General features: G+C 34.8%; 2 protein-coding genes across 9 annotated transcripts; one reads left to right on the top strand and one right to left on the bottom strand.

The window, feature by feature from the left end:
• Positions 1-46,066: 46,066 nt before the first annotated feature.
• RTN4 (reticulon 4) lies at positions 46,067-114,462 on the top strand. 5 transcript variants are annotated; one of them, XM_051975278.1, is made up of 9 exons: positions 46,067-46,926; positions 55,853-55,909; positions 56,625-59,069; positions 95,183-95,390; positions 99,956-100,094; positions 111,106-111,175; positions 112,828-112,874; positions 113,057-113,115; positions 113,471-114,462. In XM_051975278.1, the coding sequence occupies exons 1-9, from the start codon at positions 46,356-46,358 to the stop codon at positions 113,511-113,513; spliced, it is 3,639 nt and encodes a 1,212-aa protein (XP_051831238.1). In that variant the 5' UTR covers positions 46,067-46,355; the 3' UTR covers positions 113,514-114,462. The 5 variants fall into 5 exon arrangements, with proteins under 5 accessions (XP_051831238.1, XP_051831237.1, XP_051831239.1 ...); XM_051975277.1 differs by lacking the exon at positions 99,956-100,094 and adding an exon at positions 99,015-99,153; XM_051975279.1 differs by lacking the exons at positions 56,625-59,069; positions 99,956-100,094 and adding an exon at positions 99,015-99,153 and having other exon boundaries at positions 46,117-46,926.
• A 508-nt stretch (positions 114,463-114,970) lies between these two features.
• LOC127548084 (echinoderm microtubule-associated protein-like 6) lies at positions 114,971-141,455 on the bottom strand. Of its 4 annotated transcripts, XM_051975284.1 has the most exons (16): positions 140,487-141,455; positions 139,044-139,122; positions 138,359-138,488; positions 136,063-136,161; positions 135,339-135,359; positions 134,791-134,964; positions 133,374-133,582; positions 132,166-132,323; positions 131,324-131,438; positions 127,876-128,064; positions 126,006-126,178; positions 125,136-125,298; positions 120,586-120,689; positions 119,356-119,509; positions 118,488-118,588; positions 114,971-117,115 (listed from the first exon to the last, which is right to left on the bottom strand). In XM_051975284.1, the coding sequence occupies exons 6-16, from the start codon at positions 134,930-134,932 to the stop codon at positions 117,091-117,093; spliced, it is 1,533 nt and encodes a 510-aa protein (XP_051831244.1). In that variant the 5' UTR covers positions 134,933-134,964; positions 135,339-135,359; positions 136,063-136,161; positions 138,359-138,488; positions 139,044-139,122; positions 140,487-141,455; the 3' UTR covers positions 114,971-117,090. The 4 variants fall into 4 exon arrangements, with proteins under 4 accessions (XP_051831244.1, XP_051831245.1, XP_051831243.1 ...); XM_051975285.1 differs by having other exon boundaries at positions 134,791-135,359; XM_051975283.1 differs by lacking the exon at positions 135,339-135,359.
• Between the last annotated feature and the right edge of the window lie 2,724 nt (positions 141,456-144,179).

Here is a 144,179-nt window from a genome sequence, read left to right as displayed (position 1 = left end):
AAACTTCTGAACATGCTATTTAATCTCTTTCTGTGTCTCTCTCTCTCATCAATTGGAGAATGGCTGAATAAATTGTGGTATATGAATGTTATGGAATATTATTGTTCAGTAAGAAATGACCAACAGGATGATTTCAGAAAGGCCTGGAAAGACTTACATGAACTGATGCTGAGTGAAATGAGCAGGACCAGGAAATCATTATATACTCCAATAACAATACTATATGAGGATCAATTCTGATGGACGTGGCCATCTCCAGCAGTGAGATGAACCAAATCAGTTCCAATAGAGCAGTAATGAACTGAACCAGCTACACCCAACGAAAGAAATCTGGGAGATGACTTCCCAATCGCTCTATTTTTGTCCACCTGAATTTTTTATTTTCTTCACAGGTTAATTGTACACTATTTGAAAGTTTGATTCTTTTTGTACAGCAAAATAACTGTTAGGACATGTATACTTATATTGTATTTAATTTATATTTTAACATATTTAACATGTATTGGTCAACCTGTCATTGGGGAGAGGGAATGGGGGAAGAAGGGGAAAAACTGGAACAAAAGGTTTGGCAATTGTCAATGCTGTAAAATTACCCATGCATATAACTTGTAAATAAAAAGCTATAATTAAAAAAAGAACTATGTGTAAAATAATATGCTAGATTTTATTGGGATATGCAGATAAACAAGGTAGTGTTTAGCAACGGTAGTCTGTTGAGGGAGGGGGGTTGGATAAAGCATTTATTAAGTTCCAGGCACTGTTTTAAGCACTGGGAATATGAGGATACAAAACTGAGAAAACAAGACTGTCTTTGCTCTCAAGGTTGGTACATTGGCTGTTGTCTTTCCTTCTCAAACAAGACCAAAAAGATGTCATTATGTTGGGGACAAGGTACGGTGTGTCTGACTCTGGGCTGATCAGACCAATATGAGCGCAGAAGGCTCTATCATGGATCAGACACACATAATTTTTATGACTATTTAGAGTAGAGATATTTCTAAATTTTCACAATTTGGGTTTCTTTTGGACTTCAAATCTTCTTTGCTCAGAGTACAGCCTCTTCTTTGCTGAGTGCATGCCATGCTGGGTGGTCCTGGGTCCCATGTCTAATAATCAATTCCAAAATTCTTTAAAGAAACCTTGAAAGCGTTCTTGTAACATTTCTACTGACCTTCATGTGAGCACTTACCTTGTATGAGTTCTCTGTAGAATAATCTTTTAGACAAATGTGCTTTTGACCTTTGAACGATGTGGCCAATTCTTGATGTACTTACATTCTGAAAGGGAAATGTAACATGTAAAGGGAATATGAATGTTGGAAGGGAAGAGAGAACACAGCCAATGTGGAGGTGGGGCAGACCAGTCTCCCTGAAGGGACCAGAGCAATGGGGCTGGGGCTTCTGATGCTATGATAGTTTCAAGCAGGGACTTATCAGTAAATTGAGCCGGCCAGTCATCCCCTGGGGCAGCAAGGTGCATAGGTGGAGCAAACCAAGGAAAGGAAGAAGGAAGATCCCTCAAATTCAACTCTTGCTTCTGATATTCACTTACTGTGTGACACCTGACAAGTTACTTAACCCCTTAGAGGCAGCTAGCTGGCTCAGGGGACAGAGTAATGTGTTTGATGTAAGGAAGATTTAAGTTCAAATCTAGCCTGATATCTATCCAATTCTGTCCACTTATGACTAGCTGTGTGACCCTGGGAAAGTAAGTTTGCCTCAATCTCTGATTGCCTCAATTTCCCCAATTGTAAAATGGTGATAAAAATAACAGCATCCTTCTCACAAGATTGTACCCCAAGGAACTTTAAGACTATGAAAATTGCAGAAAAACTACTGATTTGCCTCGGTATAAGAAATTCCTTACCTAGGACTCACTTTATTGATAAAAGTACTTGTTCCATTAAAAAAAAATGAACAGACTAGGTTCTTGTTTTTGAGGATGTTATATTCTAGTAAGAAAGGCAGTACAAGAACATAAATAAATGAAATACAATACAGTTTGTGGTGAGTATTAAAAGCAAGCCATATGATAAATGTGGAAGTATGTTTAGGAGAATTGCATATGTTTAACCTATATTGGATTACTTGCTGTCTAGGAAAGGAGAGAAGTAGGGAAGGAAGGAGAAAAATTGGAACACAAGGTTTTGCAAAGATGAATGTTGAAAACCATTTTTGTGTGTTTTTTGAAAAATAAAAAGCTATTATTAAAAAAATAAATGCCATGGGAAAACAGAAAGGCATGATTACTTTTACTAGGGGATCAAGGGTGATCTCATTCAGGTTTGTAGAGTAAATCTGAGTGATGCATAGAATATCAAATGTGGGTGACTGCCTGGGAGGATGACAATATCAATGAGAGATTTAATAATAATAGTATATTTTTATGTAGTATTTTAAAGTTTGTAAAGAATTTATATTTGTTTACTCATTTTATTCTTACAACAACTCTGTATGGTAGATGCTATTGTAGATCCATTTTACAGATGAAGAAATTGAGATTCAAAGATTAAATGATTTTTCAAGGGCCATGCAGTTAGTCATTATTTAAGGTAGGAATAGAAAGTCATCCTTTCTGATTCCAAGTCCAGGGCTTTATTCACCATGCTACAGATTAGTAATTTTGAAGATCATAGATTTGGAAATGGGAGGAACCTCAGAGGACATCATATACAACTTCCTCATATAAGGCACTGAGGTAAATGTAGATGAAGTAATTTGTCCAGAGTTGTTTACTCAGCTAGTATGTTTCTGAAGAAGTATTTGAATTCAATTCTTCCTGATTTAAGGTCTAGCACTCTATCCATTCCATCGTTAGCTATCTTTACTACTAGTGTAATCTTGGGCAAATTAGTTAACCACTGTCTGCCTCAGTTACCTCATCTATAAAATAGATATATATTTATTATAAGGATTATATGAGAAAGCACTTAACCTAGCACAAAATAATCACTATGTAAATGTTAATTATTATTATTAAATGCTAGCAATTATTATTAATTTAAAAAAGTCAGGGGTAAAATTTGAACTCAGATCTGCTTGATTCAAAATTCAGCATAATTTCCACTGTGCCTTACTTCTCAACACGACAAGAAAGAAACACAGTAGAGAGGTGGTGGGAGGGCATAGGTGGTACCATGCACAGAAAGCTCCCCTGGGACAGTTTTGCCAGAGGTTATGGAGAGTGTTTGGATTGAGTTTTTGGCTGATTGCATCAGGACTCCTTAGGGATACAATAGACAGTGTATTTAAGGGTAGGGAGCTGAGTGATTAAGGTTCATGTTTTTTTCAGTAAATAGTCTACAATTCACAAAGAAATTATACATAAGAATTGAGCAAGAGCAAGAGCTGAGGGAGACATATAATTGAGACCCTTTTGTTTGTGTTTGATTGAGAAACTTTGCTAATTGTCATCTACCTCGAAACTTTTTCCACCTGGAAACAAGAGTAAGGGAATTGTGGAATGTGTAGGTCTTCAGAGTGTTTGAGGTTGTCATTGCTGTCTTATCATCTTTGGCCATGCTGTTCCCCATCTTGGAACTGTGTATATTTTAAATTCAGATTTCGGCTGTCATGAAAAATGTTCCCAGAGTCAGCAGATGAGTTTTGTCCCTAAGAATGCTTCCATGAGCCACTTGTTTATCCTAAGGGCATGACTGTGCTACAGATGATAGGACCTTGTCAATCAGAGGTTGAAGGACTCTGACAGGGATAACAATGTCTAGAGATTGAAGGATTCAGGGAAGATTGTTTTCTTTTAATAATAGGGGAGGTCTTACTATGGAAATATGTTTTGCATGATTTCATATGTTTAATTGATGTCAAATTGCTCGCCTTCTCAATGAGGAGGTTGAGGGAGGAACCCAAAATATTTTTAAAAATATTATTAAATATTTTGACATGTAATTAGAAAATAATTAATGAAATAAATAAAAGTATATTTTTAAAAAATAAGAGAACCTTGAGAATAGTTATACTTCAAAGAAAAGAAGCTGGCTGATAATAATTAAGTTAAAGATGGAAAGGTAAAAGGGGATATTCTCTATATCACAATTCAATATATCGATTTTTTGGAATGGGGTAGGAGCAAAAAAAAAAAATCAAACAGGTTCAGGAGTTAGCTTTGTAAAAGAGAAGAGATATAATTTGAAAAAGGAAGGCAAAAGAAGAAAATTAGTAAAGAGTCAGATAATTTTTTAATTGGAAAGAAAGAAAATTAAGGAAGCTTAATGACCCTTTTTTTTGTTTAAACCAACCCCCATACCATTCTTTAACTGTTTCATGTCCGTGCCTTTTATTTACATTAGATAAAACCTTTTGTAAGTGAGTATGCTCTCTGTCTCTCTGTCTTTCTGTCTCTCTGCCTCTGTCTCTGTCTCTTTCTCTTTCTCTCTGTCTCTCTGTCTCTGTTGCTCTCTCTCTGTCTTTCTACCTGTCTCTGTCTGTCTTTCCCTCTCTCTCTTTCTCTCCCCCTTCCCCTTTCTCTCTCTCTCTCTCTCTCTCTCTCTCTCTCTCTCTCTCTCTCTCTCTCTCTCTCTCTTCCAGTATTTTGGAATTCCCCCATAGTACCTATTGTATTGCATTGCCTATAGTCCCCATAGTGTTGTACTTGTACAACAAGGTAAAGATAATTCAACATTTATTAAAAGCAAATGAATTTCAGAATGCTATCATGATAGTTTTATTTTCCCCAAGCAAAATTTTCATTTTTAATATTAAGATTTTTGTGTGTAGGCCTTTTAAATTAATGGATTCAATATGAAGAGAGATTTAATGACATTCCTACCAGAAGAGTTAGCTATTCATATGCATTTAGTTGTATAATAAATATTAGGAGCAATACAACTTTTTTTTTTTTTTTTTGTGACATAGTGGCCTTACAAAGTGTGGCTAAAATACTGGGTCTGAAATCAGGAAGATTTGAGTTTGACTCTTGCTTGTGAAACTTACTAGCTGTGTAATCCCTGGGTTCAGCATCATTTTCCTGAAGATAATAATACCTACCTCATAGAGTCATTGTGAAGATCAAGTATGATTATATGTATAAAACATTTTGCAAAACTTAAAACTCTAAATAAATATTATGTAAGTTTTAATCCAGTCTCTTTACTGACAGACATAAAAAACTCATTTTAATAGGAATCTACAAATAGCCATGAAGTTTAGGAAAAGATGAAGAGTGGAATGATGGAAGTTATTTCAGAGCTTACTAAAGTAACTATTTTAGGGCAAATTTAAGGACAGGCTCTGTTGAACAGTGATGAAAAACTAAACTTGTTAAAAACCTTTCACACTGATTGTCACATCGCATCTTTGTCTCTATCCAGGGGCAACATAAATAACAGATTTAAGTATTGGAAAGAATGTTAGAGGTTATCCGTTTCAATTTTCTCATGTTATAGAGGAAGAAATTGAAACCTAGAGAGGAAAGATGATACACAAGTAGTAAGTGGTAGCCCTTTTGATCATAGATCTAGGGCTCTTTTTTATATATGATGCTATTTTTATATATTGTGCCTTTGGCTATGGTATCAAGGCATAGGATACTCTGGCTTCTTTTTAATCCACTCTGATATCAAGAAATCAACACTTTTTTGCCACTAAGAAAAGCTTTACCTCTAAAATAGATCATAATGAATTTAGAATTAAAACTCAGGTTTTTATTTACTGCCCTTTGATTACCTATAAGCTTCAAACTTTGATAAATTTAACTGATATAAAGAATTAAAGTATCATTACATGCAACCTGTAGGGTTGTGTTCCACCAAAAGTGGGAAACTGAGTCCTTGATATTTCAAGGTTTATTTAATGGTTCTTCCTTTATTTTATTTTACTTCTCCACTATTTTATTCTTTGCTATTATTTTTTGATTGTTCATAAATGGTTTTGTTAAGTAATTTGTCTGAGTAGCCATCCATGGCACTCTCATAGTAATAGCTAGTATCAAGTAATCTATAAGAAGTTTGGAAAATAAGTCAGAATACTTTTTTCCCCCAATTGGCTTAGGCTAAGAAATCATGTTAAGTAAATTGAAGAGATAGTTTTCTGTTTATTAATAGGGCAGGATCCTTTTGATTCAAAACTGATTTATCCCTTGGGAAAGAAAGAATATTGACTTTCAGATTTGGAGAATTTAGAATATAAAGTACCATGTTGCCTCTTCGTCTCAAGAGGGCAGAGTTACTGAGTATTGAATCCTAGCATGTGACATTACTTAATCAGAAATAATGTTCAGCACTAATGGACACTTAGGTTTTTTGAGACTGTTTCCCCTTCTTTCTGGAACTCTCTCTTTTCTGTTGGGCATGAGAGCATAAACATTGTAGTTCTCCTTTCACCTTTCCCTTTTCCTGCTGGGCAGATGGACAGGAGCCTTCTTGGCTATTCTCATCCCCTCACTTTCTTCTTCCTGTTGACCTGAGTATGCTAATTCTTTTCCTTTCACTCTTGGGGAGCAGAATGGTAGGCTCCAGCTTGGTTCTTCTGCCCCTCCCTCTCTGGAAACTGGTTAGGACAAATTTTGATTAGCAATTCATTTCCATCCTCCTTTAGAAATAATTTTTGCTATATGTTTTTATGGGTTTTGTTAAGTATCCTATTTTTGCCATATAGAAATCATTTTGATTTGTTTGTATATTTGTAAAGAGCCAGGAATTTACTGATACTCTAAATGTGCTTGATAGTTCCCATTAAATGTCAATATCTTCTCTCTGTCTCTCTGTCTCTGTCTCTGTCTCTGTCTCTCTTTCTCTGTCTCTGTCTCTGTCTCTATCTCTTTCTCTCTCTGTCTCTGTCTCTCTCTCTCTCAAAATGGTGTGTGAGTTTCAATCTGTCAAAATTTCTGTTGATTATTGTCAAAAAAGATTCTTATGTGGAAAAATACTAGCTTTTATAGATTTTGTGTGCTCTAATATTATTAACCATTACTTCTTCCACTTCTAGTTTCAAAGAGATTCTTCTTTGAATAACGTGGATCGGATTTCCTCCAAAGTCCTCATACTCTAGTATTTCTAAACAGATGGCTGGTATGATAAATTAGGCAGTCTGGTTAACAGCTACCAAACATTCATGCATAGGAATCCATAGATTATTCATTACTTTAAATATATATGTATATACATGTATACACACATATGCTTTAAATATATATACATATGTATATTTAAAGATCTACTAATTCTAAGACATAGTTTATAGTAAATATGTATAAAGTTACCATGTGGGTAGTCCTTAATTTATGAATGGGTTGTATTAAGCTCATTTGTAAATTGGTTGCTTGGAACTGAGATTAAATTTTACTTTATAAAGTCTTATTAATGGGTGCTAGTTTTACAATTAACCCATTAAAACCCCACAAAGGTTATTTCTATCAATACTCACTTGAATCCTAGGCTCAGAGAATGGATGGAAAGGGAAGAGGTTTCATGTAGTAAGTATAAGAGGAGAGATAGTGATGATGATCAATTCTGATGGACGTGGCCATCTTTAACAGTGAGATGAACCAAATCAGTTCCAATAGAGCTGTAATGAACTGAACCAGCTACACCCAGCGAAAGAACTCTGGGAGATGACTATGAACCACTACATAGAATTCCCAATCCCTCTATTTTTGTCTGCCTGCATTTTTTATTTCCTTCACAGACTAATTGTATGCTATTTCAGAGTCCGATTCTTTTTGTACAGCAAAATAATTATATGGACATGTATACATATATTGTATTTAACTTATACTTTAACATATTTAACATATATTGGTCAACCTGCCATCTAGGGGGAGGGAAAAGTTGAAACAAAAGGTTTTGCAACTGTCAATGCTGAAAAATTACCTATGCATATATCTTGTAAATAAAAAGCTATTAAAAAAAAAGAGGAGAGATAGTGTTTCTTCTAAATTTTGTGGTATAAAACTGACTGATGGTAAAATTTTGAAATCAATGGTTTGCTTTTGTCAGCTTCCCACTTTCCTTTCTGCACCTCCCTCCCACATATTAGTGTGTTTTCCTCTTGATGCTTATTCTGCCCTTTATTCTGCCCTATAGTTCCCCTATAATATTTTTACTTTGTAAGAAAAGTCAGGTAAATCTTCATTCAAAACTCCTTTTTTTCGAGTACATTTGAACCTAGCTAGATTAGAAGAAAAATAATCTGACTAAATTAATTTTAATTTCAGTTTTAAATGGCTCCCTCTTAGTTACAATATTTAAACAGATTATCTTGCTGGAAATATGTGCAGAGGATTTTTACATGGAATATAGGTTAAGACTATGTAGTATTCCAAGGTCTCATTCCACATTGTCCTACTGGCTGTGTTTTTGCCTGTCTGGATTTTACCATCATTCCTCAGATGCCTTCTCTCTCTAGAAGTTCCTTTAGCATCCTTGAACCTTTTAACCCAAGAATATTCCTCTGCTCAAATCCCCTTCCCTCATTGATGAGTTCCTGAGGGGAGGGAATAGAAGGTCCCTATTTTGGGGACATGTCCAAGGCAACCATTCTTCTTTTTAAAACTTCTTTTTTCAAAATATGTGCATAATTTCAACATTCAGCCTTGCAAAACAGTATGTTCCCTCCCTTCTCCTCACCCCCTTCCTTAGATGACAAGTAATCCAATATAGGTTAAACATGTACAATTCTTCCACACATATTTTGATATTTCGACAATTATCATGCTGTTCAACAACAATCAGATCAAAAAGGAAAAAAAAACTGAGGAAGAAAACAAAAAGCAAGCAAACAACAGCAAAGAAGTGAAAATACTATGTTGTAAACTACAATCAGTACCCACAGTTCTCTTTCTGGGGGCAGATGACTTTCTCCATCACAAGTCCATTGGAACTGATCTAACAGTTGAAAAGAGCCACAACCAGGGGGCAGTTAGTTAGTGTAGTGGGTAGTGACTCCCTGAAGTCAGAAGGACCTGAATTCAAATCTGATCTCAGACACTTAACACTTCCGGGCTGTGTGACCCTGGGCAAGTCACTTAACCCTAATTGTCTCAGCAAAAAATAAGTAAATAAAAAAGAAAAGAAAAGAAAAGAGCCATCATATATTTAAAAAAAAGAAAAGAAAAGAAAGGAGCCATGTACATCAGAATTGATCACTGAATAATGATGTTGTTGCTATGTACAATGATTTCCTAGTTCTACTCACTTCACTTAGCATCAGTTCATGTAAGTCTCTCCAGGCCTTTCTAAAATCATACTGCTGACCGTTTCTTATACAACAATCATATTCCATAACATTCATATACTATAACTTATTCAGCCATTCTCCAACTGATGGGCATCCACTCATTATCCATTTCCTTGCCACTACAAAAAGGCAAACCAACTATTCTTAATTCCCTTCCTGGATGCGATTTTGATTCTCTGGACTCAAAGACCTTCTTTCCCCACCCTTCAACCCCCAAATTCTTTCAGCTCCTTTTTATATATTATTTTCCCAGTGCTTTGAGGACAGGTACTATAATTTTGCTTTTTTTATGATTGTATTATATACCTACAGTATCTGCTATTAAGATTCTATTATGATATTAATTCATTTTAGAGTGCAAATTATTAATACTGTTATAAACCTGCTAGAAGTATCTGCAATTTTTGAAACAAAAAAGCTTTTTGTCTTTTTAAAAAATTGAACTAAATTTATTTTTTGTTAGGTTTTAAGTTTTAAACTATTCCCCCCATCTCCTCTAGAGAATGCCACTATTTGGCACACATATGTGTGTATACACAGACACAGACACCCACCCCCCTACTATGTATACTTCTATTTATCAGTTCTTTCTCTGGAGGTAGATAGTGTTTTTTTCAATAAATTCTTTGTTTTGAGTATTTATAATACCCTGAATAATTTAGTTGTTCACAGTTATTCTTAGAGTAATAATACCATTACTATGTACACGTTCTCTGATTTTACTCAATTCACTTTTTATTATTTCAAGTCTTTCATGTTTTTCTAAAAATAAACCTATTCATCATTTCTTATAGTATAGTATATTCTTTTCCCCCCCCCCGAGGCAATTAGGGTTAAGTGACTTGCCCAGGGTCACACAGCTAGGAAGTGTATAGTAATATTCTTAATAGAAATAAAATGAAATGTTAAGCAGTGTAACAAAACAAAATGAACAATTTCAGACAGTATGAGGAATGAAACAGAGGGGAGACAAAGATTAAAGAAGAAAAACTGGGCCTGGGAACCTTCCTGCAAAGTCAGTCAGCATTCTTCAGCTGCTCCTGCTTTTCACAGATTTCATTTCTTCTAAAAATACAGATTTTCTGGAAGCTCTATGTCCTTTCTTCCTCTCCCCTCAAGGCAATGGGACCTGGAACAGTAATTTGTAGGGCTAGGTCTGTGACAACGCAGATAAAGTTCAGGACCTGCCTATATTATCTATTACCTGAGAAACTAATTCTTTCTATACAATATAAATAGAAAGTAAATGACAGGTAACTCCATTGGTAAGTGGTTCACTTTCCATATTCCAAAACAGAACTCATTATCTTTTTCCCAATCCTTTTCTCTTCTCAACTTTCCCATTACTGTTGAAGACACCATCATCTTGTGAGTCACCATGGCCCACAATGTCAGTGTCATCCTCAAGTCCTCCCTCACACTCACCCCACATATCCAATCTATTTTCAAGTTTTGTTCTTCTACCTTTACAACATCTTTAGTGTCTTCTCTTTAGTCATACCAGCTGTCATCAAATGCTTGAACTATTTGATTCTCAGTCTATCTGCCTCATGTATCTCCCCACTCCAATCCATCTTCCCCTAAGCCATCAGAATGATTATCCTAACATATAAGCCTGAACATGTCAAAGCCCTTCCTCTCCTGTAAAACTCCAAAAACCTCCCTATTGTCTCTAGGACTGAATTTAAAAACTTCTGGCATTTATAGCCCTCCACAACTTGATCCTTTCCTAGATTCTAGTGTTCTTGGAGTGTACCTAATCGTTCCATAATCCGGTTACATTGTCATACTTGCTGATCTATCTTTATGTTGATGATTCACAAATCTAACTCTCTTGTCCCAAACTTTCTGCTGGCCTCCAATCTTGAATGTCTAATTGCCTTTCAGATGTTTCAAATTGAATGTCCAACACACTTCTTAAATTCAATGAGTACAAAACTGACCTCATTATCTTTCCCCCTAAATCCTTCCTCCCTCATATCTTCTCTGTTATTATGGAGGGTAACAGCATTCTTCCAGTCCCTCAAACTCAAAATTTAGGCATCAATCCTGGAATTCTTACTATCTCTCATACCTCTGTATCCAAACTGTTGCCAAGATTTGTCACTTTGTCAACATCTCTCAAATAAGGTCCCTTTTCTCCTTCGATACTGCTACCACTATATCCTTATTTCTAAACTATTGAAATCATTGCTGGTGGATCTACTTGCCTCAAAAATCTCCCCAAATCTTTCACCTACCAAAGTGATTTTCCTAAAGTCCAGATCTGATCATATCTTCCCACCCCACCATTTCCCACTCAAAAAAACAGTGGTTCCCTATTGATTCCAGGTTAAGTACAAAATTTTCTGTTTGACCTTCAGAATCCTTTATAACCTAGCCCCCTTCTATCTTTTTAGTCCTTTTATATCTTAGTCCCAGAGATGTAGTCGGTAATTCATGATTACTGGCCTCCTGGCTGTTTCACAAAAAAAGGCACTCCACCTCTCAGTACTAGGGAGATCTGCTATGCCTGGAATTCTCTTCCTCTTCTTTCTTCCATCCTATATACTGGCTCATTTGGCTTCCTTCGAGTTCCAGCTAAAATCCCATCTTCTACAGAAAACTTTTCCTAATTCCTCTTAATTTTACTTCCTTCCCTCTGTTAATTATTTCCTCTTGATTATGTATATATTTGTTTGCATATTTTCCCCCCATTGGATTGAGAGCTCTTTGTTTTGGAAGGTTTTTTGCCTCTTTTTGTATCCTTATTACTTAGCTTAGTGCCTGCCATATTCTAGGCATTTAATAAATATTTATTCATTGATTGATTCCTGAACATGACATTCCAACTCTGGACTCCAGGAATTTTCACATAATGTCCCCCTTCCTATGCTTGCAGCGTTCTCCCTCATCACCTCCATCTCTTAGTTTCTCTGGTTTCCTTCAAAACTCAATTCAAATTTCACTTAGTGCAGATATCCTTTCCCTCTGAAACCTTTCATTTATCCTAGACATATTTTGTAGATATCTATTTTAACATTTTTCTCTGGCACATAGTAAGTGCTTAAATAATGTTTGTGAGTGCCTGACTTAAATTATAGAGCTGACTGTGGGAAGAGCATTAAATATACTTTAGAGTTATCTACCAATGTGCTAATCATTGTACACATAAAACACAAGTTTGCAGAAATTTACAATAATATAACTCAAGTTTGCCAGATACTTTTACATCTGTTGTGCCATTTTATTCTCACAGTCATCATGGAAGTTTGTCTTATTTAGTTGTTCTCAGTCACGTCCAACCCTTCATATTCCCATCTGGGACGGTTTTGGGCAAAGATACTTAAGTGATTTGTTATTTCCTTATCCAGTTCATTTTACAATGAAAAAAACTGAGGCAAACAGAGTTAAGTGATTGGTCCATGATCACACTGTTATTAAGTGTCTGAGGTTGGATTTGAGTTCAGGACTAGCAGCTCCAGGTCCTGTGCTCTATCCTCTGTGCCACTTACCTGCCCTAAAATGGAGGGTAGTAATGCTTGATAATGAGATAGCAATTGTCTTTTTTTTTTTAATGGAGATTTTTTTATTAAAAAAATTTAATAATAGCTTTTTATTTTCAAAATACATGCAAAGATAGTTTTCAGCATTCATCCTTGCAAAACCTTGTTTCCCAAATCTTTCTCCCTCCCTTCCCCCAACTACCCTTCTCTGCTACCAGTTAAATATGTGTAATTCTTCTAAATGCATTTCCACATTTATCATAATAGCAGTTATCTTTAATGTTTGCAAAGTACTTTACAAATATTATGTCATTTCCTTTCCTTCATGACAAGTCTGGGAGATAGATGGTATCATTCTACTAATTTTACAGTTGAGGAAACTGAGGCAGAGGTTAAATGACTTGTTCAGTCACACAGATAGTGAGGTAAAATTTGAACTCATTTCTTCCTGACTCCAAGTCTTGCTCTTGAGCCATCATATTCCTATTTTTCCTCATTAAAACTGAGGCACAGAGAGGTAATGACAGGATGCCTAACTCTTAGATTCATTAGATCACACAAATCTGCTTCTTAATGATATATTGAATGTTATACTCATAAGGAAAAAGGCAGAACTTGTCTTTATTTTGAAGAGTTTACCTTGCTGGGAGTTAAAGCATCACTTAAATGACTACAACTAAACATGTACAAGGAACAGGACAACAACAGTGAAGAACAGTAGATATTCAGAGAAACATATTTAGGGAGATAAGAATGGAACATATATGTAGAATGATCCTCCATTAGTGAGAAGGTTTAAAACAGTGATTCACATATTCTTTATTAGACAGAAATACATAGTTTCCAAAATCAGAATTATATGGTTCACTAATTATAAAGCTATTAGATGGAGTTATCAACAATTCATTCTCCTTTGCTTTTTTTTTTAGGGGGTGGTTTTCTATATTTCTTTCTTCATCTTTGGTTATTTTTCACTCCATGATCCTATTCTGCCCAATCTTTCAAATGGCAAATTTTTCCTAATTCTGGGGCTGATCCAGATTTGTTATTCTTATTTCTTTACTTTACCTCCTATCATCACCTTATTATGGTTCTCCTCACTGTTGTTCTTCATTACTCTGCTTCCTTTGCAACAACAAAGTGACTAGCCAGAGATTGTGCACTAAAGGGAGCTGCCAAGCCCTAAAAGGAAAAGTCCCTTGAGTGCTAAGTTCTAATGTTTGGTGTGCCACTCACTGGCATTAAAGTTAGGATCGCCTATCTCAGATCTTCCTGCTATTATTTCTGAAAGAATAGATGGGTGGGAGCAGCAAGTTCCAAAGTGAACTCATTTTACAAAATCTTGCAACTGATTTTCCTAGAGGTAGAGAGAACATCTAAGAACCATTGTTGCAATTGGCATTCATGTTACAAGCTGTAACTTTGTTTGAGCAATGAAGGTTTCTGTAGACAGTGAGTGTATCTGCTTACCAGAAAGTAAGTACTCTTGATCACATAAAAGTTTTCTTTTTCTTTTAACTTTTTCAATTAACAAACATTTTAAATTCACTTGTTTCTTTCCTTATTGCTTCCTACCCCATATCTGAATAGTTTAAAAAAAAAGAAAAAGAAAGCCTTCAATACATACTGTATACACATTTTCATGTTTATCCATGTCTGAAAATATATTTCTTTACCTTTATAATTATGACACTAGCATTTGTTTCCTGTGATTTAAATTTTTCCCATGTTGTATTATCCATGTATATTTTCCATGTCTGTTTATTTTCTTTCCTCCTCCCCCGTTTTATATCTTCTCTTCCAGAGAGTGAATGGTATATTTCAACTTCATTCTTTTGGATTTTTCTCATTGTATTTTTCAGAGTCCTAAGGTCTTTCAAAGTTGATTTCTCTATAATTTAATCATTGTTTAAATTGTTCTCTCTTTTTCTATTCACTTCACTTTGTATCAGTTTAAGGAGGTCTTCACAGTTTTTTTTTGAAATTGTCCATTTCAGCATTTTTGTGGCATAATAATATTCAACAATATTCATATACCACAATTTTTTAAGTTATTCTCTAATAGGGAGATCGTTTCCTTAGTTTTCAATTTGTGGCCATAATAAAGATATATTATAGATATTTTTGTGTATATGCAAACATATATGAATATATATATATACATATATATTCATCCTTTTCCTCTTTTTTTGATTTATGTGAAGTATACTTAGCATAGTATAGCTGGGTTAAAAGGGACATATCCAAATTGCTTTCCATAATGACTGACCCAATTCACAGCTCCATCAATGATATAGTAGCGTACTTGTTTTCTCATAGTCTCTTCAACACTGGTTTTCTTCCTATGATGCATTTGCCAGTTGGATGACAGTTTAATTTGTATTAATTGATGACAGTATTAATCAGTACTAATAACTGATACCAAATGACCTTAAAAAATTTAGAAAGTAGAATAGAACTTGCTTTTTATTGCAATTGCTTCCAGCCAGGACAATTAGTGGGCTCCCAACAGTCATGTTGAATTGAGTTTGTCTGTTTATGAATAAGTCAAGACCCTCTTGATTCAAAATTAACTTGTTTCTTTGAAAAAGAGTAATATTGACTTTTACATCTTGGAGAGCTTAGATTAGAAAATTAAAATGTTGCCTTCTTTTGAGATGAAACCTCAAAATTTAATTAATTCAAAATTTTCAATTTAATGATGTGGAGCATTTTTTGATATGAGTATTGATAGTTAGATGATCTGCCTTTTAAATCTGCTATTCATATCATTTGACCACTCATTAATTAGGGAATGTCTCTTAGTTTAAAAATTTGAATCAGTCCCTTAGATATATTGTATTTGAAACCTTTATTGGAGAAACTTGTTGCAATTTTTAAAAATCTCAGTTATCACTTCCTTTTCTAATTTTTACTACATTAGAGTTTGTACAAAATCTTTTAAATTCTTAATAATTCAAGTTATCCATGTCATCTTGTGTAATTTCTTTATTACTGTTTTGTCATAAAAGCTTCCTCTCTCAATAGAATAGTAATTTCTTTCTAGATGCTTTAATTTATATCTTCTTTAACTACTTATATCTAGGTCATGTTTGGACTTTATTTTGAAATATGTGTGAGATGGTGGTTCAAACCTAATTTCTGCCAGACTATTGTCCTTATATAAGTATTTTCAATTGTGGCCCTATATAAGGGCAAAATTGGATTGAAGATATGTAGCACAGTGCCTAGTACAAAACTTCTTAAAATGTGGGTCAACCCCAAAAGGGGTTGCATAACTGAATGTGGGGGAATCACAAAATGATGATTTGTTGTTAGTATATGCTTGATTTGTTTGCTTATCTTAAATACCTACATACCCAGGATGTAGAGGCTGGAATTCTAGAGAAGTATGCATGAAAGAAGTATACTTGAAACAAGTGTGTTAACTCAGTGGAATTCTAGTATATAGTAGGTATTTAATAAATGCTAATTGATTGATTGATTTTGTGGTTTTCTAATCAGAAAGGAAACCCTTTGGCCATTTTGTTTCTCAGAGAGTCTATTATTTGATAGTTAGCATTATCAGTATCTTAGCTATAAAAAACACTCATTTATTTATTCACTCATTCTTTCAGTAGACATGTTATTAAGCACCCACTCTGTGCAAGATACTGTTCTAGGCACTGACGTATAACATGCACAGCAAGGGAATAGAATTAGGGATCATACCATTAAGCAATGAATAAAACAGATTTGAGGAAAAACCATTGTCCTGTGTGAAAGATAGTGGGGTACAAAATGGAATTTCAACAAGCATAAACTAGAAGTTAAGTCAAATCAGAATCTAAGATTTTTCAGAACACAAATATCCAAGGTATTGTTAAGGAAGAAAACATAGGACTGGAGGTCTCAACCTGGCAGTCTACCTGGATCAAGAGGGATACTAGTAGAAATGACTGTGAAATGACTTTATCTGTCTCCAAAAATCTTCCCAAAGTTTTGGATTTTTGTGGTAATTGTACTAATTCTCAATATCTTTCCTATTATGACATATTGCCATGATCAAAAACCAACTGCTTCAGTTTCCTCACGACCAAGTAGAGCTAGGTAGGATGTGGAATTAAATACCATCTTTCCCCCTTGAATTGATCTTTGGGCTTTAAGGGAAAGATTCAGTGAGATATTGTTAATGGAAGACTTCATCTGATTCTAAGGCATAAATGTCTTCTCCTCATATGAAAAAGATCTTCATAGATATTTATAATAAACTTTTTTAAACCATTAAAGACACTAAAGCATCCATACCTAAACTTTAATTTCTCAATCTCAGAAGTATGTAGTTGGAAAGATACCCAAGATTTTCCTCAGAAGTTCTCTTAGGATTGACTAATTTCTCTAATGAATATAAAGCAATTTTCCTAATTAACATTGATGCAAAAATTGTAAATAAAATACTAGCAAGGAGATTGTTACAAGGATCATAAATTATGACCAGGTGGATTTTATACTTTAAAAGCTGGTTCAATACTAAGAAAACTATTGACATAATTGACCATATCAATTTTTTAAAACTGCAGAAATTATCATTACTTCAATAAGTGTAGAAAAAGTCTTTGACAAAATGCAACATTCATACCTATTAAAAATACTAGAGAGCAAGGGTGAAACAAAGTTGTCCATTAGCACCTTTATCATTTCAATATTGTAATAGAAATGTTTATAGCAAGAATAGAAGAAAAAGAAACCAAATGAATAGGCAATGAGGACACAAAGCTATGATTCTTTGAAGATGATTTGATGATATACTTAGAGAATCATAGGAAATCAACTTAAGAACCAGTGGAAAAAATGAACAACTTTAGCCAAGTTGCAAGACACAAAATAAACCCAAATAAATCATTAGCATGTCTACATATTACTGATATTCCAGCAGCAAGAGAAAGAAAGAAAAATTCCATTTAAAATAATTATAGACAATATAAATTATTTCGGAGTCTATCTGTCAAGACAAATCCAGGAATTATATGAAGACAATTACAAAACACCCTTCACGCAAATAAAGTCAATAAACAATTGGAAAACTATCAATTGCTCATGGGTAGGCCAAACCAATAAAGCAAATATGATAGCTAAATTCTAGCTAAATTAACTTATTTATTCAGTGCTGTGCCAATGAAACTACCAAAAATTATGTTATAGAGCAAATAATAATAATAATAATAATAATAAAATTCATTTGGAAGAACAATGAAAAGATCTGAAGGAAGATATTTTAGCCACACCATATTTTATACTCTTTTATAAAATACTAATTATCAAAACAATCTGCTATTGGCTAAATGGTGGATCAATGGAATAAATTATGTATATATTGCCTTATATTAAGTGACCATAATAATCTAGTATTTGATAAATCCAAAGATCAAAATTTTTGGAACAAAAACTTATTTGACAAAAACTGCTGGGAAAATTGGAAAAGAATATGGCAGAAACCAGGTACAGATCAGCATTTCACATCACATATTAAGATAAAGACTAAGTGAGAATGTGATTTATACATAAAGGATGAAACATAAACAAATTAGAAGAGCATAGAATTGTTATTTGTTGGATCTATGCATAAGGGAAGAATTTAAGGCTAAAGAAAATATAGAGTATTATAAAATGTAAAATAGATAATTTTGATTATATCAAATTAAAAAGTTTTTACACAAACAAAAGTAATGCAACCAAAATTAATGGGAAGTGGAAAACTGGAGGAGGGGGAATTTTGCAGCATATATCTCTGATAAAGGTCTAATTTCTCAAATATATAGAAAACTGAGTAAGTTTATAAAAACACAAGTCATTCCCCAACTTATAAATGGCCAAAGGATATGAAAAGGTAGTAATCAGATAAAGAAATCAAATCTACATATAGTCAGATTTTTAAAATGCTCTAAATCTCTACTGATTAAATTAAAACAACTCTGAGGTACACATTTCACATTCATCAGAATGGGTAATATGATAAAAAAGGAAAATGATAGATGTTTGAGAAAATGTGGGAAAACTAATGCACTGTTGGTAAAGCTGTGAAGTGATCCAACCATGCTGGAGAACAATTTGGAACTATGTCCAAAGGACTATAAAACTATGCATATCCCTTGATCCAGTAATACCACTGCTAAATCTATATCACAAAGATGTCAAAAGAAAAGGGAAAAGACCTATTTATATAAAAATATTTATAGCAGCTCTTTTGTGGTGGCTGAAAATTGGAAATCAAAGGGATAACCATCAATTGGAAATGGCTAAACAAGCTATGGCATACAAGAACTAATGAATAATATTACTTCAAGAAAAACCTGGAAAGATTTAAATGAACTCATACAAAATGAAGTGAGAAGAACTAGGAGAATGTTGTACATAGTAACAGCAATATTATTTGATGAACTATGAGAATGACTTAGCTTTTCTTAGTAATATAATGATCCAAGAGAATCCCAAAGGTGTCAATATAGAATTCATTTAAATCCAACTGACAAATATTTATTAAATTCCTCCTGAACTCAAGGCACTCTTTTATGGTGATATTAAAAATGGAAAAAAATTTCTGCCTTCAGGGACTTTATACTCTTTTGGAGCTTATGCTTTATTTAGGATCAGACATTCCCTACTGGAGAAAATGCTAGTGGAGGTAATAGGTGTAGAAAAACCTTTAGTTTGAGATCAAACCTTGTTCATCAGAGAAAACCCACTACAGAGAAGCCTTACAAATGTAAGAGTATGAAAAAATTTGCCCTAGAAACTCATACTTTAATGTAGTACAACAGAGATTCCGTAGTGAGAGAGACTTTTTGGAGGTAATGCATGTGGAAAAAGCCTTCAATTGTAGTTTGTATCTTATTGTACTTCAGAGTTGCCATAAATTGTACAGCCTTTTAAACTATGACTGACACAATTCATTTAGGTTATCTGATTTGTGGTTTCTATAATTCTCCCAACCCTAACTTTTTTTTTTTTTAACAATGTGTATAAGACTATATTTATTTCCTAGAATTGTATAATTCCAAGTGTCATTCTTCTTCACTGGACAATGTAAATAAACTGAAATTTCTTATTAAAAAATAGGAACATTACACACACATCCATATATAATTATATTAATAATTAAAGTCTTTCCCCCTCTGTTAGGATCTTTGTGTACTAGAAGTTTATTTTCCTTCTCTTTTAGAATCCAAATTAACATTTCTATGTAAAATTTCTACATAGAATCCTAAAAGAAAAAGCTATAAGCAACTTCCTAAGCTCTTTGATACTCAGTCTGAGAAATTAACCCAAGATCAACTGGAACTGACCAGTCATTGTGAGAGGAAGAAACCTCTGAAAAGACCTTTGTGTATCTATAGAGTTTTAATTAATTATTGCTTTGTTTTGATTTCCTCATAGAAACCTACTAAGACTTCCTCTTGATTCTCCAATTATAACATCGTAAGTAATGTCCATCTGAGCCCAAATGACCTCATAGTATCCAGGATCATAGGTAAGATTCTTTATATCTCTTGTTAGCAAACCTTGAATAAGTTGGGAATCATTCCACTCTCCTATTTCCATTCTCCCTCAGTCAATTACTGGATTCAAAGATCCCACAATATAAATTTGGAAGCAGAAATAAGGATGACATTTTGTATTCTGCAAGTCACTATCTTGGAACCCCTTTCTTCTAAACAAAAAGGAAAGCAGGGAAGCTTACTTGAAGGAGTTGCCATATAGTACCATTACTCTAAACTGAATGCAGATTTGGAAATATGATGGATAAAAGATAAAATGACTGAGGAAACAGAGCATTTATCTTCCAAGCATATTCATTTATTAAGCAATGAATGCCAATTGCCTAACAAATTGTGACCTGGCCCTTCTTCAGCTAAGGGCTAGACCTTGAATATGGGGGAGACAGATTTTTAAACATTAAAAAAAAAATCAAAAAAGACCAAATAGTTAAGAGGAAATAATTAACTAGAAATCAATATTAGATAATCTGATTTTTAACTGGATGAAAGATCAGGGACTTTCCAAATTGGGAAGGAGAAAGTGAATAGGTACAATTCCCTGAAATCAGATTAGGAGATATTCTCTCCTAATCCCATGTATCTGTGAACAATCAAATGAACATGGAAACAATAACTGATTGATCAGTACGGGGCCAGTTTTCAGATAAAACACTTAGGTCACTTGAGATGTACAATTGTGAGAAAACTCCTTGTATCAGTTTTATTATCTGGCTAGGTTTCTGGTCAGCATTTCCTAGGTCTTCAATTAAGGGTTTCTAAGCAGCTTCCCAGCCTTGTAGGGCTATCTTCAAACAATATAATATCCCCTCAAAAAAGCTGACTTGCTTTATAGAGTTGTATGTGCCACCCTTCCTTATATGATCATTTTAATATTTGGAACTTCCTGGCATGGATATGTTTTGGAAAAAAAAATTCTGTTCAATTGAGTCCCTATTATTCAAGATTTAACTTAAGATTTATCTTATAAGTAGCTAATACTATTTTATAAGGGATATAGTTATAATGATATTTTCTTGGAAAATAGAACTAAAGATTGAAAGTAATAAACTGTCAACTCATTTCACTGAAATGTCTTCCTAAAATGCTGAAAATTAATATTTTCTATTCCTTCTCGTGTTTCACTGTTAAATGGTTGTCCTTTCCAGGTGAACCTGTCTCTTCTAGCAAATTCTGATTTTATTGCCTCTGTTTCTAAACTTAAACATGTTTTTTGTTTATTCATTGTTCTCTACTAGTGTTACCAGGAAAGTCAGCATATTACTGAAAATAGAATTGTTACTGTGGTTTCTTTCTTTTTGACTAAATGCTGAACCATCAGAATACTTTATAAAGATCCACTATCATATCAACTGTAGATGTTTTTCAAAAAATCTATTTAGTAATAATATAGAGAATTTTAAAAATATTATAAATATTATATATAATGTTTGTGTGTATGTGTCTTACACACACACACACACACACACACACACACACACACACACACACACTCCAGTCTCCTGATGAGGCTAAATGTTAGGGAAACCTGTATATGGCTTCAAACAAACAAGAGGTTCATTTTCCTGGACAAAAGAGATGATAAGGCTTTATAGTTAGAGGATTGGAGTTTGAACCTACTTTTCTACTTATTATCTGTGTAATTTTGGGCAAGTCCATTACTCTCTTTAGAATTTAATTTACTCATCTGTAAAGTGAAGAAGTTAAACTAGTTGACTTTCAATCTCCCCTTCAATCAATCTGCAAGTCTTTATTAAGCATCCAATGTGTTCCACCCAATATTCTTGGCGCTGAGGCTACAAAGGCAAAAGTAAGTGAGGTTATGCCCTGGAGGAATTTACAATCTAGCTGGAAGAAATAATATCTTCCAGCTTTTGATTTATGTGCCTCTGAGAAAAGAACATGGCTAACGTTTCTTACTAGATTTAGCAGCTGGGTGGTCCAAAAGATTCAGCACCAGGCCTGGAGTCAGGAAGATTCATCTTCCTAAATTCAAATCTGCTCCAAGACACTTATGGGTTGTGTGACTCAGGGAATGCCACTTAACCATATTTGCCTCAGTTTCTTCATCCGTAAAATTAACTGGAGAAGGAAATGGCAAACCCTTCTAGTATTTTTGCCAAGAAAACCCCAAATGGTGTCATGAAGAGTCAGACATAATTGAACAACAAACCAACAATTATTGTTAGATTATTACTGTTAAGTATAGGCCCAATTTAAGAATTGAGGTGAAATTGTAGCATAATCAAGATTTAAAAAATTGGTTTCTATTCCTATTTTCTTCAATAATCTAATATTTTGAGTATTTAGAATAAAACTGTAAATGATAAATTTCATAGGATAATTATTTACAAAAAAACAGATTTAGCTAAATCTTTTGCTACAGAAAATCAATTTGAGAATTTCTCATTTTATAATAAATATAGAAGTCATATAATAGATTTTGAAAACAAATTAAGCATCAAAGGTCCTATTGATGAAGGGGATAGTTTAAGTTGAAAAATGTATACTTTCACCTTCATTTTACTACACAGAAAATAATTCACTTGTTTCATCAATGCTAAAAATATGATTATTACTTTAAAAAGTTACAGCATATTCAATTAATTGAAAAATAATTGGTAAGTTTGTTTAATTACTCAAGCAAGTTTTTTTAATTTAGTCAGTGTTTGCATTTTCTACCATATTATTTTATGATAATTTTTGTTATTTATAATAAAATTCACGCATTTATTTATATGTATTGATTGATATATTTATAATAAATTTTGATGAATTATCACTGAAGTTTGATTCCAGACTCTGTTTGCTGAGTCCCTTAAAGACAGAAACCCAAACTAACCCTGACTCTAATAGATCCTATCAAACTGGAAAGACTTTGAATATAAACAAGGTCAGGGATTATGTGTTTGTACCTGGGCACATCTGAAGACACTTATTGTCAGAAGACTAACTAAAGGCAAATAATATATCTTTTGGCCATAGCAAGGCATGAAAGGATTATAATCAATATAGTTAGAGAGGATGAGAAAATTTATATCCTTGAAGTTAATATTAAAGCAGTTATTTCCAGTCAAACTCCATTGAATACTCCAACTACTCCACTGTTATGTTTATATTTCATATTTTCCTTTTTCTCTTTTTCTTTAATTAAAAAAATCTTGTCTAGACTGGAAATACAGAAGCTAAAAGATTTTCCTCACTCTGATCTGCACAGGAGCTTTGACCTGCTCCAGTTTCTGATTTGAGCTTGTTTTTGATCCTGCTCTGGCAACCCAGAGTCATCACATTTATAGCAAATTTAGCAGTCCTAATGGGCCTACACCATTGCAGCTCAAAATCTGTCAATCTCAAGGGCAAGAACTATAGGCATTAGTAGCCATGACTAAATATTTCATAATTTTCTAAGATATTCTAATTAGATGTTTACATTTGTTGTAGCCTTAATAGAACAATGGGCAGATTAAAAACTTTATTGTTGTTGAGTTGTGTCGGTCAGATTTGATTCTTCATATCCCTATTTGGCAAAAATACTGGAATAGTTTGCCATTTCCTTCCCCAAATCATTTTACAGATGAAGAACTGACTCAACCAGGTTTTAGTGACTTGCCCAGGATCACACAGCCAAGTAAATGTGTGAGGCAAGATCAGAATTTGTCTTCCTGACTTCCTGACTTTAAACCTGCACTCTATCTATACACTACACTACTAGACTGATGACAATAGCCATTAATGTTATTATTATTACTTTATGATAATCCACAAGTATTTATTAATTTCTATATGAAAGTCAGATTATATAGATTCTTCCTGGAACTATGGTAGAAATATAAATTATTTACTATTTTTTCTTCTCCTCTTTTGAAATTGTTCTTCTTTGATTTCCTCTCTCTTGCCTTTCCTGCAATTTGTGTATCAGATCCTGAATTCTGGCACAATAAATTGCATTCAGACTTAAGGTTGTTTATATAATGATTTCTGATAATTCCTGTATTCAATGGCCTCACCCAGGGTTTCTCTTTGGAACATCAGTATCTGGATCCTTTTATTTCCTCACCCCATTCCCCCAAGTTACTTTTGTGCTGTGCTCAAAACTCTTTCTTTGTCCTTCATTTATCTTTTGTTGAGGAAGGATTGACTTTTAGAAGTCAAAAGTGTTCTCTTACATAAAGGATATAAAGCAATCAGCCTGCCAGATATACTTGTTTACCTTTCTTAAGTATCATCATATCCCAAAATTTTAGGGACCTCAATTATTATTTAATCAAACCTGATTGAAAAAGAATCTCTACTACAAAATGTCAGATAAATAGTCATTCAATCTGCTTGAAGACCTCAAATTGACCCATTCCATTATATATTACTTCTAGCGAATTTTTCTGGATGTAAAACCTAAATTTTTCTCTTTGAAAGCTCTAGCCATTGCTCCTGGTTTTTTCCTCTGGGCATACATTGACTAAGTATTATCCTTTCAACTGGCAATCCTTGAAATTCTTAAAGACAGTTATCATGTCTTCCCCAGGTTTTCCCTTTTCCTGACAAAATATTTCCAGTTCCTTCTACCCATCTACATATGATATAAATTCAAAACTTTTCAATATCTTAGATGCCCATGTTCGACCTATTTTGGAATACTTGCTGTCTAAGGGAGAAGAGAGGCAGGGAAGGAGGGAGAAAAATTTGGAATACAAGCATCTGCAAGGGTGAATGTTGAAAACTATCTTTGCAGGTATTTTGAAAAATAAAAATCTATTATTATTTTTAAAAACCCAAAAAACAAACAAGAAACATCCTAAGTGCTTTCCCCTACATACTTTTCAGATCATCAATTAAATTCCTAAATGATGCTGCCCAAAACTGAAAACAATACTTTAGAATTGTTCTGATCTCAACAGAGTACAGATGTATTACCATCTCCTTATTCCTGAAGTTATGCCTCAGAATCCATGAGCTCATTATCCATTTTGACTGTTATATTGATCCATTTTGCACTTGTAGTTCCCTAGACATTTTTAGATGAACTGCTGTCTCACCATGTCTCTCTCATCTTGTACTTATAAGGCCAATTATTTTAATAAAAGTACATAACTTTGCATGTTTTTTCTTATTTTTGATCTTTATGATTTAGTCCAGTGGTCTAACCTAGATCTTTTAGGGTACATACTCTGTCACTTAGCATATTAAATATCCCTTCAAACTTTGTGTCATAGGCAGAAAATTTCTTTTTCCTAATAAATTTTCATTTGAAAAAAAAATCAGCTCAACTCTACCTTCTGGTTTCCCTAGCTTCCTTCAGGTCCAAATTAAAGTCAGGAAGTCTTTCTTCTACAGGAAGTCTTTCTCAATCCCTCTTAATTCTAGGGCCCTCTCTTTTAAAATTATTTCCTATTTTTCTTTATATAGTTTGTACATTTTTTGTATGCTTATTGTATTCCCATTAAATTGTAAACTCTTTGAAGGCAAGAGCTGTCTTTTGCCTCTTTTTTTTGTGTCCCTGAGACTTAGCACCATATCTAGCATATAGTAGATTCTTTAAAAATGTTTATTGACTAACAGAAGAGTAGTGATTTTATTGAAAATTCATCTTTTTTTCTGTAGAATTTGTTCAAGTTTATAGGATGTTAGTGTCTTCCTCTGCTTTTTGATATAGCATGTTCTAGGTTTTGCGTTAATTTCTCATTATCAAAGAGTAGTTCACCACATTTTGGAATGGGCTTCTTTGAAATAGAAATACGCAACTATTTCTTGCTATTTCCTTCTTGCAGCTGGCAAGAGCTTTTCTTCCATTCTTGAGCTCAGAGACTACATTTCTGAGTGAGTTGAAGGTGGAATTTTTCTTTTCTTCCAGACCATGGAACCTATCAATGTACATTTCCCATTAATTTCAATACTTTTGTATAATTTGTGATATGATTTCCTGAAGTATGGTATTAAACAGATGTATAATAAAAACAAATGGCTTTACTTTAGAATGCTGACACCCAGAAGGCAAGGGATATGTTTTTTCTGTCCTGGGCACTGACATGACATTGAGTGTATTTCTTTCATATGGTTGGTATCAGGTTGGTAGGGAATTACTACAGAGAGAAAGTAAACCCCAATGGATATGGTAGCCTAGATGGAGGAAGTCCATCCTTCTACTGCTTCCCTTACCTGACTCTGGGCTACCATCTCATGAAGATCTTATTAATTAATCAGTCTTAATTTATCAATTATTAATTATCAATCACTGTGCTAGGAATGAGAATACAAAATGAAGCAGTCTCTATTCTCAAGGAGCTCATATTCTATCCAGAAAATAAAACCTGTACATAAAATAGTACATAAAGAACCAGAAGTAGTAAATATGAGGTAGTTTAGGTTAAGAGAGTATTAGCCCAAGGTGACATGGCTAGTAAATCTGGTGCAGTATTTGAGCTCAGGTCTTCCTGACTCCAAGCCTGGCATTCTGTTTACTATGCCATCTACTGTCCTTGAATGAAAGGGACTTTTTTCTCTAATTGGTTTGTGACTCCCACAAATTTCCAAGAGGAAAATCTCCCCACTGCTCCAGTCAATAAGTATGTCAAGTAAAATATCAAGTAGGTGCTGGGTTTCATACTAAACGGCAGAATGCAGCCAAATCAGATTAAAATGCAATTGGGAAATATTTAACAAAATAAATAAATATGAAATAAAACACAGATGATTTTTAAATGTAGTTTTCTGAGTCAACAAGTTTACCACAAGAATCCTTATGTATGGTTTATAGTGTCTCTGTTGGGCACTCCTGCCAAAAGGAATAATAAAAAATAGAAAATGTGATCCTTGTCCTTAAGTAGCTGATAATTTAGTTCAGGAATTCTCAAACTTTTTGGCATCAAGGCCCCTCTAATACTCTTAAAAATTATTGAGGACACCCCCCAACTTTTGTTTATGTGTGTTATATCTACTGGTCTTTTCTATATTAGAAATTAAAAATGCTTAGTATTATTACTACTATAATATTATTGCATGATGCTATTATTATGAAAAGTTTTGACCTCATTGACCCCCCCCAACCCCTTGAAACAGTGGGGTTCCTGGTCTATGCTTTGAGAATCACTTATTTAAACATACACATAAAATGATTAGGTATCTAATAGCCCAGCAAGTTAGTTGACATTAATAAATGTTTGTTGACTGACTTATTTACTAAACCACTTGGCTGAAATGAAGTCTGGTTCTGGGTGAACCTGTCAAAATATTTTATGTAATTTCTGTGACTTTAAGCTCTTATCAAGGAAGTAAGAGAAACCTTGGTTCAATTCCCAATTTCCTTTTTTATTCTTTGGGAAGAGTTATGTTGACAGTACCCAAGCAAAAACTTTTTTGCGCTTAATATTGTGGGAATAAAGCCTGTGATTCTAATATCAAGGTCCTGATCTAGGATCCTCCATTTTAACAGAGGATTCTAAAAATTAAGGTACAAGAATGACCCCCCAAGCAAAATATATTATATAGAAAAGCCATGTGGGTGAAAAATCAATTTATAATGAGTTTGTGTGTATATTTTTCTAAGTGCTTTTTTAGTGATACTTTTAACATTAACACCACCTACACTTTCAGTTAAAAGCTGCTCAGAGCTCAGTAGAAATCCCTGATTCCCTCCTACAACATGTCTCAGTTTAGCTTTGGTGTGAGTTGTGGGTGGACCAATTTAGGATGCTTGCACCTTTTATCCAGAATAAACACTCCAGTCATATAACATGGGCAACACTGTATAAAATAAAAGATTAATTTAAATATATTAATAATTACATAAGTCCAAGAAAAATGAACAAATTCCAGCATATTGTCCTTATTTTCTTTTCCTTCTCTATCTCTTATTTCCCAATCGGGAGCTTTGGATTCTTTATTGATATTGATATTTGTTGATATTGATATGGATATTAACCTTTATTTCCCAATCAGGAGCTTTGATTTTTTTTGATATTTCCTTTGCCCAATTCTCACTGACCATCTTACTTTAAATGCGATAAATACACATTAATTAAATCTCTACTGTGTATACCTATTGCTAGACACAGGGAGAAATGCAAAGTTTAGATTAATTATAATCCTTGCCCATATAGTGCTTATAGTTTAGTGAAGGTGTGAAACATATACAGAAATAACTAAGAAGAAGAAAAATATTTAAGAGATAAGTACAAAGTGCTATGGAAGGCCCAACAGGAAAATGACCATCATTGTTGCCTGGAGGATTAGATCATTCTTAATTCAGGAAGTAAATTTTCAGTTGGTCTTCAAAGAATTGTGGGAATTAATCAGAGCTTCAGAGTTGGTGAGAAAAGGGTATGTCAGCCTTTAAGAAGAATGTGAATAGAGGTAGGAAGGAGGAAAGTGCAGGACAATTCTTTTGGTGTCTGCTTAGTGACAAGAATAATTTGACTGCATCATACAACATATGCAGGGGCATAGTAAGGATAAAAATGGAATGGTTGGGTGGTGATAGGCCAATCACTTAACCTCTTAGATTTTGTTTTCTCATCTGAAAAATGGGAATAACAAAGAAAATATATTATTGGGCTGAGGGAACTGACGTTGACAAACTTGAAAGCTGGTCAGAGAAGCCCTTCTGCTTTTGGAGAGTGAAGGGCCTTGAGTCAAGCCATGATTAGTGAAAGGAGATGCTTAACCTAAACAAGACCTGGCTAAAGTGGAATCAAACCTGGTGATGGTATTTAAATATTAAAAAATAGGGATGCAGAATAACAATAGTAATCCACATTTAAATAGTGTTTTAAGGTTCACAAAACACTGTTTTCTCATAACAACCCCAAAGGAAGGTATTATAAGTACAGAGTGACCCCAAAATCTTTTGAACCACTCTGTATTATTAACTTTTTACAGATGAAGAAACTGAGGCTCTGAGAGGTTAAATGATTTTCTCAAGGTCACAAATCCAGAAAGTGTCTGAAGTAAGAATTGAATTCAAGTCTGATTTCCAGTTCAGGGCTCTACTAGGACAGAATAAGGAACTATGATTGGAAGTCACAGAGAGGCATGTTCGGGCTCAATATGAGCAGAGAATTTCCTAAAAATGAAATGGATTGCCTTGGTAGTGGGTTCCCTTTCCTGGAGATCTTCAAGGAAAGACTAGGTAATTTGTTGGTGGTATTGTAGAAAGGTTGTTTGTCCAGCCATGAATTGGACTGGGATATCTTCTGAGACTCTTTCTAATTTCATGATTCTGTGGTTTTGGAATAACTATATGGATCATAAAAAACAAATACAAGTGGCATTACTATTATTACCTTGTAAAGACTAGCTAAATTTGTAAGATTTCTGCAAGATTACTGAAGATTTTCCTGTTTTAGGCCAGATCAGTTTTTCCATTGTCTGAATGTTTATAACATTTATTATCTGTCATCCATTTTTGTTTTTGATAATATACTGTTTTATAATTTTTTTTGTATGTAAGTCTTATTTTTTTAATATGACTGATAATTCAAAGTTATCTCTTTAAGAATAGCTTCTTTTAACTGATAAATGTATAGAATGATTTTATATTTATATATTATATATATATATATACATACATACACTTAAACACACACACACACACCACACACACACACACACACACACACACACACATATATGCCCTTTGTTTCCTTTGTCCTTTCAGATTCTAGGGGATCCTATCAATAGTCATCTGTCCTCTTCTGAAAAACTATATAGTTGCCATTGGGCATCTAATACCTGACTGGAATTCTCAGGCTGTCAAGCAAATTATAAGGCAGCCACCAATTATAAGGCAGCTCTGAAAAGAGCCATCTCTTAGAATTGTTGTTTGGTCCCTTATGCTCAGGAAATATAATACATATAATAGTAACCATCTCTGGGATTGTGGGGAAAGAGAAGAAAAAAAATGAAAAAAATTTACATCATAACTTTATTACATATTTAAAAGGAATATCAAGTTATACATAATAGATTTCCAGTTTCATGTGCAACTATTCTTTCTTTTATTCTATTATGTTGTGGAAATGCTCATTTTATTTCAAAAATTTAAAAATAAAATGAAAAAAATTGTAACTTCTTTTACTTATTCTGATTCAATAATTACTTAGATTGGATCACATATGTGTTTTACATATTTATTTGTGTTAAATAAGATGCTAATTCAATTAAGATGCATTGTAAGTTATTCTGTATGATATATTTATATATTATCCCATTTTATTCAAATATGTTTATCATATATGCATGTATTTATGTGTTAAATAAAACACTGATCCATTAAAGAAAAATTAACACTATCAGACTCATACCCTGCCTTTAATGTTCTAATACACAGAGCCTATCTTTTTTATTGAGCTTACCAGAATTGACCAAACACATATAAAAGAAATCAGTGCTAAAGGAGAAATAATCATAAAAGTACTGAGGGATAGTTTTTTAAGTTGTCTCAGGGAAGGAAAGATCTAAGTAGAAGAATAAAAATATATGACTGGGCAGCATGAAGAGGCTCTGAGGAATAGAAACTTGACCTAAATACAAAGAGTGTTAATGAGCTATCTGAAGATTTGTGGGAAATAAAATGAATTGCTAAAAGCAAAGAGACAAAAGAAAGGATTTGCTGTAGAAACATTAGTTCTGAACCTTGTCTTATTTGATTCTAGAATGCTGTTATCTTTCTTGTAACATTGTTATCATTGCTAGTAATAGTAGAAACACAGGACCCCTGGTGTTGATATTCCAATACCACATTGAGGTAAATAGAGGTTACAGTAAGAATTCCTCCTATAAATGCTGATGTCACATATGGCCCAAGACCCTCAATTCTTTAACTATTGGATCAGGTTCAGTCTTGGGAAAATATGACCTTAAAGAGGTGTAGTTGGGTTTTTCTTGAATTCATGGGTTCCTAATCTCAGAACCACAGAAAAAAAGTCACTTCAATAAAGGTTGGTTACTGTATATGTGTAGGGTATCTCCAAAAGAGACAAACAGATTCCATTCTAAAAAAAAAAGAAAAGCTGTTCAATGAAAAAGTAGTAACTGTCTGATCTGAATATGATGGCTATTTATCTCCTTTACCACAAAAGAAATTCTGAAAACTCAAGATTCAAAGGGTGCTTTAAGATATACTTAACACCATAAACTATAACCTTTTACCATTCTAATATTCTCTAGGAGGGAGAAAAGACATCTAGGAGAAGACTGATGGGATCTATGAATAGGCATTTCACTTTGACCTCAGTCTTTAGGGTCTCAGTAGCTACTCAAAAGTCCAGGTCTTCTGACCAAGCAGGACATGCCTTTTGTTTCCTTTATCCTTTCAGATTCTAGGGGATCCTATCAATGGTCATCTGTCCCCTTTTGAAAAACTGTATAGTTCCCATTGGGCATCTAATACCTGACTGGAATTCTCAGGCTTTCAAACAAATTCACAAGGCAGCCACTGAGGCAGCTCTAAAAAGAGCCATCTCTTAGAATTGTTGCTTGGTCCCTTGTGCTCAGGAAAGAACCAAACAGTAGACAACAAGGTCTAGTCTTTGGCTCACCTTAGCAAGTACATATTTTCAGTGCCATGTTTGTGTAAGCTGCCAAAGCTTCTGCTGGGAAGGGGAAGAGAAAGCCCTTCCCCTATCCACACTGGAAGTCTAAGAGAACTGGCAGACTCCCAAGTGACACACTCAAACCAGAGGAAATGAAAGCAGAGTGTTTGTCTTCTCCTTTTATAGTCTACTGTGTAGCCATGCTCTTCCTGGCCTATTTGACAGCCCTCTTTAACAAAGTACCCAGTTATGGAAATTAGTAAAAGATTTCACCATTGTCCCATAGTGCAAATCCTTCAGATTATACATCTATCCCTATGGAGGCAATGTGCACATGTTTGCCCTGATCAGAGTATCAAGGAAGTCCTTGTTATTCTAATATCCTCAGTGGTCACAAAGAAAACAAACAAATAAACAAAGAAATAAATGAGATACAGTCTCAATTTTCCAAGCTAACTCTCATGAAAATTCTGCCTTTATTAACTTTCATCTTGATATTCTTGAACAAAAAAAGTATTGATATAAAAATCTTATTCAGAAAATGAAATATTTTAGTAACAGAAATGCTGTTGCTAATACATAACTTGGATGCAAATTTAGAAACATTTTTTTAAACAGCTTATTCACTTTTACTTCCCCCTCAATTTAGGACTCTCCCTGTCTCCCTCAGAGATATTGAGTCATTTCCTCTCTTTAAATATAAACCTTCTTCTATTTACTTTAGTTGTAATTGACTTGCTTTCCAAAGAATTAGGTAATAAAATGTATTAAGATTAAGATGTAAAAATTATGAAGTCCTATAGTAATATAATAATTTATGCTAATCCAAACATTTAAATTAGTCACATCTAGATTTCTGATTCTAAATGAGCTTTTTCTTTTTTAGAAGAATCTTTAAATATATGTGGTATTTTTAGCACATCATTTATAAGATAGTGTATAGAAGGAGAAAAATATTCTGGAAATGGAGACTAAAATGATATTTTTTAAATTGCCAAAGTAACCCAACTGTGTTGTTTGGAATATAGATGTTAAGTTGGAGAATGGTCAAATAAACAGATCAATTTACTCCATCCTAACCCCGCTAAAGTTACTGAAAAAATTTGTGCTTTGATACTTTAACTTGGAGCTATATAGGGAAAAAAAAAAAAAAACATGATATAAAACTGTAAAAAAAAAAAAAATGTGTGTTTATATACACACACACATATACACACTTCATCCAGAACTTTTGAGAATCATATCAGCTTTGGCTGAAATAAAAAAGCTCTACAGTCATTATGCTTTATCTTTTGACTAATATATCTGGCCTAGGCAATGACTTTAATATTATCTTCCTCAAAGTATTGCCAAGTCTACTCAGCTTTCACATTTTCTTTAAAAGTGAGAACCATGAAGCTAGGGAAAAAGCAGTTCATCTAGTTAAATATATGATGATACTGCATTCTCTCTCTCTTTTCTCCTTCCCCCTCTGTCTCTGTCTCTGCCTCTGTGTCTCTGTGTCTGTGTCTGTCTCTGTCTCTCTGTTTTTCTTTCTGACTTCCCAAAGTAGCAGAGATAGAATTTTTACTAGTCCTTTTGACTATAAATTTAGCACTCTTTCTACAATGTTTTCCTCTCTGAGAGCCCTTACAACTCTAAAATTTTTTGGCTACAAAATAGCTCTGCTTTGTTTAAAATATTATGTTTTTGTATTATATTTTACATTTTTCAGGTTATCATACTATCTGAAAACAGCCAATTATTCAGTACTGTAGTCATTTCTGAGCAATGCTTTAGTATGGATTTATAAAGAATTTTAATTTTATTTATTGTACTACCAATGTACATGTATAGAGAGCGTAGAGGCTCTAGAATCAAAAGCTCTGGATTCAAATTCTACCTCAAAGGTTACAACTGTCCCCTTAGGGCAAGTCACTTTACCTCCCTAGGTGGGGCTCCATTTATCATCTGTGAAATAAAAGTGTTGGATTAGGGAGCTATGATAGATGGAGCTCTCTATTTAAATTTAGAAAGACCCAAATTCAAATCTTGCCCCAGACATTTGTGATTCTGGGCATGTTACTTAATCTCTCCAGGCTCAATTTTCTCATTTGTAAAATCAAAATGGCTTCTAAGCTTCCTTCCAGTTCTAAAATCTATGATTCTATTACTAGACAGACTCTGTGTCTCTTCCAGTTCTAGATCTATGATCTTTTAACTCTCAGAGATAAAATACTCTTTTTTAAAACTTGTCATTAGCTATGAATTCTTAACTTTCTGACATAAAAAATTCATAACTGATGACAAGTTATTTTGTTTTGATTCAGTCATTTTTCAGTCATAGTTGAGTCTTCATGACCCCATTTGGGGTCATCTTGGCAAAGATACTGGAGGAGTTTTCCATTTCTTTCTCCAGCTTATTTTACAGATGAAGAAACTGAGGCAAACAGGGTTGAGTAACTTACCCAGGGCCATACAATGCAGGACGTTGAGGCTTCCAGACTCCAGGTCTGGCACTCTATTCACTGCATAACTGACCCAACTGATGCTAAAATATAGTATCAGATACAGTCTTAAGCCATAATCTTAAGCAATAAAAATAAAACATGTCATTTACTTCCCGATAGAGAGGTAATGAATTTAAAATGCAAAGACATGCATTTTTGGAAATGGCTAATGTGGCTATTTGTTTCACTGAACTATGAAGCAATAATGAAAGCCTTCTTTTGCTTTTTAAAAATTTGTTCAGTAGAGATTTTAAAAGACATAAATAAAAATGATTGTTTAATTGAAAATTTTGAAATTTACATTTTACAAAATTGAATCATAAAAATGTAAGTTGCTTTAGAGATTTTTTTTTGCATACATTTAGGAGATTGAGTTAAAATATCAACTTTTAAATAATGCCATGCCATGGAGTATCACCCAGTTTCACCTTTCTGAAGGACAAGATCGATTAAAGAGAAATGTAACGTTATATTATGGTCCTGCCTCTCTGATTTTTGGGAATAATGAATAATACATACATATGCTTGCATATGCTTTGTCATTTTCAAAATAATATTTTAAATGTTTATCTGAATTTTAAAGTTATAAGAACAGTAATTTTTGTTTAAAATTATAATTGAATATTGCTAATGTTGCTTATTAACATGAGTATTGCTAATACTTGTATGAGAATAAACAACTGATTTGCATGTTTATAGGCTCATATAACATCAGAGATAGATGAAAGATATTAGGGTCCTTCTTCCTGTCTTAGATATGATCTTAGTTCCTTAAAACAGAGCATCACTTAGATACAGGACTATAATTGAAGCTGGAGTCTGGATTAAGAAAATTGTTGGGGACTGATGTTTTATGGGAGTGGAAAAGGGTCCTTCTTGTCTAGTTTTTGGACTAAACCATGTCCTCCTAAAGGTTATTCCTTTCTCTCTCCTCTTATCCCCCATCCCAAATTTATTCCCACTTTTTTTAAACCTGCTTACAACCAAATTTCAGTGAGTGCCCTTTCATATTCCAACGAGCTTTTTGCTTGAATCTGAGAAATAATCTCAGGAATTATAAGAACATGGTTAGAATGCTATAGAGCTAACATAGCATCTTTAACTAGACACTTTTTAACACTTAAATAGTTATTTCTAGAAAATAGAATAGAACTAAGTAAAAATGGAAATTTTGATTCGCCTAAGCACATAGAAATCCAAAGCACTATTTCTAAAAGGGAAGACTAACTGCAGAATAATCTCTTCAGAGACCAAAATAGCTGCATGGATCATGTTTTGATTTGGTCTGGGTTCAAATTCTACTACTGAGTCTCAGTGGTATTGGCCATAGACAAGTTACCTTTTGCAAATGTTCGTTTAAAGTATACATTCTCTTCTAAAAATTGAATTTGGGGATATATAGATGCCATACGGGAAAATAGCATGATAATTGAAGTTAGCGTTATGACTCTGGGCTTTTATTATTTTTTAAATTTTAAGAACAAATTGTTATTGGAACACAACACTCCATTTCCAACTCCTAGCACTTTCACTGGCAGACTCCCAAGCCTGGAACTCTCTGTCTTCATCTCTGCCTCCTGGCTTCCATGTTTCCTCCAAGTATTACCTAAATTCCCACCTTCTGAAATAAATCCTTCTTAGTCCTCCTTAACCTTAGTGTTTTCCCTCTGAAACTATCCCAAATTTATCCTGCATATGTTTTGTTTATACATAATTGTTTATATATTATCTCCCTTAGCAGAATAGTGTAAACTCATTGAGGACATGAAATAGTTTCTGCTTTTCTTTCTTCTTCCAAAACTGAGCACAGTGCCTGGCATAAAGTAGGTGCTTAAAAAATTCTAGTTGACTGAATTTAGAATTCAAGTTATAATTCTTAAATAGAAGTAAAATACAATATAATCAGTGATTACTCCATCAATTCTTGGTTATAAAGGGACTACTAATGCATATTATATATTACTATAATATAGAGTAGATAACAAATATCTCTATTAGTTAATATGTAATAGATAACAAATTTTAAAGATAAGAGACAGAGTTGTGTAGTAAATAAAGTGCTGAGTTTAGAATCAGAAAGAACCTAGATTTAAATTCTGCTTCAATTGGCTAAACCATCTCCACTGACCAAATTCACTTATTACCTGTGACTTTGAGAAAGTTTTAAGGTCTTTCTGCTTCAGGCAACCCTAGGATTTATCTGCTAAGTCAAAAACAATTGAGATCTGGCACAGAGGTGCATCTGGGTGGCACAGTAAATAGTATTCTAAGACTGGAGTCAGAAAGACTCATCTTTTTTGGGGTCAAAGTTGACCTGAGGCACTTACTAGTTGTGTGACCCTGGAGAAGTCACTTAACCCTGTGTACCTCAGTTTCCTAATCTATAAAAAGAACTGGAGAAGAAAATGGCAAACCACTCCAATATTTTTGCCAAGAAAACCCTAAAATATGGTCATAAAGAGTAGGACACAACTGAAAAATGACTGAAGAACAAAAAACATTTGCATAGAGAATACTCTATCTTAATGAATCATAGATAATTAGGATATAGTCTAGGTCCTGAGATTTTTCTCTCCCTGTTTGTATTTTATCCATTTCACTGTTTTTATTAGCAGTTTCATCTATGGAGTGATCTTGGTCTATTTCTTACTCCTGAAATGTAATTTCTCCTCATCTATGTCTGACTCAGTAGAGATAGCTGGGCTTTGTTTATGCTTAGTTTTATGCTTCTGATTGTTCCAATAAAAAATTCTAGGTTCTCTATAGTTATTAAGGTAGGAATCTGAGAAATCCCAATTATATGTCATATTTTCTCTTTTTGATTATACACTGTTTGTGGACAGGATGTGTGAAGTTTTTAACCTTTATACCCTCAATGACTTGTAGTACACGTGTTAAAAGTAGATGAATTGAATTTGGGTGGGATAAGGTTATAGAAAAGAGTTAAAATTCAGCCAGCCATTTTAGTAACTTATTATTAACTCTGATCAAAAAGTCTGATGTGGGAGAAAGTTGGAGCCACTAGTTTAATGGAAGCTTATGTATTATCTATCCAGTGTTAAATTAATCAGTTCACCCTATGATAAAAAAAAAAAATTAGAATTAGCTACTTCAGGCACTTAAAAACTCATTTAGTTTTAAAGTTAATTTCATGAATGAATTGGAAAGAATAAAAAAGGAATAATTATACAAAAATGGGATTTCTGGGAAGAAATTCTAAAGAAAATTTGTTTTTTAAGTCTTGAATAAGAAAGGCAGAGAGGAAATTACAAGTGTCTTTAAGTAAATGGCAGACTATAATGCAAAGTGATTTTGTTGTGCAAAGCCTACAAGTGATTATGTGAACTCATTAGGTGCTGACTGTACACTGAAAAGGCTTATAGCTTTTATTGTAGGTGGTCTCCCCCATTAGATTGTGAGTTTCTTGAGGGCAAAGATTGTGTTTTGCCTTTCTTTCTACTCCCAGAATTTAGCAGTTGTCTATCTTTCTTAAAGAGGACCATGACATCAGGGAGGGGATATCATGACATGACATGAATTGGATTTAAGTGAGGGAGGGCTGTGCAGTCAGCAGCTTCACTTTCTCCTCCAGAACCATCTGAAGATATACATCAGGATAACTGGAAATGGCCCTGGATGAAAGGGAAATCTTGGCCTTTTTAAGTTAAGGCCTTCAACAGGCCTCAGTTTGATTGAGGGAATACTCAATCAGTGATTAAGGTTAGGTAAGAAATGAGATGGAGATCTCTTTTACCTAATATATGCGATACACACATATGTGTATATATATATATATGTATGGATGATATGTATATTATGTATAATATAGATATTACATATGTATATGTAATACACATATGTATGTATAATATATATATCCATACAAATATAGATATATCTATGTATAGAAGAAGACCCTCAAGGATTCTGGCCAAAACAAAAACAATTGCTATTACATTCACTCTGAATGAATTAGGATCCAAACAATGACCAAGTGGGACTTGGCCTGGGACCTACTGTTGGTCAATCAATGAGAACCAGAGTGATTTGGGTTTAAGGTAAATCCCAAAATATCTTTGGATGACCTAACACATTGCAGACACTTAATAAATGCTAATTGACTGAGCAGTACACACTATCAAATTTTATTGAGTATTCAATAATGCAAACATCAAGCCTTCTAGGACCAATCATCGATCTGATTCCTAAGGATCCTGGTAATTATGTTTTATATCTAGTGCTCATCCAAAGATTCCTTTCTGCCTTGCAAGAGGCCCATGTGTCTCCCATCCACCAATTAGCAAGAAAACATGGAATGCTCATATTTCCAAGCATGGGGAAGACTAGAGTCTGTCTATCCAAGTGGTCTATAATGGACTCTGACAACAATAATTCTTCTGTTTTTCTCTTTTGACATCCACTAAAATGTTCTCAATCACACATCTACCATCTACTTCCTGGATTTGCTCATATGAGTTTTTGTTAAAATTTACTTAATATTCCCTCCTTTTACAATTTACCTAACTTGTTCCTTTTGAATAAGCATGCCATGCTATAGTTTATGAGTATTCTACTCCTAGGTCTCATCCCATCAAGTCTTGATTGTGCTTGTTGTTGGGGTCCTGGGTAGCTAAGTAGGACTGCCTGAAGTATTAACAAGGTGATAAAATTTCTCCAGGCAAGCAGGGAAGAGCACTGATGGAAATCAGCTCAGCCTTATAGTTCCCATGGCCTCCTCCATCTTTGCAGAATCCCTTTTGGGTCTGCCACAGCATTTTGTTTCATGGTATCTTTCTTTCCACTCTTCCCCCATTCCTCATGGTATCTTTCTCCTTGCTAATTAACTCTTTAGAGTGCTAAATTTCTCTATGGGTTTAGTCTGCCAGTTAATAGTGTATTCCCTTTCTTTTGGTTAATTATGAGTTCTATTGGGGAACCTTTTTTAAAATAGTATTTTCTTTTTCCAAATACATGCAAAGATAGTTTTCAACATTCACCTTTGCAAAACCTTGTACTACAATTTTTTCTCCCTTTCTAGCCTAACCCTCTTCTAGATAGTAAGCAATCTGATAAAGATTAGACATACAGTTCTTATAAACATATTTCCATATTTGTCATGCTGTGCAAGAAAAATAAGATTAAAAAGGAAAAAAAATCAGAAAAAAACAAAGAAAACAAACAACCAAAAAAGTGAAAATATTATGTTTTGATCCATATTCAGTCTCCATAGTTCTCTCTCTGGATGCAGGTGGCTCTTTCCATTACAAGCATATTGAAATTGCCTGACTCACCACATTGTTGAATAGAACCAAGTCCATCACAAGCGATCATTATATAATTTTATTGTTACTGTGTACAATGTTCTGCTCACTTCACTTAGCATCAGTCATGGAAGTCTTTCCAGACTTTTCTGAAATCAGCCTCCTCATTATTTCTTATAGAAAAATAATATTCCATTCCATTCATTATAACTTATTCAGTCATTCTCCAACTGATGGTATCCATTCAGTTTCCATTTTCTTGCCACCACAAAAAGGGCTGGCTGCCACAAACATTTTTGCACATGTGGGTCACTTTCCCTCCTTTATGATCTCCTTGGGATTCAGATTCAATAGAAACACTGCTGGATCAAAGGATATGTACAGTTTGATAGCCCTTTGGGCATGGTTCCCAATTGCTCTCCAGAATGGTTGGATTATTTCATAATTCCACCAACAATTTATTAGTGTCCCAGTTTTCCCACATCCCTTCCAACATTCATCCTTATCTTTTCCTGTCATTTTAGCCAGTCTCAGAAGTGTGAAGTGGTACTTCAGAGTTATCCTAAATTTCTCTAATCAACAGTGAAAATCTCTTCTTTTTCAAGCTTGAGAGAACTGAATAGCATATTTCAAGCAGTTGGGTCGTCAGGTGGAAGAAGGATTAGATTTGGCTATTGAGGAGAAAACTAGAGGAATTTGAAGAGAAACAAATAGAGAAAGGAATAAGCATTATTTAGTACTTATTATGTGCCAGGCACTCTGCTAAGCACTTTTTATAAACATTATTTCATTTGATACTCACAACACTCTGGAAGATAGGTGCTGTTAAATTCCCATTTTTTCAGTTGGGGAAACTGAGGCAAACATTGATTTTTTTTTTTTTAAGTGCCTTGCCCAGGGTGATATAGCTAGTTAGTGTTTGAGGTCTTCCTGATTTCAGGTCTGGCACTCTATCTCCTTTATTGCCTGTGGAGTGAAATAAAAGTAGACTGGCCTTCCTTTTAGAAGATGAGGGGACCCTCTCACAGGGAGTCTCCAAGAAGTGCCCTCATTGAGTTAGTGCAGAGAATAGACTAGATGACCACTGAAGGTCTTTCTAACTGCTGGTTTGTAATACTGTGACTCTTGTTATTTATCTCTAAGCAAGGCAACTTTTCCCTACTCAGTAATTTATATCCTGGTATCCAGGATAGTCACTTCATTCCCCCTGCTTTGTAGGACCATAGCAAACTATAAATAGATAGAATGAATAGAGTTTGTTGTTCAGTTGTGTCCAACTCTTTCTGACCCCATTTGGGTTTTCTTGGCAGAGATACAGGAGTAGTTTGACATTTTTCTCCAGCTCATTTTATAGATAAGGAAACTGAGGCATAAATTAAGTGACTTGCCCTGGGTCACACAGCCAGGAAGTGTTTAAGGACAGATTTGAATTCAGGAATGTGAATCTTGCTGATTCCAAGTCCACTCTGCTATCAATTTTGCCACCTAGTTGATTTGGAGTTAGGAGGATTGAATTCAAATTCTGCCTCAGACACTAGTTAGCTATAGGACTCTGGAAAATGAGATAAAATGTAAAATGCTTTGCAAATCTGAAAGTGCTATTCAAATCCAATTATTATTATATCAGACAAAACAAATGTTAAGTGGTTCTCCCCTTTACACAGCCAGACCATACTGCAACTTTTCAATCTGCACTAGATAATATCAAAGATATATTCACTCAATGAACATGATTCAGCAGCCAACAAGTATTTTATTAAGTGTTTAATATGTGCCAGACAGAATTTGCATTTGCCTCTAGCTATTCTCATATTATGGAATATGAAAGCTCCAAGGGATCTTACAATCATTAATCTAATACTTGAATTTTACCGATTTGGAAACTAAGAGCCAGAGTAAATTGACTGCCCAAATATACAAAGTTATTCAGGGTCAGAGCTCAATGCTAGGTCTTCTGATTCCAAGTAGAGTGGTCTTTCCCCCATATTCCAGCCACTTTTCTTCTCAAATGCCTGCTAGCAAACTAAGTAAATGGATTCCAGATGTTTCTGTGGAAAAATAGATAATTTAAAAATTATTATTACATGCTTTTGTCTATTATAAATTTTGTGTTTTTTAAACTCTCTATCACTATTAAGTGATTTGCCAAAGGACACTCAATTTGCAACTGAGACAGAATTCAAACCCAGGTTTTCCTGACCCTAAATATCTCACTTTAATCACTTCTCCAGGTTTTTTACATTTTTTTTTTTCTGATGGAATGGATAGGTGGACAAAGGTTGATAGTTGTGTTGTTCTATAGTCCTTATGTTAATTGCTAGACTATTGTTATAATTGTCATTTTCTATGATATGTATTGAATTTTTGTAAAATTGATGGTTGGATGGATGAATGAAGAAAAATAATCCTTTGAGACTATTTAGCTTGGAATTACACAAAGACAGACATCTAACTACAAGAACTTTACCTAAGTAAGCTGAAGGTGAAAAATGAAGTCCCTTTGAAACTTCTCATGCCACATCACTAATCTGTACACATAACTCAACATTTGAGAAGGATTTTAGCAGTTCAGGTTAAATTAAAGTACTTGGAGAAAGAGTGGGAAAAATTGAACTACCACTGTTTGTCCTATGTGCTTAGTAGAACAATCCATTCTACCAAAGAGCTTTTCTTTAGTATCTTCACACACACATATATGTTTGTCTGCATGTGAAATATGCACATCTAAACACACACATATATGTATGTATATACATGTGAAAGAAATTAATATTTTCAAGTCACCTGCCACATTCTTAAATGGATCTGTGTCTTCATTTAGATGGAATTCAAACACAGATTGCAACCTATCCATGGCAGCCATTCCTATATCACTCTTATCCATGTTCTTTCAGAAGTTTACTTTAAAGGATCTATCTAACATGTGAAGGGCCTTTCTCACTTTTTCTGATTTTGTAAAGATCCTAGTGGAGCACATGGGCTCTTTAATTGGATCATGAGATCAGTCTATCTTCTTTTTTCTCCTATATATTTTCCCAATGACATCATTTACTTAGTTCTTTGAAAATCGCTATTTGTTATATATTGTAGTTCTTCATACCTATCATGTGCCACTCCATGATCTTCATTGTGATACTCATTTTTAATTCTTCAGACATCATGATATTGACAGCTAGAAGTCATACAGCAACACTGGTCAATATTAACAACAACAAAAAAAAGATGTGCCTTCCTTTCTGGAGAAGTTTGGACTTTTAAGAAGCTTTGAAATTTCCTAAAAGCAATTCAACCAGCTGTTCTTGTTCTGTTTGATTCCAAGTCCAATTCATTTTTCATTTGTGTTATTTGTCCTGCACATATGGACTGGTGGAAGTTCTAAACATTATCCTCTGCATATCATTATCTGGGCAACAGACATTCTTTATCCATTTAATTTTTCCTGTGTCCTTTGCCTCAATTTTCACCTAGTTTTAATCTAGATTAAAAATCTTTTACCTAGTCTTAAATGGACATTGCCTTGGTCAAACTGAAATTTGTTAAAGATCTTAGCTTAAAAAGGTCAAGGTCTTTCATTTTATCTAGGATTATTGCGAGTCATCTGCATCTATATTTTGCCACTGGACTCAGATGGCTCTGGAGGAGAAAGTGAGACTGGTGACTTTGCATAGTCCTCTAGCACTTAAATACAATTCACTTGCATGGCACAGTATCTCCCTGATGTCATGGATGTCTTCAGAGAAAGAAGGACAAAAAACAACAAAACCGCAGTAGCAGCAACATCAGCAATTTTAGATCCCCCGCCCCTCCCCTTGAATTTAATGGATAATTTAGGAACATATTTCGTCAGTTTTTTCACAGAATTTTGGGATTGAAAGGGACTTCAAAGGCCATCTACCTGAAAAAGAATCTGTACATAGTGTACCCGGCAATTGTGCATCTGGCCTTTTTAAAAGATCTCTAGTAAAGGGAAACCCCAGACAGCCCAAATGAAGCCTATACTTACCTCTTTGTAAGTTTCACTCAGCTCTTACTTTTCTGTCCTTGGCAGTCAAACAGTGACATAACAGCAGTGGCTCCCTATTGTCTCCAAGACCAAATAGAAAATGTTCTTCATAATCCTTTCTCCTCAATCCTCAAATTTTCCCAAGCTTGTTTTGTATATATTTGTTTGCATTTTGTCTCCCTCATTAGATTGTATACTTTTCGAAGGCAGGGAGTTTCTTGCCTCTTTTTTGTATCACTAATGTTTAACAGGGTCTAGTCCATAATAGGTGGTTAGCAAATTTTAATCAAATTGAATTCTCCAGGCTAAACACCTGCTTTCCTTCAATTGATTATAAGTGGTATAAACTGATATAGCTTCATAATTCTGGTTGCCCTTTTCACCTGTCCCCTAAAACTATTTTTAATCACTTAGAAAGCAACAGCAATGGGTACTGGAAAGAGACATCCTAAGGGCTATCTGGCCATGTCATGTCCTAAGTTTAAACTCTCCCAGTTTTCACCTGTAAACCTCCTTTTCCTTCAAGGTCAGCTTTGGCATCACTTTTACAATGATGATTTCCTTGATCTCTCCATCTTTTAGCTGAAAGTGTTTTCTTTTTCCTTAAATTTTCTTACAGTCCTTTGAATCTTTCTGTGTCTTTTTCAACATCAATTGTATCCATGTTGGAATAAGCACTGGTTTTGGATTCAGAGGCAATGAGATCCAAACTCCCTTGAGTTATAGAAACTTGTGTAATTTTGAGCAAATCACTCAATATTCCTAGATCTACGTTTCCTCCACTGAAAAACAAGGGGATTGGACTACATGGCCTCTCAGGTGCTTTCTTTTGTTCCACATCTTGTTGTGATGACAAGGGCAATGGTGTTTTTCATCTTTGTATCCTCAGTTTCTAGGACAGTGATTTGAAGGGGGGGAGGGGAATCATTCAATCAGTCCACAAGAATTTACACTGTGCTATGTATTGGGGATATGAAACCAAAGATAAAAGAGCCCTTGTTCTCAAAAAACTTACTTTCTAATAGGAGAAATAGCATCTACATATCCAAGTACATCGAGAAAAATACAAAATTAATAAGATAATGTAGGGAGTTTATAATTGTGGGAAGAAAAATACTGGGCCACAAAGTTTCATAATTTTATGTCTTACATATTCACACAAGAGATCTGGCCAGGTTGAAATGTTTATTATTTTCACAAAAAATGAAAAAAGGTCCGGGGTAAGGGAAGAGGGCACATCCTATTTAACATTCCCTCTTCCTGGAATGAAATTGCATTAATCAAATAAAGCTCGAATCAATATAAATTAAAAGAATGATCTATATGACATGTTTGAGGTTTAATTTTTTTTTTTAAAGACCTTTTGAATAACCAGCATTTCCCTTTGGCAACGAGTGCTTTTCAAATTAGAGGGATACCGTGGAAATGAAAAGTATACCAGAAATTTAAACACACACACACACACACACACACACACACACACACACACACACACACTCTCTTCCGAAAAAAAAAATAACTCCCACAAAAAACCAACCTAACTCTAAATATCTACATTTTGTTTCTTGTATATGATGAAACCAATATCTCTCAATTTCAAACACTGCAGAAAGTGAACCGAGGGTCCACTTCACTCCTGCAAATCAAATCAGAGTGTGGAATGCACGGTTGAACTTCCAGAACGTTTGAATCATCAAATCAAATAAAAAATTATTAAACATAAAACTGAGTTGACTTTAATGTAACACGAATCAAGTTAGGTCCCAGACAGAGAGGCAAACTTCTTCCTGGTAGGCTCCCACTCTCCACCCGGATGACTCATCTTCCCACCACGTGAAAAGGCCAAGCACAGGCTGAAAAGGCTAAAACGTCCTGGCAAAGGAGTGAAAATGCCTTTTGAACGCCCCATCCTCCTCCTCTCTTTATAGCTTTGGCTTCTTTTATCTCCGTACCAGGTCTGGGATTCTTGAAAGTGGCTGGTAGTTTGGGAGGGCTCCACGGTGAGATGAAGAAATCAGTTTGACAAGCAACTTTCATTATTTATTATTTATTGCATTTAAAAAATAGGAAGACTCTCCTCGCCTCTTAGCCCCATTATTCCTATTTTTTTTACGTTCTTTTCTGCAAGGGGGGATTTCCCTTCCCCAAATGCCCCCTAGCCCACATATCAGAGTAGTACTCCCACCCTTTAACCCATAAACCTGCCCAGGCCATGTCCGCAGCCAGCCCCACCCCAGGCGAGCATCCCCAGGAGGTCAGGGAGAGACTCACTGGTCCCTAAGCCCCGCCCATGCTCCTTCGCTCCCCCTCTTTCTCTCCCGCGACTAGAGTGGGCCAGCCAAGCCTGCCCCTGGATTCCCCTTTCCATTCCCATTGGAGATTCCGGCCGTTCTTTCCCTGGATCCTACCGCTTATTGGTCCAGGCTTTCCGCGGGACCGTCCTCTCCTTTGAGCTCCGCCCCTCTCCGCCCAGCCCCGCGATTCTCTCAGCTAGAGTCGCGCCAAACTGGGCGGAGAGTCCCTTCGCTCTGCTAACTCGCTTCTCTCTGCCTTCCTCCTTCCCTCCCTCCCCGGTCTGGGCGGCGGCGGCGGTGCCTGGGGGCTGGTGGGTGGCGCGGCGCAGCGCAGAGCAGCGCAGCTGCGGGGCGCTCAGGCAGGAGGAGCCGACTCATTGTTCCGGCAGTCGTAGCCGCAGCCACCGCGCCCCTGCCCGCCTCTCTCTCGTTTCTTTATCTCGGTGTCTCTCAGTCACTTCTCGTCTTCGTTCCTCTCGGCGTTTTCCCGGGTTCCGGGTGGAAAGCCCTTCTTCCCCTGCTTCCTCCCTTCCCGGTTCCACCGCCGCCGCTACAGCATCCTTCCGAGCCCGGCCATGGAAGACCTGGACCAGTCGCCCCTGGTCTCCTCCTCCTCGGGCGCTGCCGCGGGCCCGGCCCGGCCTCAGCCAGAGTTCAAGTACCAGTTCGTGAGGGAGCCTGAGGACGAGGACGAGGAGGAGGAAGAGGAAGAGGACGAGGACGAGGACCTGGAGGAGCTGGAGGTGCTGGAGAGGAAACCGGCCGCCGGGATGACTGCAGTGCCGCTGCCGGCCAACGCCGCCGCGGCGGACGCGCCCCTCCTGGATTTCGAGAACGAGTCGGTGCCGCCGGCCCCTCGCGGGCCCTTACCCGCCGTGCCCCCTGCAGCTGCAGAGCGGCAGCCGCGCTGGGATCCCAGCCCGGTGTCCTCGTCCTCGCCATCCCCCCCGCCCTCCTCCTCCGTTGCCGCCGCATCCCTGGAGGAAGACGAGCCCCCTTCCCGCCCCCCGCCCCCTCCCCCAACGACCAGCGTGGATCCCCATCCAGATCCTGCGCCCCCTGCCTGGACCCCGAGCACCCCGGCCCCAGCCGCGCCCCCCTCCACTCCGGCCGCGCCCAAGCGCAGAGGATCGTCGGGTTCTGCTGGTGAGTGAGCGCCCTCCCCCACTCTGTCCTGTCCCGCCTGGGGGGAGGTGGAGCTGCGGCGCGGAGGGGAGGGTGTTGGGGGGTCCTGCCTGCTCTCCCTCCCTCCCTTCTCCAATCCCTTGGGAGCTTTGTGTGCCCCTCGCTAGGAAGGAGGCCGAGGGAGGAGGGTGGAGCTGGTGGTGGTAGTAATTGTTAGTCTGGTCCTACCCCGACATCTTCATTGTCTGCGTCTCCCTTGCAGGGACCATGTGCGCTCTCACCCCCGCAGTGTCTCCACATCCTTGCCTTGCTTGTTCCCTCTTTGTTCCAGCCCCACTCCCCGTCCCTAGAGTTTGTTTAATTGGAGAACGGAGGATGCCTGTGGTCAATAATGGGGAACCGGGAGGAGTGCGGTGAATTTGGTCCGCGGGTGTGGGGAGTGGCCTTTGGCCATAGTACCTAGCCCTCCTGGTCTGATCTCTATCTACTCAGTCTGGAGAAGAGGCCAAGTTTTTCTGTGGGTAACCCTGCTGCTGCCGCCTCTGCGTCTTGCTTCTCTGGTCGGCACTTGGTGGCCACCTCTAGACCCTGTGGTGATGGGAAGAGCGCCTCCAGCGGTCTAGAGCGTGGAGACCGGGGAGGGGGAGGCAGTTTTGGTCAAGCCTTAATGCCACCGCCCAGTTTCTCTGACTGATGCGATATGATGTGGCGTCTATGCTTGCAGCTGCTGAGCGGAGGAACGCGACCGTCCTTTAACTGCTGGGTCCTCTCTTTGGAGGAGGAGCAGACCTGCCAATTTTCTCTGCCGCAGCATGGGATGATTTGTTAAAACATAGGCGCATTCAATCCCTTTCCAGGCCCTTCCGTGCTCTTGGAAGAAAATTTAACAATGGCAAAATGGTTGACACGTTAAAAAAAAAAAAAAAAGCAAAAAAAAAAAAAAACCACTAAACAAAAAACAAAAAACAAAAAACCAAACCTGTGGATTCTTTGATTAGAACCAGCCAATCAAGAACAGAAAAATCAGTTTTGAGATGTCAGTAATTTTTTGGGTAGTGGTGTATTTAAAACATTTCTCTTTCTGTTCAGGCATTTGAAACGAGTATCTTGTCTATGCAGCATCTTATTGTCTAGGATTTTTTAAAAATGCATATACATATATATTAACATTAATTAGTTTAGTAAAGATGAATTTTTTTATTAAAAGACTGAATTCTATAAAGCTTATGAAGATTACTTCAGTTTTTTTTTTTTGTGTGTGTGTGTGTGTGTGTGTGAGAATACTTGAATATGTAGTAGTTTTATTTTTTATGAGCCATCTTGGCCAGGAGTTCCTTTTGAAAGGAATCTTAAAGCTTGTTAAAAGCTTAAACTATTTGTTTGGTGATAGTTTTGATTAATACAGTTTTGATTAATAATTTATTGAAAGACAGTGATTGTTAAGTGATTAAGAATTAGCCATTATAATTTCCTCAGACATTTATTAATGAAATCATAGAACTTCAGAATAAGAAGTTAAAGATACTAGATATTAGGATTCATTCACTTTCCCATTTTCTGTATTAGAAACATTTATTTATTTATTTTTCATAGAGGAGACTAAAGGACATTTGGGAGATGTAGGAATAGATGGGAAGATTAAAAAAATAAGAAAGAAATAAGAAACATTTGAAATTTAGACAGAAGTTATTTAGACAGAATGTTATTTAGCGATTTTACAAAGATTTTCTGAAAGTAATTGAACTTAAGAAAAATGATGTTTGAAATATATTTATATTTTATATATTAAATATACAAATATAAGTAAATATAAATGATGAATACAAAGCTTTTAGTATCCCAATCAGTACTGTATTCAGAAGGCAGAAAAGACTTATTTCAAGATGATCTTTATTCAGTTCTGTTTAGCTTTTATTAAAGATCTGCTCTCTATAGCACAACTAGATACTGAAGAATATAAATTGAAAAGTGACATAGAATTTGCCCTCCTCCAGGAGCTTAAATTCAGGGGGGAGGGGATAGAAGGAACACACAGATTTGTGTAAAGGATGATGATAAATGACAAGTTCCACATAAATGAATGCTTATAGGCAATATTGAATTGAATTTTAAGAAACATTACAAATGTCTTCATTGTTAGTTTTGCCAAAACCAAGAACAAATTATTTAGGAATATTGTTTGGTGTTTGTTTAACATATGGTGTCATGTTTTATTAAGTTAGCCCTGAAATCCATGGAAATGTATAGAATTTAAAGCTGAATGAGACGTTAGCAACCGTTTACTTAATTTTTTACATGAGGAAACTCTGGCCCATAGAGGGTGTCAAAGTATCTTGCCCCAAGATTACATAGTAAGTAACATACCTTGGATTTGAACCTAGATCATCTCCCAATGTAATATTCTTTTAATTATACCAGTTTCTCCTTGTGCTTTTAGAAAGATAAAAATCTCTTAATATTAAAATTTTAAGAGGTGTAATGGTCTTTATCACTATGCCTGGTGCAGACTTCAAGAGCCACAACCATAGATGCGTTTGAAGTGTTCAGAAGCTGTTGTAACAAAAGAGTAAAAGGAATTCTGATTTGTGACTTCTAACTCAGGAATTACGGGTGGACTAAGAAAGTTATCTTTTGACATGCTTTTTACCTGGTCTCTTTGCTTGGCTACCTTTTTTTACTTTGTTAGGCTATTGTAGCATTCTTGTAGGTATATTCAGCCTCCTGGGACATGTTTCCCCTAAGTAGAAAAGATTACACAATCTCTATTTTTTCTCTTTGTCTCCCCTTCCAAAATAGCTTGACTTGGAATTCTGAGCAGTATTCTATGAATTGAAGAATTATTTAACCAATTTATATGAGTTAGTTGTTAGAAACATTTTCCAACTATGAATAGTCAATGAGATTATCTCTTGCATTATCTCATATTTAAAATGGTGCCTACATCCTGAAGCATAGTGATAATGACCATCATAACTCTATTTTAGAAGAATTTTTAAAAATCTACAAAAATATATATAGATTTGAGTCATCCCAAAATTTTTTTGGGGGGGGGGTGCGGCAGGGAATGTTCTTTTCTGGAAAGAATAGTTATGGCTATTTAATTAAGCTTTAACAACTCTTTGTGGAGAGGGATGTCATTGGGTTACTTATTCAGTGTGGTATACTTTCTTGCTAATGACTAATGAAAAATGCTTTTGTGCTAACTAGGTGCTCTGAATCACTTACTGCTTCAACCTTGATTTGTCTTTTTCTCACTTTATAACCTGATTTTTTAAAAATACTTTTCTGGAGTTTTCTTAAAATATAATGAAGTTCTGACCCTTTAAGGGAACTCACTGACAAAAGTAGAATTTTTGAACTGTTATGTTCTGAAAGAACACACATTTAATGGCTTAAGTTTTATATTCATTTTTTGAAAGTCATCACCATCTTATATAACACTTTTTAGTCTTGATTTTCCTTGACCTGTTTGCACCATCTTTCACCTACCCTTTTTTGGAAACCTTGAAGCTGTATGATTTCCTTCTTTCCTTCCTTCCTTCTTTCCTTCCTTCCTCCCCTCCTTTTCTCTCTTCCTCTCTCTTCCCCTCCCTTCCTTTTTTTTTTTTTCCCCTTTGCTGGTTCCTCTTCTCAATTTTGAATGTACAATTTGTAGTCTCCACTAACTGCTGCTGTATAATATATTCCTTTTAGATATTTTTCCTAAAAAATTTTAAACTATCACCTCTGTAGTACATCAGTTTCTATTATATATTTAATCACGATTTTTTTTCTAGACTTTGTAAATTCTTAGTTATATATAAGACTCATCTTCTGTAAGTTTTTTTGGATAGTTCATGAAGTCGGTAACACAAGGGAGATATGTACCTACTCCTGTTTAAGCATGGTTTTGATTTCTTATGCTATTTTATGTATTCCTCATGGATTTAACATACATTTGGTTGTTCCAGTATCAATTTAGGAACACTGTTTAAAGTTGAGCTCATTGAGATAGTAGACAAGATATTGAATTTGAGATTGGGAAGACCTATGTTCAAACTGCAGCTCTGATACTTGCAGCTCTGATACTTGCCAACTGTGCAATCTTACATAAATTACTTCTCAAAGCTTCAGAGGATAATAATAATGTTTTTCTCACAACACCTATGTAGGCTGGGTAGTGTTTTTAAAATTTTTTTAAATTTAAAGTGCTATAAAAATGGTGAGTAATAAAGGATTGTTGTTTCATAACTAGCTCCCTCTGCCCATTTTGCTTATTTATTGATATCACAGTTCTCTAACATTTAGGCTTGAAAGTTCAATTATCTTTATTAATTTTTTATTAATTTATTAATTTTTTCAAAAGATAGAAATGGTTTAGGAATATTCACTGTCTTGCTATTTATTCATTTATATTTAATGTTTTAATGATTACACAGGTGGGTAAAATAACTGCTTTGTATAAAGTATTGAGTTGTAAACTCACCTTTAGTAAGCTTGCTCTAAATGTCTTTTGGACAATCCATCAGTAAGAAGTTTGATTGACTTCTTATTGCTGCTAAGCTATAACATCAACTAATTTCTTTGACATTTAAAGTCAGAGGCATTCATATCTAAGATGTAGTCTTGCATATAATAACTATTTCTGGCCTCTGGGCTTTTGTACCTGCTGTACATGTCTGGAGTGCTTTTGTTTTTCATCTCTACATTTTGGAAGCTTTAGTTCTCCAAGTGTCAACTCAGGTGAAACCATTCTTATTAACATTTTTCCCCTAAACCCCAAATTACTTTGTATATATTTTATACTTATTAATGTCTGGATTATAGTAGATGCTTAAGTTTTTATTAAAATTCATTGATGTAAATGAGTAATATACTCATATTTATCCTAATGAAACATCCTTTTGTTGTCCTTCAAATTTTTGAGTGTTCATTCCCTCTGTTCCCAATTCTGGTATTAGTGAAAAGGGCACAAATTGCCTCTATCCTTGTCTTTCACAGTACTAGATTTAGATGACAACTCAGGTTTATCAGAATGACCATCTTAAAGAATTTCTAAAAGTGGTTTTGCTTCATATAAAAGAGATACAATTGTTCTGCTAAGATAAATGACAAAATACCAGATTGATGATATCTATTGATAGATTCACTAATGACATTTTTCCATTTTATCTGTTAGATGATTAGAAAGCATAATTAGATTACAAACTTTATGAATGATACCTCTTCTACTTTATTTGAGAGAAAAAATACAGGAATGTGTACAAATTTTCTTAAATATAACCTCATTAAAAATTGTCTGATCAAGTTTATTACTCTGACTTGTAGAATCTTAGAATTATAGGGTTGAAAAAGGTCTCAGCATCTATCAGGTTTACCTTCTACTTGAAAAGGAATTCCCATTACAACATTAACCTATTTGGTCTTCTAGATTCTGCATGAAAACCTCAAAAGAGGAAGAACACATGACCTTTCAAGGCAGCCTTCTCCGTTTTTTGATAGCTCTTTTTTTTTCTGCTTCTGAGTACATACTCAGATTTGCCTCTTGGCTAGAGGCAAAGAAGTTTAATTTCTCTTAAACACAGCTTTCAGATATTTGAAGAGGATTATATCCTCTCTCCTCCTTCCACTCCAGGCTAAAACATCTCTAGTTCCTTTAACCTATATCCTTATGTGAAATATAAGGAAGACTATATTGGCTTCCCAACTTGGAATGCTTTGAAAGTTTTAGTGAATTGCATAAGCTCTAACTAATTGCAGAAGAGCTAAATTAGGTGGAGAAGTATGTCTGCTTTCAAGGAAAATCTCCTCAAAAGTATGTTTTAGTAGAATAAGTATATATAGGTCATATATTGTTAGATCACATTTAGAATAATTATAACTTCTATAATCAAGAATACTTGATATATATATATATGTATATATATATATGATATAATTTTTCTCAGAGCAAATTTACAAAGAATTGTGCTTATTAATATCTCTTGTGATGACTTTTTTCTTACTTGAATATTTCCCATTGACCATAGCCAGGAATACAGTGAATTCTAAGGATATTTTGGCCTTAATTGTGCTAAATATTTAAGCTTTAGTGCATTTGTTTTCCCTCATACAGTGAATTTCATTCATTTGATCTCCCCACAAGTTTGTTAAGAGTAGCAAAATGTAGGTAACTTTCATTTTTCTTTACTGCCATTATTTTACATATGTTTTTAAGCAGAAAATTCTATTTTAATTAGTGGACACTGTAAAGAATAGGTTTTTTTTTTGATATAATAATTTGACAAACATTTGTTGTGTCTGCTATGTGTAGAACTGTGCTAAACACTGAGGGAAATAAAAATCTTAGCTAAGACACCATCCTTGCCTTCATGGAACTCAGCAATTTGGTAGAGAATTATGACATGTATGACAATAGTAATATGCAGTATTTTACATTATTTCATATATTGTGAAGGAAAGCTTTTGTTCTTTATGAAGTATAATAAAAATTTAGATTTGCAATGCTCTGCATGCATACTTAATAACTGAATATGTGATTTGGAGAAGAATCAAGATTTTGACATGAGAAATTGGTGATAACACTGTTAATGCTTTTGAATGTAGTGAGGTTAGTAAAAGTCTTTTGAAAGAGATATGCAAGCAGTTGGAGGTATTAGTTTCTAATTTGAGAAAAGAGAATCAGCTGGACTTGGGGATTTTGTAGTTATTTAGATAGAAGTTAAAGTTGAAACTAAAAGATTGACATTGCCAAAGGAGAGAATGGAAAGAGGGAATACTAAATATTATACTTTTGGGAATGTCTCCTTTTTCCCCCTCTGGTTTATTTTTGTAGCTATAGAAAAGTTAGTAGTTGTTGTTTTTTTTTTTTTTTTTTCCCAGAGGCAATTGGGGTTAAGTGACTTGCCCAGGGTCACACAGCTAGGAAATATTGGTCTGTCTGAGACAGATTTGAACTAAAGTCCTCTTAACTTCAGGGCTGGTGCTCTATCCACTGCACCACCTAGCTGCTTTTAAGTTAGTCTTAAGTGACAACCCTTTTGGTTTGGTTTCTCTAGACCTAAATTTAAAGGCTTTTATTTATTTATTTTTATTGCATACTAACCAATACATCATTCGTGTTGAAATATGTTTGATTTATATCTCCCATCATGACTTTCAAATTTATGGTATAATTGCATTTTTAATATTTTCCATTTGTTAAGGCCATCTGGCCCAAGTGATATATGTTATGAAGTTAATAAAGCTGTTTAGTCTCTCAATTCTGTATAAACAGCAATTGATTTAAGTTTTTGCTTTGGGAATGAAGATTTTGGGAAAGAAATGGGAACGAGATGTGGAAACTGATGATGTCAAAAGATTGCAGTTAATGTAGATGTGCACAAAGATTGATTGCAGTTGCTATAGATGTGCACAAAGATTGATTGCAGTTGATGTAAATGTGCACATTAGCTTTTTTGGAGGAGGGTAGGGATTGCGGGAATTTCTGTTTTTGAGCTCTGGCTATTGCAAGAGCTTCAGATTATTGCATCTCTTTGGAGAACTAGGGAATGTAACTTTTTCAGGGTTTTCTAACTGCTTTTGGAAATACAGTACTTCTGCCCAAATTGCTTGTAATTAAATTCTGGTGATAGGTTGCATTTAAGAGTGAAAATTGAATTGAGGGAAATGTAATTTTCTAAAACTTAATGAGTAAGATGGCTTTTACTATTGCGTATATTGGCATATAAAAGAAAGAAGCTGCATTTGTTTAAGAATATTCTACAATTCAGATTTTTGACAATTTCTCCCTCCTTCTGATTTATTTTACTGTATTTTATTCCATTGACAAGGAGAAATTGATAAATGTGCAACTGCCTTAAGGATACCCACAATTCTCCATTAAGACAAGTTACTGTAGTACCAAATTTAAGTAATGTTACCCCAAAAAGATTGATTCTATTTAGTATTAGTTTGTTATTTGGTTCAGCTATTCATCTTCCAAATCTCAGTTTTATCTGTGATAATTTAAAGTGAAAGAAATCTATTGAGAAGTTTCCTGGCATGCACCTGGCTATTGTAGATGTTTAATAAATGTATGTTGATTGCAGAACAAATATATTCACTTTATCCACATTCTTTACAACTTTACGTATAGATTTTCTTCATATCCATACTCAGTCTTTACAGATTTAAGTCCAGTTTTTTTTTTTTTAATGTGTCCTTTAGGCAGTTCTCATTGACCATTTTGCTTGCCAATTTTTAGTGGCAGTTAGATGGTTTAGTGTTTATTGAGTGCCAGGCTTGGAGTTAGGGAAAGACATCATTCTACATTCAAATCTGGCTTCAGACACTGCTGTGTGACCCTAGGCAAGGCACTTAACTCTGTTTGCCTCAGTAAACTCAGTAAACATAGCTGGAGAAGGAAATGACAAATCCCTAGTATCTTTGCCAAAAAAGCCCCAAATGGGGCACAAAGTCAGATATGATAGGAAAAAAAATGATTGAAATACAACTTGTAGAGGTCTTTTAGTAAATCCTCTTCTATTATTGACCATATCTTCATAAAGTAGTACTCCAGATATTAGGCATCTGGTGTCATAATTTATAATTAAGAAAAGTGATACCTTGTCTTAAGATGTTGATTATTTAGTTTATAGAACTGTGTTAACCTACATTTAAGTTCATATTAAGAAATTAAAAAAAATAATTAACACTGCCTCTTTGAAGATATGGGTCTTTTGCATAAAATTTCGGTAAATATAAATTATAATGAACATATAGCTATATTTAAGTTTTTGGTTTAATATGAGGTCGTAGACTTTTTTAAAGTTTTTTTTAGTCTTGACTTTTTCTGTGTGAATGTTTGTGTCACAGTCTTGTGCTAACTCATTATGAATCATACACTAGCTTGCTTCCTCTTGCTCTCAATCTCCTTTCAACTATCTATCTTTATTTCTGCTGAGGTTATATTGTATTTGTTTTTCAGATGAGACCCTTTTTGCTCTTCCTGCTTCATCTGAGCCTGTGATGCACTCCTCTGCAGGCAAGTTCTTTCTGCTAGCCTTGTGTCTTAAGTATATTCTGTCCTTTGAATCTTTCATCTCATTAACCTTTTACAGAATAGTTTGTGCTTACTAAAATTTAGCATGGGTCCAAGAATGTTTATAATATGTCAGGCTGTAAATTTGTAGTTTCATACTCAGTCTTCCTAGATGACAGATGTAAGAGGAAATGGGCAGAATAAGAATACATATATGGGAATTCTTGGACCTTTGATTTACACATTAACAATTAATTTTTCCTAATAGATATATTTGCTGATAGATGAAACATTTTAATTGTTGCATTAACTTTCTTAATCCTATTTGTAAATGAATGCCAGGATTAGATCACTTAGTTATCCATTGCTTTTTTTTGTCCCCTATACACTGCCAAACCAAATCTCTCCTTTTCTAAAACTCATTAAAAGTAATTTTCCCTACTTGTTAACACAAGTTCTTTTCTAATCTTTATTTCTATCTTTGCATTGCATGAAATTTCTTCTTTTGTCACATATATAATAATTTTTTGGTTGCTGGGCAGTAGTTTTAAATCAGTCAATTATTTAGTTTCTAACTCATTTAACATCCTTTTTATACTGTCATTTTAGCTAACTATAGGTGATTTTTTTTTTTACTAATTTGAATCTGTCATAAAGTTTGCATTAACTTTTAAGAACACTTGCATTCTCTAACTTTCCTTTCTGTCCATGGTCACAGAAAAAGTTATGAACTTGAAGGAGCAGCCAGGTAGCACTCTATCAGCTGGTCAAGAGGAACTTACATCTGTACTTCTTGAAACTGCTGCTTCTCTTCCTTCTCTGTCTCCTCTATCAGCTGCTCCTTTTAAAGAACATGAATCTTTTGGTAACTTTCCAGCTGTATTATCTACAGAAGAAACACACCAAACTACAAATGAAATTTCTAAAGAATCCACAGAGAAGGCAAAAAATCCATTTGTAGATAGCGACTTCAGAGGGTTTTCAGAGTTAAGATACTCAGAAATGGGATCTTCATTTGAAGGGTTGCAAAAAGCTGAATTATCCTTCAAAGAAATCCCTCAGGAAGAAATATTTATGAAGAAACAAGATAAACAAGAGAATTTAGTCAGTGAGACTCTCCGCCAGTGCCAACAAGATTTGCCATTAGCTCTCATTAAATCAGAAGAAAAAGACAAAGTTATATTTTCTGAAAAAACAAAGTGTGATAAAGACAACATTGGTGAAAGGGAAGTCATAGTACCTTCCAAGGAAGAGGCTCCTCTAAGGGAAGAATATGTAGATTTCAAACCATTTGAGCAAGTATGGAAAGCAAAAGATACTTACAATGAAAAGAGTAATATAGAAAGTTTTCGAGGTAATTTAGATAGCAAGTTGGAAAGTATTGTGGATGAGAAATATGTTGCAGATAGTCTTAGGAAAAAGAATCATGACAAAGACAGTGAAAGCAGCAATGAAGATAATTCTTTTCCCAGTACACCAGAAGCTATAAAAGATGTTTCACAAGCATATGCTTCTTTTGAACCTGAGGCAGTAACTGAAAATCTTGCAAAAAAAGGTCTTTCTCTCTTAGAAGACCAAACTTCTGAAAATAAGACAGATGAAAAAAAAATTGCAGAAAAGCAAGCTCAAATTGTGACTGAAAGTAATAGTATCAAAACAACAAACCCTTTTATTGTGTCAGCACAGGATCGTGACAGAGATTATGTCTCAACAGATAGTTTATCAAAGGTACCTGTAGAAGTTGGAGCAAGCATACCAGAAGGTCTTACACCAGATTTAGTACAAGAAGCACATGAAAGCAAAATTAGTGATGCTACTTCCACAAAGCTGGTTTATGAAACAAAAATGGATTTGGTCCAGATGTCTGAATCTTTACAGGAGCCTGTACATTCTGTAGCTCAGCTTTGCCCATCATTTGAAAAATCTGAAGCTACCCCTTCACCAGTTTTGCCCGACATTGTTATGGAAGCCCCACTGAATTCTGTAACTCCTGGTGCTAGTGCTTCAGCTGCTCAACTCAGTTCATCTCCATTAGAGGCTTTTACACCTGTTAATTATGAAAGCCTAAAACTCGAGTCAGAAAACCCCCCACCCTATGAAGATAGCATGAATATACTCTCAAAAGACATACCAGCAATAAAAGAAGAAAAGAAGGGACCTGAATGCATTAGTCCAATTGTTGAAGAAACAGAAGCATCATACATTTCTATCGCATGTGACTTAATTAAAGAAACAAAACTCTCCACCGAATCGGCTTCTGCAGACTTTACTGATTACTCAGAGATGGCAGTAAAAGAAAATGTTTCACAGCCTATGCCTGACCTCTCTGACCTGGTGGAAGACTCTTCACCTGAATCAGAACCAGTAGATTTATTCAGCGATGACTCAATACCAGAAGTTCCTCAAAAGGAAGATGAGGCTGTGCTGCTTGAAAGAGAAAATTTGATGGAAAATTCACCGTCATTGGTGACAGAGCATGAAAGTAAGGAAAAACTCAACGCATCACCTCCTACCATGGGAAAGCCATATTTGGAGTCTTTTCAGCCTATTCTGGATACCTCAAAAGCAGCCACTGCTCTGTCATCTGAAGTTACTTTCACAGTGGTGAACAAGGAGAAAATTCCTTTGCAAATGGAGGAACTGAATACCGCAGTTTATTCAGATGAAGACTTCTTTGTTTCTAAGGAACCAAAAATAAGAGAAGCTGAACTCTTTGCTGATTCTTCTCCAATTCAGATTGTAGAAGATTTCTCTATAACAGTCAGCTCAAAAACGGTTCCTCCTGCTAAATTGGCTAGAGAATTCACTGATGTAGAAGTATCACCGAAGGGTGAAAATGGTAGTTATCAAGAAGTAGTAAGCTCATCGCTTTGCTCAGAATTACCCCATGACCTTTCTCTCAAGAATGTACCTATTAAAGCTGAAGAAAAAATTCATGTTTTGCACAAAGCTCCAGATGGAGTCTCTCAAGACATGCCTGATGGGTCCAAGGGGCTCTCGTTGCCTACAAATGTTTCTGTTTTGCCCACTAACGCAGAGATAGGCAGTATAGTAAAGCCCAAAGTTATCTTGAAAGAAGCTGAAGACAAAAAGCCTTCTGTTACAGAAAAAGAGAAAAGAGCACCTTCGGCTATATTTTCAGCAGAGCTGAGTAAGACTTCAGGTAATCTTGTAACACTTTGTACTTATTAACCAGCCTTTTTCTCAACTGACATGTTATGAATTTCCACATTACATTTCACTACATCCTATCTAATATACTACATTTGTTATGATGCTTCCTTGAAATCATGATATCAATTCTTATAATCTTTTCTTTTCTCTCCTACCCTCCTTCCCTTTTCACCCTGTTTTGGCCACTTCACAAGTTATCAGTTCATCACTCAATACATATATTCTCGACTACTAAAACAGAATTTATTGGTTTGTTCATAATATGGGCAACTTTTTTAGACCCTATTATAATTGAGATTAATCTTAATTTTAAAGGAAGAAATCTTAAGCAAGTATCTATTAAATGGTTTCTATTATGTGACATTACTCTAGGCTTTGAGGATCCAAGTACAATACAATCTTACAGTGATCTTTCTAATGAGAAAGGCAACAAATATGTATGTAAATACAAGTATTATACACTTTATGAAGTGAATACATACAAATACATACAAAGTATTTAAAAACAAGGTAAAGGGGAGGTCACTAGCAGCATCCAGAATTAGGAAAGACTTCATTCAAAAGATGATGCCCAAGTTGCATCTTAAAGGAACAGAGAGTGATGGAATGAGATGGAGATGAAGAGAAAGTCCATTTCAGACGTGAGTGTCATGAGAGAGAAATAGAAGTCCAATGTGAGCTGATCACAGAATGTGGGAAATCAAATAAATATGCTTTGAGAGATAGTTTGGGACCATGTTAATGCACTGCAATTGGTTAGTTCTTTGCTTAAGGAAACTTCCTTTGCAGTAGAATATAATATGGACTAGCGAGGGGGCAAGATTTGAGATGGGAAAGCCAATCAGGAGATTGTTGCAATAATCTAAATGAAAATGAAAAGGACTAGTTGCAAAAAATGTGGATAGAAATAGCAAGATTTGGCAGCTTGGTAAGACACTTGGGGTGAGGGACAATGAAAAGTCCAAGATAATACCAAGATTATGAACCTAAAATACCAGGATTTTGGGCAAAAAATAGTGAGTTTGGTTTTGGTTATTCTTAAGAGGTCTCTGGGAAATCTGGTTTGAATTTTCTGATAGACCACTAGTGACAATGGGACTGAGTTATCAGAGGAAACGCTCGAGCATGCATTTGTAGATCTGGAAGTTAATCTGTGTAAAAAATGGTAAAAAACTAATGGACTTGATTTAGTTATAAAGAGATACTGTGGATCAGTTGTTGTTAAAGAAACCTTTTTTGTGTCCTAAACTCCTTTGGTGGTCTAAAGTCTCTTTTTACAGAATTATGTTTTTGAATGTATAAATAAAGTAAAATAAGATTACATAGGAGTTATCAAAATTTTAAAGAAGCAAATTCATGGACCCCCTGAAATCTGTTGGTAGATTGCTTAGGGAGATAGAATCTAGGTTTTGAGTCCCTGTATAGGGGGAGAAGAGGGCCCAGGATAGTACCTTGCAGAATAACTCCAGTTAGGTGTGATAATCATCTATTCTATATTTGTTATCCTGATTTGATATTCACCTTTGTAAGCAAAATAATTACATTTTAAATAAGGAATGGATATTTATCTGGCACTTATTATGTGCCAGCTACTAGGGATTTAAAGAGAAAGATACAAAGGCAGTCCTTGTTCCCAAGTATCAGGGACTCTCATAGTCTTGTGAAAGAGGCAATATGGAAATGTACAAGTAAAATATTTGCAGGATAAATTGAAAATAATTAACAGAAGGGAGGCACTAGCATTAAACAGTATAGGCTTCCTATGGAACATATGATTTTAACTGGGACTTGAAGGAAGCAAGGAAATGAGGATGGGGGGGGGAGACTATTCCATGCAAGGGGCTAATCAGTGGAAGTGCCTCAGTTTGGAGATGTAGTGTCTCATAGGAGAAACAATAAAAGGAGGCCAGTGTTCCTAGATTACAGTGTATGTTGTAGGAATGTATAATAAAAGACCCTTGGAAATGTAGGAAATGGCCAGTCTGGGAAGGGCATTAGATGCCAAAGAGCACTTTACATTAGGAAGTTCTAAAGAACCATTGGAGTGTATTGGGATGGCTTGTTGTTGTTGGTGGTGCTGACACGGTCAGATCTTTGAGATTAATGTGACTGCTGAGTGACATGGTCTGAAGTGAAGAGGAACCTGGCCTAGTAAACCAACTAGCAGGCTGCTGCCGTGGTCTGTGATGAGATGTGAATGGCTGTGACAGTTTCCTGGCAGTGTCAGGAGGAAAGGATATGTTTGAATGTGGAGAGGGAAAAAAAAAATTGAGGATGACAACTATATTGTGAGCTTGGGTGCCTGGAAGGATCTTGGGAACAGGAATAGTTTGGGCAGGAGATGAGTTGTAGTTTTGGAAATGTAGAGTTTAGGATGTTTGGGACACATGTAATAGGCAGATTAGGTAATTAGGAGAGAGGTGAGGATTATCAGCATAGAGATGATCATTGAAACCTGAGAGCTGAGAAATAATTGGAAAATGAAGAGATGACTCAGGGCAGAGCCCTGGGGGACACCTACTTTGAGCAGCCCTGGCCTGAATGACGGTCTAACAGAGGAAACTTGGATGGGTTTAGAAATGGAATAAACTTGTATCCTTGTTAAGAATTGTTCTCTCTTCATGTGGTACCAGAGATATGACAGAAAACCCCCCACTATATTTAACTTCATGATATAGTGGAAAGAGCACTAAATCTGGAGTTAGTGGAATTAATTATTTTTGAATCTTAACTTGTGGGATCTTGGGCAAATCACTTCCTCTCTCCAGACATCAGTTTTCTTATCTGCAAAATCAAGTCAACTGGATTTCTAAGGTCCCAGCTCACTTTAAAAGGAATTTTGATTTGCCTTTTGTAGGTGTATTATGACTAAAAGTAGAAGTCAACTTATTAAACAACAAAAAAAGAGTATTGAATATTACAGAAAAATTCTCCATAAAAAGACTTCTTTAAAGTGGATTTTTTTTCTTTTTCATAATTGGTTAGTTTTCATTTTAGCAGTTTTAATGAGATTAAGGAAGAAGACAAGTGTTTACTATGTTCCTGATATGTCGGGTATCGCCTTAAGTACTTTATAGATAATTATCTCACTTGATCCTCACAACCACCCTGTTAAGGTAGGTACTATTATTATCCCCATTTTCACAGATGAGGAAATTTAGGCAATCAAAGGCTAAGTAGTTAGAATCATATAACTTGTGTCAGATATGAAATCAGGTTTTACTGACAGCAGGCCCCTTGCTCTATCCTCTGAGTCCCTGAATGGCATGAAGATTAAGTTCACTGAAATCCAGTCCCTAATAGAACTGACAGTAGCTTTGTTTTATTTTTTATTTATTTTTTATTTTTTTAATAACTTTTTATTGATAGAACTCAATTTTTTACAACATTATCCCTTGCATTCACTTCTGTTCCGATATTTCCCTTCCCTCCCTTCACCCCCTCCCCCAGATGGCAAGCAATCCTTTACATGTTGAATAGGTTACAGTATATTCTGGATACAATATACGTGGGCAGAACCGAACAGTTTTCTTGTTGCACAGGGAGAATTGAATTCAGAAGGTATAAATAATCCCGGAAGAAAAACAAAAATGCAAGTAGTTTATATTCATCTCCCAGTGTTCTTTCTTTGGGTGTAGCTGCTTCTGCCCTTCTTTGATCAATTGAAACTGAACTAGCACTCTTTATCGAAGAGATCCACTTCCATCAGAATACATCCTCAAACAGTATCATTGTTGAGGTATATAATGATCTCCTGGTTCTGCTCATTTCACTTAGCATCAGTTCATGTAAGTCTCGCCAGTCCTCTCTGTATTCATCCTGCTGGTCATTTCTTAAGAACAATAATATTCCATAATGTTCATATACCACAATTTACTCAACCATTCTCCAATTGATGGGCATCCATTCATTTTCCGGCTTCTAGCCACTACAAACAGGGCTTGCCACAAACATTTTGGCACATACAAGTCCCTTTCCCTTCTTTAGTATCTCTTTGGGGTATAAGCCCAGTAGAAACACTGCTGGATCAAAGGGTATGCACAGTTTGATAACTTTTTGAGCATAGTTCCAAATTGCTCTCCAGAATGGTTGGATGTGTTCACAATTCCACCAACAATGTATCAGTGTCCCTGTTTTCCCACATCCCCTCCAACATTCCACATTATCTTTCCCTGTCACTCTAGTAGCTTTGTTTTAAGATGAAAGACGATATCTTGTTGAAAAAGTGGAATTAGAGATTCCCTGTATGGCCTTGGACAAGTCACCCTCAGAGCCTCAGATTTTTCATCTATGATATTATACTAGGTGTTTTACTTAGTCTGTGAGCTTATTGTATTGAATTTATTTCTTCCCTCTTTCTTTCTCTTTCCAATTAAATGATATTCTTGAAATCTCTTGCTTTCTTGTCCTCTTCAATCAGAAGCCTGGATTACTATTTAACAGGTCTGGCTCTCCCTCTGCTTTCCTTCTACTCTGTTGCTAATGAAATGGTGCTGTTGGAAGTCAGGTAACTGCTGATGAGGAATACTCTTGTGTTTAAATCAAGGGTTCACAGATCCCTGTGTATAGATTTAAGTGGTTCTGTAATTCTGTATGGGGGAAAAAATACATCTGTGTATTCCATAACTTCTAACTGAAATTTAATATTTCTTTCACTTATGAATGAAGGCAACAAATTTTTTTCTGAGAATAGAGCATAGACTTTATTGCAGGGGTCCTCAAACTATGGCCCGCAGGCCAGATGCAACAGCTAAGGATGTTTATCCCCCTCACCCAAGGTTAGGAAGTTTCTTTATTTAAAGGCCCACAAAACAAAGTTTTTGTTATTACTATAGTCTGGCTCTCCAACTGTCTGAGGGACAGTGAACTGGCCCCCTATTTAAAAAGTTTGAGGATCCCTGCTTTATTGGATTGACAAATGAGTCAGTGACACGTAGCTATGAACCTCTGATTTAAATAGTCCTTTGTTAGGAAATAGTATAATTTATGTCCCTTTGGATTTTCCTACTAAGCTTTCATCTCTTGTTGACAATGGCAGCCATTTTGTTTTGTGGTGAAAAAACCATATTCTTAGTTCATAACTCAAGCTTAAGGAATTTTTATATTGTTTGGGGAAAGCAGGTACCAGTCTCCATTATAACCCAGAAATCAGCTTTTTTTAGACATTGTCAGTCACCAGAGAGGAATTTGGCAACAAGATTTGGGCAAGTTTTAACTATGACAGCAGGAAATTTCCAGGCATGTCAATTCATTTCCTTTCATGCTTTTTGGAAAATTATAAGATATTGATGGTTTCATTGTAGAAAGGAGATTTTGTATTTGGGAAATTACTGCCAAGTTTTCAAAATGCTGCATAAGAAAAATGAATTGCTAGCTAGGAGATACAACAGCTAACTTGTATAATATGTAAATGGTGTCCTAATGCCTAGTATTACTGGGTTGGTTATCGTTTACCTTCCTCATTAAAAGTTTTCTCTGGTAATATACAGATTTAGATTTTTAGAGCCATTCTTGGTATATAAAAGTTATCCACATATTCAAAACCAGCAGGACATATACATGTAGGAAAAAACTAATTGGTCCTGTCAAGATGGACTAGTAAGGACAGCTAGGTGGATCAGTGGATAGAGTCCTGAAGTCAGGAACACTCAGACAGTTAACACTTCCTAACTGTGTGACCCTAGGCAAGTCACTTAACCCCAATTGCCTTAGCCAAAAAAAAAAAAAAAAAAAAAAAAGATGCACTCAGTAACATTTTGACCTCATTACTATTTTTGTCAAATCAGTTAACAAATTACATAAAATAAAATCTACTTGAATGGAAATTTCTTTTATGCAGAACTTTTCTGTAGTACTGAACTTTAATTTTTAAATTTTTGTTAGAAAAGGGTATATAATATAACCTTTTAAAAAGCTAAAGCTATAAATCTACCGAATTTTAGTATTAGATTTTAGAATTTCTTCTCATTTTTTTGTCAGCTAGCAGTTTTCATTGCAGCATTGTAGACTGAGGTGTGATTGGAGAAAGAGCTCTGTTCTCATATTCCCTTGTTTTCCCCCAGCCACATATTGTATACTCACTCTAATGGCTTATGGTGTAGAGGTAACGCAGGGTTTTTGAAAACTATACCAGCAGAACTCGAGCTCTGGCAGGGTCTGCCAACCTGGACAGACTTCAAGGACAGTTCCTGTGACTGTACCTGCTGTTTAAGGACCGACCTGAATACAGGGAAAGCTCTTTACTAGAAAGATGACCACTGGGTGTTGAATTCTTAAGTCATGATGATTTTAAAAAAAATATGCAATGGCTATTAGTTTTCAGCAACCTTATTTTGCTTCCATAGAGATTATTATATATGGTGAAAGGAGTAGGGGCAGAAGATATAAAGAGTAAATTTTTTGATGACGCGCAAACACCAGTTTAATTGTTGGTATTCTCATATTCAATCTTTGTCTCTCTATCAGTGCTTTAATCCTTTACTAGAGAAATCACTCACATATCAACCTTTCTGACATCAATAAAATGTAAAGAAAAAACATTAGTTGTAGCTAAATGGAACGATGATTCACAGAGGTGGTGAATAAAGGAATTGTTGGAGTTGGTTTCATTGTTTTCTAAAAGGTAGCATTTTTCTGTGGGATACTTGGTTATCTTGCCTGTTAGCGCTCATAATGAGCTTAAGCCAGTGTGATAATTAGTTGCAGGATTGGTTACAGAAGTTGAAGTAGAAAAATTAAATTGCATAAAGAACTTGAGAGGGTCTTCCTATTGAATCCATCTACCTTGATACTTGATAATTTAATGTGAAGATGGACACAAGGAGAGACAGCAAAATATTTTGGATATTATTTTGGAATTAAATAGAGCATACAAAGATTTATCTTGTCAGAAGATTCATTTTTCTCTCACCCACAGATGAGGAGTTGGAAGATTTTGGCAAATTCTGAATATTACCAGAAAATAAAGAATATTTTAAATAGGCAGAAAATAATTTGAGTACTGACATGAACATCACTTAGAATGAATTATGGTTAGAATGAAATTCAGAATCAGTTATTGAAGAAGGAGAAAGGAAATAACTCCCATTATATAGTGCTTTAAAGTTTGTAAAATACTTTAGATTATTTTATTTGATAGAATTATCCTGAAATGATTACTACTGGTAGTATTCCTATTTTAGAGATTAGAACACTGAATAAGTAGCAGAGGTGAAATTTACCACATTCCTATTCTTGTGTTTTTGGTACTATACCTTAAGGGCAGCATATTTTAGTAGTTCTGCTTTCATCTATTTAAACAAAGTGTGATACATTATCATTTCTTTAAAACCATGTAAAATAGTCATGATAAGAAGACCAAAAGGAATACAAAAATTCTTGGATGTCTAATTGTTGATTTCTTTGCTGAATAAAAAAATATGGATAATTATTTTCTCAATAACATGGAGGAAGATAACTGAAGATTACAAGCAGTACTGCTTTGTTAAAAGGACAGTTGGAGGATATAACTAGCAGAAAGCTTTGTGTGAGTTCCTTTAGCCTGATCAACTTGACCGTTTATTGAGAAAACCAGAATAACAGATTTCAAAATGGAATAGATTATGGTATAATCTCATTTTTGAAAATAAAGTCACCACATTGAAGTTCCTTTATTGAATGTGTTATGTGACAAACTTTGTGATACACTGGAAATGGATATTGATCTTTCCCTTAATAAGAGGAAAGGATGTAAGTTCAAATCTTCCTTAGATCCTAACTAGTTGTGTGACTTTGGGCAAGTCTCTTTATTTTCCTGGGTCTCAGTCTCCTTATCCGTAAAGTTAGGAGGTTGGACTGGATGGCATTTTGAGTTCCCTGCTTGTTTTAAATAGAGGAACATATGAACTTAAGAAGATGGAAATTGAAAATAGTGATTATACCTGCCCTGATACATAGAAAAGATATGATGTATCCCAGAGATTAGAGGGCATTATTTTCCTAGTTAAGATGTAAAACAGTTTTTTACATTTGTTTTTAAAACTTTTGAATGTCAGATTCTCTCCCTTCTCTATGCCCTCCTCCCCCATTAAGAAGAGCTGTGAAATTGTGCAAAATATTTCCATAAAAGTCATGTTCTGAAAGGAAATATAGATCTTCTCCCCCCTCAAAAAAAATCTTTAAGAAAAATAAAAATTAAAAAAAAAGTTTATGCTTCAATCTGTTTTCAGACACAATCATTTCTTTCTCTGGGTATGAATATCTATAGCTGATCATCCCACAACACTACTATTATTTTTTGCATAGTATATTTCACTTAAGCAGGTTCCCCAGGTTTTTCTGAGACCATCCTGCTCATTTCCCATAGATCATTAAAATTCCATTATAATCACATACCACAATTTATTCAGCAATTCCCCAATCAATGAGCATCACTTCAATTTACAATTCTTTGCCCTGAAAAGAGAGCTGCTCTCTATATTTTTGTACATAGAGGTCCTTTTCCTATTTTTGTTGTTTTTTTTAAATCTCTTTTTGCATTCATTCCTAATAGTGATATTGTTAGGTCAAAGGATATACATGATTTTATAGCTTTTGGGGCATAGTTCCTATCTTTTGGCTACTTATCAATTGGGGAATGGCTCTTAATTTTTTTTAGAAATTTGACAGTTCTCTCTACGTTTGAGAAATAAGGCCATCATCAGGGAAACTTGCTTCAAAATTCTTCTCCCAATTACTATTGTTAGCTGTATTTCCTTATTTATTTTATCACTTTTTACCCTGATCCTCATCAGAAGTGCTTTGCTACTGATCACTCCCTATCCCAACATATTCTCTCTTCTAAACCCTTAATCCTTTCCCTTCCTGTTTTCCTTTAGGGTGAGATAGATTTCTGTATCCATATTGAGTGTGTATGTTATTTCCTGATGAAAGTGAGATTGACTCTGTCTCTCCCTAGAAAAATATGGGTAAAAAATTATTCTTCCTCTTCTCTTCCACTTCCACTTCTCTTCTGGCCTTTTTTATGGCAGATAATTTATACCCATTCCAGAGGTGGGAGAATTGAGTACTTAGTTATTAAATTGTCTTAAAGGGAAAAGAATTAGAAAAAAAATGACTGGGAAAAGAACACAAATGATATTACTTTAAAAAAGCAATGGGTAATGTGTAGTGGAAGAGTCAGGGATGTAGCCTCTCAGTACCTGTGAACTTGACCCCCAGTACTTCACTTTTTTGGACCTTTTCTCAGCTTGAATGAAAAAGTTGACCTGAGGGAGTGGAGTAGAGCAGGTCTCTTGAAGATCACCTGGGGATGTAGTTTTTAAATGTAATAACTATATTTTTTATTTATTTCATTAAATATCTTCCAATTTTATCTGGTTTTGTTTCATTGGGGAATGTTAGAGGCAGTATTTGACACATGGGCTAGTCAAAGTCTGTGATATAGCACTATCCAAATTATGAAGATTTTGAAATACAATATGTATTCAATAAACAATTGCTGAGAGATTGGTTAGCTGTTAGTGTAGTAAAAAAGGTTTTAATTTAATAATTATGAGAAAGACAACAGAAGCTAGTGGATAGCTGTCCAGAAGACCTGGATTCAGCTTTTGTTGAATACTTTTAGTTCTATTCGACTCTTAGTGATGCCATTTGGAATTTTCTTTGCAAAGATATTGGAGTGGTTTATCATTTCCTTCTCCAGATCATTTTATAAATGAGGAAACGGAGGTAAACAGGATGAAGTGACTTGCCCAAGGTCACATAAAGATAGCAAATGTCAGGCCAGATTTGAACTCAGGAAGAGTCTTACTGATTACAGGTCTGGCCTTCTATCTATTGTGCCACCTAGCAGTCGGTTCAAGTATTGGCCCTTTGACCCCAAAACAAGGTACTTAAGACAATTCTCTGGTTATTAATAGCAGACCAGTTTCCTGTCTAATTTGATGTAGTGAATTGTCTCATTTGGATTCCTTACACAGGTAAAAATCATTGGTTATAGTCTTTATAGCATTTTTGCCAGTTTTTCAGGGTGAAATATGTAGTTGTTTAAATTTTATTTCTGATTACTGTTAGTTATTAAGAGTATATTAATAATTCTTTTGAAGACAGTTCTTGTTCTTTGACCACTATCTTTTGTAGAGTGGTTTGTAGTTATATTTGTTAATTCCCCATATGTATTGGACATAAAAATTGTTATTTACTTCATTGACCTGAAAATGCTTAAAATTTTTTATATCAGTTTTGAATCTCACTTGTTTCTTGTTTAGTTAAGATTTCTTGCATTGTCCCTATTTTTAAAATAATGTGACCTTTTCCTTCATTCATTACTGTGATTATATGATGTAAGATGTTGCTCTCACACCAAATTTCTGTCAGATTTCTTGTCAAATAGGGAATCTTTCCCTTCTTTTCTTGTTCTTGAGTGTAGTAAAGACTGGACTATTTTTGTTGGGTTATAGATTTGAGAGTTTGGTAATTTTTTATTGCTTATTTTTTGTATTATTATTAGTACCAAATAATTTTTGTGTTTATTGCCACATAGTAATATAGTTTTAAATCTGGTAATGTTGTGCTCTGTTAAATTTTATTTTTTTATTTTTTGTTTCCATTTTTGAAATGTTTCTCCAAATGAAAATTGTTTTTTTTTTTTTTCCTGGTTCTATAAAGCATCTCCTTTGATAACTTGATTGGTATAGTATTTTCATCTTTATTCTGTTTTCATGAGCCAGTTGTGACCATTAAATCTTACTAACTTAAATTTTCATTTATTTCTGTAAAGAATATTTTATAGATGTATTTATGTCTTACATATATTTTGATAGGTTAACTTCCAAATAGTTGTACACTTTTGAATGCAAATTTCTTTGATTTTTTTTTTTTTGGTTAATATTGACTATAAGGTCAGCAAGTATTTATTAATACAATTACTATGCTATACAATTATTATCTTATTTGATTCTCACAGCAACTGAGAGCAGGGTGTTGTTATTATCTCACAAATGAAGAAATTGAGGCAAACAGGTTAATGACTTTGTCTGGGCCAGGTTTTTCTGACTCCCAGCCTACTTTATGTGCCACCTAAGCCATCCTTTTGTACAAATGAAAGTAAGGATCTTGCATTCTAACTTGGCAAGATGATACATAAAAGAAAACCAAATAGGAGAAGAAAGACTGAAAGTATCTCCTCTCCCCCCTGCCGTGGTAGAAATGAAGATATGATTGGCCTTTAGTAAGGCTTCTGCAAAGACCCATCCATTTAAAAGGAGAAGCTTCATGAAGTCATTATCTAGAATAAAGTAATAGATAAGTCTGAAGAAATATTGGGAATTTGTGTAGATTTATTTTGCATCCAAGTATTGTAGTGATTACCTTTCTGTTTTTGATTCAGTTTTCTATGTCATCTGCAAATAATATTGATGTTTCTTTTGTATATTGGATATCACCCAATGTCTGTCACAAAAAGTTTTAAATAGATTGACTTTGGGGACATGCTGTATTTACATCTTTAATTCTATTGTTATTCTAGTAGCTGCAATGTCTAGAACTATCAAAAAATAGTGGCATGGAGGCCATTTTTTGCTTTACTCTTACTTGTATTAGGGAAAACTTTTGTTTACATTTATTATATTAAAAAAAGATCTCTGTTTTTAACTTTAAATGAGAAACATTTTTCTGTCTTTTTCTGAGTCTGTTGAAATAATTGATGTAGAATAGGGAATATAGTACAGAAGAAAAACTGGCGGCAGAAGGCTTCATATCCTACCTCTGACACTACTTGTGTGACCTTGTCAGCTAATTGTGGACCTCTTTCTTCAGGATTAAAAATAAAAAGGTTACATTAGATGGCCTTTAAGTAATTCCTATCTCTAGATTTTGTTATGATTTGTTTTTGTTCGTTCTTTGTTATTTATGTACTAGTAATCCACATGCATCCAGTTCAGTCATAATGAGTTATTTTTTAGATCTTGACAGAAGTATTTGTTAGGGAGATTGGTCTCTGTAGCTTTATCTTCTCTAATATTGAGAGTGTATTTGTTTCAAAAAAGGAAGGAAACAAGTGTTAAGCACCTATTTATTATATGTCATACTGTGCTAAGTAATTTACACAGTATCTATTTGATCCTTACAACAACCCTTGAAGATACATGCTATTATGAAGTACATGCTCTTATTATTCCAACTTTACAAATGATGAAACTAAGGCAGACAATGAAAATGACTTTGCCTAGGGTCACAGCTAGTTTGCTGATTAAGATGTCTCTTTTTGCACTTTTAAAAGAGTTATTATTTTGTAGTCTTTAATTATATGCTTTATTGATCCTTTTTCCTACTTGTTAATGCATATTTTCAGAGATGAAAATTTCCTCTGAGCACTGATCAACTTATTTTATGTTTCATTATTATTCTCCTCAATCTAGTTATTGTTCCTATACTCATTTAGGATGTCATTGTTTAACCTCTAATGTTATATCTTTTATTTATATCTCTAACTAAATTTTATTTTATTGTTTTAAGGTTTATAGAAGATGTTTATTTTTGCCTTTTTACATTTGTTTATAATTTCTTTATGGTCTCCCACATAATCAATTTCTATAAAAGTGCCATGGGATGCTGGAAAAAAATATATTTTATAATTTTCCCATAAAGAGGTTATTATAGTTCATCACATTTAATTTTTGCAATATTTTGTTCATCTCTCAGCCACCATTTTGTTATCAGTATCTTTTGTAGTATAACAGCTTTAAAAAAAATGACCTATTAGACCACTGATTATATTTATTTAATTTTTTTGATAGTCTGTGCTGCCTTTGAGAATTTAATTTCCCTTTTGATATCCATTTTTATGATTGCCTTATTCATGACTATAATGCTTCTTTTGTGATCACCAGTTAATTTTGGTCCATTCCTTCATTTTTACTCTTGACTATAAGATTGGAATGGAAAAAAATGGAAGGTATTGATTTGAAATTGATATTGATATTGATTTGAACTTTCATATTTGGGGTTATGATCAATTAAACTTTTGTATTGTATTTATTTCTTCTCCCTTTCTTTTTTAAGTCTGCCCTTTTCTTTACCTGGTTCTGTTTTTCTCCCATTAATTTCCCCTCCCTTAGTTATCTTGCCCAATCCTAATCTCACATTTCATCTCTAGCCCTGTCTCTTTTCCGTTCTGATAAATGTGTGGTACTTAATCATTCTTGTCTTTCCTCTTTTTGCATTATGTCCTTTTCACTGACATTAATTTATAACATTCCTTTCCAAGAATTGTTGTTTTCATGACAATTCATTCCTTGTTTGTTTCCCTTTTGAGATCATTCTAGAATTTTTTTCCAGGAATGTAAGTACTCTGAGATACCATGGAATATGGTTGAAATTGTTCTGTTACTTGAATCTGATGGGCTCTGCCTGCTCTTTCCTCACTAATTGTCCCTTTATATTTGATGTCATGGAATTCTCCTTTTTAAATCTGTATTCTCTTATTCAGCTTTCTGAGCTGTACTCAACCCTAATGTATTAAACTTTTTTCTTCTCAGTTGAGATTACTAAGAAATTGTATTCCAAAAGCATCTATTTTATATACCTTCTTTGCTGTTCAGATTATCTTATCCCCTCCTGCCTTTGTAAAATCTGAGCTGCCAGAGCAGTTTCTCTTACAAGCATTGACAAGAAATGAACGTTTCTATATACAAGACAGAAAAATATATTTTGTACAAGTAACCGTTTTAAGTATTAAAATTAACAGTACCAACATTACTTATTTGTTTTCTTTTGTGAATTACCTTCTTTCCATTTTAAAAACTTTTCAGGGTTTCCCTTTTTGCCGATTTGTTAGATGAGAGATGAAACCTCAGAATTATTTTGATTTGTATTTTTTTTAGTAGTGAGTTCCTTATATTCTCAAGTATTGACACTGTTTTTCTTCTCAGTATCTCTAATCCATGTCTAATCCATGAATTTTTTTTTTTTTTAATACAGGAAATTTAAGCAAACTGGCAAAAAGATTTCCCTTTCTACACTCTTACCTTTTGTTTCACCCACTTGAAAAACAAATATTTCATTTCTTAGTCCTTCATTATTATTTGAACATGGTTAGCTTATGTTTAGGCAGTTTGCTTTTTTAAATACACAGTTGACCTTTGGATTCTTTTAAAGGAATTGCTCATTCTCGCCTTTTACTGAATCCTCTGTATTTTCTTTGATTAGACTGGGGTTTACTGATTTTTTTTAAGCACCTAAACTGCTCTTTTTTGAAATAGCATTCCGGTATTTTTCTCGGATTTTCAGGCAGCATAGTACAATGGAAGGGAGCATTGGTTGAGGTTAGAGCATCTAGTTTAAAAATCATAACTTTCACACGTAAAATCTGTGATATTGAACAAGTCATTTAACTTTCTTGGGCCATCTGTAAAATGGCGATTAGATTATTGAGGTCCTTTTTAACTGTAGATCTATAGTCAACGTGATTTTTTTACAAACAAGGAACAATCCTCCACTGTACTGATTTTTCTATGTTCTTCTTGGTTGCAAAATTTGTTGTAATTTTGAAGTTTAACTAGAAAGTTTTGGGTGAATTCAATTTGGGAGTATTTTTCTGTTGGTCTCAGTCTCTACTTTGTTACCAGTATGTTTTTGATTATGTTCCTTTGTGATTGCTTCAAGTGTAGCATTTATGTTTTCTAGAAAACCTGTACTCCTTAGATTATTTCTTCCTATTCTATTTTAAGTCGTTTTATAGAACTTTGATGAATTATTCAAATCATCTTTTGGTTTTGTTCAATTAATTTTGCTTTAGCATCTGCCATTTTACATTGTACTTTTGTTCTTTTTTTCAGAATATTGTTTTGAAGTCTCTATCTAATGTGCTAAATTTATGTAACTTTAACCTTTTACTCAAAAATTCTAATTTCTGTACTTATTTCTTTGATACTTCACTTAATTCTTTGTTCTTATAAGACATTTAGGGGGCTCTGCAGAATTTCTTTTAGAACTTTAATCTTTCTTAGAGGAGGATACTTTTACTTCAGAGTACTCATTCACTGATACAACTTTTTATTTTCTGTTCTTTTCTCCTTAGCTTTTATATTTAATCAGGCATTACTACTTTTTTCCCCACATCATCCTTGCTGTAATCATGTTTCTTATTGCCAGTCATTGCCAATGAACACAGTGCTCTTGATCTCTTGCTGCCTTTTTCTGTGTTCTCTCCCACTCACGACAAGATCTGTGATTCTCAATAACTGGTTTCATTTGGTAATACTATTGGAGGGAGACTGAAGGCCATTAGAGTTGAGCCTATTCTTCATCTTTCCCATACCCACTTTTTTTGGCTTTACCTTCCTTTCTGTGCCCAAATTAGATCTCTCTGTGACCCTTTGTTGGCTTGTTATGAATGGATTGTGGGGAAGGTTCCCCCAGATACTTCTGAGGGGAAAGCCCCCCCAAACCATCTTTCTCTCATTTCTTAATGAATGGCTTTTTCTTTGTAGTTAGTTCTTTTTTTTTCTTTTCATTTCATTGCAAATTTTGTTACTGGCCCTTATTTTGGGATGGGAAAGAACAATTGCTGATCTAGGTTACCTCCCTTTTCTATCAAGAAGTTGAGTGGAAATATCTGAAAGTAGATAATTCAACAATTGAAGATATTAAGTGATTTGGGGCATATTTTCTTCCAGTAAGCATTACAGTAGGAATTATATGAATTGAACAGTTTATTGAAATAAAAAATAGGAAAACTTGATATTTGTGTGACTTTCCCTACTGCATTAAATGGCAGAAGCAGTCCCCCACCCCCATCCCAATACATATATTTATTTCCTTTCCTCCTTACATGGTCTGCACCATGTATTTGTTCCATAGAACCAGTAGAAATACAAAAGTAAACTTTTGAAAAAAGTTTTAACTGACCTCGTGGCCTGCTCTAGAAGATAGGTTTTGGTGCCATCTAGTGCCTAAGATAGAAAACTTCTTGTGAAATGCTATCAGTACAGACCAAATTACAAAAAAAAAAAGATGCCCAGCAAAGGCTTATATTTTTCTAAAAAAAAAATTTGACTGCTAGGATTTGGAACTGGAAAAGACTTTCAAGGTTATCTAGTTCAATTCCTTTTGCTTTGCTATTACAGAAACAAGGACAGATAAACTTAACTGATTTATCCTCTTAGGTCAGTGGTCCTCAAAGTATAGTCCAAAGAATTGTTGGGGTCTCTGAAATCCTTTCAGAGGGTCTACAAATTCAGAATTATTTTTTATTTCTAATATAGTAAATAGCTATAAATATAACCCATTTGAACAAAAACTCTGAACAGATCCTCGATAATTTTTTAACATGAAGATACTGAGAACAAAAGTTTGAGAACCACTGTCTTAGGTGATAACTAAGCAACTAGGATTAGAATTAAGGTCTTTTGACAAGTGCTATTTTCTCTGCATAATCCTATTTATACTTTGCTTCATTTAGTAAATACCAACAAATGATAATTCTGAAATAATCTAATTTTAAAAATATGAACAACTTGTATTTCAGACTGAGAATTGAGTAATTTTTACATTATTGTGTATTCTTTATATACTCTTATACATTAAAAACATGAAGTAAATAATGCTTTTCATGAGAATATGCGATTTAAAGGTTCTTAGAAGTTTAGATTATTATAGCACAGAACTAACATTCAATTTTTATCTTATTAAATACATCTTTTAGCTTTTTAACTTTTTAAATTTGATAACTGCAGATATCAATATTGACACTACACATTTTTATGTGAAGTTATTCATATATTACAACTTGGTCAAATTTAATTTTTAGCTATTATCGTGAATCAAGAATAGCTTTGGTTGAAAAACTTTTAAAATGTTACATAAAACCATAGATTTAGAGCTGAAAGTGGTTATCTAATGACCCATCTTCTTTCATTCTTAATTTTACAAGTAAGTTAAAACCCAGTTTACTCTGGTAGCAAAGCAGCAGAAGTAGACCTCTGTCTCTATCCAGCTTATACCATTTCATTATTGCTTTCTCTCCATTCTGTAGTCAAAGCTGAAGTTTTCTAATTCTGCTATAGAGGGTGCTATTTGACTGCATTAAAAAAAAAAAAGTTTCAGTAATAAGGATGTAACAATTGAACATATCTGTTTACTTCCTTAAAAATAACTTGAAAATGCATTTTTAGAAATTCCGTGAAGCAGTGTGGTTTTTCTTTTTAGATTCACATTTATGGTTTCTTCATTGTAGGGCACCAGTTTTTAAATTCTCTAAAGGTATCTAAGAATTCTTTTAACCTCTTAAATTATTGAAGTATTTCCCCTTTCTCTCTCCCAGCCAAAACGTTTGTCTGTTTGAGTTATATCTGTCAATAATTTCAGTCTTGGAAAGTAAAACATTTTAACATTATTATAAAAACGGTTTTATCTTGTGGACCCTTGAAATGATCCAGGAGATCAAAGCTATGTGAATAGTTTGTGTAAATAATTAGCTTTTTAATATATTTTGTGTTTAATTCATTTTCTCTAGTAATCTCTTGATTTTGAAATTAGATACCTATGGAAATCTTCTGATATATTACTCTTAGAACTGATTTTAAAATGATCTCTTCTAAGTCTCTCAAGTCCTTTAAAAATCTTATTAGGATAAAACCAATATAATTGTAACAAATATAAGGTGTTTTTTTTTTTTTTTTAAATTGTTGCCAGGAAGGTTTGTGAGGATTGGAAACTTGGTCATTGAGAAGGAAAATTGAAAAACAAAAGATTCACACACTTAGATATAGGTTTTAACACCTGCAAAATAGAAATTGGGAAAGAAATGCTTTATATCATTTCATTTGATTCTCAAAATCCCTGGAGATAGATATTACAGTTTTAAATATTTTCATTCTACTGCTTAAAAAAACAAACTCAGAGCACTATTATGATTTAGCATTGATTATGTACCTAGGAAGGTTCACAGATATTTTCCATATATCCTGAATATCTCCTCGAAATTTGTTGATGTCCCAGAATTCTTTAAAGGGAAGCAATTTCAGAATGATATACTCATCCTGTCTAACTTGATTTAATCCAGTCCTAAAAACAGTTAAGGGAAAATTAGAGGAAATTGCTAGAGCAACAGTGTTTTTGTGCATGTTATCAATATCAAGAAACAGACCCAAGGAATATGTATCCTTGCAGCCATATGTTATAGGCAAATGATGTTACAGGGAGGTTTCACATTGTTGCTTGGGTTTTAATTTTACTATTCCAGAGTACTTTAAATATAGCTTATATAGAAGTCCAAATTAGTTAGCATTTTAAAACATTGTGCTCTTACTAAAATTGTGGTTTATAGTGTATATTGAAGGTTAGTTTGTGTACATGAGTGATGTCAAACTCATTAGCAGCCAGTGGCCAATAAAAAACTGGTGAACAAGATTAAATGTAGTGTGCCAGATTAAATTAAATGCATCAGATTCAAATGTAGTTGGTAAATGTTTGACAAAATAAAAATACAGCACAATAAAAGATTTTTATTTAAATTTGCCGCCACTGGTATACAGGGACACAAGTTGTGTAAGATTGTTGTGGAAAAATTTTCTTTTTATAGAAGTTATATAAATGATTCTTTGCATGATATACATTCTTTTCCTTAAGAATGAGTTAGGTAATGTTAACGTCTTACTTATATAATACTTTTAAGATTTGGGTAATGTTTTTTCTCAAAACAACCCTATGAGGTAAATGCCCATCCCCAAATGAGGAAATGAAGCCTCTAAAAGTTTTGATACTGGTATGTACCCACATAGTCACTCTGTCAGAGGTTGTAGTGAGATCCGAGTCTTATAACTCCCAAGTTCAAGGTTTTTTTTTCCCTATTATCTTGTGACAAAAGGACTACTTTTTAAAAAATCCTCTTTCAAAGAATTGTTGGGGCTGGAGGATATAGAGACTTTTGAACACTTCTTTAAAAGAGGCATTCCTAGAGTGGATGGGAAGTCCAGTATCCTAGTCTGGGGGGGGAGGTAGCTCTTCCCAGACTGAACATTGCCTGGCAAGGGTCAACTTGAATTGACAGAGGGAGTTTCCTCATATGGGAGTTTTTTATGCCAATGAAGTACTAAGTTTGGTCCCTAAAAGATCTGCAAATTAATATAGAGTGACATAAACAGAACCAGAAAAATAATAAACTTTAGTGAATGTAACAGTGCAGATAGGAGAACCATGGGGAAAAATTACATGATAATGACTACACTGTGACCTGTCCAAGACTTTCCTCTGATTGCAGAGGTGTGAAGGATTATCGAATAAACTGCCAGACTCTGTGGTTGTTATTATACTGTAATGTACTTTTTTCCCTTTTCATATTTGTTGCAAAATAGATTTCTTGAGCCATATTTAGAAATGAATCTGATATTAAAACACTATTAACAAAGCTGATACATTTTTAAAAGCAGTTCAGTGACCATTAAAAAATATCAGGAATATTGGTTATATAGGAGGCTTGCTTCAATGTGTTTTAATATATTTTATAAATTCGATGCAGAATATCAAAGATTCTGATTGAATCCCTTCTTCCCCTCCTAAAAAAGAAAAAAATTAAGAGTAGGGCTGTCTTTAAATTTGAGAGCTCCTAGATATATGTTTAAGTAATGGTTCTGAAAGTGAGGGTGCAATATATGAAATAAAATGTATTTGTTTTGTCATTTGGTAGAGAGGTGGAAAAGCAAATGAGTCATTTGGCTGTTTGTCACATCTGATATTTAAAGATTTTTCAGCCTACATAATGCTAGGAAGTTCCAGAAATGTTGCAATTTCTTTATAAGATGACTGGGTGTTGTGGTGCAACAAAAATGAACTTTCAATCATAGATCCTACTTCGTGCAACACTGACATTTCATGTATTTCTTTGAACTAGTTTGATTTATAAAGGATAAATCTTAATCTTAAGTGTTTGGTCAGTGTGCTTTTAAAAAAAATTAGCTGTATATGACAGGAGTTATATGATAGTATATATTAAAAAGCATTCTTTTAAATTAATGAAATTGAATTTATCCAGTTTAAAAATTCTGACAGTTTAAAAAGGTTTGTGTTTAAGTTTAATAGTTCTGCAATAAATCTTTATGTGTTCTTATCGAAATTTCTAAATATTACTAAAAAGATTCCTAGGATGTGAATTTTCCTAAATAGCCATTAAATGAATCAAAGACTTTTTTTTTTTTTTTTTAGGACATTTACACATTTGTATTACATCATAACCTGTACAGAGAATAATGTTCTCATAAATGCCACCCAATTTTTTTTTTAAATAAAGGACAAAGTGATCATATCTGAAATGTGATTGAGGGAATTCTGGTTCTAAGATGTCAAAATAATAAAGCAGTATTTCTCTATTTAAATTATTCAAAATTTCTTGATTTTGTGAATAGCTCCTCAGATATATTTTACATTACATGCTGAATGCTTAGCCATAATAAATCTCAGCTAAGAACGCTGCATTTTACAGGTTTGAAATTAAACTCTGATCTTTCTTTGGATCAGCCCATTTTAATTGCATGAGGTACAATCCTTGTGATAATCATTGTATAGTTGGAACTGATCCTGAATACCAGTATCATAATGTCATAATCTGACAAAATATATTACCCAGACATAACATATTTAAGTGCTGAAATAGCATTTTTGCACTTGGGAAAATGTAGGCTTCACTCAACAAATAGCTTCTTTTTGGTCTGAGCAACGAGCAGAGGGTTAGAACAATAAGCAGATTGAATGCAGGAATTAGTGCTGAGGTATTAGTAGCCTAGTTACAGATTGCACTGCGTCAGTCTGCTCCACACCCAGAAGACGTCAGGTGACTAAAGTCCTGCAGTAGTTGTGCAGCACATAAGACTGCAGACCTCTGTTGATGAAACTGATGTTTCATGTCTCAGGCAGTAGATTTTTCTTTTTGCAGCTTTTCTGTTGGTATGCATAATTGATATTCCCAGCTGTTGGCTAGATCTTTTGGGGAGCCATGGACTGCCAGCCGAAAAATTGGAAGGACAAGGGTAAATCGGCTTTAAAATTTCCTTTTCTTATGCTTTTGTATGTGACCAGCCATGTTGTTCAGTGATTGCAGCTTGCAGGTTAGGTTTTTCAATTGAGAATGAAACTGAATTTTATAACCAAATAGGTTTTTAGGAAACAATTTGAATTTAATAACTATGCAGTATATTTTCATAACTTATGTTTGCTATAAAATGGCTTGTTCTAAATGTTTTGTTGGCATTTGCTTGAAATTATTGCTTTAACCTTGTACTGTTTGATCAGTGCAGTTGATTTATTCGCTTTCCTGGTAACTTATCTTTGAATTTTGGTAAACATTTACGGGTCTTAATTAAATATATACTATTGAAATTCTGTTGGTCTGTTTTCATTTTCCTTTGATATTTTAGATGTAAGCAGTGTTGTTATTAAATCCTTTCTAATCAGATTATAATTGTTTTGAAACCTTAAAAATATGATCGGCAAGACCTGTTTAAAATTAATGTCTAGATTTGATTCATTAACCTTTGTCCTTGTAATAACCAATCAGTGATCTCTATCCCTTTTCCTCCCCTCCTGAGCTCCAGAACCCCTTTAAGTTTTAGTGGATCATTGTGTAAGAATTTAACCCCTGTAAGATTTTATATTTTATAACTTAACTGTAAGTATGCTTTTAAGATTTTAAGTTTCTTTACTAAAATGTTGTTTAAAGGAAAAAGCTGAAAATGATAGGCCTTCACCTTGCTCTTAAAAATTGATGTTATTTAAAGAAGACTTTGCAGAATACTCTCTCAGAATTTTAAATGTCTACATTAAAATTTATAAGAATATATAAACATACAGTAAGGAATCATTAAGGTTTTGCAAGTATTATAAGCTGCCCCTAAAAATAAAATATCTTAAATAATGGCACAGTAGAGTTTAGGTGATTATATATACAATAGGAAATTATGGGGATCTACTAATCATAGCATTCAATATAACATTTCTTTTTCATTTAGTTTGGTTTAAAAAAAAGAAAATGTGGGAGGAATATGGTGGGTGTGAATTCATATTCATATATAAAATTTGAATTTTAGAAATAAACAATTGAGCTATGAGGATATATCTTTTATATTTAGTGTTAAAAGGAATAGTTTTCCTTTTAATGAGGAGGCCTTTATCAATGAGAAATTATGTTGATATTGTATTCATTGTTCACGAATATTGTATTGATAAACTTTTGGTGGGAATGGCGTGTTTAGAAATATCTTTGTGGAAACTACCTGCACTGATGAAGATCTCTCTCAGAGAATGGCCTGGGGACACTGAGAGGTTAAGACACTCACCTCACCCATGGTCAATAGGTTATCATGTATCAAATGGAGAACTTGGAACCAGGTCTTCCTGCCTCTGGTACAGCCTTCCACTTAGTCACACACTCTCAGGAATGATGGTAGTGACTATAATAAATACATCTAGCTCTAGTTAGTAAAATACCTTCTTGTTAATTTGTAACACCAAATGAATAATTCAGAGTAAAATTGGCTGCATCATCTTTAAATATTTAATGACATTGTAAATTTTTAGGTAGGTTATGTCTGTTAAAAAACTTTCTGAATCTGTGACACTGGTAAGGCCAAAGAAAACTTTCTTGGAAGATTTGAAATTGGTTTTGAATTCTTCATTATTTATGCCAAATCAGTCAGACCTTTAACTTCTTTTGGATTGATTTGTAGGCAAACCTCTCTTGGGCTTTAGGTATTTCATACCTTGTTTTGTAAGATTCATTAATGATTTCTGGTAAGAATATATCCATTCTTAATGCATCTTAAGACTTGAGACCCCTTAATTCAAATAAAAAGTATTACTGTTTTATGTTTTAGAGGGATGTTTAGTCATAGGAAGCACTTTCCTTGTGGGAAGAGGCTAAAATGTATAAGCCTATCTTATACTTTTTTTTTTTCCTGCCTTGGTCATCTTTGTAGTTGTATTATACCTGATGACAGATCTTACAGCTTGAAATATAGACCTACTACATTTTTTATTTTTAAGGAAAAGGGTCATTGTTGCCAGTTTCAAAGTAAGGCCTTGAGAATATATATTTGAATATTAATTTGTATTTGTAATCTCAGCTCTTGAATTTTCATTCCCTTTTGAATGACTCAGACCTCATTTTTGAGTTGAATTACCTGATCTTCATAACGATGACACTTTAGCAGAAATGCTGATGACAAGTGAATCTACATAGCTATAATTTTAGTTTGTAGATGATTTAAAAAGTATAAGAAATTATTCTTAAGGGTATATAATTTAATGGGGGAAAATGATACATGTTTATATTATATATAAAGATAAGTAGCAATACAAGATAGTATTTGATAAATGCCAAATGAATGGTTCAGTCATTTAAGTGCTATGGAAATTCTAAGAAGTTGGGACTTTAATTGGGCAATGACAGGTGGGATAGGAATCAGAAAGAAAGATAAAGGAAGAAGTCCAGATTTGTGTGAGGAAGGGTAAAAATTGGCTTTACCAGGCTAATTTTGTTCAAGAATATTGGAAAATTAGATTGACATTATAGCACTGGCCTGGGAGTCAAGTCTTGAACAAGTAGGCTTCAGAAAAGGAAGGATCAGGTGATGAAAGTGAGACCCAGAAATGACAAAAGTTTCTCGGCCCTGAATAATTGTATTATAAAAACAAAAGTGTCACCAAACTTTTCTGCCTCCTGTGGTCAGTTGCTCACCTCTCTGCACACTAATCTATTCTGTTTAACCATCAAAATGATTTTCCTAAAGCTTAGGTTTGCCTGTGTCATGCTTCCCCTCCTCCCTTCTCACAATTCAGTAAGCTCCTGTGGCTCCCCATTACCTCCAGGATCAAAACCAAAGGTTGGTCATCTAGTGCCCTTTCCAGATTCTTTAGTCCAATGATACCGGTCTTTTTGAGCTCCATGCTTTTCTCTGGCTCCCTTCTGTGCCTGAATGCTCTCCCTTATTGTTTCCACCTTCTGGCTTCCTGCAAATTCCACCTAAAAGTTCAACTTCACCAGGAAGCTTTTGCCAACCCCTCTTACCTCTAATACTTTCCCTTTTGGCTATTTTCCATTTATATTGATTCCATTCATATTTGTTTGCAAGTTGTTTTTCCCATTAGATTGCAAACTCTATGAGGGCAAGGACTCTCTTCTATTTCTTTTTCGCATCCAGAATTTAGTATAGGTGTTTAAGAAATATTTACTGATAGATTATGAAAGCTAGTTTCTGAAAGTGGTTTTAGAGGAGTGAAGATAAATTTAATTATAGTTTGTTGTTAAAGTGCAATGTATTATCTGAGTGAAAATTAACCACCAAGGAAGTGAAAATATGGGACTCAAAAAGCTACTGAACACAGGGAGTAGGAGCCAGGAAGTCCTGGGTTCAAATCCCATCTCAAACGCTGCTTTTTGTGTGATCCGGGTATGCCACTTATCCTGTCTCGGTTTCCTCACCTGTAGAGTGGGGTTAATAATAGCTCTCACCTCCCAGGATTGTATGGAGTGCTCTTAAAGTGCTCTGTAAATACTGGCTAGTTAGTAGTGCTGGTTCTGTGGGCTGGCCATGCTGGTAAGTGATAAAGATTTAGCAATTTCTTGTAGATAATTGTTGAAGCCATAGAATTTTTAAGGTTTAGCACTGAATTTTGGGGAACACCCACGTTTGATCAGCCATAGGAGGAAGTAGAACTATTTAGGGGATGGTTAAGTTGATGAGAGAAGAGTAGGAGTACCACATGTACCAAGGAAGAAGCATTTCAAGGAGGAGGAATGAACATCTGTTCAAAAGATAAAATTCAGATTAACAAGAATAAAGACTGAGAAAATAGATTTTGGATAACTTTTTGGTAGCTGCTGAGTAGAGTTTGAATAGGGGTGGCCACAGGAGTGCTTTTTAAAACATCAGTCTATGTTGACATACCTTGAAACAAATATATTTTCAGTGAATTCTTCCCCCTAAAACCCACTTCTCAGAGCAGGGGTCCTATATGGCTCTTGGTGAAGGCTACTATATTGAAATTGAAGCTCAGAGGCTTGTGTATGTGCATGCATGTTGTGCATTTGTGCCCACATAAATGATTATGAAGCTCACTTAAGCAGGGTCAAAGCTGTACATCTGATTGCATTAATTTTTTTTTCCCGTTGAAAGGGAATACTCATAGGGAATATATTCTTCATCCTCTGCAAAGAAGGGATATGTTTTCTTTCTCTTTAGGGGATACAAGCTTCGTCGTTAGATTTAACAATATTCTGTTTTGTTTTTCTTTTCATTTACAGTATTGTCCTTGTATATCTTGTGTCCCTGGTTCTGCTTAATTTGTTTTGCATCAGTTCTTGTCCTAAATTTTTCTTTTTGCTTTGCATTCATTATTTTTTCTACTTTCATATTATTCAGTTGCATTCTTGTGCCACAATTTGTTTAATCCCTCTCTAATTATTTTAGCCCCTTCATTTTATAGATGAGAAAACTGAATTTCTGAGAAGTAAAATAGCTTTTGTGGTATAATATAAAGGATGATTTGCCATCCAGATCTTTAATTCTGCTGTTCTCTTACCACCATGCTGCTTAGTTAAGTGAATTATTTTCAGAGACAGGGAGATATTTTCTGCTTGAGCCTAAACAGGCAAGATATTTAGAATTTAGAAATTTTAGAAATAAAATTTTTTTTCATGTTTGTACTGTGTGAGTGTGTGTGTGTGTGTGTGTGTGTGTGTGTGTGTGTGTGTGTGTTTTTTTTGCTCTGGTTTGAATGGGATGAGTATATGATCCCACTGGGGAAGAAGCAGGATTGACAACTTCTGTTCAGCTGTGTTCCAAGGTCACACTAAAATCTAAAGGGGTGGGGGAAAGCTGTTTCCTGGGCCAAGAGTGTAATTCTTATCCATCCTTAAGGATTAATTACACTCTTTGCTTTGGAAAGAACATTTAGTTGGAGCATGGAATTCAGACTGTCCTTTGGGTCTCCCTGGGCTCTTCTTTCATTCCTTTACCCCTTGGGCTACCCCTACTAAGATTTGGATAAAAGGGAAAGAGTTGTTGAATGAGAAACAACAACTCTATATACACTTGTATTTGGATCATAAGTTTAATTGTGTTGCGAGGGAACACATTGCCCCTCTTCCTCACTGTTCTAGAATGCTGAGCTGAGATCAAAGTACTTGACTGCTGCATTGCTTTGCAATATAATATTTAAAATGTTTTAGATAATATCCAAGATCTACACCAGGAGGTTAATAGAGTGAATAAAACTTTAAATAAAAACTTGAATATGTGCTTTTTGGATTTTGTTTTTTTTTCTTTTTAGTCAAAATTATATTTAATACCTTAATGTGAATTATTATTAGTTGGTACTAAAGCACTGTTGCTTTGTTTTTTCATGGTATATTTTTATTTTATACTATATTACAAGTATACAATTAATCTTTTAAAAAATAAAAACAAGTCACTTTATAAAAGAATGATATTAACCTCTCCATTCTTTTTCTCTCCTTCTCCCATCCCTCCCCCCATTGATAGAGAGACAAAGAGGGAGAGAGAAAGAAAACTCTAATTTTAAAAAATCACTTTTTGGGGGTAGGGAACTCTCTTCTCATGTAGATCTCATTCTGTGCATGACTTACATAGATGAGTCCTAGGGAATTATTTCAGACATACCAAGGTTGTGATTTATTTGGGATCACATTGTAGTGTTTGAAGCAGTATTTGAATTCTTATCTTTTTGATGACAAGCCTAGAACTCTTACCACAAGAGTCACATTTTTAGAAGTTTAAAAACCTGTGCCTTTACATTAACAACTTCAGTTAAATATGTTATTTTTTTTCCTTGTTTTTAATTAGTATTAGGAGAGGTTCTCTACCAGTTCACAAGAAGTCCTGTTACTAGTTGTTGTTAAATAGATTTTCAGTGTCTTTGCATATCAAAATGGGAAAACGTTTTTGTTGAAATAAATGTTTTCATATTTGTATAAATGACAGCTACCTTTAAAAATGAAAATTGTTGAAATTTGTATCTGGGCTAAGGAACTATGTGCTCAATATCATTAAAGTATCTAAATCATATCATAGCTGTAGAAAAATGCAGTTTTGCACTAAGCCCTGGGGATAGGAAGAAAAAAATCACTAAAATCTTGTTCTCAAATTTATGGCACTATTTCTGTTTTTCCATTTCTTAATATATATTTGAATAGAGCCATTAGAAAGTGAAATCTTGAATTACTTTATATCTTTTTTTTAAAATACCTTTTTATAAAATAATAGGTAAAGGAGAATAAAAGGAAATCCAGAAAAATAGATGAGCTGACTTTTTTTTGGGGGGGGGAAGAAATAACAATACATTTTAATTGAGGTAAAAATTGATGGGATTCTTATGGTCTTTTAGAGAACTGTGACCACTATAAAATTTGCTTTACTGTGCTATATTGTAGCTCCGTCTAATAATGTTGCCACTGAATTAGATGTTCATTTGTAAATGCAAATTCAAACAGTTATTAGGGTATTTTAAAAATTGGAGGTGGAAAATTGATATTAGATAATTCTAATATGCATTTTCCTTAGAAAAATGGTGAATAGTATGTTTGGGAAGTGCTTGTGGTGTTCTCTTCTTTAAAATATAATAGTTCTCCGGGAGCAGGTTTCTTGGGGAGGTTTTCTGGAGGCAGCCTTAGTTTCAATTAAAAGTAATAATCACTCCAAAATGCAGCCAGCTGATAAAATGCAAACGTTTATTTTCTCCTTCCAAAATAGCCCTGTTAGTTTTTCTTAGAGGCCTATCTTTCTGCGTGGTTCCAAGAGCTCTTGCAGTTGTCCTTTGCCTCTGCTTTCTTCAGTCTCCAGCCAGCACCAAGTCATGTGTTGTACTAAGAAGAGGCATATCAGTGAGCACAGATAAAGTTTTAGCTATAAGACAAGATTAAATAAAGGAATTAGGCAACTTTGTGGTGAAATTGTGAACTCTAAATTATTTTCATTCAATCACTGTTATGAGTTTGCTCTGACTTCTGGTAAGTAATGATTTTATTTTTTAAAAAAAGTTCTGTTCTCTGTGGAATATTCTTTCCATAATGATACTTAGTTATTTCCACAACTAATCTCTTTCTGGGTATGCTATGTGTTTTAGTGGGAAATTTGCTTAGGAGAGATTTGGGTTTAAATCCTATCTCTGATACTGAGCCTTTTACATTACTCACCTGGGGAGGATCAAATGGGGATAGTAATACCTGTAATGCTTTCCTTACAGGTTGATGTATCATATATCATAAATCAGGCAACCAGGCACTTGATTTGGCACAGTGTATAGGAAGACTTGAGTTGAACTCTAGCCTCAAACTCTTATTATTAAAACTCTTTAACTTGGACAATTCACTTGATCTGTGTCTGCCTCAGTTTCCTCATAATTATAAAGCCTGTTTCTCCAGTTTCTTGTGGAGATTAAATGACAATATTGGTATTTTTTTCATGTCCTTTGGGGATTTATATCATAGGTCAGTGGTCAAGATTGTCTTAGATCTTCAAGAAATCTTGAATGATGATAGACACTTTGCTGGAAGAGAGTATAGCAGTATTTTTATTCTGCCAATATAAATGCTTTTTTAAAAAATGAGCACAGTGGGATCTTTAATTCTCTACATCTTAGATGTTTTCTCTGGCATATTGTTTGCAAAAGCCTGTCTTTTGACAGTAGAGACTGTCTAGTAATATGACTGTAAAGAGAATTCTCACATATTTTATATAGATGAAAAGGTAGGCATTTAGATCAGTAAGTAGTTGTTGGTATTCTTTTTCTGATATTAAGGTTTAAGGGGTCCTTTTTCCCCCCTTTTGGCCATTGGTATATTCCCTTCCTTCATATATCTTGAATCGGTCTCTCCATCACAATTGTGTTAACCTCTAAAAGCAATCTTTTCTTTTTTACAGTTGGTAATCCAGTGGAGTCACTCAAATAGATGTGGGGCCGAAAGGATGAAACGATCCCTGTAGGCCTCATATTGATTTAGTTTTAAAATGTAATATTATCTATATCTTGTTATTACATATTTATCTATTCTATTAAAAAATTCCCAATTATATTATAACCTGATTTGGACAACACTCAGGAGGAATACAGTGTACCCTCTTGTGTCTTTCCCTCCCAACTTTTCTACTTTTTTATTCTCTCTTTTAGACTGTGAGTTTCTTGGTTGTAGTCTCTTTCATTTATTTTCATATTGTTAATTGTATCCTCTGCTTAATATTACTGCCTAGTATTTAATAAGTATTATTTTGGATTTTTTTGCTTTACAAATAAGTAAGTCAAGTATTTGTTGAGTAAATTGATTTTACATATATATGTGTGTGTGTATATATATATATATATATATATATATATACATTACTTGACTTCTTGGCTTGGCTTAAAGGGAGAAAGATGAATGGTCAACAAAGGTGAATGAGTTCAGTGCAGAGTTCATGTTGAAGAAGGATTCCCAATGGATAATGAACAGAAACTGCAAATATTTCTGTTACAGATAACATCTAAAGTCCTAGATTATTTCAGAGACTTCTGGCCTAGCCATCCATATTTTGGGGTGGGAATGGATGGATGATGTCTATTGCCCAAATTGTGATATATTATTGGATGGGTCAACTGTGATGCTTTTCCATCTATACAAATGGACAAGGAGTTGGACCCAGAATTAAACAGAAAGAAGGTAGGTTAGATTGCTGATTGCTTTAAGGAAATTGAAAAGCTCTTTAAATAATGACATTCAAATATTCATATTTTTTGTTATTTCCATTTCATTGTTATATTTTTTGGTTCTGATTCACTGTTTCATATAAGTTCTCAATACTTTTCTGGATTCTTCCCTTTTGTCATTCTTACATTGCATTTATTACATTATGTTTATGGGCCATAGTTTATTTAGCTGTTTCCTAGTTGATAGACTTCTATTTTTGTTTTACTACCACACACAGAAAAATGCTTCTATGAATATTTTCTTGACTGCTTTTAATTAGAAAAAACTCTTCAACACATGAGTATAGGTAGGTGGAAGAATGCATGATGCAAAATGAATTCCACCTGAAGCATGGTGTTAAGACTTTAAGCATTACAGAAGTAATAAGAGGTTTCATTATTTATAATTTCTTTAATTTTTCCTTTTGAGATATGCATTTTTGGGTGGGTATATTGATGCTTAAGTGTTTTTAGGATGAAAATTAAATGTAACTTAACAATTAATGAAAGCAAAAGCTTCAATAAGTTACTGATTTGAAACAAAGTATAATTGGATGACTTTTGCATTTAAGGAATGCTTATTACTGGAACTATTTTTAGTTATGCCAGATGACAGTTTGTGATTACCAAATGTAGGCAGCTGCTACTTATTCTAAAATGGTCCAGGAAAACTTATTTTGAAGAAAAGATTTCAGTGCAATGAGTACTTTAAATGCCAGACTATTTGCTTTTGAAAAGATTTTGCTCCATATATATTACTTGCCAGAGTCACACATATATAATTTGCTCATTTTTTTCTTTTAAAAAATGTCATTTAAGAAATAGCTTCGTATAGAACAAGATTACTTGTGTTCAAATTTAGTTAAAATCAAACCATATGTCATTTGATCTTTTCAGAATTTCAAATTTAGTGTGGTGAATTTTATGCATTGCAAATAATAAATATTGATTTAATTGAAGTCAGAATAAGCTTCAAGTAGTGGAAGTGTTAGATTTTTTCCTGTTCTGTTTAAGTTTTTTTCTGTTTTAACAACTCTTTGATTAACTCTTGACTGTGAAAGGTGTACTGTACAAACTTTCTCCAGTGTAAGCCTGCTTGTAAAAGGTAGGGTATTAGAGTAGCTGACCTCCTAAGGGCCCTTATGCTTCTAAATTTAACAACTTTGTACATCTCAGTTTTGGCTTTGCTCAGGAATTATGAGGTTAGCTGGAAACAAAGAAAATGCCTATAGAGCAAACTATTTTTCTGAAGAACTTTGCTTTAGATGTTCATTATCAGTTACATAATACCTTAGAATGTCAGGTTTTCATCTTCAGTTAGAAGCAGAGCCTGACTTAAAATGCCAAATTTTACCTTAATCCCAGTATTGCTACAAATGGTTTTCTAAGCTAGGTTGAAGCATGTACATTTTTCCCCCTCCCTGTTGCTTTTGATTTTTCTATTGCCTTTTCCAAAGCATTCAGCCCTGCATATTCTACTGTTTCCATTTCATTCAGACTTTTTTCTTTTTCATTCCTAGTTCTTTTCTCATTTTGTTCAAATCCTAACATCTCCTTTCTTTTTATCTTTCTGCAGTCCTTTTCCTAATAGCTCTTTACCTGCAGCAATATTGAAACTTTACTAAAAATACAATGGAAAAAAATGTATTAATGGGAATGTCCAAGATTTTTGATAGAATTTGATTATCTCTTTAAAACAGGCTAAAAAGAAACCCAGCTTATACGTCTTTCATATCCCTGTCCTCCTGGCTCAAGAACTGTGTTCTGTCCCTTGTCATCTACCTGTCCTAGTTTCTGTCCTGTAAAAACCTCTTTTCCAGCTTACAAAAAAGCTATGAATTGGACCTGAAATTGGGGGAGGATAGGAGTGAAGAAATGGATACGGTTTCCTGCCTATAAATGCTTAGTTTCATTAGAATATTATTACACTAATTATTTGGGTTCTATAATATTAGATTTTTTCAGGGCTAGATCTTGGAATCTACCCACCATTTCTAACAGTGATTAGTCTATGAATAAGTGGGTTACAAATTTTAAAAAATGCGATTTATTAACCAAGATTGAAAATTCTGGCAGGGTATCTGCTTAGAAGGAAGATCTAGTATTTGCGTAGGTTATCTATGGCATCCTAGAGGTAGTAAATGAATAAATACTAGGATATGAGAGAGAAAGGAATATGGAATAATTCAGTATGTTTGGAGTTGATATTGAATCTTGGAGAGTAAGTGAATGGAAGGAAGGGTGTCTTTTAAGACACCCTTTTAATTGGGGTTAAGTGACTTGCCCAGGGTCACACAGTCAGGAAGTGTTAAGTATCTGAAATCAGATTTGAACTCTGGTGCTCTATCCACTGTGCCACCTAGCTGCCCCAGAAGGAAGGATGTCTTGAGTCACCGTGGAAGCATTGTTAGATATATGCTAAGTGTATGACTCTTGGGCAGCTAAGTGGTACAGTGGATAGAGCAGTGGGCTTAGAATCAATAAGACTATCTCCATGATTTCAAGTTGAGCCTCAGAAACTTAGTAATTGTGTGACCCTGGGTGAGTCACTTAACCCTCTGCCTCAATTCAAATGGAGAAGGAAAGAACAAACCATTTTTTCCCCAAGAAAATCCCAGATGGAGTCACAAAGAGTTGGAGACCAAACTTCTAAGCAATAATAACAAAAAATGGCATCTAAGGCCAAATTGGAGTAGGAAGTGAACATCTATGAAACTGGATGGAGAGAGTAGGGGATATTTTTGCCTGAGAGCATTACTCACATTTTGGGGAGTGATGTGAAGAGCCCTTGGCAGATAAAGATACCTAGTTCAGTTGTGAACTTCCAGTAGTGTCTAGGTGGGAAGAGGGATTGAGTGTGATCCTAACACAAAACTTCCAGAACATGCTTACAATCCCAACTTCTGTATGTTATCTATACACAGTCAAATAAATTTCTATAGACCAGACTTTTTCATCATTGCTGTTTAATGTTCTTTATAAGACAGTGAAACAACATTTTTACTCTGGTAGCTTAAGTTCAGTAAACTTGATTTTGCCAGCTTTTGCCAGATCTTTTCATGAGAGCATAGAAGACATTTGATTTTATTTTTACTCTTGGTCACAGGTAATGTGAGTCACAGATTAAGTGTCCATTAGCAATTAATAAGTTAATAAGTTAGGCTTATAATTGACCTAATGATTTGCTTCTTTAACTGTAGCCACTGTCTTCATTTGGGAATAGTTCCTTCTGCAGTGCTGTGGGATAGAGAACTGAATTCAAATGTTCATTAGCTGGTTGACTCTGGCCTGGTCCCTTAATTTCTGCCTGCCTCTTTGTCTATAAAGTGGAATGTGCCTATTCATATTGTGAGGATAAAACATAATATTTTTTAAAGAACTTTGCAATCCGTAAAGCACCATATGAGTGCTAGTCATTATTGGGCTTCAGAAGCAAGATAATTCATCTTGAATCTGGTAGGTGTGTTTACGTATATGTAAATATTCAGTGTCTCTCCCTTTCATCTCTTCCTCTCCCCTATCCCAAGGAATGTTCAGCCTCAAGGTGATAGATGTAGAGCTGAGAAGTCATTGAGTCTAACCCCTTCCTGATACAAGTGAAGAAGCAGACCCAGAAACGTTACCCGAGTCAGACTCATGTTCAGTGCAGGCTTCCTGATCCCCAAGTCAGGCTGTCTTGTCCATATGATTCCATTTTTATCTTTCTATCCCTAAGGCTAAGCACAATGTCCTAGTGGAATAGGTGCTTGATTAACACTTATTGAAGGGAAATTACTTGTTTTCAGTTATGCAGCTGGTCAGAGCCATTCCTAGAATCTAAGTCTAATGTAGGTACATCAGCATCTGGTGACTTGCAGTCAGGAAGAGCTGGGTTCAGAATTGGCTTTTGATCCTGTCTAGCTATTTGATGCTCAGTAGACCACTTAACCTCTGTTTATCTCAGTTTGTTAAACTGTAAATAGGTTAGTAAAAGTCCTGCCTCGTTATGAGGCAATTGGAGTTAAGTGACTTGCCCAGGGTCACACAGCCAGGAAGTGTGAAGTGTCTGAAGTCAAATTTGAACTCAGCTCCTCCTGACTTCAGGGCTGGTGCTCTATCCTTGTAGTGAGATCATATTTTTAAAACACTTAGCACATCTAGTAGGCCTTGTATCAAAGCTCTTCCTTTTCTTTTTCCTTTCTCTTTTCCTTCTTTCTCCCCTCACAGTTGCTGCTCTAGTCCAGTTCCTTGCTAACTTGTCCCCTGGATTGTTCACACTCTCTTGGGTTCCTTGCTCCACATCTCTCCCCCATGGTGCTGCATTTTCCCCCTCAGCTGTTAGTGATTTTCATGTCAGCATACCCCCATTCCTCCACTTACCAACTTAGGTGGCTCCCTGTTACCTCCAACGTCAAAGAGAAAGCCTTCTCATCTTTCTCATTTTGTTTTGTTTTGCCTTCCTCCCCCCTCCTCCCACTGGTCTGCTTGTGGGGGCCTGCACCATTCTCTCCACTTCTGCCTGTGTCCCTGATAGGTTTTCTCACCTGCCACTTAGCGTTTCTGTCTTTTAAAACCCACTATACAAGCTTCAAGTTCCTTCTGTGAGTGGAGTTTTCAGCACTTAGCATAGAGACTGGCACATAGTAAGCTTAGCATCCTTATCATTTCCTGGGCCACTGCCTAATATTTACCAGGTGCCTATTTAATGAAAATACAAAAATTGAAGTGAATCTCACCTGGGTTTAAATCAGGTCTGGCAGAATCCCTTCTGAGCAACAACTCTGAATATTGTCAGATTTTCCTTTTCTTCCAGTCTCTTACTGAGATTTTACTATTTGTGGTAATGAGGATAGTGGGGAGGATTCTCATCTAACTTCCAATTAAGTTAGGTGATTTCACCTAGAATTCACTAGAAGAGAGCCATCAAGAGACAGTAACTAGTTGAGCTCACAAACAACTGAATAGAAAATCACTCTTCAATATATTCTGTGTTGTTCAGTTCTTGCTTGAAGAATGAGCAACCCCTAATACTTTACAAACTTAGATCAGTATCTTTAGGAAGTTTTTCTTTTGCGTTATACCTGAAATTTGTCCTTTTATAACTCTATATATTCCTTCTCATTTCTTCCAGATGAGACCAAACTCTTGCTTCCCTTTTCCTCATAATCTTGACACCATACTTAATTAGTTCAACCTATGTCCTTCCTTGTTGCCTCATACCCTGCTAGCTCTCAACTTTGGATCCATATCTACAATTCTGTTGCCTTATTGACTTGGAAGTTGATTTATAAAAATTAATATCACTGCTGGGGAGGTTAATATTGTCATGTGGACAATCCTGTGACTAGAAAAATGAGGCAGTTGGCAATATCTGTGGTACTAGTTCTGTTGTTTCAGAGGATACCTAAATATCCTCTGGTGACCTACTTATCACTTCTCTATTTCTTTTCCCTGATAAGAAAAGAAGAAAAAGAATTGATTTTCATAATGTCTCTTTATTTTTCTCTCAAGTTCTAAAATTAGCAACTAGTTTAATGAAGCAGAAGAGTAAAGGGGGGGAAAGTTGATTTGCTTTAGATAACATTTTGAGGAAGAGCAGATTGTTGAAACATGCAATTTTTGGTAACTATTAATAAACATACAAATAATAATAGCATTTATAAACCCTTTAAAAGTTTCCAAAGTAGTTTTCTTACATCGTTGTTTGAGCATTACAATAACCCTATGATAGAAGTACTATAAGTTTTATTCTTTCCTATTTACAGATCAGTAAAATGTAGCTTTAAAAAGTTTCTTTGTTATTAATATCAAGAGGCAGCAGGATCAAAAACCAGGTCTCTCTTATCTAAGGCCTGCACTCTTTCCACCATATCACATTACCTACAAAGAGTTAGGTGTAGCTAACTTTTTTTTTTTTAATTTGTTGCCACAGTTAATTACAAGCAACTTTGTAAATAATTTAAAAAATATGTTAACATGTTAAATTGACATTCTTTGGAATGAATAGAAGAATCTTATTCATAGCTCTTATTTTTAGGTAGAATGTTTTATGCATTTGAATCATAACATGAATTATCATAAAGTGGGTAAATTTGAAATAAGTTGTGATTTTTGTTGTTGCTTAGTTTGTATTATCTTAATGGAATTGAATAATTCCTCACCAAGGAATGATGCCTGTTAATAGAGAGAAGAGATACAATGAAAAGAACAGTGACAATTTGTTTAGTTACTATTTTAAGGAGTAAAAATTTTAGATCCTATCTGTGATTAGTTCAACTTTTTTAAAAATACATTTTAGATTTAGCTATATATTGTAGCCATAAACTTTAATTGTCACTTTTGTAGATTAAATAGTATTGTCCAATAGATAAAACAATGCATGTTAACTTCAGATTTTTTTTTTTTAATTTTTAGTGGTTGACCTTCTTTATTGGAGAGACATTAAGAAGACTGGAGTAGTATTTGGTGCCAGTTTGTTCCTGCTACTTTCATTGACAGTATTCAGCATCGTAAGTGTGACAGCATACATTGCCTTGGCCCTGCTATCTGTGACTATCAGCTTCAGGGTATACAAGGGAGTGATCCAGGCAATTCAGAAATCTGATGAAGGTCACCCATTCAGGTAAGATGATTGCTTTTATTCAAGGCCCTACATTTTGTAATAATGTATATGATGCATTTTGGAATTTTGGTTTATATTGTATTATTAGAAATACTGATATTTCCATTGTCATAAGGGCATGGGTTTAAAAAAAATTTTTTTTTAAATTAGAATAAAATCAATGGATTTTTATATTGTAGTAAAAGTTACGGGAAAATCAAATGAAAGTGAAAACTGCAGTTGTATAACTAAATTAAGAGCTTATTACTTAAAACATTAAATTAGCATTTATTTTTGTTAGAAAAATATTTCTGACAGCAGATGTTAGTAAGTTGATTTTTTTTTCTTTAAATGAAAATATATCATTTTAACAGGATTATTGTTAATTAGCAAGAGGTTAAATTTCAACATAGATCCTTAATCTAGTCTCTCTGCTGATCTGCCGATTATAACTTGTCAATTATTCCCTTTTGTCCTTACCTTGGCATGATCATACAGTTCAAGACCCAACATTTTCAAACTAAGTCCTAAACATTTTTCCCTTCCTAAGAATTCTTGTAGCATATGTATTTGTTATGGGAGCCACTTGCTAGTGGTTGCTGGATGTTATGGGAGCCACCTGCCAGGGGCTGCTGGGGATCCAACTGAGACCAATAGAATGGATCCCTTCATGTGAGAGGATGATAATGGTACAAGAAGACTGAGAGGCTGTTACATTCTCTGATCTCTCTCCTCTTTCCTCTTGCCTCCAATTTGTTTCATTCCCAATGCACAAGCAACATCTGTGTCAATAAAAGCTGATTTGCAATTCCTTCAGGGGTATTATGATTCACAGCTGTGGGGGGCTTTTGGCGAACCAAACTGCCTCTTCACATTTAGGCGTAGTTCTTAATAATTCCCTGTTTTTTGTTTTATGGGAACACGATTAATTTCCCCAAAAAACTTGGTCAGTAAGTTTGTCCAATATTGTGAAACAGCTGTTATCTGAGTCCATGTGCTGAGGAATGCAAACAGCACTATTACCTCTGGATGGTTGTAAGGTGAGATACTATAGCAGGTATTGAATCTTGTGAGATGCAATTTTTCTGATAAACAGAAGAGGACTATGGTCAGAACAGGCATTTTTCATCAGTCTCCTGCCTCAGCCCTGTGATGTGTTGGCCCATTTAATTATCTCGACTGAAAAAGTCTTAGTAGGCCTCTTCTCCCTTTGCTTTCTTGCGGGTAACTGAAGCAACTCTCTTGGGAGGATCCTACTCACCAACAGCTCAGAAGCTGCTGCTTCTTTGCTTCTTATGTTAATTGTATTCCTGTTTGGGTGCCATTTGTTACAAGGAGACTGAGAGGCAGTTGCATTCTCTGATCTCTCTTCTCTCTCCTCTTCCCTTCAATTTATTTCATTTCCAATCCACAAGCAACATATGTGTCTGTAAAGACTGATTTGCAATTCCTTCAGGATTGTTATGATTCACAGCTGGAAGGGCTTTCAGAGAACCGGTCTATCCCTTCACACTTGGGCGTGGTTCTTAACATGTATTAAAATGTGTTATGTTTTTGACATATTTTCTAGGCTAGAAATTTTTTTTTAATATAAATGGATATTCATATATTAGTAATGCATTTATTAAACTATGTACTTTGAATACTGTTAAATTGATATTGACAAATTTTATAAATCTTTTCAGACTATTAAGACTTTCTCTTTTTAAAGATTAATGATTGGGGGCAGCTAGGTGACATAGTAGATAGAACACCAGCCCTGAAGTTGGGAGGACCTGAGTTCAAATCTGGCCTCAGACACTTAACACTTCCTAGCTCTGTAACCCTGGGCAAGTCACTTAACCCCAATTGCCTCAGCCAAACAAAATAAATAAATAAATAAAATATTAATGATTAAGCTTACTGATTTTCTAAATTACACAATAAGGTTGCATAAGTCCTAAATGTATATTATGTTGTCTATTTATCATAGAAATCTGAAGATTACAAGTTTTTATTAAAGGCAAAATGATTATAATGTACAGGCCCATAGTATAATGGTAGATCATTATATAGAGTCATAACCCTAAAATTAGATCTTTTTAAAAGGGAAAAAAAGTAAAGATATGAACTGAAAAATGAGTATTGTTGTTACTTACACTCTAGTTCTGTATAAGCAGATTTATTTTTGTACTAATATTACACTTCTTTAGCATAAACCTCACTTGTCTTTCTAAGCAGTTAATTTTTTTTTTTTTTTTTTTTTGGTCAGAATAGGAAAATAAAATCTTAGTTTTTGCTTCTTTTTTTCCCTTAGAAGCATTTAATTCTTGGATCAGAGGCTCTTAATTTAATTGTAGATCAAATGAACTTATTAGCTAGTTTTAGCCTTCAACATAATTTTGCCTTGTCTGTTGTCCACTTTGGGGAAATTGACAGTACCCCGAAATTCAACCCTGAGGGGATGTTATCCCCAGGCCTCTCTCATCTAGTGGAATGCTACCAGACTCAGGATCTGTCTCCTCATTGTCATTGTCGTACTGCACTGATGACCTGCCTTCCTCTATGCACACATGTCCTTACACATATATCCAACTTTTTTCTATTGTAACTGGAGATCAGGGCTAGCTCATTTAGCCTTATCATGGTGGGAGGATTGTGGCTTGGGAATCAGATACTCCTTTAGAGAAAGTCTAACTTCCCCTATTATGCTTTAGCAACCTTGGATCCCCAATTTAATTTTTAGCTATTATCGTGAATCAAGAATAGCTTTGGTTGAATTTGTCTCAGGTACCCAAATTTCTTGTTATAGAGCCATATGCTTATGGTGACTCTTTTTTTTTTTTTTTTTTGGTCCTATATGTCTTTATATTAGATTGATTGAACAAAGGATTTTCATAAATAGACATTAATTTCCTAGGTATCTTAATGAACAGAGATGACATATTTAATTACTATATAGTCAATGAACACATCAAAAATAGTAGTTTTTGATGTAGCGAGAATAGTAGACTTTTAGAGGTAGGATATCATTAAAAGCTTTCAAATGAGTAACTTTCCTTTATGTTGGGAGGTGCCCAAACATGTTGCTTTGAAGTATAGAAAGTAGTAGTAAAATTTCCTCGAGTTTTGTTTCTTTGTTAAAAGTTTGTATCATTTAAACCAAGCTATTTAATTGATGCATTATTCTAAAGTGGTAAAATGAGAGAATGTTTGTCCTATTTTGTTCTACTTTCTTTGAAATTGAAAAGTGAAATGATTTATTAGCTCTATTTCTTATAGTCATTTCTTCAAAATTTAACAGCTTTGACTTATAACTTATAAAACATCTATTTGAACTGTTTTATTAGGATTAATATATTTCCATTTGTGGAATTATTTATTAAATAATTTATTGAAATTTATTGACAGATCTACTTGACTAAGAAGAAATAACTTGGAAATAAATGTGTTAGGAAAATAATGACTTGGTACATGAATGAAGCTCATCTAGCACATGGGATATTAAAAATCTTTCCTAGTGATTCATGTTTCATTCTTATGAATGTTGTTTAACAGGTTGTTTTCCTCTGGTTATATGTTTGTCACTAAATTAATCAACAAAATCTTTCAAACTTTGAACTTGCTGAAGTTTGCTCACTAACTGCTAGTGCATTCCTTTGGCAGGGCCTATCTGGATTCTGAAGTTGCAATATCTGAGACGCTGGTTCAGAAGTACAGCAAATCTGCACTTGGTCATGTCAACTGCACAATCAAAGAACTCAGGCGCCTCTTCCTAGTTGATGATCTAGTTGATTCTTTGAAGGTAGGTTTGTTGACTGTATACATTTCTGATTTAAGACTTGGTTTCTAGCTAATTCTAATTCTTGTCACAGAAGCTACTGACAAAGAAGATTAAGACAGTATGTTAGGTAAAATTGACCTTTACCTTATATGAGGAGATAAGGAAGGCACTAAAATAAGTGCTTTCATTAGCAGAAGAAACTACCTCTGGTAATACAAGTCAGCAACTTCTCTGCAACCTAGTCTTGGAGAGCTGCCTAGAGCTCCAAGCAGTTCTGGGACCTCTTCTTTATGGCTCACAGGCAGTTCTTAAGTCTTCTTGTCTCCAACTCTAGATCTCTAGCCTTTTACCCTTTATACTCATTATGACTCAGTCCACAAAATCCTTTTTGTATTCTTTATCATGTCATGGAACTGATCTTTAGTTCTGTTTCTTATAGTCATTTCTTCAAAATTTAACAGCTTTGACTTATAACTTATAAAACATCTATTTGAACTGTTTTATTAGGATTAATATATTTCCATTTGTGGAATTATTTATTAAATAATTTATTGAAATTTATTGACAGATCTACTTGACTAAGAAGAAATAACTTGGAAATAAATGTGTTAGGAAAATAATGACTTGGTACATGAATGAAGCTCATCTAGCACATGGGATATTAAAAATCTTTCCTAGTGATTCATGTTTCATTCTTATGAATGTTGTTTAACAGGTTGTTTTCCTCTGGTTATATGTTTGTCACTAAATTAATCAACAAAATCTTTCAAACTTTGAACTTGCTGAAGTTTGCTCACTAACTGCTAGTGCATTCCTTTGGCAGGGCCTATCTGGATTCTGAAGTTGCAATATCTGAGACGCTGGTTCAGAAGTACAGCAAATCTGCACTTGGTCATGTCAACTGCACAATCAAAGAACTCAGGCGCCTCTTCCTAGTTGATGATCTAGTTGATTCTTTGAAGGTAGGTTTGTTGACTGTATACATTTCTGATTTAAGACTTGGTTTCTAGCTAATTCTAATTCTTGTCACAGAAGCTACTGACAAAGAAGATTAAGACAGTATGTTAGGTAAAATTGACCTTTACCTTATATGAGGAGATAAGGAAGGCACTAAAATAAGTGCTTTCATTAGCAGAAGAAACTACCTCTGGTAATACAAGTCAGCAACTTCTCTGCAACCTAGTCTTGGAGAGCTGCCTAGAGCTCCAAGCAGTTCTGGGACCTCTTCTTTATGGCTCACAGGCAGTTCTTAAGTCTTCTTGTCTCCAACTCTAGATCTCTAGCCTTTTACCCTTTATACTCATTATGACTCAGTCCACAAAATCCTTTTTGTATTCTTTATCATGTCATGGAACTGATCTTTAGTTCTGTTTTTCTGGCTTCCAAGTATGGTCCTAACTTTCTAGCAAAGTACAGAGCTAATTTTCAGTCTGTTTCAAGTTGCTAATTCTTTTTTTGGGAGCGGAGGGGTGGAGAGAATAAAAACTAATGAAACAACTGAAAATACAAAATGACCTCCAGACCTCTGCTTTTTGGAGTGAAGATGGCAAATCTGGGTACAAAAAAGGGAGACGTTAGAAGGTTCTAAGAAGCAGCATTGGAAATTTTATAAGTGTTCATGGAATGCTACCGGGATTCATCAGTCCTTTCATTCATTAATATTTGAATATTGAAAGAACACTTCAGATAGTTTTTTAAACTGATCATTCAGTAAGACTTGTTAATATTAACAGGGATTTTTATTGTTATGGGGTTTAATTTGTATTTTTCAGTCCTTTCAGTTATATCTGACTCTTTGTGACCCCATTTGGGATTTTCTTGGCAAAGATACTGGAGAAATTTGTTACTTTTTTCTCCATTGATTTAAATACCATATCTTAGTTGAAGGGTAATAAAGATAGTCTTCTCTAAAAGAGTTTTCTCTGGGTGACTCTATATATATAGCATTTAGTGGGGGCAGGTAGGTGGTGCAATGGATAGAGCACCAGCCCTGAAGTCAAGAGGAACTGAGTTCACATTTGGCCTCGGACACCTAATACTTCCTAGCTGTGTGATCCTGGACAAGTCACTTAACCCCAATTGCCTCAGCAAAAAAAAAAAAAAAAAATCATGCAGAAACTTGAAAATCCATGATTTTAATAATAGGATTTGTTCACTTACCTGTCCTAAACATAATTAATTTCTAAAACTGAGGAAAAACAGCTTGTAAGCAAGTAGTATGTAGTAAATCCATTTTGTTTCAATTTAATCATAAACTATCAGAACTATAGACTTTTAGAACCAAGAAAAATCTTTTAAATGTTTCTCTAATCCAGTAATCTAGCTGTGGAAACTGAAGAGACCAGCTAGTTGATTCTTAATCTGTACCCCTCTTTTTTTCTGATTTATTTATCCTCTTTGGTAACTAGGTGTAAGGATAATGTTTGGTCCTAATTTATGAAGCTGAGGGGGCAGTGTGTTGTAGTTTTTAGTGCCCCAAAGGTGAGTAAATATGAAGGGATGACTTGAAGTACAGTAGATTTTGTTTGGGTAGTAACTTCCATAAGTAGAGACAAAGGCTAGTTGGAGGAACCTTTACAATCTCTTCAGTGAACTGGATATTTATTGTGAAACCGCCCTTTTTTTTTTTTTTTTTTTTTTAACATTTAAAAAAACTCAAGCCTTCTAAATATTTTTAATCCTTTTCTATTCTTGCCATGCATTGGCTATCTGGAGTCAGACATGGCTACCTAAACTCCCCAAAGCGTGAACTAATTCTTAGGAATTATTAAGGAGCAGTCATATGTAAGTCTTAAGAAATTTAGTTTCCTTGAGGAAGGAATTGGGTTTTCATTTTTCTTGCTTGGATATATGTACAATTTAACAATTTCAGTAAACTTTTTGAAGCTAGGTCAAAATAAGTGGTTTTGGGGCTTTGGCTCTGATATTTCTGGCAGTGTGACTTTAGGCATCTTACTTTACAGTTCTTTAGTTTTCTCACCTTGAAAATGAGGATATTAAAGGTATTCGGCAAACTTTTTAGAGTCCATTACCTGTAATGCAAGCTTATTATCATTACCAGTACTGCTGCTCTAATTAGTTTAGTTATTCCTCACAGAAGTTACATATTTTAATTATAATTCTCTACCAGGTCTTTGGATTGCTCTGACTTTTTTCTGAGTATAATAGAGGAGATATAAGGCACATAGCTATTCAATAAACTAACAGTATATTCCTGTATAATTTGGTGATTCCATGACTACTTTTGTAGGATCATGTTAAAACATAGCTTAATAATTTGTTTTAGACTCTTCATGCCATCATTTTCCCTTTTTGTGAAGTGCTTATATTTGTTACTCAATTCATTGGAATGTTTGAAAAGATAGTATAAAATACATTCCTTGGGGGGGATGGAGGGAAAAGGGAGGGGGAGTTCGCAGTATAACTTAATTTTAAAATTAATTTTCCTTTAAAAAATCCAAAATAATTTTAAAATGAGTTAACATAATAGACACTAAAATAGTCCTAAAATACTGTTAGTCCACCAGAACAAAAGAGTATATGGGTTCTGGAAGGGGTTTTGGGAGAGGATTGGTGGTAATATAACTTGGACATAGAGCATATGTAAAAAGGCAGTAAAGGTAATATGGAATTACAGATTTTAGGCCCATTACCTAATAGAGATGGTTTTATTTATCTTTATACCTTCTCAGTACCTTGTATAGGGCATTATGCATAATAAGTACAGAAATATTTGCATATATGAATGAACTTTAGTGTAGCTTTGAAATGTGGTGTGACTTTTCAGAATCTTCAGAAACAATTATTTTTGGAATATATCAGTCAGAAACTGGGTGACTGAACACAAATGTTGTTAAAGGTGAATTTTAGTAGAGGTATGGTGAAATAGGAAGCCAAAGAAAGTTTCTGCAAAATGTTTTATTAGGTACAAACCAAAAGTGGGGCTTTCTGTTTGTTCTGTGTAGAGATAATTGCTAATCAGCTTTGGTTCTTTTAATGGCAGCTTATCAACCAAAGAAGACTGTTTTTGCATATAACTTAAGACATTTGCTAATGGAGGACATATCTTTCTCATATAAAGATAACCTAAAGATTTTTGGGGTGAATTATATTTATCAAGATTGTTTTCTAAGATGTTGTTTATTTTTAAAGTCCCTTATGAAATCAGAATAAGTAGAGTGTTAAAATATTTGTTAAAAGCCGGGCAAGAGACAAAATAAATACCTTGAGAGAATTCAATGCGAACATTATTTTAAATTACTGTTTTATGCAAATATGATTGTAAAGAACAATTCAAGTATATATTTTAGAACACTTTAGAATTTGGGCTATTTACCGTTTTTCAATTTAAAGATGAGAAAAAATGACAACTAGGGAATTTGAATAACTCACCCTGACAAGGCATACAGTTAGGAAGGGATAGAACCATATCTTGATCTTCTGATTCCAAATATGTTGGTTTTTTTCCCATGCCAACATGGGATGAGGGGGAACAAGTTTAGCTCATGTACAGAAATTGCTTCTGGGTAGATAGAACTTTTTTTTTTGAATACTATTGAATAAACTTGTTTTCTAAAAAATTAAGCAGTTCTATGTGTATTGTTGCAAACTTTAAAAAGCTTAAAATAATTGCATGGGTTTTGCTTGTGAAATCAAGTAGGAATAAAATTAAATTACGCAAGTTCTGACTCAACTTTCCTTTGTTTTCAGTCAATACTTGACTTCCTATCTAGATTTTGTTAGTAGTTAGTATAAACTCTAGCCTCCAATAGTTTTGCTTGAATTATTATTATTATTATTTGGTAAAAAAGATTAATTTTTGCAAGTACTTTTAGATGACTTTGAGAGGCAAGTATAGATTACAAAGGAATTGGTTCATTACTGATTTGGATGTTCCAAAGAGTTTTTATAAGTTATTAAAAGTTTACTTTGCCAAGGCTAAGTACAGTGCATTGCACATAGTGTGTAATGAAATGATTATACAAATCAATAAAAAAAAATTCCCTTTGAAAATGTAACGATTTCAGTATTCTTGGAAACAACAATTAAAATATTAGAGATGGGCTAAGTGAAATATTGTATACTTTATACTAAAACATAGTACTTTTAAGCTTAATAACCTTCTAAACTGCAGAGAATTTTCATCAACTCTAATGCGTTAGCAGTTTGTAAAGATTCCAACAAGACATCATGTTATAAGTAGATGATGAGCCATATAAAATTTCTGAATAGCAATTGCTCCTGATCTATGAAACTAGACCAATATTTTACATTTACATAAAAATTCTTAAGGCTATGGTTAATAACAACAAAATAAATTGGACTAAAATTGGCAGTCTTATTCCTTTATAATCATACCTACTTGTCCCTATCCAGATTGAAAAGTTAAATCATGAGATTGTAGATGGACTAGGTTCTATAATAATATAATTTAAAAAATGTATAATATAATATAAAATAAAAAGTAATACTAAAACCAAGCAGAGAGATAGGCCTCTAAGAAAAACTAACCGGGCTATTTTGGAAAGAGAAAATAAACATTTGGATTTTATCAGCTGGCTGTATTTGGAGTGATTATTACTCTGAGCTGAAACTAAGGCTGCCTCCAGAAAACCTCCCTAAGAAACCTGCTCTCTCAGAGAACCATTATATTTTAAAGAAGAAGAACACCACATAAATTGAATTTGTGTGAGTCACTCTAATCTTAAGAAAACATGATGGTAGTTACCTACATTTATAAAGATTCTCAAGTAACAAAATGGAAGTCACCTTAACAGTGTGTAGTGGATTTACAGTATCCCCCCCCCCATTTTTTTGGGCCCCATTTAGGAAAGGTTCCTCCCATCTCCCATCCTCCTCTGAAACAATTTCTAAATCAAAATGATTTGTTTGCAAACAATTATGGAGGAAGATGACACCCAAGGTTAATATCTTTTCACAAAATATCACAAAGTTATTGAAGAAAAAAGGCACCATCTGAGAACTTGGTGGAAGATTGAGATCAAACCCAAGAGTATTAGTAGAGAATCCTCAAGAAACCAGTGGACAGGGAGTGGAATTAACATGTGAGTTTGCTTGGTGAGTGGGTTTTCAGGAGCAGCCCTGCTTCCTAACTGCTTCTGTGTCCTTGGTACATTAAGGTCTGCTGCGGGAACTATGGAACTTGTCACAAATGTAATGATAAATAATAGAGGTGGATAGCAATAAGACCTGTGCTCAACTCCCTCTTCAAAAGTAGAGCCAGCATCTTTTCAGTAATGTAAGTGTTTGAGAGAGTTTTCTGGAGCACAGAGGCAGGGATGATTTGTCCAGGCTCACTTTGCTGGTGTGTGTCATAGACAGGATTTGAACCTTACTTCTAGGCTCTGAAGCCAGCTGTCTACTGTGTCTTGTTGCCTATTGTGTATAAATGACAAAGTAAAAAGAAAAGGTTAACAAAAAATTGTAAATAATTTTATATTTACTCTTAATCATGAAACAAAAAAAAATCCCATATTTTTATTGATTATAGTCTAATCAAACTAAATAAACTTATTTGTTCTTATCCATTTTAATTGTGTGTGTGTGCATATATATTTAATATATAATTCTTAAACAAGCAAGATTGCCTTTTAGGTCACAGTATATTTAAAACAGCAAACTAGAAAGAATATTAGGGGATTATGTGAAAGTATTGTTACTGGCACTGCTACATTTCACTGTGTGCATACTTTGTGTGCAGTCTGTTTTTATTTCTCCCTTCCCAAAATTACCATGACTATCCAAAGACAATTTTAACTGGGAAAACATGGGCTTTTCTAGCATGGTATTTGCTTATAAGATGAAACATTTTTTTGGAAATATAAACATTTTCCATAGATTAGAATTGGGTCCAATATCATCTTACCAGTTTGCTCTACCACAGCATCCAGCCAGATTGTAAATACAGTATAGTGTTTGTGATCATTTCTGTAGGAGGGATTTCTACATGAATTGTGATGTTAAATGGGATAAGTATCTTAAGTTCTCTGCTGCCAAGATTCTTTGATAATGCTTAGACATTTCTGATTTAATTTTTCATTGATTAGAGTGTTTGTAGTGGTCATTTGGAAGATTAAAATTAAGTACTTTTGAAAGATATTTAGTGAAATATTGCTATTTTCTCCTGAATACACTTGATGTTTAACCAAATGCTGATGCTTCAGTGGATCCAGCATTTTATTGATTTATTATTCTCTCTCAAGTACAAATCTATCCCATTTAGGCTTTTCCATCTTATCTGGTTTTTGCCCCCATCTTTCCACAAGTTCTCCTTAGAGGAGACTAACACTTTCTAGTGTTGGAAGCCTTCTGGTATTTCATGTTTACCATTACGACCTTCAGGTGTTATATTCTTCAAGGGTTATTTATCTATTATAATTGCTCATGCTATGCTCATGGATGTCTTGAATTACATACAGCCAAATTATTGTTGGAAATGCCCAAAAGCCACTTAAACTTTTCTCTACAAAATTGTACTCTATTTCCACAACTCCAGATTGCCAAAGGCCTTGTCAGCAGTTATGAATTCTGTCAAGCTGAAAAAAACTGAATACAGTCCCAGAGACATAGTGGCTGCAGCATACCCCAAGAGCCTCTTGATTTAACTCTGCTAGTTTGGGGCACTTAGAAATGAACAGAAGCTTTCCCAATAGGTGATGAATTCCTTGTTCCATAACAACCTGAAGGTTACACCTGGGTTATATCTTGAAAAATGGTTGTGAAAAATCTGCTGTCTTTTCTCTTAATTACTGATGTTTGAGCTTGTACTTAATGATCATATGTGAGAGAAAACAGATGCTATATAGAATAAATTTGCTTGTGTGCTAGAGAGACTAGACTTTATAGTCCTATTCATTTTCTGAACCACCTTCCTCTCCTCAATTCTGCCCCCCCCAAAAAAAAAAGAAAGAAAGAAAGAAAGAAAGAAAGAAAGAAAATGCTGTCAGTGCTTTCAAGATTGGATCAGTAGTCCTTTTTTTTGTCCTTCATGTTGTATGTGGAAACCCTGGCTTTTCAGGAGGGGCTTTCAGTAATCAAATGACATTTGAACCTTTGAAGCTCAGCCTAGAGTGACTGATTTACATGGACCAGGTGTGAAATCTTCAGTAAAACATCGTCTATATCTGAGTTTCCTTAGTTATCAAAGTTAACTTAATTGCTATATTGAAATTAAACTTTATCATGTGTAACATGATTGTAAATATATCAATAGTAGCTAAAGTGATGTCTAGTCCAGTGTTAAGGATTAATTGTTTTTCCCAGTGAACTTCTATTTGATAATAGACAAACACAGATTCGTGGCACCAAGCAAACTCACTGAAGTGCATAGTATATTTTTAGCTGTGTAGCTATTTATTGAGGGGAAGGGAGGAAGATGCTGACTGGACCTATGAGCAAAATCTTTTCACAGTAGTTCCACAACAGATGCTAAAAACAAAACACCTTTCATGTCTTGACCACTACTTGATTAAATGAGAGAGAACTGTAAGTTCTAATATTCAGGCCTGTGTTCGATTCAGTCAATTACAGAAGTAACTAGCCATTGTTCCTGTTCCTGAAACCACTTTTCAAATCCAGAATACAAAATTTTTTCTTAAACTTTATACATCTCAACTAGAGCAGAATTATCAGCTTTTTTTCAGATAACTTTGCAGATCCACAGGTTGGGATTTGGTGTGTTGCATCTCTTCCCTCCTCCCCCCACCCCTTTTTCTATTACAAGGGTTGTTGTGATGACTGATTTTATAAACTGCAAAGCCCTAAAATAATAGAAAGAGTCCTTGTGTATGTTGACTAATAGTGCTTTTGTGTAGAAGTATGGTGAGCCACTAAATATGACAAAAAAAACAAAAAAACAGTGACTGGATATTTGGGAACTTTGAGTGGACCATGAAAAGCAACTGTTCATGTTGGAAATATAATAAAAACAACACTGTTGATAAGTCTACTGCAAATGAAATCATAAAACAGTATCCTTAAAAACATCCAGGCTAGTTTTTGAACTGTGTAGCTGTTGATCCTTTGACTTTTTCTTGACTTGCCATGGCTATTCATTTCATTGTTAAAATTGTTCTAGTTTGTAGGTACTTTGCATTAAACAGAAAAATCTCCTGCCCAGTGGTGCAAATTCTGACTCCATTGAACCTTTTAAACTATTTGACCTGTCTCCTATGTACATATCAGCTTTTTGTGATTATATCAGCTAGGTTCTCTCCATTTGTGCCAAAGGTTCTTTTTTGTGCCCTGCCCCCTTTTGTCAGTCTTAGAGTCTATGCCTTCTCAGATTGCTTTTAAAATGCATAAAATACATAAGATTAAAGAAAGCCAATTTTATTGTTCTGTGGTTACAAAAATATTTTTAAAAAATTCACAGATTTCAGATGCTAGAATTGCTAATCTATGCAGATCATGAACTGGTATACCTCAAAAAAAATACCAAAAAAAAAAATCATTTTGCTGATTGTTATATATACTTCTCCAAACTTAACTTAGATTGGTTCTTCAAGCCAGATATATTGCCCATCTTTAGTCCCATGTGTCTCTCTCTCCTCCCCCTCTCCCCCAGGTAGTTGGGGTTAAGTGACTTGTCTAGGGTCACACAGCTAGGAAGTGTTAAGTATCTGAGGCCAGATTTCAACTCAGGTCCTCTTGACTTCAGGGCTGGCGCTCTATCCACTGTGCCATCTAACTGCCCCTTCCATATGTCTTTGAAGCTTTCTAGTTTGATAGATTTGGCTAGAGTTTGACTCTGTGGTTAGTGTTCAGGAACTCGGTTTTCTCCACAATATGATGAAGCAATTGGAGAAGGCATTTAAAATAATAAAATTGTAGTATATTTAGAGCAAAAAAAACCCATGGTGCTCATTTAGCTCAATCTTCTTGTTTTACAAATGACATTTCTGAATTTCAGGTTCTTTTTGTATTCTAGTGGTACATGCCTCTCAGGGTTGTTATGTGACTCAAATGAGATAATTTATGGAAAGTATATTGCAGACTTTAAAGCATTCTATAAATGGCAGTGGTTATTGTACTATAAATGTTGGGAAAGAAGGAAGATAAGCTAAAGCTTTGGTTCTGTAATTATGGTCCAGCTTGCTTAGACTAGGTTCACCTAGCTACCTTGCCATACCAGGCATGATGGTATGGATCAAGATTATTACTTCCTTCAGATACAAACACAAGTGCAATGCAAAGCCTCTAAGTACCTACTTGCTGGATATTTATTTTGTAATGCATACATGTATATGTGTATCTATATACACATACATACCCAATGTATATTGTCTCCTCCTGTAGAATGTAAGGTTTTTGAGAGCTGGTTCTTTGCATCACCATTGCCTAGAACACTGCCTGGCACATATATAGCAGGATCTTATTAAGTATTTATTGATTGTTAAATACTGTTCAATCATTAGGGAGTTTTGGGGGATCAGAGACTAAAAAACTTGGTATGTAATAATACCACCTATAAATTAGTGGAGGGAAGAAGAGGGGGAGAGAGAATTTTAAGAGTATTAAAATTTGTTTACATATAATTGGGAAATATTTAATGAACTAAAAATAAATTTAAAGTATTATTGGGAGATATTTAACAAAATAATTAACAGTAAATAAAATATTACATTTTAAAACAAAGTCAACATGTCTTATAGGGATCTTTGTATATTATTTAGAGGCCCTCATTCTTATTTGAGTTGGATACCATTGTTCTAGGGTTGAGGATATGTGGTCTAGATGGGGCTTGTGGAGATGGAATATTGATGTGAGATAGGGTTGTAAAAAGTAGGTATGAAGCAATCAGTAAATATTTATTACTATGTACCAGGCACTGTTCTAAGCCCTGGGAATAAAAAAAGAGGCAGAGACAGTTTCTGCCCTCAAGGAACTCATAGTTTAATGGAGTATAGACAACATGCAACCAAACATATACAGAGCAAGCTATTGTGTACAGAGTCAATAGGAGATAGTTTTAAAAAAAGGGAAAGGGAAGGCATTGAAATTAAGAGGGATTGAGGAAGGCTCTGTATAAAAGCCAGGATTTTAGTTGGGACTTTAAAAGAAGCCCAGGGAGGTCAGTAGTTGGAAAAGGGAGTGGATTCCAAGCTTGGAGGATAGCCAGAGAATACCCAGAGCTGAGAGATAGAATGTCTTTTTTGTGTAACAGCCAGAAACCTCTGCCACTAGAGTACATGTCAAGGAGTAAGGGGTAAGAATAACTGATGACCCAATGGTAAAAGAGTGCTGAGCCTACAGTCTGGAGGTACTGAGTTCAAATCCAGCCTTGGATATTTTCTAGCTACAGGACTCTGGACAAGTCATTTAATTGTGTTTGCTTCAGTTTCCTCATTTGTAAAATGAGCTGGTAGGGAAATGGCAAACCAATCCAGTAATTTTGCCAAAACCCCAAAAGGTCAGACTTTATGGCAGGCTCTTACAACAGTCCAGGCATGTAGTGGTGAGAAGCCTGCAGCACAGTAGTGATGTTATCGATGGAAAGAAGAGAGCATCTTCTAGAGGGATGCACTTTGACAATAGATTGGCTGGGATGAAGACTCTGGGAGGACTGGGCTTGGCAGCCTAAAGGCCTGGAAGGGAGATGGTGCTCTGTACAGTTAGCAGGAAAGGTTGGAAGAGAAGAGTTAGAGGAACAATAAAATTCTTTGTTGAACACGGTGAGTTCAAGTTGTACACTGAACATCCAGTTCACGAGGCCAAGAGAAGCTGAAGTAGCCATTTTTATTGGTATTATCTAGAATAAAACTGTCTAAATGTTTTATTTTGGTGTGTCTACAAACTTGGTTAAAGATAATTTCTAAATGAGTTAAAAAATAAAAGATTACCATTTAGTGCATAGGAAGAATTGTTTTAGAAAAGTTTAATTCAAGAAGGAATGAATATGGGAATTTTGCCCATGCTTTTTTTATACCTTTTGTTTTTGTTTTTCATTTATAGTTTGCAGTATTGATGTGGATCTTTACTTATGTTGGTGCCTTGTTCAATGGCCTAACACTACTGATATTGGGTAAGTTTATAAAATTTTGGGGGGAAATAATCACAGTTATTAAAGACTGGAGAAAAGGTAAATACCAGTGTAGGAAACTTTCATTTATAAAGGTATAGTTAGCTATAGTGGGCCAATTTGGTTATAAAGGGTGCCTTTACCTGACAGATTCCAAAAAGAGGAAATTTTATGACCAAATTTATGACCCACCAAACAAAGCAAATATCATTTGGCTGAAAAATAGTTCCCTTTTAGCAGAGGTCCTTGCTTCAAATTTCACAGGAGAAATAGAGGCCATTCACTCTGAGTTTACTTTTCTCTTCTATGCTACGTTTCAAAATCTCGTTATCATCCCTTTTTTCCTTTATTCCAGTCTCTGATAAAAAGTTGTTCTCCAAATTTGCTTTAGTTAGAGAAAATATCCTTTCCTGCTTCTTACCGACAAGTCCAGATCTCACACATCTTTCAAAACAAAACAAACTTGATCTTCCCATTCCCTAATGCTATCATACATACTATATCTTCCTAGCCCAGCCTTTCTGTCAAATTCCTAAAAAAAATTTATTTTTGTTGCCTCCACTTCTTTTAAGCTCTTTGCAGTTTGACCCCTAACTTTATTATTCAGTTGAAACTGCTCTTTTTGTAAAGTACTTTGCAACTTATAAATGCTTTATGATACTTGCTATTATTATTTCCAAAGTTGGCAGTTATGTGTCACATACAAAGGGCTTTTCTCAATTCTCATCTTTATTCTCTCAAGCTTTTGAAGCTCTTGACTCCCCTCTTCGGGATGCTATCTCCTTATTAAGTTATTCATCTTGCCTGGTTATCCATGACTTCTAGTCTCTGGCACATTCATCACCCTTGACTTTTAGGGAAGGTTGCTCAAGACTGTCTCAGGTCCACTTTATTTCTTGTTGTGTGTCCTCTCTTAGTGATTCCTTCAGCTTCTGGATCTACAGTTTTCATTGTTATGCAGGTGACTTCCCCAGGTGATTTTCAGGTCTGTGTATCTCTCTTGTGACTTCCATTAGTCCCATGTCACCCTTTGCTTTGGGTAGCTAGGTGATATATTATTCATCTCACCTTGCACAAAGCAGGCTCATTATCTTTTTCCCCTGAAATCATCTCCTCCAACCATCCTTCTGGTCAGGTGCCTAGGTTTGGCCCTGATTCTCCACTCCACCCTAATATGTTTGACATTGTGTCCTTCTCCTTTTCTCTTATTTCTATAGTTGCTGTCTTCGTTCAGGCCTTACCACTTAATATCTGGATGGTGGAATAGCTTCTGAATTGGTCTTCCTGCCCCAAATCATTCTGTTTTTAGCTTAAGTTTTATATTTATTCATGTTTTTGTGTTATTTCTACCCAATAGTTTATAAGCTTTCTTAAGGCAAGGATCTGTCATCTTCACAGTGCTTAGCACATAGTAAGTGCTTAGCAAATTATGAATAGCATATAGAGGTATAAATTATTCTTCTACCTTTTCCTTGTATCCATTCCTTATGGTGGAAGGGGGAGGGAGACTATATCCAAGGGCTCTCATTGAAAGACTGTTCATTCCATTCATGGAGCACTGTATCAAGTTCTATTCAGTTAGGAAGTTTTTGTGATTCAGCTGTCACTAAGTGTTCCTGATATGGGTTTAAAATTCTGTTTCTTTTTTATTACAGCTCTGATTTCACTCTTCAGTGTTCCAGTTATTTATGAAAGGCATCAGGTGAGTTTAATGTGGAAGGCTTTATAGAATAATCTCATATAGTATGGAGTTTATGATGATGAGTTAAAGAAATAACCTTAATGAAATGATTTCTTAAGCATCTAGAATTGGACATTCATTTGCTTTCAAATTCTTTAACACTGCTAATTATAGCTACCAATCATTTTACCTTGTGTTTACAGACCCAGATTGATCATTATCTAGAACTTGTGAATAAGAATGTTAAAGATGCCATGGCTAAGTAAGTATCTGTCTTATTTTTATTTTAAATTTTTTTTTTTTGAGACGGTAACAAAAATAGCCATGTTGAGCACAAGGAATAACGCATGGTTTTTTAGTGACAGCTTATTCCAAATTATTTGTTGCCAATACGGCTAAAACGATATTTTTCAATTATTTAAATTGTACTTTTATATTTCAGACCATTATATTTGTAAACTCAATTTATAAGAAAAGAGTAGCTAAATGTAGTATATTTTTTCCAGTTTTAACATGTTGCAATGTTTCTAACTACTTTTATTTCAAAAAGAAGATATAGTCTATAAAATCCTTATCTTTAGAATTTTACTAATTTATTTTTTCCCTTTCACTTGTAGAATCCAAGCAAAAATCCCTGGATTGAAATGCAAAGCTGAGTAAAATCAGCAGTAAACACCTCTAAGAATTCATCATTCGGGGGGAATTTTCATTTGGATTCCATGGGGAGGGTCGGGGAAGAATGGAGCCTTGACATTGCAAAGCAGTCTCACAGATCTTTATTTTTTAGCAACACAGTGTTTGAGGAAAAAAACTTGTTTTGACTGCTATGTGTTTCATCATCTTAAGTATCGTAAGCTGCTATGTCTGGACTTCAGTCGTAATCATCTTTGTTTTTCCTTTGTGAGGCACTGGTTCTCACATAATGATCTGAGAAGGCTGTACATTGTGCTTCATTGGAGTTAGTCTTGCTGTGTTTCAGGAAGTTGTATAGCAGATGGAACTGTCGGGAGAACTCTTTCACAGTTTGTGCCCTGTGTATGGTCTGTGTAGAATGATGCAGATTTTCTAAAATAAAATGTTTAGAAGAGATCATACCACTAAAGCAAGAAAGAGAAAACTTGCATTCTTGGTATGAGTCTAGCTGTATTGTGATTTTACTGTTTTATTAATTGCCAATATATATAAATATATATAGTGTTTCACAAAGCTTAGACCTTTCAGCTGCCCCACAGTGCTTGATATTTCAAAGTTGATGGTTCTATGAATAGCTCTAAATCACATAAGCTAGAAAAAAGAAATTATATTTCTAGAACACTACCATCCATTTTCAACATAAAATTCAATCCCATTTCCATAGAAAGTCCATCCACAACATGCACTTCATTGCTCAGACCTACTGTAGTTAATTTCATCACACACTTTGGATCTATGGACTGAAACTAATGCTGAAAAAAAATGTTGTTTGGAAATATCAAACATTGTTATGCAAGAAATTACAAATTAAGATTTATTCAATTGCGGTTTAAGCTGTATCTGAACTAAGTCTGTGGAATGCATTGTGAAATGTAAAACCAACCAAGTATCAATAAAGCTTAGAGACTTAAAAATATTTTTGGTGTTTTGTTTTTTGTGAAACTAGCAAATTATTCAAAGGTTGTTTTTGCTTGTTTTTATTTTTGATATCCAATTGTTTAAAAACTTGGGAACTCTATCATTTGCTTCCACAAATTGAATGGAAATGTTCACTTCTTAGCTTTCAGTAAAGCTCATAATCCATCTCCTAGAAAATCAGTGTCCATTATGCTTTTGGATAGTCCACAAAGGCCAGATGACATGGTAGAATAGACTGAATACAGAAGATAGATTCAGGATGGATTTGAGTATAATTCTTGACTCTGATACAAACAAGATGTTTGTGAGTGAGTGGTCACTTTGTTCCTCAGCCTCATATCTCTCCTGTGAAATGAAAGGATAATGCCCTAAGCCCTTCCTTCTTGGGGTGATAAGGGTCAAATGAGAATGTAGGGAGAGCTTTGCCTCCAGTTTTTGCACTATATAGCAGTCACTTATTAAACATGAATCTCTCAGGGTGTTGACAATAAAAATCAACTTAAACGTGTATGTAATCAAATTTATTTGACACAACAAAAATGTTTTCAAATTGTGTTTTTCAAACACTTTAAACAATTGAAAAATAAATTCATGCGCCAATATTTTAATTTACATTAGGATACAGTGCAGGGTTTATACATAAAATCATACCATATAAATGCTTACAAATTATATATTGTATTTTCCTGACACACAGACACTATTGCTCTTAAATAGTTTTCACATATCACCATTGATCAGTTCATTGTATTTTCACGTTTATTTCTATTTAAGGTACAATCAATATGAAAGGCCAACAGTAGTACAACATAGGCAAAAGTGGTGATCACCCAGCATCACCAGTCAATATGGTTACATTATAAATACAAGGGGGAAAAATTAAACTCTAATGAAGACTGCATAGGGACTCGTGGATCTGACAAAACTAATTGTTTATTAACATATAAGGCATTAATAAATTTGGCATAGAAAAATAGCTTAATGAATGATGTATTTTGTTGAGAATGCTGAAGCACTTGTGATGTTGGAATTTTTATTCCTTAATTGAAGATAGTTCATTTTGCTTTTTTTGTTTGTTTTAAATGTGATAAAATAACCAATAACTCTTAAATGTCAGTAGTTCAGTTCAGTAAATGTATAAGGAATAGCTAGTGCATACTGTCCTTACTGCCAGTCTAGTCAGTACAGGGTACTTAGGTTTTCCTTTGCTCTTTATTCACTACCCTATGGTGTAGTCATTTATATTAAGTGCCTTCTTTATGCAAGGCACTGTGTTAGGGCCCTGTAGTCCATTACTGACCATGGTTTATTTTACTTGTAATAGATCATAATATAATCTTAGATGGTGTAGTTTGGGAAATCCTATTTTTTTTTTTTAATTTACCAAGACTAAGTTGTATCAGATACCCCAGGGGCTTATAAATTTGTCACACAGCGATTTTTGTTCTGGCCTCTTCCTGAAGCAAGACAATGGACAAAAAAGCCAACAGCTAGCTGAAGGCTGCCTGCCAGTTTTTGAGAAGTGGGAAGTGAGAAGGAATGGGGATGTGAGGAAGGTTGAGATCCAGGTTAGCCATAACTCCTATCAGGGAATTGCAGCAAAGATTTTAATTGACACATAGCTATTTACCATCAAAGTATAGACTAGGACATAGAACAAGTTTTGGAGTCCATCTTCTGGTGCCCTGGAAGCAGGTTTTTTTCTTGAATTTTTGAAAAAGGTGATTTGGAGTCTGACCTGCCTAGTGAACAAAACTTAATGAAAATCTCAAGTCATTCACTCTCCACTCCATCCCTACTGCTTTGTAGTAACTTTAGCTCACCCGTAGTCGTTATTTCTGGAGCAGATGACATATGTCAGCCCATTATAAATTTTGTGAAAAATAAAAGCAGGACACGAATGAGAAACTACATATTTGCTAAAGGTGTTTGGTTAGCCCTCAGTTTTAAAGTTATAGCACCATATGTAGAAAGCAGGTATTTGTGGGAGGTGAAAGTAGCCCACATGACTAAAAACTTTCAAAGGCACTTTATGGATATAAAACTCTGCAAATAAAATTAAAAAATTAACATTTTCAACTTTTTTCTTATACATGGCTCATTTGGTTTTTGAAAGTGTTTAGCTTTAGTGGAAAACAGTGTACTTTTAGCATTTCTTTTATCCCAGTGCATATAACTTAGAATTAATCTTATTCAAGATAATGATTTTGAAAAGGTGAACATCTCCTAAAATGTGTGAAAACAGGACATAAAACATATACCTTTAAGAAGTTACAATGCAAAGTAAAGCTATAAATTGTCAGGGCAACTGAGGCTTAAAATTTTGTCAAGTGGGCTACATTATCAGACGAGATTTTCTCTGTGTGTGTGTGATGAAAATTTTAGTCTTTAGGAATAGGGGCCACCAAATCTTGAGTTTGGTTTTCCTTCTCCATGGAACTTAATAGTTTTGCAAATTTCAGGTTGTTAGAGTGCTTCCTTAGAACACCACAATTGTGACTGCATCCTCTTAACATCAATCGTTTCCAAGCACCTGAAAAGGTAAGGAGGCATCTGGCCACATCCTCTGAAGTGCAGCAATAATGTGAGTTATTTCTCCAGATTTTGTGTTTTTTCATTCTTTCTTTTACAAACATCTCCACACAAATATACTAAAATAAAAAAGACAACAGTTAATTTATATTGGCAATTTTTCTTTTTTTCTTTTTTGCTGAGGCAATTGGGGTTAAATGACTTGCCCAGGGTCATACAGCTAGGAGGTGTTAAGTGTCTGAGGCCAGATTTTGTATATTGGGAATTTTTCAACTGAGAGCTTGTTGGGCAGTCATATGCATATATACAGTTGATTTGTGTTGTCTCTTTTTCTTTTGGAAATCTATGAGTTTTTTTTTTTTTTTAACACTACTTGAGTGGGAGAACAGGGCTTTCCATCGGGCTTTCCTAGAATTTGAATACCAAGGTAGTTACTTTATTCCCTCAGGGATTATAACCCACTGGGAAGCCTAACAGAAGCCACCTTGTTTTTCCCATTAGGGGAAATTCTCATTACTCAGCCAAAAATTATTTTGCTAGCATGACTTCTAAGTAGTTACATCCCATGATATGTAGGATGGTTGGTTGCTAGTATTCTGGTCATTTAGAGGGAAGCTGAGTGCTTGAGCATTGGCGAAAGATGGAGGACCTATGACCCTGAAGATGGGATCTGATCTGGTAATATTGCAACTTTTAACTAGTTTGGGGAGAGGAGATTTTGCCCAAAAAAGAAAAAAACCAAAACAAAACCATTGCATGTCCTAACAGCCCTTCCTCCTTCATCAGTCCTTGCAACTTGTTGCAATTGGTCACTGCAACATATTGCAGCGAGATGCATCCTCAGAGTAGGGATCTTTCAAACAAGTACAAGTGAAGTGAATTAAGCTAGTCCTTAATAACATGGGCATTCATTGGATGAACTTCAAGGGTCCCCCACCACACAGAAAGTTTCTCTGAGAGATTAGGAAAAGAGTTCCAAGAGCTTGCTGAGTTTCTGGAACTAGACTGAAAATTTTCTTGTCCAAAATGTGGGTGCCCTGGAAATGTATAGGGAACCTACTGTCCTGATGTTAAATACATCAAAAGGATGCATTTAAACTGAATTGAAATACCTTGACTATAATTTTGCTAATTATCTTAATGAACTAAATGAACAATGGAAATAGACATCCAGACAGAACTATCTACCCTTCTGTTTATATACAGCAACTTGAAGGGATGGGGCTGATTTTGGTTACATGACCATTGTTAACCAGTCACATGGTCCTTGGGTACCCAGTATTTGAAGGATACTTTGAATCTGTCCACAATCTTATTCAGAGTTGGATTGGGACCTTGAACTTTGATGTTGCCATTCTCCATAAGAACTCAAAAATCATCTACAGTTTTACTTAAGGCTTACTGCGTGAAGTCAGGCCTGGTGGGACTCAGGAGGCCATCAGGCCTGGGGAATCAGAAGAACATAGCCATGGAGCCTACACTGTAGATTACCTGCAATCATCTCCTCCAGTGCTGATCACATATTTGTCATCATGAGAGAACCGGATGTTGGTCACGTGGGCTGAATGACCAAAGTAACGCTTGTGTTTGGCCTGTAGGTGTAAGTCGACACCAAGAAAATCCGGTCAGAATACTGCAATATCACTGTCCCTCCCAGCAGTCACAAATACCTCAAAGCCACCCAATAACATCTTCCCCACTTTATGCCAATTTCCTGAACAACCTATGTAAAGTTTCCACCCTTTAGCCTATAAAGTCTATTCTCTCTCTCCCTCTCCTCTCTCTCTCTCTCTCTCTCTCTCTCTCTCTCTCTCTCTCTCTCTTTCTCTCTCTCTCTCTCTCTCTCTCTTTCTTTCTCTTTCTCTTTCTCTTTCTCTCTCTCTCACTTAGTTGACCTTATTCAAATAAAATTTCCACCCTTTATCCTAGAAAGTCTGCTTTCTATGATTGAGGGGACATGAACAGCTTCCAAAACACAATTTTTGCTAAAGCAATTTTTGTGTCCTCCACGATCTTACAAAACACCATCTAAGTTTAGTTATTGTCTCATTTCATGGCTCTAGGGGGGATGGACCAGAATACTAAAGGGTATATATTCAGTGTAAGGAGCAGCTATTATCCTGGAAGCTCTGGCTTTTAATTAATTAATTAATTAGACTCCTAATTGATCTCTCATTCTCCACCCTTCAACTCCACCTCTGCCCCTGAATATTTCCCATTCCTAACCATGGCTTGGACACCAAAGGTACTAAATACTAAAAGCACAGGATTGGCCAACTAATTAATAGGTCTATGGGCACCAAGGAATTTGGGGAAAATATTACCCAGCACAGGCAGCTACATTCCAATGAAGACTCACAAATTTTTCTGTACATGGAAAATCAAAGAGTTTCACCAGCCCAAAGTCATCTCCAGTGGCAACATTCAGGCCAGCGTGGGTCACACAGGCACAGTTGACATCAGCCTTATCTGCATTTCGGGGCCAGATCCCAATGACTTCATCTCCTAGAATGCTATTCCAATCAGAAAATATCATGAAATGGAAATAGGGATTGGGAAGATTGGGGAGTAAATTTCCTAAATCCCTCAGGGATAGCAAAGCCAGAAGAAGAGGGGAGCATTTTTTCATCAACAGAACCTTTTTACCTCATGCATGCTTTATATTAACTCTATTTCCCAGAGGTCTGTGAAATCTTCTGTTCAGTTCTGGCCAATTTTCCTTTTCCTTCTTTGTTTTTGCTAATGTAGTACTGTAGAAAACAATACTTTCCTCTTATCTCTTCTTCATTAACTAACATCCTTGATCTCTGCTTAATACACTTCCTTTTGATTATTCTCCTAAATGGTTTCTCCACATGCTAAATAATACACTAATGTTATAAAGCTAGCACCCTGCCTCCAATCCCCTGTCACCTATATAGATGCTTATTGTTTTTTCAGTTGTGTGTGACTCTCACCCTATTAAAGATTTTCTTGGCAGAAACAATAGAATAGTTTGCCATTTTCTCCTCCAACTCATATCATACATGAGGAAACTTGAGGCAAATAGGGTTTGCCCAGGGTCATACATAATAGGTCAGATTTGAACTCAGGAAGATGTCTTCCTGATTCTAAACCCAGCATTTTATCTAGTGTGTCCCCATATAGGCTGGACCCCTAAAATTAGATCTTAAAAGGAAAAATGTAGAAAAATACCGAAAGTGAAATTTATTATAGATTATATCCAGACTTTATATCTATGTTAAGAAGAAAGTCCCTTGCTTCTCTCCCAGGTCCACCATCAATTGGGTTAGCAAGAGACCTTTAGTGGGTTCCAGATCCTTGGATTTATTAGCAGAAGTTCAGCTTAAGTTGGAGGGAGTTATTTCCCCTGAAGTCAGTAAAGGGAATAGGAGATTTCCTCTAAAAGTGGATTTTTGAAGAGTGAATTCTCATTTAAAAATTCTGGGCAAGTTCAGAGTTAAGGATCCTAACTGATCCTATACTACTCAGTCCCAGAATCTCCTATAAATAAATATAAATAAGCCACCAAGATCTGAGGCAGGAATACATTCTGATGTTTTTCCTTGGAGGATTTGCTTTGAATTACCTTGTCCAGGTGGCCCAGGTGATATTCTCAATAACTGAAGCATCAGTCACTTGCTTTCCCAGTGGGACTTCATGGACCTGACGCTTGTAAGAGCCTGTTGAAACCTGCAAATGAATGGCAACTCATGGTGACCAGTTTTGTCTTGCCTGAGAGGATATTGCCTCATAGTGCATTTTCCTCAAAATACCCACCTATCCTTAGCAATAGTTGGGGCCATCCCAAAAGCTCATCTCATCATCCCAGGCTAATTTCGAGCTGTGCTGTGTGGCTAATTCAGAGAGTTACATGTCTATGTCTGGGTGTAGACACTACATCTGGCCTCTCAGAGATGATAAAAGCTATCACCCATTCTCACTTTCCTACCCACTTCCTGTGTTAATGAGTATAATTCTAATAATAAAAGTAACTAGGATTCATATATGTGTGTATATATATTTTATTTTTATGTTTTTATTTTATTTTAAAATTAAATAAATTTACTCAAAATTAATTTTTATTTTTATTAAAATATATTTTATTATATTTCATGGTATTTAATTTTTAAAAACAAATGCATATAGTTTTCAATATTCATCTTTTCAAAACCTTATGTCCCAAATTTTTCTCTCCCCCTTCCCCTCAGACAACAAGCAATTTGATATAGATTAAACATGTGTATTTCTTATAAACATATTTCCATATTCATCATGCTACCCCCATACACAAAATCGGATCAAAATGGAAAAAAAACACAAGAAAAAAACAAAATAAAAAAACCCAAACAATTTTAAAAAGTGAAACTATATAGTTTTAAAATTTGCAAAGCTATTTACAAGCATCTCATTTGATCCTCACAATAACCCTAGGTGCTATTATCCTCATTTTATAGTTGAGAAAACTGAGGCAGACAGAAAGGTTAAGTAATTTGCCCAAAGTTACATAGCTAGAAAGTATCTAAGGCAGGATTTGAATGCACGGCTTTCTGACTCCAGTCCTAGCATTCTATTCACTATGACATTTAGCTAAAGTTAGGGCACCTAACTTGGGAAATATAAGCTTGTTTTTAAAATATTTTGATAACTATTCCACTCTGTAATTACTTTCCTCTGAATTCTTATGTATTTGGTTTTATACATTTAAAAAAACAATTCTGAAAAGTCCATGAGTTTTACCAAACTGTTCATGACTCTAAAGAGATTAATAGCCCCCAACTCTAGTGCTTCCAGTAAATATATGTTGAGCACCTACTGTTTTGAAAACCCTGCTCAGGACAATGATGAAAACAAATGCCATGTCTCCCAGCAAAAGAGATGAGTTTTCTCATTGAGAACATGTAATTTGAATTATTCAGAAGGTATTTTGTCCGGGAGAAAATTTGATTTTCAGATTCTTTGCCTCTTCTGGGAAAATCTGAACACTTTTCCCATTGTGGACAAATCAAAAAGATACCATTTTTTCTCCCTTGTGCAATGAATGTTGCCAATCTAGGTCACTGGGAGACTCCTATTTGCTGAAGATGTAAATGATCCAACTAGTTTCTTTTTCTAACTCTTCATTCAGTGTCTGTAGGAACACTACTAATATGTAATATCCCTGGGCACGGTGGTACATGCGTGTAGTCCCTGTACAACTTGAGGCTGGTGGATCACCAGCTCAGGAGTTCTAAGCTTTACTGTGCTAAGGCTATTTGGGTTTTGTGCTAGGACTGGAACCAATATGGTAGCTGGGTAAATGGGTCCAGGTCAAGAAATGGAGAAGATCCAGGTTTTGGTGCTGATCAGTGGTAGAATGGGCCCATGAGTGTACACTGCATTTCCAGCCTGGATGACACATAGGGAGACCCAATCTAAAAAAACCAATTTTTTTAAAAAACCAGAGGTATTCAATTTGGATCAGTAAAAATGATAGTCTTCCAGTAAAGGCTGGAGAATTGGTTCTGTAGGTGATTTTTGTTTTCAGTATAGGTTGGATTTGATGACTTCTGAAGTCCCTTTTAAATGAGATTCCTTATAATTGATCCTATTATGTTATTATATAAAATCTTCAGTGACTTCACTGAAATAAGGTACATATTCTGTAAGATGTTCAAAATTCTTTATATTTTCTTAACCTGTCTGGGTCTTTGATTGTTCAGTTATAAAATGAAGGCAATGGACCAGATGATATTCAAGGTTCTTTCCAGCTTGAAATTCTAGGATCCAACCTCTCCTGCTTTATCTCCCCAAACTGGGCTGTCTCTCCAATCTCAAACTTGCAAATTCATTTTCATTTTTCCTGTCTCACTGCCTTCAAAGCTCTCCTTCTTCATTGTGACTTTAATTCCTTCCTATTTTTCCATTCATTCCATCCCCCTTACCCTGGCCCCACATCCCTACCTTCAAGAACTCTTCAACAAACTTCTGAGAAAGAAAGACTCTTTCCTTCCCCCACCCCAACATCATGCATTGATCCTTGTCCAGAGGACCTCTGGATTACCTCTGACAGCCTTTGTACAAGCTGTATGTGGCCCATGCTTAAAATGGGTTCCCTCCTCCTATTTATCTCTTAGAATGTCAGGCTTCCTTCAAGACTAACCTTCCTGCTCCCTTAAGTTGTTAATGCTCTCTGCACTTATCTTGTGTTAACGTTTACATGTTATATTTCCATCACATTGTGAACTCCTTGAATGCAAAAACTAGTTTTTGTTTTAATTTTTTTGCCTTTGGGTCCCCATCACTTAGCAGAGTGCCCAGTCACATAATACTCTTAAAAATGTCGAACTGAATTGAATTTCATATGCATACTTTATGTTCCAGCCCCAAATAATATCTTTTACTTTCCTACCTCTATACTTTGCTTATATGGTTCCATATTCTCAGAATGTCCTTTTTTTCCTTCATACCTCTTGAAATCCTACCCATTCCTTAAAATTCCTTTCAAATGCCACTTCCCCCTACATTGTGCCTTCTCTAATCAGTCTCTGTTAACTTTTTGCCTCAAAATACTTAAAGTAGCTCTTCTTTTGGTACCATTTACAATGTATTACTTTGTAATTATCTGTCTCTGTATAGAGACACGTAGCTCCAGGAGGACTGGGATTATTATAATTTTTTTATCAAAGTTTTATATCTCCCCAACTCCTAGCATAATCCTTTGCACACAGTATGTGTTAAGAGGCAACCAGATGGCAAAGTGAACTTGGTGTTAGGAAGCAATGATTTAAAAAAAAAACCAAACACCTTTCCTATTGCATAGGTACCTATTAAAATTCATTTGGGACTCCAGTGAGACAAGATAGAAAAAAATTATTGTGGAAAAAAGAAAAAAACTAACTCAAGTATATGACAATTCATAATTTTCAAAGTAGTAAACAATTCTCCCAATGAGAAGAGATATTTTGAAAATATTGGTCTGATTTATTCTTCTGATTTGTTATAACAAACTTTATATATTGAGAACTGAATGAAAAATTTTAGCTGTTTTGGGGAAAGTGGGAGGAGGGATACAGTAGAAAAATATACATGATACCAAATGAAGCAATATCAGCTGGATGTGGCTCTTTTCAACAGTGAGATGACTAAGGCCAGTTCCAATCATCTTGTGTTGAAGAGAGCCATCTACACCCAGAAAGAGGATGGTGGGAACTGAGGGTAGATCACAAGAGAGCATTTTCACTCTTTTTGTTGTTGTTTGCTTGCATTTTGTTTTTTCTCATCTTTTTTCTTTTTGATCTGATTTTTCTTATGCAAGATATTATATAAATATGTATACATATATTGGATTTAACATGTTTAACATATATTGGATTACTTGCCATCTAGGGGAGGGGGTGGAAAAAAGGGGAGGAAAATTGGAACACAAGGTTTTGCAAGAATCAATGTTGAAAACTTATTCATGTATATATTTTGAAAATAAAAAGCTTTTTTTTTTTTTTCTTTTTTTTTTTTTTTTTTTAAAGCAGTATCAGCAAAATGGCAGGGAGTCTTAGTAGAGAGAAATCTGGCTTTTAAAACATGGAAAACCTGGATTTAAGTCCCTCTTCTAATACATATTGGTTGTGTGATCCTAGGAAAGTTACCTAACATCTCAGGGAATGAAAAAACTGTGAAAAGCAGTTGGAAAAAAAGATAATTTCCTGTATTGGTAGGAGTTTCTTCCCATGGGATCTTCCCATATTATTAAAATCATAGGAATGTCCAGTATAACCCTATCCAATTCTAGCCAATCCAATCCTATCCTCTCAAAACAATCCAATCTTTTCCAATCCTCTCCTCTCCTATCCTGTCCTGCCTTGCCCAGTTCTATTCAATCCAATCCAATTCTATCTTATTCTATCCAAGTTTATAACCTTGACTAATCTAATATTAGACACCTAATAGCCATCTGACTGGGCCAAGTCACTTTACCTTTTTCAATCTCAATTTCCTCATTTGTAAATTGGAATGATAAAAGTTTCAACTTTACAAGATTGTCATGAAGAGAAAATGAGATAATTTATGTAAAAAGTTTGTGAACTTTAAAATGCTATGTAAATGCTAACTATTATTAATGTTTCATACAATTGAAATAAACTTAATCCAACTAAAACATACCTGAATGTATTTGCTGTCAGCTGAGAAATCCATCTGAATAACAAAGCTTGGGATGTCTTTGCAATATCCAATTCGGTTCAAGTTTGTGCCTTGGGTGAGGTCATAGAAGTCCACAGTATGCTCTGATGAACCCACAGCTAAGAAGTGGTTGTCTGGACTCATTCTAGAAGAAATAAACCAAGGGCATGTTCAATGGGTAAAAAAATCCAGAGAATAGTTTTTAATTGGTTTTGAAAAGAAATACATAATCTGCTCTCACTTTGATCTGACAGATTTACTTATAAATTAAATCTACCATGGGATTCTCTGACCTCACAGGCAAGATGATCATCTCAATATAATTTGTGGTCAGTTCTTTCCTATATTCCTTACTCATAGTTATGGAATCACTGATATAGGTCTACAAGAGGCCTTAGATCTTTTAAGTTACTTTATTCCTAATGATTCCATCATCTCCATTCAAATCTTAAAATTCAATTATCTTGCCATTTTTACAAAAAAAACCACTGGTTTACCAACCTGCCTTTGTCTTGGCTAAAGTAGGGAAAAAAATAAAGATGATTCAAATATAATTCCATAGTAATAAAGAGAAAATTTATATAGTCTTGGATGATATTGTTATCTAAGCAATTATGTTTGTTTCAACAAACTCAGCAGACATTATGAAATTCAATTCAAGTGCATTTATAGTTTTGTTCTTTTTCTTTTTTTTTTTAAACCAGTGATAGCATAAGACCCCTAGAAACATCCATTCAAAGGCTAGAGGAAAGGTTTGAGTGACAACAATCTACGTTTAGATGCCCTCTTCTATTGGCCAAAGCTTGTTGAGTCCCCAGTAAGTGGAGTGCCCACCATGATACCCATTAACACCTGATATCCTGAATAGCTGATTTCCGATCTCTTTTTTTCCCCCAGACTTTCAGGCTGTTCACCAATAAGATAACAAATTCTCCATTCTTCATGCCAATGGCCACCATATCTCCATCAGGGCTGTAGGCAGCACATCTAGCTGCATGTCCCAAGTTGACCTTGTTCAGAAGTTTCTGCAGAGACATAAGGAACCCTGTTTAAAAATCATAAAACTTCTTCAGTTGGTCATTTAAGGAACATGCAATGGCTAGACCTACCTCGCTGTGATATCCCAGAGACATAAACTGTGGCTCAGCTATGTAGTAAGTTTTTGTTTGATAATAAGTGTCCCCACACCAGTGGATCACCATGAATGTGTTCCAGCTACTGGTTTCTTATCTCCCACTGAACAGTCAACTCCAGAAAAGCAGGAATTCTCTTCTATCCAATTTTTCCATTTCCCTTAGCGCTCAGTGGAGTGTTTTGTCCCACGGCAGAGGCTTAATAAATGATGAATGATGACTGTCTGACACATAGTAGGCACTTAAATAGTTGTTGATTAATTGAGTGATAAACATAACCATGAATAAATTCTAGGTATTCATTCTAATACACAGAAGCAGCTGGGTGGCAGGTACAGAGCATAGCCCATTGGACCTGGAGTCAGGAAGGCCTAAGTTCAAATCTAGCCTTAGATGTTTACTTGCTGTGTAATGTTAGGTAAGTCACTTAACATTTACCTGCTTTAATTTTCTCATCTGTAAAATTGGGATAATAATAGCACATATCTCGGGGGGTCATTGTGAGATAAAATGAGAAAATATTCATAAAAGCATGTTGCAAATGTTAAAGCACTATATAGATGATAACTATTAATGTTGTGTATAGTTAAATATTTATTGTACTTTCTTCCAGAAACATGATCTAAAGATATAACTGTGGCAGACAGAACAGTTTTTAACTTTAATTCTACCTATGGAATTCTAGGCCAGATTTCTTCCTTCTCTAACCCTTTACAATACTTGGAATATAAATTGCATCATTTAGTATATAATGATGCTCTTCTGAATTGTTCCCTAATTATTTTATATGTGGAAATCTTTCTTCCTTACTCAATGATAATATCCTGGAAGGAAGTGATTGCATTATGCTCTTATATCCCTCACAGAACTTAACACAGTGTATAGTCTCCAGACCCTTTTCTGGTTGCCTTATTCTCTGAGTGAAACTCCTTTTTCCTTCTTTACATAATGTAATATTGTTCCACAACTCAATGCCATACCACAGTACTTTTTGCATGGTTACAAATCTCTTCCAGGAGGTTCTGCAATGTTCTGGGCTTGATGCAACTAGTAGTGTGTCATATACTGATAGGAACATCTGGAGGATTTCACCATCTATAAGGAAACCCACCTTAATTTGGACTCTGTGCTGGATCTCCCTTGTGGCAGGTCAGAAACTGTCTTTGTTTTTGTATGTATATCTCTAGCACTAAGTATAGTGTGTTATATATAGCATATGCTTTTTCATTTATTCATTCATCCAAGCTATTGAGAAAAATGTTGACCCTTTTAAAGTCAAATGCAGACTCTTGGGGTTGTCCACCTGTTATCATTACACAGACTATTTTTTAAAAAACTACATCCTAAATGTAGTTGTGTTCACACACACACACACACACACACACACACACACACACACACACGTATATATATAAAATATAGGGGACATTTTTAAATCTAAAGAAGTAAAAGGTAAAGAGGATTAGTGTTCCTTTATGAAAAAAGCATTGGTAACATCCCAGGCAAAGGAATTACCCCCTTGATGGAGTTTGACACTGGAGCAATTTCTGAAATCAGTCCCATTTGGAAAAGGAAGCAGCATCACTCACTTTATCTGCCAGGTCCCAGATCCTGGCTGTACCATCATTGCTGGCTGAGATGAAAATATCCTTGGTAGGGTGAGTGGCCAGACCCCATATCTCCCCTTCCATGTGTCCATCAATCAACATGTTGGAAGCAGCATTTTTTTCACCAACTTCAATTATTTCTCCATCTTTGGTTCCCACTAAAATTTTCCCCTGTTGAAGTAAAAATGAATGTAATGTAATGTAAACATGAGGAAATGTAATAAATATCTATAATATTAAAAGAGAAAGGTAGGATTCCCTTTCTTCTCTCTACATCTACCTCAACTACTCAAAGTGACTTTCAAAACAACCAAAAATCTTTCTTTTACTATCTTCTTTGTTAGAACATTTTTCATCCATTCATTTCACTCATTCATAGCTCATGTAGCATATTTCAGTTTCCTACTACCAATAAGTCATTCTGTTTCCTTGTTTTTCCCTCATTTCCCAAACATTCAATTTAATTTGATTTAATTTAATGCAACATTTATTAAGTGCCTCCTATGCCTCAGCAAAGCACTGAATTAAGAAAGCAAGGCCTCTCCCATCAGTGAGCTGAGGTTCCAGAAGAGGAGATAAAAAAAAGAATCAAATAATTATAATGTAAATTAGGGATAGGTTAAGTGCTAAGAGGAGATATAATATGCAATAAGTATTTTGAGAAGGGAAAGATTGCTCTTGCTAAGTATAGAGGGTAAACTTTAGAATTGGGTTTGGAAGGAGAATAGGAGACAGGTTGATGGAAAGAAGGAGAAAGTATGAAATGGGCTTAATGAATTCAGAAAATTGTGATTAGAGTAGTTTAGTTCTTACCAAGGAGAAACTGGTTATTAGGGATATAAATGGTGGGAACCTTGAGAGGAAGTGATCACTTCATCTTAAAAGTTTTTGATAGATAAGGGAAGAAAGCTAGGAATGTTCTGGTATATGTGTCTTAGATTTTGGGAAAGTAGATTTCAAAGTGTTCAGAGAAAGGTTTGGAAAGATCTCATGGACTACATAAATGTTGGCATCTTAAGGTTTTGCAAAGTGCTTTACAGATATTACTTTTTTAAAAAAAATCATCCTAACAACACTGGGTGGGAGGCTCTTCTCCCCATTTTACAGATGAGGATATAGTGGCAAACAGAAATTAAATAACTTGCCCAGGATCATACAACTAACAAGTATCCAAGGATTTGAATCATTTCATTCTGACTCCAGGTCTAGTAAGCTTTCTATCCACAGTGCTATCCAGTAGTCTCAGTGGAGGGGCTAAATGACTTTCCCAGTGTCACTTAGCTAGTATATTTCAGGGGTAAGACTTGAATCCAAGTTTTGCTCCTATTTTCTGTATTCATAAGAAAATTATAGGTCTAGACCAGTGGTTCTCAAAGTAGGGTCCAGAGAATCCTGGGGATCTCTGAAATCCTTTTGAATACAAATTCAAAAATAGTTTTTATTTCTAATATGGTAAATGTCTATAAATATAATCCAGATAAAAACGCTTTGGAGAGATCGTCAATAATTTTTAATAGGATAAAGATACTGAAGATAAAAGTTTGAGAACCACTGGTCTATACACTACATAATAAATATGTAGGAAGTAGCTAGCTGATTTTAGTAAGAGAACTCCTATCTTTAAAAAGAAGTAAGAAAAGTGAATGTCATTGTCAAACATTTTTGAATGATAATGGAGATATGTTGCAAAATTGGATAAAGGTAAGCATTGCCCAGACTTTGAAAAAACAGAACAAATAATCTTCAAACTACAGGCCAATGAACTTAACTTTTATTCCTGACAGGATTCTAGAACAAAGAAACTAGTTATTAGAACCTAAAAAAAAAAAACAATGGTCACAAAGAACTGGCATAATTTGATCAAGAATAGGTCATGATGCCCAATTTCCTTTTTTCATCAGGTTTCTAAACTAGTACTGTAGATGCAATGGGAGTGGATGAAGTGGTGGATGGAAATGTTGTAGTTTATCTAGAATTTCAGTTTGATGTAAGGAAAAACTTTCTGACAATCTGAGTTATTCTACAATGAAATATGTTGCCTTTTTCTCACTTACAGGATGTCTGTAAGTGAATGTAGAGGGGACTTTTCTTTTCCAGGTGAGTTGGAGTAGATGGCCACTGAGCAACTTTTAACTGTGACAAGTCATGATGATTTTGTGATAATAGAGAACCTAAAAGGGAAGAATGGGAATCTGGATTGGATCCAGATTGTAAAGAGTGTTAAATGCCAAACTAAGGAGTCTGGGATTTTTATTTGAGTCACTTGATTACACTTGTATCTTCTGCCTGTATATGTGTTCACCGTATCAAGGAGAAAGGATAATGCTATCATAATCTTTAAGAAGTTTTCCAGGTAAAAAGATAAGGCAGGATTCTTATTGTAAAGGTTTCTTTCTTTTTATATTCCAACAACATCTAGTTTACAGATTAATATATAGTGGGTGTTCCACATAATTGACTAGTTAAAAATTATTCTTATGCCTATTGCCATCCTAAGGACGGAAAGGCATTAGTCAAGGAAGCTGATTCAACTGCCTACCACTACCATCATACCAATTTTTTTTTTTTTTTTGCTACTTCAGAACATCATAGGTCCAAGTTTTTGGTGCTAATTTACTTTTTTTCCCCCAGTGTTATCTATTATAAATATAGCACCATTCCTCTTCTCCAAACCACCTTTCTTAAGTTCTTGAAATTTCACTTGACCAGAGAAACTCTGGCCAAAAAGCTACAGACCATTGACCTGGAAAGTACACTCAGTAGGTCAAAGACCTAGTTCTTAATTTTATCAGATTTTAGGTCAAGCTAAAGTGCTGTCATTGTTGTTGTGTGGTGAAATTAAGTATAAAATTGACCCCTAGATTTGCCATAAGACAAAATCATGAATTGCTTATTAATTCAGAAATACAGAAATGGAAAGAATATTGTCCTGAGAGTCAGGTGGAACTGAGTAGATCTGCCATTATCTAGCCATAATATTTCCTTGTTCATAAAATGAGGACATTGAATCTCTCAAGTCTTTTTTAGATCAGAGATCATATATTCCCATATAGATTTAGAAAAATTATAAACATTTTCTTGACTTTCTTCTTTTTGAATGATAACACAATCATTTGTAACTAATACAGTAAATAACAATCTTTACTGAGAAGTTTATGAGTGTTTTTGTGAGGCTCATCTGTCTTCCCCAGTTCTCCCCTAATTATTTATTTGCCTATAAGAACAAAATATGTCTGTTTTGAGATGAAACGTTCCAAATTCTTTTATATACCATAGGGAGCATAACTTTCTAAGTTATGGGTCGGTGGATTCAGAATCAGCTACATTTGAATGTAGGTAAGCTCTGATCCCCACTTGCTTAGTCCTGGTTTTTCCCTAAGCTCAGTGGGAGGACCTGAGAAGAAGGGAAAGGCAGGTGATTTCTACTTACTTTGCCTCTACACACTGAGCGTACACATTCCACCAGCTGCCCGGTTTCTAGCTGAAATGCTCGGCAGCGCTTCATCTCCTGGTCCCACAGCTTCACAGCTCCTCCTTCTTTGGTCCTAAAAGGGAATAGGCAGGCATATGGGGAATAAGACCCTCATCCCCGTTCCATTTTCCATTCTCTTTACCAATCATTTCAGCAAATGTACAACCAATTTTTATCCAGTTAATGTTTGATAAATGATTGGTATGTCTAGAAAACCACCGTCAAGTTTTTCTGTGGGATTTGCTTTAACATTCATGGTTCATGTCCCTTTTAAGTTACCATGTAAATGTCTAAGACAAGATTTGAATTCAAATCATCTGACTTCAAATAATGATATTCTGTATTTTGAGAGAAGGAAAAAATTAGTGATCTAGAGAATCACACTATGCCCTCTCCTAAATCCTGTCCTCTCCACAGTTTCTTACCCTTGAAAGAGCTCCAGCAGGGAGCATATTGTATATACTAAAGAAATTCCATTTGCTTCAGGAATCCTCAATGTCTTTCAGGACCCTTTTAAATTAGGCATTCTGCTCTTCACTCAACTGTCTACATTTGGGATTTCTGAAGCCAAACTGCCCTGATGCTTTTCTTCTCTTACATCATCATGGATCATTTGATCTAGGAACCTCTTGGAGAATAGCAGAGACAAATCTCCTTCCTGAACATGAGAGATGGGAAAATGAATATGTAAGCATTCCTCCAGAGAAAATCCACACTTCAGAGGAAGAGAAGTTGTTGGCAAACCTCTTCCCAGAGATAGAAAAAAATGGTATAATATTTCTAGAAAATATATAGCTTACGGTCTCTCCTTTCCACCAGTGACTATCAGTCCATCTCGAAGAGTTGTATACATTGTAAAGACTGGGCCTGTGTGAGCTTTGGCCACCAGCCTAATAAGAAAATGGTCCTTCCAGACATAGACATCTCCATTTATGGCGCCAGTGAAAGTGAGATTGTTCTGGAAGAAAAACAAATGAACAATTTTCAGTGCCAGAATTGGGCATGATGCCTTGAATAGATACTCTCCTCATCTGCTTGGCTTCTGTAACAAAACAGAGCTATTTATAAGCAAATGCAAAAGGAAAAAAAAAGTTCAACTTTTGAGTCTGTCATAATAAAGGCAAATAAGTAATAGATGCAGATCATCCTGAATCATGTATAATACAGAAATTCTTTGGATTTGATTTTGGAATGCACTACACATGTATTCATTTTCATTCATCTATTTTGCTAATGATAGTTTCTTTTTTCCAGATTTCCATTAAAATGAATTTTCATCCCATGAGTATATTGTACTGCTAATAGGAGAAGACCCAAATACATGCTAGAGGGGAGAGAAAATCATTTTGAGAGTCAACATTTTCTGTGGATGACCTACAAAGTAAATTAATTCACCCCTGGATCATCAAAAAAATGACCACAATCAACAACAAAGCATCAGCTGGCTGGAGTATCACATCAGTCCCAATCACACCTATGCTATGGAAAGGTAGCAATTGTGTCCCCACTGGTTGGATGGACTGATTCAGGACAGGAAAAATATTCCCAAGGGCTATGAATTAGACCAATCATGGTTCAGAGGAGGAAATCATTTCCCCAGCATATCTTTCTATACTTTTCTTAATTGCTAGCTCAAAGAACTTAAGTACCCAGGTTTGTTAGGCTATAGTGATCAAAAGATATGATTTTTTATAGATCTGGAGTTGGAAGAGACCTCAGAGACCATTCAGCCTAACCACTTTGTGCTACATATGAGGAAATTGATAATCTGTTAGACCATCACACAGGTGGTAAGTTTCTAAGGTGAGACTTGATCCCAGGTACGCTGACTCCAGAGCCACTAGTAAATCCAGGTTTGGAAGCAGAGGTAAAGGAAAAAAGCCCTTTGGCTTGGGCAGAATTTCCTGTGCGGGAGAGATTCAATTAGAAGGCTTGGAGATGTCTCCTATTTACAGGGCTATTTCTTCCCACTCGCATCGCCCAAGAGTGTTGTTGTCTTTGAACTTACAGCACCAAAGGCCACAGAGAGCATGGTCTGCATTTTGGCACCTTCCATGGATCCAATCACCCCTTTCTTATACAGTAGGGCACTGCCAGCCAGGGTCCAGAACTTCATGTGCTTGACTCCCACTGATACAAATTGTGTGTCAGAGTCTGGACGGAATTCCACCACAAATATTCGTTCGAGATGACCCCCTCGGCTGGCAACTCTGGCACCTGCATTCATAAGAAACATCAGCTAAGTAGGTTTCTCAACCCTCTTTACTAGGAAATCTTACCTTCTATTGCTTTTACTTTTTAAAACAGTTGTGAAGGAAATTTCCTCAAGAATATCAAGATCTTTCTATACTAGCAATTGTGTTTCTAATATTTAGCATATGTTGTATTCTTTCTTTATAACCAAAAGGCCAGAGATTTAATTATCTAAAGAGGAAATGCTATTTCACCAATAATAATACTATTAAAATAATACCTAACATTTTTGTTTGTACAAAAACTTTTCAATTTGATATAATCAAAATTTTCTATTTTGTAGTCAATAGTGATCTCTAGTTCTTCTTTGGTCATAAATTCCTTCCCCTTCCACAGGTCTGAGAGGTAAACTATCCTATGCTCTTCCAATTTATTTATAATCTCATTCTTTATACCTAGGTTATGAACCCATTTTGACCTTATCTTGAATACCTAACATTTTTATCCCTTGCTATGTGCCAGGTACTGTTCTAAGTACTTTACAAATATTTCACTTGATGGTAATAACAATACTAGGAGGAAGGTACCATTATTATCCCTATTTTTATAGCTGAAAAAACTGAAGCAAATCAAGATTAAATGGCTTGCCCAGGATCACATGGTAACTATCCCGCTTTGGATTTAAACTCAAATCTTTCTGCCTCCAAGCCTAGGACTCTATCCACTATGCTGTCCAGCTGTCCTGAAACCATTCTGATAATAACAAAAATAATAGCTTGCTAATAATAGTCATAATAGTTAACTATTTAATATAACACTTATGTGGCACTTTTGCTAGCTATTATTATTATTAAAGTTTGCGAAGAATTTTACGTTACTGTAGATCTTCATAACACCCTGGGAATTAGAGTTATTGTTATTCCCACTTTATAGATGAGAAAACCAAATGAAGTTAAGTGACTTCTTCAGAATTCCACTGCAGTAAAATGTCTAAATGGATTCTAATATAAAATCAAGACTAATTCTAGCTCTAATCTGGAATTTAAGCTTGTGTTGGAGCTAAAACAGAAAGAAGACAGTTATTCTCTTTGCTTTTTCCTTAACCCTGATTTTTCTGTGTGATGTTGAAATGGTCACTTTATTTCACTAGTTCTCACCCAGGAAATAGAAGCTGACAGTCTTCCTTACCCAGAGTTACTGAGAGTGAAAAGAACACACAGCCTTAACTCTACCTTCTTGCCAACGCCAGACTGTGATCGTATGCTCAGGGTCTACTCCTACTGACACCAGGAGCTTGCCAGTAGCACTGAAATTAATATAATTAACCCCTTTTGCATGGAAACATCGAAGCATTGAAAGTGTCTGCTTGCTCATTGCATCCCATATGTGGATTGAAGGCGTTGTTCCTGAGAATCAAAGAAAGTACAATAAAGAATTAAGGTTAAAGAAATTTCAAGTTACCTGTTGGTTTAAAATTATGTAGAAACCTTTTTCTTTTAAAAAAGACTAACTTAGGGGCAATCAAAATTTCTTATTGGGCTCAAAAAGTCATTAACTATTAAATGTCTGGAATAATTGGAGGAAAATGGGAAAACATCTTGCTCATGGAGACAGATACTATGTCAATGACAAACACTCATGAAGGATTTTATACAAAGAAACAATCTGGGATAGTATGTGGTTTGTATCTTCAGTTCATCTTGATACAACCAGAAGACATAAAAGTTTGAAAGGGTTTTGCTGTGTGGATGAAAACTACTCATAGATGAAACAGCCTTACCTGGGATTTCCACAATATCACCTGCATTGTGTGAGCAATGGCAATGAGGAAGCACCAAGGGAAAACAATAGCTAAAATAAGTCATATTTCTAATACTGAAGCACTCAACACCAGCATCAGAAAGCACAAAATTAAATTGTAAAATGGACATGAGCTCAATGAAAACAAGCAGGAATATTGGTGAACTAAGCCAAAAACATTATCTTTGAAGTGACCAAGTTAAAAAAAAAATTAGAAGAACAAATGTGAGTCAGGTCCACATTTGTAGTTGCTCTGTTCCCAGGGCACAGCTGTGTCAGGAACACTGATTTGGAGAGATTCAGACTGAATCCATTCTTATCTCTATCCCCCAGAACCCTAGAAAACAGTGTATTATAACTATGTCACCATTGCCAATGGAATATCATAGGTTTGCATGTCTTATCAATCTTTCATTTCATATCTTGGGTCTATTTGGATGGGCTTGAGAAATGCTCCACATATATTCTTTGGATAAGAAGTAATATATTTATTGTGGATCTTTCAAATCACTAACCATCCAGAAAACACACGTAAGTAAAATGTTCAAAATCAATAATCTCATCAAAAAAGAAAGAATAAAAGGGGAAATGACAATGACCAGATTCCAAATATGAAATGAATAAAATCTATGATTTCCAATAAATCAGTGTCCCTGATCATTTGGGAATATAGAATTTCTTAGTTAATACAAAGAATCTCCTACCTATTTGGCTGGTGGCTACCACATTTTTATACTTAGGATGTTGGTTTACGGTCAAACAGAGAATGTCATCTGTGTGTTCCAGATAGAAACTCTGACTTCCTAGAAAAAAGAAAGAAAAGACTTAATAGAAACATAAAAGACATTTTTTAGAACTATTTCCAAAAAGATCATTTTTTGGAATCACTAGAATTGACTGTGTAAAAATGTGAAGCTTCAGATAATGTTCTCCAAACATAACTCAAAAGAAGAGATATGAGAGGCTACTCTGGGCCTATTTCTTTGTAGAGGCAGAAGGTACATAGATGTCATATATTGCACATGTATTGATTGTTTGTCCTGATTTTTTTCTCTTCTTTTTCTTTAAAAATTCTATTTGCTATATGAGATGATTAAGGAGGAGGGAGGAGGGAAAACTCTGATGATACAAAAAGCAAAAGATATCAATAAAATTTAATTTAAAAATATTATATTTTCATTTATAAGTGGTCTACTAGAGAATCAATGAATTAATCAACAAGTATTTATTAAAACTCTACATAACCTGGCTCCTTCCTATTTTCCAATCCTTTTTATTTAGTCAATTTTCAGGAATGTCTGACTTTTCATAATCCTATCAGACTTGTTTGTTATTGTTGTGTTTTTTTTTTTTTTTTGGCAAATATACTGGAGTGATTTGCCATTTCCTTTTCCAACTCATTTTTTAGGTGAGGAAACTGAGATAAACTGGGTGAAGTGATTTGCCCAGAACCCAAGAAGATGAATCTTCCTCACTCCAGGCCCAGCACCCTATTCACTATGCCACCCAGACATTTCTAATGTCCCTAAGGCTAATCACAGTAGCCCATTGCATCACTTACAGCTTCAAGTATTTCTTTATCAGGTTTACACTAGCTTCCTTGGTACTCTTCACACAAGATCCAATTTCTGACTCTAGGCCTTTTCCCTGGTGATTCCCTCATGCCTAATTTTCTTCCTTATATTTAGTTCTTGGTTTTTTTGGCTTCCATTGTAGTGTAGATAAAATCCTACATGGTACAGGCATTCACCCTTATTCCCCTTATTGTTAATATCTTCTCTTGAATATTATCTCAATTTATTTGTCTATATCTTGTTTATGCATATTTATTTGCTTGTTGTCTCCTTTTGAGATTGTTTGTTTCTTGAGAGCAAGAATTATTTTTGCCTTTCTTTGAAGTCTTATCTTTTAGCATTGGGCTCAAAATATAGTAGGTGTTTGATAAGTATTTATTTATTTGTCTTTCCAGGTACTCTATACGTTATTGGAGACACAAAGACAAAAATAAAAGAGTACCTGTTCTCAAAAAGAACCTGCTTTCTGCTGGAGTAAATACACATACACAATATTAATATAAACTTGTAATTTCTGCATTCTAGTCATTGGGGAACATGCACTCTTTTTTTCTGCATGGTAAACAAATTTTTTTCAAGTTCTTTCTGCTTTATGATCTTGATCTTAAATATAGAGAACAAGGTTTCCAAAATATTAAGTACTTGAACACTTCTATGGCTTCAGGAATTTGGGGCTCAAGCTCCCCATTTCTTTCTCTTTTTATAGCTTTTTATTTACAAAATATATGCATAAGAAATTTTTCAGCATTGACAGTTGCAAATCCTTTTGTTCCAACTTTTTCCCTCTTTCCCCCCCTCCCCTTCCCCCAGATGGCAGGTTGACCAATACATGTTAAATATGTTAAAGTATAAGTTAAATACAATACATATCTTTCTTTTAAGGATTGATATTTCTGATCATTTTCTAATGCTAAGCAAAACTGATTCATTAATTTACCATTTGTCAGAAACAAAAAGATACCTGCAAAGGAAAATGTAGGAAATCATGGGGGGGGGGGAGTCAGTTGACTACAACTAATTAATCCTTCCTTATTGCTGAGAAGGCAATATGGTGAAAGGAGCATTGGAGTCAATCCATAGTATTAGGGTTCATCACTCTCAAGGATTCCAGTAGAACCATTACTCTCCCTCCTGGGGATTGTATACAGCAAGAGTTGACTTGAACTGAGACTAAAGGCAGAAAGAGGATTCAATACCTAGAAGATAGCTCTGAATATATTGCAAGAGAAAACAGGTGGGATAAACTTGGGATAAAAAGGAAGGGTACAACGAGATATTTAGCTAGAGGTAATTTGTTAAATTTCCATGACAATAAAAAATAGGAAAATCATAAAAATATTTCTGAAAATGCCTGTGTTTTATATTATGAAGGCTTGGCTTCCTAGTAAATTCTGAATTTCCAAGGCTGGGACCCATTTTTAATTACCTGTAGAGAGGTTCTGAACTATGCCTGCTGCTGCAGTGTGGAAGATTATATCGGCACCATCATTAAGGTAATGCAGGTTATTACGACAATCAAATCCTCTATAGCCAAATACGTGATCTAAAGCCAGCTCCTACATTTGTAGACAAAACAGAGAGGCACCAGAGAACAGAAAAATAAAAGAAATGAATAAAATAAAACAAGTGAAAATGCAAGTATGCATCAAGAATTGTTTGGTGGACAATTCAGAGTATCAATCAGTAAAATGACTTATTCTTGATCAGTTTGGGAGAAAATGAAGGGTATCATTTTGCCTTCTATAATGTTACATTTTATTGCTTAAAGTGCAAAATGTTTTTTGGGCTTTTTAAACAAACCAAATTTTCTTCCTGTTCTGATTTAATATCACATGCAATTTTATATCAATGAAATATCCACAGTTTTTAAGTAAAAAGATCATGGTATTAACTTAAAGGGGTGCTCAGGATATTCTGACAAACAGAAGAGAAAAATATTGTAAATACCATCTTGATTTTTCAGCTGAGAAGTTAGCCTAAATAGATTTTCACTTTAAAGGACAGTAGCTATGGTTACAATTCTCTGCCTTTTTCATGCAGACAAGCAAATGATCTAAGTCCCTAAGACAGCATATATCAAAAATAAGAGCAAAACAACTGAAGCCCCTCACCTCAACCAGTTTCTTTTTTTTGGTGATATTATTCTTCTGAAGTTTCTCTGGCTGGGGAGCTGCCCTGCTCACTGGTGGCCTAAAACAGACATTGGCCAAGATAAGCACCATGGTTAGCAATCAATGTTTAGAGATCTTCACATTTAAGATCACTATCTGTGGCAAGTGGGGCCTTTTAAGATCACTTGTCCAGATCATTTATCTTCTCTCTTTCCCTTTCATTTTGGACTTCTTCCTTTTTGTATAGTAGGAATAATTTCAAACAATGTTAATGGTGGCAGCATAAGCTTGAATGATTTCCCCTTACCTAAGCTATTCACTTGAAAGGGAAATATCTTGAAGTAACCTCTGTTCCTTTTTTTTTTTTTTTTGGCTGAGGCAATTAGAGTTAAGTGACTTGTCTAGGGTCACACAGCTAGGAACTGTTAAGTATCTGAGGCCAGATTTGAACTCAGGTACTCTTGGCTTCAGGGCTGGTGCTCTATCTACTACATCAACTAGCTGCCCCCTGTTCCTTATTTCTTGAAGGCCAGATAGTATATCATAGAAGCCAGAAAGAATGAATGCAGTTTTCAAAGGCTATTGATTTAAGACTAAATAGTGAGTTGACAGATCATGGAGAGACTCTGGCTTCCTTTTAGCAGAACATACCTGAGGAGAGACCACATTTTTCTATTACTTCCTGTCTACATATCAACATAAAGACACACTCTGTTTCTAGGAAGTCTCAAAACTCCAATTTCTATTCTTAACTCCCTATTTTAGGGATAATGGCATAGGTTTAAGTGGGATACAGTCGCTGGAAGTTTAAGAACCAAGTATTTGTAGAACATGGATAAAATTCTAATCATCCAAAAAGGCAAAGAGGATTTTTTTAATAGTCCTGGTTATAGTTAGTTATATGAAACACAGATGATTTTATTCTATAAAGAATATGTCACCTAAGAGGTCAAAATTTGCTGCATCAAACATCTAGGTTAAAAACATTGTCTGTGCTCTATAGAAAGCTCGGAATGTTACAATTGGTGGAGCTCAAAGAAGGTACTCAATTCATTCCTTAAATTTGCTAAAAAAAAATAATAATAACAAATCCAAAATGTTCTTTTAGCTCTGTCCCATATCACATAATTATAGACAAAGTCAAGCTATTTGTTAGCACTCCTGAAGAACTATTTTATTCATCCATTTGGAGGATAAAATTTCATCCAAAAGAATTGACAAATTCTGTAATTGATTTGCTCATGATCAACTATAGATTTCTTTAAAAGTCTAGCATTTTAAATATGTTATATAAATATATCCTATTCCAATGTAGATATTTCCTAAAATTCATTTCTACAATGATACAGAAAAATGAAAGATACAAATGTGAAATCAGCTTATTATGTATTCACTAAATATATCAGTTAACTAGTCTTGTGATATGTGAAAAGAAAATATTACCTGGATCCCCTTGTAAGCAGCAAATAAAGCCAAATGAGAAACTTAGTACAGTATAGAGGAGCATTGGCAAATCATTTTATTCATGCACAAGCATTTTTCAAGGGAACAGACATTCCTGTGTGGCACAAACCATGCTTTTCAAGCATGCCAGCAAAGGACTAAAACAGAAACGAAAGAGTGCACCAGTCTACAAATGCAGAAAGCTCCTACCCTGGCGTCACTGGGCAAACTCTGCACTAAAGCGCCTACAGAATAGGGAGAAAAAAGGAAGCTCTGTCAATGCTTCCCACACTCTTTACGTGAAGTTACTAACGCCTCCTATGGACTTGGTTATTTTTGTGTGTGCCATCGACAAATTGTTGTTGCCAGAAACATAATAACATCCTCCTGAATGCGGTGGAGAGTTTGGTACAATGGATGTTTTGTTTTCAATTCAAATCTAACTCATAATTTAGTCTAATAATTTTCAGTGTTTACTAGTAGGCCAACTTGCTTGCTGGAACAGTTTGGCATTTTTTTTCCCACTGGGGAAAACAAGACACCTTTATTTTCTCTGAAACTGTTCAATCAAAACAGATTACGTAATCTTCAGTGATAATTGGACTAAATGGTACTATAGTAACCAACAAATAATGAGTAGAAAACAATTCTCTGCACAACTACATCCCCAGCTCACGTCTCTGGTAACTAAATTGAGGGAAATCAGGATGTTGGGGCATGCCATTTCACACAGTTAGACATTTCCTCTCTCCACATTAATTGTCCCTTCCCATGACGCCTGCTCTTTTTTCTGTTTTAGTAGAACTTTCAAATGAAATTCCTGGGTTTTATTCTTTTACCTAAGAATGTTTAAGTATGGATAAAAGCAAGCCAGGGATTATGATGAGAGCAAGAGGACAGTATGGTTATGGCATGGTTCATAAAGAATCATTTGCTATAAAACACATGGTTTATTTTCAAGAAACACACAGGCTATGGATATATATATATTCATATATATGTATGTGTATATATACATATATAATCTATACAGAAAGAATATGCATACAAGCACAAATATTATATATTTATATATACATAGGCGTATATATACATTCAAAAGCATTCAATGCATTTTCACCTTTATATTCATTTAAAAAAACTGAAATGTAAAGCAATATCAGAAAGTTTTTCTTCTTTTTTTCACAAGCATATGATCAAAGCTATATTGCTTCCAAACTGAAGATGAAAGGGGCAAGGGGAAGAGACCTGCATTGTAGCAAATTAAGCAAATTATAAGTAATTACTCATTAGGACTTTTTCTTCATGAAAACTTAATACTGAAAATTCATAGAAAACCTGAGCTTTTCCAGTGTACTGTTAATACTTACTTGACAATTCCCTGCCTCCAAAGGAAAGCAAGTTAAAACATAATACAAGTATTAAAGCCTTCTTTCCGGTTATCCATAAAACTTCAAACACTGGGCACTAAGAATTATTCAGTGGTACTAAATCTTTCCAGATTTAGACTCCACCAGAGATGTGGTCTTGTAAAAAGCTAATCTTGGTGGGTAATAGTAGAGTAAGGGACAATTCACTCAACTTAAATCAATGAACTTTTTATAGTTAGTTGGTTGTTTTAAATGCTACACAGGGCAAGAGGGAATAGAACAATATGCTCACTTATAGTATATAAATGGCAAAAGTGCACAAAAGGGGCAAGAATTATGATGAAGGATGATGAATGGAAGAATGAAAGAAAGAAGGAAATAAGGAAAGAAAAAAAGAAAGAAGGAAGGAAGAAAGAGAAAAAGGAAGGAATACAGGAAGAAAGGAAAGAGGGAACGGTAGAGGAAGGAAGAAAGGAAGGAAAGAGAAAAGAAAGGGAGGAAGAAAGGAAAGGAGGGAGGGAGAAAAGAAGGCAAAAAGAAGGAAGAAAGGAGGACTTTACAGGGGAAATAGTGAATCTCTGAGAGGGGAAGGAAGAAAAGGATGTGAAAAAAGAATTATTTCATCAAATATTCAGAATAAGAAGATAAAGAAAGATCTTAGCAAGAGAAAAAATAAACTCTGGGAAGATTAGAAGAAAACTGAAAAAGGTATGTAAATAATAGAAAATACAAGAAGAAGTAGGCAAAACTTAGGTACAGACCATTTAGGGACTAATTCTATATTTTGTCCTATGCTTTATGTATTGTTGTATTTCATCAATGTAATTCATCATTCTGGCTCAGGATAGGGGAATGCAGCCTATACAAATAAGTGAGTAGCACTCTTAAGAGCCCCAGGGTAGGAAAGGCAATGTACCTATGGTTTCTATAGCCCCCACACAGACCATGAAGAACTGGATGGCATAATCAATACTAGAGCAAAGGCATGTGCATAGTTGAGGTGCTATTGATGCCCAACAATGCTATTGCTAACCATAAAACTTGCATTCCCATCAAAATGGATGCAGCTTTCACTGTCCTAGCATCTAGGTCATTTAGTGCTACTGCCTCATTTTACAGAAGAGGAAATAATGTGCTCTTTGATACACATATAATAGACAGAAGTGCCAGAATTTGAACCCACAATTTTTGACTCTAGATGTAATACTCATTCTTCCCAAGAATTTGTAGGAAGTTTTCCCTAACACCAAAGTAAACCTGCCCCTCTGTACTTCTACCCATTTCTCTTAGTTCTACCTTGTAGAGTCAAGGAGAATGTGTGTGTGTATGTGTGTGTACACAAACGTGTGTATATAAATTTCCTTTACTATAATACTTGAAAATACTTGAAAAAGAGAGCTGTTATGTCTCCTTAACCTTTGGCCCCCTATTTTCCAATCCAGAATAAGCATCTTGAATTACTTAACCAAGTTGTTTGTTTTTTTTTCTGAAGTTTTCTGGTCTTGGATTCAGGAAAGTATTGGTCAAATCTCACTTCTCACACTTGGTAACTGTGAAGAGTCAATATACTACTCTGAGCCTTGGTTTGCTCATATGTAAAATAAAGATAATAATATTTGTAGTTTAAGGAGCTAAGTGGTATGGTGGATAAAGTGCTGAGTTTGAAGTCAGGAAGATGCTTCTTCAAGAGTTTAAATATAGAGTCAGACATTTACTAGCTGTGTGACCCTTGTGTATGCTTACCAAACATACAAGCATATACAAGCATGTATGTCTATATTTATGTTCCAAGATGGTCTCAGAGAGGTCCATATCCAAATAGAGGTCCAAATTTCAATTTTTTAGGTATGTTCTATTTACTTAACTAATGGGAATTAGTTTCTTTTAGAACTTTCCCCATTTTCTCTGGGGTTATAAGTTTCCTCCAAGGCTGCCTCAGTTTTTCCCTCACACCAAAAATTATAAAAAATGATGGTAAGATTAAGGTAAGATAAAGACGGAATTCTGCTGGATAAACCTATCACTTGGATATGGCACTAACAAAAGGCACTTGAACTAAAATGATGATAATTTTTTTTTATTTTTAGTGATTTGCAATCAAAATGAGCATTGAAAGATCCAAGTGAAAAATAATGAGATAAAAGTTTTTATATCCAGGTAATCGTTATCAAACATTTGTTAAACATTTATGAGGCATTGGGCTAAGCTCTGGGAAGATTAAGAAAAGCAAAAAATAGTCCCTGGCTTCAAAGAGCTTGCAATATTATGGAAACAACATATGTATAAATAGATATATTCCAAGTCTTGAGAGAAGGTGAAGAAA

This window comes from Antechinus flavipes, chromosome 2 (assembly GCF_016432865.1).
Source record: "Antechinus flavipes isolate AdamAnt ecotype Samford, QLD, Australia chromosome 2, AdamAnt_v2, whole genome shotgun sequence".
Taxonomy (NCBI): domain Eukaryota; kingdom Metazoa; phylum Chordata; class Mammalia; order Dasyuromorphia; family Dasyuridae; genus Antechinus; species Antechinus flavipes.
The sequence above is the reverse complement of the archived record's forward strand: the minus strand, read 5'-3'. Positions and strand labels throughout refer to the sequence as shown.

Bases quoted from the DNA above. Each gene is read 5' to 3' on its own strand.
- RTN4 (XM_051975278.1), top strand. From the start codon at position 46,356: ATGGAAGACCTGGACCAGTCGCCCCTGGTCTCCTCCTCCTCGGGCGCT. The intron at 95,391-99,955 runs GTAAGATGATTG...TTCCTTTGGCAG, and splicing joins GATGAAGGTCACCCATTCAG to GGCCTATCTGGATTCTGAAG. The intron at 100,095-111,105 runs GTAGGTTTGTTG...TTTCATTTATAG, and splicing joins ATCTAGTTGATTCTTTGAAG to TTTGCAGTATTGATGTGGAT.
- LOC127548084 (XM_051975282.1), bottom strand. From the start codon at position 135,489: ATGTCCATTTTACAATTTAATTTTGTGCTTTCTGATGCTGGTGTTGAG. The intron at 132,324-133,373 runs GTAAGTTCAAAG...TTTTTCTTCCAG, and splicing joins TCTCTGTGGCCTTTGGTGCT to AACAATCTCACTTTCACTGG. The intron at 120,690-125,135 runs GTATGTTTTAGT...ATTCATTTGCAG, and splicing joins CTGACAGCAAATACATTCAG to GTTTCAACAGGCTCTTACAA.